This window comes from Anoplophora glabripennis, unplaced genomic scaffold (genome assembly GCF_000390285.2).
Source record: "Anoplophora glabripennis isolate ALB-LARVAE unplaced genomic scaffold, Agla_2.0 scaffold101, whole genome shotgun sequence".
Taxonomy (NCBI): domain Eukaryota; kingdom Metazoa; phylum Arthropoda; class Insecta; order Coleoptera; family Cerambycidae; genus Anoplophora; species Anoplophora glabripennis.
This window is the reverse complement of record NW_019416426.1, coordinates 788675-917924: the sequence shown is the minus strand read 5'-3', so window position 1 is coordinate 917924 and position 129250 is coordinate 788675. Positions and strand designations below refer to the sequence as shown.

General features: G+C 30.9%; 3 protein-coding genes across 4 annotated transcripts; 2 read left to right on the top strand and 1 right to left on the bottom strand.

The window, feature by feature from the left end:
- The first annotated feature begins 5837 nt into the window (after positions 1 to 5837).
- LOC108904301 (innexin inx1) lies at positions 5838 to 30761 on the top strand. Its single transcript, XM_018706796.2, has 4 exons — positions 5838 to 6612; positions 12096 to 12203; positions 17387 to 17542; positions 29496 to 30761. The coding sequence occupies exons 1-4, from the start codon at positions 6364 to 6366 to the stop codon at positions 30060 to 30062; spliced, it is 1080 nt and encodes a 359-aa protein (XP_018562312.1). The 5' UTR covers positions 5838 to 6363; the 3' UTR covers positions 30063 to 30761.
- Positions 30762 to 48610: 17849 nt separating this feature from the next.
- On the top strand, positions 48611 to 118198 carry LOC108904304 (innexin shaking-B). Of its 2 annotated transcripts, XM_018706801.1 has the most exons (5): positions 48611 to 48847; positions 52605 to 52738; positions 58474 to 58651; positions 113280 to 113499; positions 116935 to 118198. In XM_018706801.1, exons 1-5 carry the CDS (start codon positions 48611 to 48613, stop codon positions 117471 to 117473), a joined length of 1308 nt encoding a protein of 435 aa, XP_018562317.1. In that variant the 3' UTR covers positions 117474 to 118198. The 2 variants fall into 2 exon arrangements, with proteins under 2 accessions (XP_018562317.1, XP_018562318.1); XM_018706802.1 differs by lacking the exons at positions 48611 to 48847; positions 52605 to 52738; positions 58474 to 58651 and adding an exon at positions 71126 to 71791.
- On the bottom strand, positions 93722 to 94366 carry LOC111691517. Its single transcript, XM_023454523.1, has 2 exons — positions 94042 to 94366; positions 93722 to 93917 (listed from the first exon to the last, which is right to left on the bottom strand). The coding sequence occupies exons 1-2, from the start codon at positions 94340 to 94342 to the stop codon at positions 93781 to 93783; spliced, it is 438 nt and encodes a 145-aa protein (XP_023310291.1). The 5' UTR covers positions 94343 to 94366; the 3' UTR covers positions 93722 to 93780.
- Positions 118199 to 129250: the final 11052 nt, after the last annotated feature.

The window sequence follows — 129250 nt, the reverse complement described above, 5'->3', positions numbered from 1 at the left end:
CCGATTTCCGCATTCATTGTTTTTGAAAAAAAGCTCAATAATTTCTACTCTTTCTGGAATTGAGTACACCATAATTAATCAATTTAAAAGACTCGGCAGTATTGGTACTCTTCAACTACAAGTCACAAGACAGTTATCTAGCAACTTCTTGTGGCCTATCTAAATACGAAACAAAAAGCGGACAATTTTTTGCTCACCAAAATCAGGCTAAAGAATTCGCAAATCAGAAAAAAAAACAGCGAATTCTTTTGAAGGAATTTACCAAGCTAATACCATAAATTTTGAAGTAAAATTAAATCGATTTTCGCATTTCTCGTCAAAAATATTGGTCGTTTATTCAAAGCTGCATATTTTCTAAAATAATGGATCGATTTTCAAAAAGTAAGAATCGATGTATAGAGAATTAAAAGCCCATTCTAATGAACCCCCACTTGAGCCCCATTCCCATTTGAAAAAATTTAGGGGGTAACACCCCCACTTAGGGGGTTAAAGATTTTGGTATGCTCTTCGAGCCAAAAGTTGTCCCCCTCAGAAACAAATTTGCCCTGTTTTTGGATTTTGCCGAAAAGTTCATTACTACCCTGTAATGCCTTGCGGTACGTTTTCGATGGGCTACCCTGTATATTTTAGTCAATACAATATTTTTTCGTTCAATGAGTCAGTTGTAGTCTTATTCTCTACAAGAATCCCAACTACAGGCAACAATTACTTTGATGTTAGTATTTGTTACTGTTTGTGTTAATTGTAGATATACCTGTAATAATATTTTAACAGAACAAAAGCGTATTATCTAGCAAATGGCTGCTTTCTGAGCAGTATTCGTCGGTTTAGGCGTCTAGAACTTTCGAGAGACATATCGATCCCTTCTTTAGAAAGAGAACACTGAGGCTGGAGATTGTCATTTGATTAATATCTATGTATATCTGCTGTATGACCTATAATTATTGGCCCCTGTTGTTCTGACTTATAGTCCTTGATTTTATTAAATTAGAAGATAGTAACTACCTTTGGAACTATACAGGCAGGATTAATAAAAGCAGATACAATACAATTGCATTGTTACCAGATGCAACTTTACTTTGTAATTTATATTGTGGTTGTATATAAATATTTTCAGGATTTTAAACTGATGATATTGCAGGAAAACTCTCTGCGCCAGCTAGCATTAAATTATACCTAAATATCCAGGTAAATAGCTTCGCCAGTCGAACCATCAGACGTATACCGGTCTGCAACAGTTAACGTCACTTACCTAAATCGTCAATAAATAATATGAAGTGAAGAGGGCCCAAAGTAGATCCTTGGGGAACTCCAGAGGTAGCTGTGCATACTGATGAATCAAAACCATTGTAACTGACAAATTAAGCCCTTAGATTTCTTAAGATTAGATATTTGTAAGTAATTATTATTTTTGTCTTGTAATGATATTCACACAATAAATGAATTGAAAGAGATAGGGACTTTTTGTGCTATTTTTTATCAATTTTCTTAAATAGAATTCCCTGTGTACTTATTTAGAAACAGCGCTTTCGTGCAATAGAATGACAGACCATTACTATAAGAGGGATATTACAAATGTTACACCTAGACAATAATGCAATGGAGATAGATGCTAAATCTGAGAAAAAAATGCTGAACTTTAACTATTAAGCAAACATTTTGAATTTAAATTCACTTGGTCGAACGAACTGATATTTTAAGCAAGTCTAAAATACTTCTGAAAGTCGATGAAGATTTTATGTTGTTATGATGGCAAGAAAGAGATCTTATTCCTTCAGCAACCGAATATTTGACTGACTAGGTCTATAGTACCTATGTCACTAACACACGTGCACAAAGCATAAACTATATTTATAAAACGGGTTACGTATGTAAGTTTAAAAATAAATAACTGAAAATATTCCAGTATTATTTAATAACTTATAGTCTGCACAACATTTATGTTATTGATAATCTTAATTAAACATAATCATTTTCAAAACGGAAAATTTGTAATATGAAGAGCACAATGCTCAATGAAAAAAATAGTTTATGGTCCACCTACCGGGAGCGCTGAAACTGCTATACAAACTCAGTATTAGAGATTCTACTCTATATAGTCTACGCTTTGTGCACGCGTGTCAAAATGTCAGACATAGGCGATGCCTCTTTGTCTGTAGATATCTAAAAGAAATGTGGTACCTACTTTTTTCCGGCTTTTATTGACATCTGCAAACTGTTTTCCGATATATTTACCCTAAAATAATACTGTAACTTTGTCTGAAAGAAGTTACATATGCCATATGTAACTGATAAATTGTAACTTATAATAATAATTAAATTAAAAGCATCTACGTCACGGATTCCATCATCGTCTGCACACATACATACGTGTGATGACATGCGATGTAGAGAAAAAAATAACGTATCAGTGGTTTTGCATAATAATACTTTATATACGTATTACAAGTGGCACTTTCTTGAAAAATATGGTCACATGTTATATACATATGATATGGTAATAGTGAATCCAAACACATCGCATTTGAGAGATGATAAGAGAGACGCGTCAATAGTATCTACAAAAACTATATGTTCGAACTCTTATCTGCTGACTTAGAATAAGTTACCAGAAGTTATTTGATAGGGAATAAAACAGGGTCAAATGAATGTTTGGAAAGATTAATTACATTATACATTTATTCAATTATTACAACTTTAATTATTTATCATTATTCAACATGGGATTATATCCCATATAGGTATTTATAAATTTGTGGAAAAACATTTCACATATTATGCTAGGCATATATTATGTCTTTATATGTATAATGAATATGCAGGTGGTATTGTCAAAATTTCTGAAAAATGAAATATCGCAAATACTTCGAGACATTTATTGAATTTACACATAAGTATATTAACCAGTGGTGGAGATACTACAACACTAAGAACTCCAGAATTTAGGCGCCACTGTGTGCATACACAATAAATATAATATACAGGGTGATTCATAAATGGCGAATTTTTGGTGAACTTTAAATTTTAAGTTTTACTCAAAAATCAGGCTTTTTTCGAAAAACAAAAGAGAGTAGTAATTTGTAGAAAATTGAAAGACGAATCCGAAAATATCATGGTTGTTACCGTAAAGCAGTGGCGTACTATTTTATTTAGAAACATATGCCACCGATACCCTGTATGTCCGCCACTGGAGCATGCAAATTTTAGGAATAGTCCTCAGATTTTGGACAATGTTTACATAAACACATGTGCCCAATTTTAAATTACTTCACTTACTAGTTTTTAAATTATTTAAAAAAATTAAAAATATTTTTTGAAGTTTAACACCCTGTATCTTTTTAACGAAGCGTCTTAGATAAAAACTTTATAGGAAAGACTCCTCTTAAAATTCGCCAAAGAATACGAGATTTCACCATTTGTGAATCACCCTGTATAACTGAAATTCCCAATTAAATAAAAAAAGCCAAAATTCCTAATTGCATTTCAAAGAAAAACATCTTTCCTATTTTATTTATTTTATTCAAAATAACGGATCATTTTTGTGTTGTTATTTTTAGGCCACAAAATATGTTTATAATGAATAAATAGGAAATAATTCTGAAACTGTTAGTTTTACAAAAAAAAGTAATGATCATTTTACTAAATTAAACAATTTATGTAACTTACTATGTTTTCTTTTTGTCGAACAATTCTAGATTATTAATCAGTATAATATGCATATTTTAAAATAAAAGATAATAACTAGAAATGATCAGTTTCTCAAATTAAATGGACCCTGGGTGACCACCCCAACGACCCCACCCCTGCCCGCTAATCTTTTCTGTTTCAGAGACAGCCAGGATCAAGAAACGAAGACAACGACACACACACACACATACACACCCCCCATACCTCCTAACCCCTCCCCTCCCGCGCTGGGCTAAGGGCCACCTTAGCAAAGCGCATCCCAGGCTGCATAGCCGCACTACCCTACCCAACCATACCACACATAAACATGACACTACCCCCGGGGTTTACACAGACGAGCCGGCGAAACAAGAAGAGCGCCAGAAGAAAGGGCCCTAGCCGGCGGGGCCCAGCCAGGACAAAAGGAGGTCCCACAAAGCGCCTACACCGGCCGCATTTGCGGTCGGGGTCGACGACGGATGGGGCCCACCTACGAAGGCAGCCCAGGCCTACACGAGATGAGGCAGGAAAAAGAGGGATAATCCCCCTCGATCCCAAATCATTGAGGCCAATTTCTAGCCATGGAATAATGGCGAAATTAAATGGAAGCGATCATTTATGTTTAATACAATAATTACGAATTAAACAGATTGAATTTTCAAAATGCTCAGCAGCAATGAAATTCTAGGGACCTCAATGAAGGTCAATTATATCTTGAAAATTAAAGAAAATTATTTGTGCATTAATAGAGTTTTTTTCTTCAAGATATCAAGATAATACAAAATATCACCTTCTCTACTTAAGGACCATTATATACGAGTCTGAAATTTAGATAAAAACACTTGCAAAATAAAATCATAGTGTATTTGAAAGAATGAATGAATGAACTTAATGACTTAACTCAAAGAAGGCTCTATTTTTCTATTTTGTTTTTGTTTAAGATTGTAAATGGGATGATTGATTGTAGGGAATTACTAGAGTATTTGAATTTTAATATTTTGGGATGCAAAACTCGCTACATTTATTTATTTTATTTAAAAACACCAAGAACAAATATTCTTCAATTTTCTCCAATATATGTGATGTGCACAAATTATCATCATTATCAGGATCATCTTGATATTTTTTGTTGTAATGCCCCCAGTATTAAAAGATGTATCCTCAATAAAAGTTAAGTCGCTATTTTTATCTATTTTTATGTATTTATATATAGTGTGTATTTTCTATTTGTGTTTTGATTATGTTAATGCAAATGTTATCTGTTTTTTTAATCTGTATTATACCTGCCTTATAATTGGGCTCCGGCCTGTCTTGGCAGTTGTTTCCAACTAAATAAATAAAATAAAAATAAATAAAAACACTTGCAAAATAAAATCATAGTGTATTTGAAAGAATGATTAAAAACAATAACATTTGATAGAAATAAAAAGATGACGTGAAGAATATTATCCAGAAATATGAATGAAATATTTTGTTTATGTTAAAAAAATAAGTGAATATAACAAATAAAGTATGTTAAAATATATTATTTTCCATTCATAAATCTCTATACACACACGCTTTAACATTATCTATTACAAAAATGCATGACAGTTAATGAACATTGTTCAGAGTGTTATGCAACTAATAAAATGAATAAATTACACATTAAAACATTTTAAATATTCCTCTTTGACCTTGCTTCATGAAAATATGAACAAAATATTTTATGTAGTTATGCATTTATTTATTATTTTAACAAGTTGGTAGTATCATAAATAAAACAGTAGACTATTTTGTGCATGTACGATTTCTAATTTTAATTGCTCAAGCGCATTATTTTAATATAAAAAATGTCTTAATAGTAATGCCCATTACAAAGTATGTTGTGGAAGAAATAACAATCAACAAATGTTTATATATATTATCGCCCTTCCTCTAAACATGTAAACTAATTGTGATAAAGCCTGAAATTAGGTTACGCTTAACAATTATCGTTAATTTTTGTTGTGTAGCTTATAATATTAAACGCGCTATAGCTCTACTACAAAATTATTATTTAGGGATACGGTCATAATACATTATGTATTCAAGTCAGATAAGGTAATTCAATGGGTATTTTATTATATTTTCTACAGTACTTGTGTAAAAAAACCCCACCATGATAACGAAAATAAGATGCATATATATGCAAGTAATAAACTGACCAGACTTGAGAATAGTTGAGAATAATAATGAATTTGGATAAAAAAAAAACGTCCATCGACTATCAATATAATCGCTTGACGTATCGTGCAAATCTTTAACGATCAAGGGGAATCTCAAATCTAAAACGCAATCTATCTAGAACCATTAGAAAAACTGTAACAGGGCAAGCACAGCTTAAAATATTAGAGAGTTACAGCGGAACAACTCGGTGCTGCGCACGACCCTCGAGGAAAAGTGAGCTCGGCCGCTGTTCCGGTGTAGTGGGGGCCACAGAAATCGAGGGGGCAGGACTCAGTAGCAACTTATTCAACAGAGAGAATCCATCGTATGATTGTACACATAACCATTATCGAGAAAAATTAAGTGTTTCCAAATTCGTAAAATGAATCCGTGCACCGAGGGACGGTGACGAACGTGCGAGATCGAATCGATACTGGCACAGCGAGGCCGGAGGGTGTGCATTTCAGTGATAAACAAGACTGACATTTTGGCCGAGGAAACCGGGGAAAGATGTATAAGTTACTGGGAAATTTGGCCAGTTTTCTGAAGTACCATGAGATCGTCACGGACTGTGCTATTTTCCGCATGCACAACACCTTCACAACTGCCCTTTTGCTGGCGTGCAGTGTAATTATTACGGCTACTCAGTTCGTCGGCAACCCCATCCAATGCATCGTCAACGGCCTGCCCAACCATGTGGTCAACACGTACTGCTGGATTTCCTCTACTTTTACAATGCCAGACGCCTTCAGGAGACAGGTAATATGACCTTTTGTCTCTAAATATGGTGGATTTCGCTCGAAAAGTATCGAGCGATCGAATAACGTTTTTTAAATTTTTCCCGCGTTGTCAAAAATCACGCTTTGTTGACAGTTTTCAGTTTTATCCCTCTCCGCTCTCATGGAAGAGTGGTGGGGGTAGATGTCAATAATTTTTAATTTTCCCATGTTTAATTTCCAGTTATTCCTAAATGATATATATTCTTAAACATATTAAGGCAGTATTTATTTATAGGTATAGTTTTCTATAAATATGGATGACTATTATGTATATAAATAGAACTTTTTATTATTCTTTACATTTTACATTATATCAGTTTGGAGTTAATTATGAAAACGTATAATATTCTACGGCGTATTTCACAATAATTTAAACAGCTCTCTAAAATTGAAGCAGCCCTAAAAGCATTGTCACAATATATTATTTTGGTGTGATTATGATACAATATATCACGAAATTACCCTGCAATATTTTACGAATACATTGTACAACTTAAAATAAGAGAAAAATAGAAATAGACATAGGCGGAGAAGTGCCTCCTAAGGGGATACAGTCCCTTAAAATTGACAAACACGAACAAACGATGAAATTTGGAAGTGATTGTTATTGTTGCGTTGTTGTGTGTTGTTAAGGATTTAATGGTTAAAAAATGATATCTACATTTTAGTCAGGGGCATCTAAAATTGAGGGGCATATGGGTAAATTTTGTCCCAATATTTTCAACTTTTGAGTCAAAAGTTTTGAACAATTTTGGAGCGAAAAGATATTCATTTATCATTAAAAATTATGTTAAATATTGAAAATAACGGAATTTTGAATGTTTTTCAAAAAATGAATACTAGTTTATTTAACAAGAAGATACAAACACCTTCAAAACCTGGTTATTAAAAATAATCATTTTCACTTAGCTTTGTTTTTGTAAGTAGTTATTATTCATATTTTTCAAATACTGTTTTCAAATATTTTTTTTTCGTATGCTTTAATGACAGTGATATCGTAATTTATTGTATATAATACTGTTATGTTTAAATTTGATGTATTTTGACGAAAAATTTATAAATAATCCATATTTATTATTCTCTCACAATCAATTTCATTCCGAAATATTGTAAAGTAGTATAAGACATTTTTTTTACTGTAAAATTACCAAAAATTTTTAATCTTTTGATAAGAAAATGGGAAAGTGCACATATAAAAAAATTAGAGCAAAATTTAGTTCTCCAGTTTGCTTTAGAGTCTAAAGCAAACTGGAGAACTAAATTTTGCTATTTTGTCTAAAGTTTAGACTAAAATTTAGAAATAATTTTTTGACCGTCAGATCTATAACTTGAAAGCATTATCGAGTTTCACTATTTTTTTATTTTATCCTGAATTATGGGCCATATCTGTAACTTTTTGTCTTATTTTTATTTTAGAATCCTATAGTCACATAAATGAATAAAGGTGTAAACGTAATTTAACACAGACAGACTGACAGATAGATGTATGTGCAGGTGCATGCTACTGTTTATAAAGTTTTGTGTTACACTTTTTATAATATAATAATATAAAATATTTAAAACACATAATTTAACAAAAACACTTACATTTGCAATACATTTATCATTTAAGATTGTCAATATCTAAAACTGTAAAAAAACGTAGTTGCAGGAAACTATAGCTAGAATTATATTTAAAACAATGTGCCTATAGAAAAAGTGCCTATTCGTAATAAAGTTTTTTTCACAATTTTTTATGTGAATTTATTTGAGGCAATTATATAATATCAGTGGTTTATCATTAAGTAAGAATATTTTGATATTTCTAGTGCTTCTTAAAATAACATGTTGATAATGTCCTTAATGGTGTTTATTACTACTTTTTATGTACGAGTACGTTTTTCCTTTTTTTTTAAATCCGTCCTCTTCCTGTCAACATTGTATTAATTTCATAAATATGTAATTAATTTCGTATTATAACTTTATATTAGAATTCAATATTTATCATTTGCGGTATTGCAGTAATGACTTTTCAGACACAAAATGTAATGAGTTTAAAGGTCAATGAGAACGTAAAAGTTATTTATATGGTCACTGGAAACGACAATATTAGTCACATTTTAAAATTATACGTCACGTTCAACGGAATCAGTGCTGTTCAGATTTTATCTTCGCTTGCATATGTTTGAAATAAATGGGCGCCAAAAAAATTAAGCTTGACTTTGAGAAGATCCAGACATACCATTTTCTGGGATTCGTGATGCCAACATATGTATTTTACATTAAATCCCAAACCAACACATGTTGGCAGTATAATAAAATAAATATACATGCATAGTGATGTAGGTTGTCGTAGTTATATGTTAAAAAGATTGTTATAACTTATACCCACAGATTAATTTTTATTACTATAATAATAATAAAAAATACGGTTATCAAAAACAAATGAGAAGAGAGCGAAAAATATTGCATATTGCATGAGTTCTAAGGTTGTTATAAAATCATTATTCTTTAAACTTAGTCTTGCTGTCTTGTAATTAATTTACTGTTACAATGCTTAATTTTACTTTATTGGAATTGAATGTTATAAATCGCCGAAATCGGCATTTTTTTCACATGACCTTACACCGTGAGTAAGCATTGTATTGTTCAAAGTAAAATGTACTCTTACTTTAAACTTTCACTAATTATGTAGGATAAAGAGAACATGAATAGAAGTGAGATCAAACATACTAAGAATCTTTTAAACAAGTGCAATTTACTCATAGGCCTACGAGTGGGTTTTAAACAATTTATGTGTATGTTATAAGAATGATTTCATTTCCTTAATGATGAATGAAGTTTGAGTACCTATAAGTTGGTGTAAAATATCACATTAAAATAATCATGTAGCTTTATGTTCTGTGGGTAGTGATATAAAAATATTGTTAACTTAAAGAATTAAGTAATAGAGGAGAAAGAGGAGAAAGTGTATTTTGCCCACGCAAAATTTCGAGTTTACCTTTCTAATTTATCGCATAAAAGTATTCAGTTTAACAAAAACGTTGGATGATAATTTCCATAACATTCAAATTTAAAGAATTATATCATATTAAAATTTAAATTCATTGATGTCATCCTTATCCTTGCATTACCCGCTTGTTAATTTTGTTCCATTGTATCCTTGTGCCTTAAGCCTTTTGCAACGATTTTAAACTGTCTACACTTGCACAAGAAAGTTATACTATTCTCAGTGCAAGCTAATTCTTTACTGAGTGATTCTAAGTTTCTAAAAATTTTGGAAGCATAAAGTACCCTTATCTCTCAGATGACGAATGTAAGAAAAGCTAATTGAATCAGCAGCATGACGCAGACATGCAGCATGCAGCAAATTAGGCATATTATATTCGTGTTGGCTGCTGCAACTTTTGACCTTTCATTGCACAAGCGATCTTTGTCTGAATGCAATCAGTTCTACAGTCAGTGACTCCAAATTAAACAATTATGGTCATTGTTCGGCTTGCTTGGTACATTAATGACAATCATGACTATTAATGGCTTAAACACAAACACTAACACTAACCTACCAACGACGAAAAATACTGTTAAATGTTAAAGAAACATTAATTGTGATGAAGTACTGGAATTAAGTTGAATTGAATTCGAGAATTTGCTACTAATATATTATTGGAAGCTTTGTAAATATTGCCCAGGTTTAGCCTTTCAAAAATCACCTTTTTGAGAAATTTAATTTATATAAGCATGAAAATATGAGACAGGTAGAAAAATATTTATTTATTTCCATAAGTTTAAAGTATTACGCAGTGCCAAATATCTTGATAATCTCTGTTTCAATATGACTAAAATTAGTTTGTTACTTTTTGAACACATCTTTTATGTTTATTTTATATCTATTTAGCGAAAGAAATACCTATAGATAAAATTCTATACACCAAATTCTCGTTAAATGTGCAATTTGAACTGTTTACAAACTTTTGTCAATATTTACAATCGTGGAAAGTACTTAACGTAAATTGTATTTGGATCGATACAACCTCAAGCACTTAAAAATCGGAAATGGCGATAGTAAAAGAAAGTAAACAGATAAGTATGAAATCAGGAACAAGAACGTTGTTGTAATAAAGTGAATGTTTGGTTGAATGTGCGTTTTTATTACTTAAATTGAGGAGTTTTAAATAAAAGAATGTATCACTAACGCTATAATAAATTTAAGAGAACGATTACATGCGTCGATCAGAGTTCAGTTACCGTTTAGGAGGTTCAAAATAAGGTAAATTGTTTGACAAAAACATTAGATGATTAAAAGTATGCAAATCAAACTGCTTTATTTTAAAAATGCACTTCCGCTTTACTTTAAAGCTATTAACATAAATCAAATTAATTTTAAAGATGCAGTAATACAAGTTTATTTTGATGTCAAACTAAATAAATTTACCTTATACACTTAAAGTTACATTACACCTAGAGTGCAGTTTTACCGAGAAACATGGAACCTGTTTGTTAGGGTTGGTTATAAAAAAATATGTTTTTACTATTTATATTTTTCCAAAGTATCTTAAATGAAGGGCAAAGCAACATACATAATTCAGAATATTATCTGAATTAATAAATTTCCTTTTTAAAATAATAGTGAAATCAAAAACTTGACACAAGTTAATAGTGCAATTTCGATAAAGAACCAAAATAGTGTTTATCCTTCAATATTTACGTGTATATGTATCTGAAAACGATTTACTAAATTCATTTTTATACTCGAAAATCGTATGAAGCTTGAATCAATTTTAGACATTTCTAACTATGAGAAAATGTTAAGTAAATGTTTGATAAATAAGATACATCTTCTGTAAAATGAGTTTCTATTTAAAATAGTTACAACTGCTTAAATTAAACAAAAAAATTCTCCATTTATTTCCTTGGAGAAAATTTTGATAATTCATTCATATCCATATTTTTTCTCACGATCAAATTTTGTTCTAGTTCGTGCATCAACGTGTATTTTGCAACAAGTTATTGTTAATTCACACTTTTATTTCTATATTTACATCAAATGTATCATTACGTCAAAACAAATATAGATATGAACAAGAATAGACCAATTCTATAACGACTTGCAACATTAAGGATTTCAATATTTTAAATATACGTTTTTATTCGATTTATTTTTTATTTTAAATAACTATTCATAACTAAGTTGCATACGAGACTATTTTTTATATATTTATATATTAGCAAATACCTTTTGATTAACTTACTGCCTTCAAAGTAATATAAAAGCTCCTTTCTTACAGAAAACATGATATTCAATATAGATCTTTAATATGTTTTTATGAAAATCTAAATCCTAAAAACATTAGTCTCACGCAAACTACAATCCATATAATTTATATGTGGCGAGCGTACTAAAACGATGGTCCAGATCGTAATGATAGGGTATCGTTATTCGTTGATTTCTAACCACTAATTAAACGATGTTTTTTTGTTTAGGTCGGAACCGAAGTTGCCCATCCCGGTATAGCGAACGACTTCGACGACGATGGAGCCCAGAAGTATTATACGTACTACCAGTGGGTCTGTTTCGTTTTGTTTTTCCAGGTATGAACCATTAAAAAAGCATTTGTAGGAGTAGGTTGTTAAGCTAAAGCTTTAGGATATGGTCCATGTATTAGATCTGGCGACAAGCAACATAAAATATGTGTTCTAGAAATTGTTTCCAAATGTCTAGGAAATTTACCCCAATAGTTTTAAAAGTGTTAAAAAAATTGAGTATTCTTTAAAATGAGAAAAAGTTCCTACTGTCAGGACTATATAGCGTCTGAAATGTCTAATTTAAAAAATACATATACTTATCTGGTTTTGTAATTTTAATCGGTTTACTTAAAAATTTAAGACAATATAATTCTGGCAACATAGTCAGTCACGAAGGAACTTAAATATAGGAAAAATTATTACTAATAAGATGTGTAACGAGGTGATAATAGTCAACAGTCATTTTTGACACAACAAAGTATGCGCTCAAAGCGGAAAACCTACTACAAGACTTGATGTATACAAAGACCAAGAATAACGCAATCAAGAAAGTCGAGAACGGGGTGGCGTCAACGAATCAGGCATCTAACATTTCCAAGGAACTTTATTCCAAATGATTCAAGAATTAAATTGCCTGAATGTACCACTCACCTACTCGTTCGGTACGTGTCACACAAAACTGAAGATCTCATGGGAAATACAGACTAAAAACGTGGAACATTTTACCTTCATGGCCAATCCAACAAGATCCAACTAGACTCAGATAATATCCTAGTTAGTTTTGACGTGATATCGATGTTCACAAGAGTGCCAACTCAAGCGGCCTTGGAAAACTTCGTTGAAGACTAATTGTAGAAGATAATAAATGATGTGAATTTAGTAAACAAAAGCATTCACCAGATGGACTTCTTCTCATTTGGAAATCAGTTTTATGAACAAACTGAAGAGGCACCTATGGATTCACTATTATCCCAACTTCTAGAAAATATCTACATGGAAGCCTTTAGAGAAGAAGTGCTGGAGTCAGCAACTTTCAACCGAAGCGTTTGTTCAAATATGTTGACGATACAATTATCATATATAATTATTTGGAGATTTAAGGTACCCTTGCTTTCCTAGATATCCATGCCAAGAGAAAATATCGAATGGACATTATTTTACAGAAAAATCGTCCCTCAGATAGGTATCTGAAAGCTGAGCCTCGCCATCATCCAGCTCAGAAACAAGTGAGCACACATCACCTGTCAACCATGCAAAGCACTTGGACCAGGGAGTATTCATCTATGTTGTCGGAGAATATGGATAAACCAGTAGAAATAATGAGTGAACAGTAGCTGAGAATAAGGAAAAAGAGAAATATCTCACAGCGACACAGTATTGGTACCATCAATATGGTCAATCTTTTACAAGATGAGCTTCAAGAACGGTGTATGCAAGGTCCCGGTGTAGAATATACCTCAGAGATATGGGCAAATTATTCATGTATTGAACAACCAAGGAGACTTTTTATCGCAAAGTTAAAATAACATAAAAAATATGAAAAAGATATTCCTAATGAGACAATGTAGGACCATCCTGTGCAGTACCTTCTTAGAAATGGCTTTATAAAAGTACCATATAGAAAAAAGGATAAAAGCAAAGAATCAGACGCTTTCTTCACGGTAAATCTTACAAAGCAAACCGTAAACAAAAATTTTCGTGTCAGTACGATCTTCTATTGACTAAAACCAAATATCATTCTTGGTTGTCCAATTTCAAGTCAATCTCTGTCTAACAGAAAGGACACGTGGAGTCATTGACCATAAAGCTGACAATCGAATTGGGTAAAACTAGAAATGCAGACACTTTTTAGCAGAAACACAATTTATGTAGAATGAGGTGAATGAACAACCTAGTGAAGCAGGAAATCAGATTTCACGGTTGAACGTATACCTCACGGTTTCATTGCAAAAGCGTTCCAATTGTAAAACAAGCAAAGAAGAAAATAATAAGATTTGCTTTCGAAATTTGTGGCAGCAAAGAAGTGTGCAAATTTGATTTGAAAGAACAGCGTCGCCCGTTTGGATTGGCACGAAATCGAGGCCATATAATCGAAAAGATGTTTACTTGAAAACTTAAAAAAAGAATGGTCATTGTTCTATTTTTATTTATACCGGTTTTATAGACCTAAATGTATACCACTTCTTCACATTTAAGTAGATTAGAGACCATTCTATGAACCGGTCAAACTTTTCTGTGGGAGAGGAATTGCAAGAGAAAGTAATGAATAAAATGTACTGAATAAATAAATCATATTAGTTAAGAACATCAGTTTCTATTGTGAGACTTTTCACACCATTTAATGTGTAAGTGAAAATTTTTTAGATTTTGAAATGAGATGTTCTATATTCGCGCATGATCTAATACAATGTTATATTGCCACAAACCGCATAGTTTTTTCTCAACATAAAAATTCTTTAAGAATGACAAATATGAAATTCATAAAACATTGAGTACATGTACTGTTTGTGCACAATATTTTCCACATTTTAAATAAAAAGAGGGGTGAATAGTAATTGACATATAAATTAGACATTTACAAATATTTCTAATCATTGTTTTGTAGAATTTTAGCACCTAGACTGTGCTTACAAAACTTTTTCACTTATGTTCAAACATAAGAGAAATGGACATTATAGTAATAATAAACATAATCTCGAAAATACTTTCTAAGAAGCATTTTGAGATCCGTATTTAGCATCGGATTAATTTTACAAGTACGCTGTCGGAGCTTCACCAAATTGGGATAAGTTGCCGATTTATACCGTTCAGTGAGGCCCTGGCTTGTCACTTTCATGCGATAATAGTATTTTTAAGATCTATTTTACCCTTATTTCTCTTATTGAAATCCCACATTTCGTTCGTAAAAGAAAAACCATAAAAATTTAAAAAAGTTATTACCACCACTGAGAATAAAATAATTATATCTCTGAAAATACAAAAACCGCCTTTTAAAGTATACTGAAAAAATTATTGGATGTTTTTGGACGGTATACTGGATACAATGAGTCCCGTCTGTACTTTTGGAAAGCTAATGATAAAGTAAAGTATATTACTTTGAAAAGGGTTTTTTTTTAGTTACTTATCTTTTGAGATAAAAATGTCAAAATTTAAAGATGAAGGCAGTAGCATGAATGCGAGTAGTATGAGGAGAATAATTGAAAAAAAAAGTGTAAACATTTTTTAAACGTCTTAACTGCTTCGGAATTCCTAAATAATAATATAAAAAGAGATATATTATTTAAAGATCGAAATGAAGGTAAAACTTTTTGTCACAGAAACGACTGAATTTAAAAATATTTACATTACTATGAATTCATTATAATTTGATAACACAAATTCTAATTTAGTTTACCGTAACAACTTTATCTTTGTCTAATGAGAAAAACGACTATGCCACTATATTTCCAAATGGAACTTATCTCTAATTTTTTAAACTATAACCAGTACGCCCTCTTCTTTAAATTTAATTTAATGATTAATTTAATCGCACCTATGTTTGTCTATTACTGCATTGTCGAGTCGAATCCAATCTAGATCCAGGTGGTCTCGCCCAATTAATTAGTTATTTTTATAATAAATTTACGAGTACCACACCTCCAGTTTTGGGCTTAGCCCTGATTTAAGGAGGTTTATCGGGTACGGAGGTACGTCTAAAGTCTAACGAAAGTTTCTGTAGATTCGCTAGTGACTAAAGTATTAAACCTTTAGATTTGGCAACGTTGCACTTGGCTGGCACGCTCGGCTCGGCGTTCGCTCGCTCCCGTTTGACCATTCTGTTTGTTTGGACACCTGCGAATTTCAAATAATACGCTACGTCGAGACCGCGGTCACCCATATGGATGATAAGTTAGTCAACGACAGCAGTTTGAAGGTGAATTATTATAAATTATGTGTCTTACAGGTACCATCTACAAGCTGTCATACGTTTCCTTAGATATCGGTTTCCTATTTATGCAAATTGCTGTGGAAACTGTTCGTCAATTGTTGCGCATTCTAAGTGGAAAGACCAAAAAAATCTGCATTCTCATAAGACTCTGTACTAAATCGTGAAAAATTATCTCGTCCTTAGGTATCCAAACTAGTCATAATTTTTTTGAGGATTTTCTATATATTAATAAGCTTATATAAATTTTTTTATGAATACTTGTTCGTCAATTCCAAATCAGATAAACCTCCTTAAGGCGCTTTTTCATAAGTTCTAATGACTACGAAGTCCTTAAAACCCATAGAACAGTTTAGAAAAAATGTTAATGTAGGATTTTAACCATTATTGTAATTTTCTTAAAACAGCAATAAAACCTTAATTAAAAGAACAGAACCACAAAATTGCAGTTTATTAAATATGTCTTTTTTAGTTATGTGAAAGTTTATTTCACTTTCTGTCTGCTTCCGCTAATTTAGTAACTTCCTGTTAATTTATTCCAACACACTGGTATTTTAAAAGTGCCACCAAGCTGTAGTTTTACATTAATATAGTTAAAAGATAATGCGGTTACTCATTTGTTATAATATATTTTTTTAAGAAATGTTATACACTGAATAAACTTATTCTGATGTAAGAAGTGGTTTTCCTGTGGCTTCTAAAATCCTTTCAGGATGACAAACATGAAAATAAACAGAAAACCACAGAACGTTATGTAGAAACTGAAAGATTATCTATCGTGGCCAGTTTACTTGTAATATGTAATAGTTATTTTATATTAACCACAAAATGCATTGCTCGATTACAAATAATGTGGTGTTTTATAACTTATGAAAATAAACTTATTTATTACCTAACAAACTGAATTTACAAATATCATTTAAATCTGATATATTTTAACTCTTTTAAGGCGGTAACGGACGGTAGATAGTTGGCAACAATAGTCGGATAAGTTCCATATATATTATTACTGGTTGCCGAACAATCTCCATCAAAAAAATATTTCTAGTTTTCAGTATACCTAAATTCATCGACTTGTATTATTCGTATACCTATTTATTTTCAAATAATTGTGTAAACTACTTCTAACTTCCCGCAAATAAAGTTTATTCGAATAAAGTTATTTTATATTTCATTAATAGTTAATGAAAACAACAAGAGACAAAGTTAATTAATAGAATTACAATATTTCCACGACGTTTGGAAAATGGATTTAACATATTCTTTCTCTAAAGTTTTCAGCCAGTACGCTTTGTAAAAATAACTATTTTTTAAATTATTTTAGGCTATGGCTTGTTATACCCCAAAAGTACTATGGGATGCCTGTGAGAATAACCTTATGAAAACGCTTGTGATGGGTCTCAATATAGGAATATGCCCCGAAGAAGAGAAATGCCAGAAAAAAGAAGTCATATTGGGATACCTTATGAAACACGTGAAGGTGAGGAAAATTAATTTTTATAGTATTTACTGCCTTTGCAAGTAATTTCGTAGAAAAGTTATAATATTTAATTCTACATAATATTATGTAATTCATACTTTGTATATTTTTATTGCGAAAATTACTACACAATCATTTATACAATTATTAGTTCCCCCTGGTCGAACTAATGGCTGAATTAATTGTTAAAATATATGCTACGTGCAATAAGTAATAACTGCCTATATTTAAAACTAATTTAAAGAGGTTGTCAAATCTCTATAGGTGGTCACATATCAAGTAGTTCATATTTATTACTTCCCTCATTTTCAATTGAAATAGCTATAGCGTGTTAAGATATACAGGGTGTAAGAAATTTGACTGCCATTACTTCAGCATAAATGCACAAAAAAGTTGTATATTACAGTAAGATTAACAGTTTTCAAAATACAGCGAGTATTAATTTTGGGGAGTTTCATCAGAACCTGACAACAGCGCTTAACTTGCTGATGCACAGCACTTGTCCTACGGAAAAAATGTAAACAACTATTATTGTGAAATAATTAGTAAATTTCAAGACAATTGTTTTCCAGTTTTTATATAAATAAAATAAAATGTATCGATTTTGTAGTACGAAGATAGTGTTGTGCTTAAATTTTAGCTCGAATTTTAGTAATTACGAATCTCTTAAAACAGGAACTTAACTTTTAATCAAATTACGTATTGGAAAAATATGTAATTAAAGTACCCAAAGATTCATGTCGTCCAAATAATCATACGTATTAAAAATAATTTAGGTACTTACCAAAAAGTAAAATTCAGTAATTTTTAAACGCACAAGTACAAAACAATCTACAACATATGCTGAAAATGTCCACCACCATTTTTGATGCACGCACGACACCATCGAATTCAATTTTCGCGCACTAGCTGGAAAACACCTCTAGAAAAGGAAATGGTGCTACGCAAAAAACACTCCGACACGGTCGAATCCAGATACCAACTGAATTGCGTATTGGTGGTTGCTGGACACTTTAATACCTCGTATTAATAAACCACCGCACCGTCGAATTTTAAATTTATTACAGCGCTAATTATTTTTTAGAATTAAGCATAAAGACTTTCAAAAAGTGATAAACATTGTATTTTATGGTATTCTATGCACGCAGTTATGATTTGATGATTTTAATAAATGGTTGAGTTTATTTTAATGTATTCTATCGCCTGTTAAATTTGAGGCATTCAAACTTCTAACACCCTGTATAATAAAAAAATCAAAAATATATAGTTCGAAAACATCGTAAATTTTTTCTGAACTACAAATTTAAAAAAAGTTTTATTCAATAGTTTTCTTATTTTATACTACACTGAGGAAACCATAAATAGGAACTCTAACAAAATATCTGCTCCAGAGGCTCCGGAAAGGTTATTATGCCGCGATAATAAAAAATATTTGACTAAAAGAGTCTATTAAGGGTTAAATAGTTCTTCGCAGCAAATATCTTGTTTAGACATTAATAAGTGATTTTTTTTGTCATGACTATGTGCATGGCATTGAGCTAGATTCAATTTTTAAATTTGTGTTTAATCTTTTCCTTCATATTTAAAAAGTTACAAGTAACAAACAAGATACTTATCTATTATTGGCAGTCTCATCATCCCTCGCTTTTTAAATTTAACTTTTTAAATATAAAACAAAAATTCTAATAAAAGTCTATAACGTAGGAACACTGTAGGCCCTAACATGTGTCTGGGAAAATACGTTTCCTATAAATTGTAACCGTCTTTTTGGCAGATGCAGCCAATAGTAGTTTAATTATAGTAATGATGATGAAGCGAATAGCTTGTCGTTATGTACATGCAACGAAACAGCAATAAAAAAAAAGCATTCTCTGCGGCATACGAACATAATTCAAATCAGTTTCCAGCAGTTTTAGTTACTATTTTTCCATATGAGAGCCAAATAAGTAATCAGTTACCAAGTCACGGATATGTTTACAACTATAGCTAATTATAAAATATAATCAGTCACCAAATTGATAATGGTTTATGCATATTTTCGTCAGGAATACATATTGATTAAGCTGTGATAGTAAACGGAACAACCTCATGCTTTATAAAGCCCTGTATGCAAATTATTTCTATACGTGATGGAAGAAAATAATTAATATTCAATTCTGTTTCAACGGTGGGTGACACTGCTATAAAAATTGTCAAGTAGCAAAAGATAAAGTGAATACGAGTAGTTAATAGTTGATTAAAATGTAAAGACTTGTCATTAATGCTGGCGTTTTTCCCAGTAATAGATTCTTGTTTCAATGGCGCTGAAAAGAATAATTAATTATAAGAGTTTTTTATTTAGCTTACTTTTGTGTTGTTTTCGAGACATTAACAATTGAAAATCACATTCAGTGTTTATTAAACCTTTTTTCTTCGAAATAAAGGTATCTCAAATTATATTGCAGAAAACAATTTACAATTAAAAAAAAATTAATAAACAATTTGTTTTTCGTATATCCAGTCAGATAATTTTATAAATGTGATTTTCGGTTATTTATATCAAAAACTGTTGAATATATAAAAAAAACACCAAACAAACCAAAACACCATATCCAGTCATATAATTTTATAAAGCTGAAAATCGGTTATTTATATTAAAAACTGTTGAATATATAAAAAAACACCAAACATAAATAAAAAATTACTACGACAAGTTCTTTCCAGTAGCATCAAAGGGGTATGCTTCTAAAAAAAATATCAGAGCGCCACATATTATAAATAAAATTTTGTTGTCCTGAATTTGAATAATAACCACTGAAAGAAAATAAAGTTTACCTACAGAATTTAATAACCTTCAGTAATTTTCAAGGAAAGTGCATTTCTCAAGATCTATCTATCACCCTGTATGGTGTGTCTGCACCACAGCTATTATTGCCACTACGTCTGATATTAGTGAAGTAAAAAAAATGTTAAATACAATAACTGTATGATTTTTCTGATGCTCCAGAATTTTATGGCTAAAATAAATTAACATCACATCTAAACAGACTATTGTCTTTCTTCACTGTATATTTTTACATACTCATTATTACACTCATTTCAAATATATAGGGTGTTTAATTTGAAAACCAACAGTCAGTTTTTGTTTTAATACTTTTGCAATGTTCATTTGTTGTCACGTGATATAAAATTCTGACACTTCAGGAAAATTCATCCAGTCAGCTTTTATTTTTTTTCTACTTCCAAAAATAGTTGGAGTGTAAAATATAGGAAACACACGATACTAAATAAGTATAATTAGACTATAAGTACTAAGGATTATTGTGCTATCTCTTCTATTATAAAAGTGTCAATGCAAGCCGCAATTCATGCAAATGTAAAACCTGTGTTTTGTAATGAAAAATAATAGGAACATGGTCTTAAAAATCGTCACCTGAAACTCATTGGGATGATCCGTATTTGTAAAAATTGATGCAATAGTGGTTCTCTTCTGAATTCTAATGCATATTACATGTTTCAGTCACAACCTCTACCCCCAACAAAAGACTTATTTCACCTCGTTTATCAAAATGTTTTATTCTTCTCTAGAAAATCTGCAAATAATTCATAACTGTTTTTATTGAGACGTATCAAGAAATTCAAATCAAACCATGAGTTATATGTTTCATCTCAATATGTTTAGTTGTTCGTTGTAGTTCAAATGTTTGTCACAACAGTTGAATTTAAAATTTCGAAGGTAACAGTAAAAGCAGTACCTCATGAAACAAACATGTCGACTATTTGTACCTCACAGGGAAAAGTTAGGTTAGGTCTAGCAGGTTTTGTACAATGATAGCACCTCTCTTTATCCAATCAAATGGAAACCAATTCCGGAAAAGTTCCTGTCTATTATTGTTGCAACATCGATTGAAGGAGATTTTTCAGGCAAAGACTGGAATTGTCCAGCAATATAGCACCACTATATAATTTTTATCTTTAGATATTGTAGTTTCTTCGTAACTTTGCGTCTTTTGGTTTATGTTATCCTGGAACCATTAAATGAAAGACATTTGGAAGAACAAAGATTTGGGACTGATGACGAGAATAAAAAACAGTGCAATATTGATTAAAGACAATTTCTGATTTTTGCAATTCTGAAGAAGTGTCTGCAATATCTGAATTAAATTTTTTATCGCTCTTGGTTCTTGTCCTTCCTAGAAGAGAAGTACGGACTTTCCAGAAGAGAAACATATTATTGTTATTACTCAATCGAAAAAACATTAGAATACAGTTCACACCTCTCCCTCAAGTTCAAAAAACTTACATGAACCCACGCGCACCCGTCTGCCTCTTTTTCAAACTTCCCATTACCGACTCCTAGACCCATTACAAGTTCCGAGGCCAAATTCGGTGTACGTCCAGCTGGATACCAGGAAATAATTACCTACCTAGCGCAGATACTTTAAATTACGCGGCCAATTTTATATTTTAATTGGAGGATGGAGCTCTCGTGCCGTGAACGCGGTCCGTCGACCCCTCTTGATAGTTGCAGGCCTAGATGATGGCCGACTAGGCGATTTATTATAGGTTCACAGTTTACGTTACGTAACCCCATAAATAGAGCGTTATTTAACGTTCCATTGCGCTGCCTTAGTATCGCGCAGAGCATAATGGCGTAACATTTCAATTTGACAGGACAATGTTGTTCATTGTGTTGCAGGAATACAACAATGACAATATAAGTAATAGCCATTAACCATTAAGTATTTAATGATCTTTACTTACATTAAAGGGTAATAGAGCTGAATGAACTATTTTTATAACGGGCCTTTTCAGAGAATTTAAAATGTGAGTTTTGAACACTGCACGCGGAAATATATTTATAATTTATTTTTTTCCACGGTCGGGAGTAGAAATCAGTTTCTATGACATCAAAATTAAAACAGAAGTAGTCGATTATTCCCAAGGGAGTTTACATTAATGCTCCCAAGGGAGTTTACATTATGGAGAACGTTTTTCATGCAAAAAAAAGATAACATTGAAATTATTTATTGACATTTAAATTAAATGTTACATTTGTACAATTTTCAAAATTAATATTAGAAGGAATATTACTTTCGCTTACATTTACAGTTTTTGTGATTGCGCTAGTAGTGGTACCTACTAAAACCTGATTAGCAATTTTGGTCTTATTTTCAATGGAGTTCTCGACATAACCCTCAGCGACTGTCGTTGATTTCCAACCAGCATGACGCTTTATTGTCGTGATATCCACACCAGCATCTGCCAGTAATGTCGCTGAAGATCTTCGTAAGCAGTGACCAGTATAACATGCAGCATCAGGTAATTTTAAATACGAAGCTACTACACTCGGAATTTTTCCCATGGTATTCTTGCCAACTGGCTGCGAACTACATTTTCCTGCTTTGTAGTACAAAAAAAGGCGCTTATGCTTGACGTGGGGAGGACGAAGGGACAGGTATTTTCGAAACAATTCAAGCATATTTCCCACATCGGTAACCACAAAGGTTCGTGGAATCTTTGTCTTAGTGTTTGGAATTTTTACAATCAAGGAAGAGCCTACATCCTCAATATCATCTACAGTTAAATTGACTAGTTCATCAGTTCGACAAGCTCCGGCAATCCCCAGAATTAATCCAACCTATAAAAAATCAAAATACTTAATAATTGAAATACCTAACAACAAAAGTAATCTTACCTTAATCATTAAGAATTCTTTGTCATCTGCACTTGATAGAAAACGGTCGATTTCACCCTTTGTCAATATTTTCGATTTTTTCGCTTGATATCCGTCACCGGTTCTTTTCAAAAATGCGATCAGCTTGGGGAATTTGCTTATATCTATGTTGTCGTAAATTATCAAGCATGACTTAACCATAGAATATTGCGCCCATAATGTGGAAGACTTGTAATTCTTTGCATTTTCACTGAAGTATGCCAACAAAACATTCTCGCTGTATACTTGAACATTTTTCTCGGCGCACCACTTTTTGAACCGATTGTAGGCTATATCGTATAAAGATCTTGACTTCGTAGGCAGCAAATTGCTTATTGCAATATTTGCAGCCTCCACAATCTCTTCCGACTCACAATTATTCATTGTGCACTAAACAAACTTTAAACTAAACCAAACTAGCACCTTAATTTGACAATTCTTTTTGTTTGTTTATTTTGTAGTTATGACAATAACTCAACGACTACTAAATAAATGCTCAAATCCGAATACAATAATTCTGGTGCTACTTACTTCATAATGACAAAATATGTGTTTTTAAGTTAATGAGACCGTGGAAAAAATAGTATATACCATTCGGGAGAGATGCTATTTTGTCCTCGGTGCATTGTAGCCCTCGGGCTTCAAATTGCACCTCTGCCAAAATAACGCATTTCTCTCCCTTATAGTATAATGTACTATTGTGTAAATGTTCTTTAAGCATGCTAAAGAGAATTAACAAAGTTGGAATACTAAAAATATTAAAATTTACTGTCAGAAGTGACGTATGGGACTCTACCTAACCCCAGTGGGAACACGAACATTAAAATAATATTTATTCCTACATAACCATAATCATTAAAAAGTCCTGCTAATCAACGTTATTTCTAACAAGAATTTTGATGATATAGTACGATCTTTCAGGACTACAAGAACTCCCATGTGAAGTTTCCAACTTTACAGGTTGAAGTTACTTAAAGTCTCACGAGAAATTAATTAAGTAGGCCAATATAACGTTTCTTCCCTTGATCTTAACTACAATAACTTTTTTTTATTAAATTTTTCCTATATTTATAAGCTTTAATTGTAACGTTATTCAGTAGATATTAATCATGAACTTCATTTATAAAATGAGATGGAGCACAGTACTGTAAAAACCAAATGGATTAGGGCATATCTGACAAGTAGTTGATACAAGTTAAGTTATTATAACAATGTAGATAGTCTATGCCAGTCATCCGGTTTGGTATTATAAGAAATGTACAATAATCATACCCAAATATTTAAAAAACATGTACGTTATGTTGATTTCCTTCGTGCGTAATGTGAGAATTTTCGACGCCCGTTCTGGTGTATTATTTCATTTCTTTGTATGTAAAAGTTGTCACAGTCCTTACTAGAATTTTTTTTGGTGTAAAATCCACTCACATAATTACTTTTTAGGATGATTTTGAAACTTTAAAGGCTTGAACTTGCTACAAGTTAAATGGGGCAAATACTCGGTATGTAATAGCGATGCTATAGCAGCATTTTGCTGACATTCCCCATATATCAATACCGAATTAATTAATTTATTACTACTGCAAATATGGGCCAACTATTTTTTTCGAGCGGCATGGTGTCGTGGGTTACTGGTATAAGACAAAAAGGAAACAAATGGAAACGTGTGATGTGATGAATAGGAATTGACTATAATTTCAAACGATTGCATTTGAATTATTTCAGATTTTCCGTTGCTTTTGTTGTTGTTCGGTTAAAACACCCTGTACCAGGACATCTTTTGAAGTGCTACATTTATTTATTGTACATATTATAATTGTAAGTGTAATATATTTTGAAATTATTAATATGTCCATATATGATAATAATTTTGATGTATCTCTTTGACTGAAAAAAATCCTTCAAAGTGGAGGAAAATCCTTAGACAAGCAGAACGATGTGGTTGTGACGATTTCGGTCAGCCACGTCATTGAAAAGGTGCCTCATAATACTTTGAATAATTGAAGTATTTCCCCACCCATTTAGTAGTTACTTATTAAAGATTACTATAAATCAAAGAATAATAAAAATGTTTAGTTTGGGTATGTTGTAAAAACCCACTGTGGATTTTCGTCGATTGAAATTCTAGGTACTTCAATATTCCTTGAAATAACAAGTCCATTTTTGCTTGAAAATGTATCAAGCCAAAAATATTCAAAATATATTTCTTTAAATCAAAAAGGTCAAAATAATTTTATTAGGCAGCCTCCTTACGAATGAAATTCATAAATATGAATAGAACAAATTTGTATATAAAATAACGTATGTGATGGAATGAAGAATAACAAATCTACTTTATTTATCCAGTTGGGAAAACATAAGATTAATAAAATTCAGGACAAACACGTTCCTTATTATAACCAGTATTCTTTGCACTTGGTAAAAAAGTAAGACATATCCTCTATTGTTTATTTGAAAAAATGTGTCAAAATTAAAAGCCAAATTTGTATATGTCTGGGAAAAATAAATTCCTTTTTATTGGCAACCAAAAGTATGTTTATATTAGTAGTAATATTTTTGCTTCTGGAATATCTTATGGCACACTCGGTTCAATATTTGTTGAGATAGAATTCCAAAAAAAAAGAATAAGCCATTAAAGTTCTGTTATTTGAACTACTGTAACAATTTACCGCAGCATGAGCGTACCTTGAAATTTTCCGCCAATGTCTTTCTAGATCGGGTGCCAATTTACCGTGGTAACAAATATCGTATGGACTATATATCACTCAATCTTTAATAAAAAATGTTATATAATAACTATAAGAAACAAATGAATCCACAATCTAGTACTTTGTAGTCTAAATCGATACAGTTGAATGAAATATATTGACTTTAATTATGAAACCTCGTTAATTTTGCTTTTTATTAACTCCACAGAGATTATTTGAGAGGTGTGTCTATTTAATTTGGATTTGGACAGACATCAATGTACCCTGAATATTTGAAATATATTTTTTATATTTTTACTACTAAATCGTCTCCGTATATTCCTTACACCGGATGATCTCGAAGATTTAATTTAACAATTATGATCTTTATCGTAAAAAGAATACTTGGAATTTAAGATTACCGTACAATTATATTTGAACTGTTGATATGACTAAATTGTCCAGTACGCGAAATATGAGATGTTTTCCTAGCGCCCACATTTTTGGAGACGCAGACGTTGCGTTTCATACTTACCTACAAAGTGGCCACATGATTCACGTGCAAATTGTTGAAAAGTGAACAGTAGGATATACATATTTAATGTATTTCGAAACGTTCGTCATCAATTTATGCGTTTGTATAATGAGGCTATTAAATGGTTACGCAGGTAATGTTACCTTGAAAATCTACAGATCTATAAGCGTTGGTAATCGCTAATACTAATAACACAGACTGTACTCGTTAAAATTGAATTAGAACGTCTTCGTATCCGTAGTAATATAATTTTAATTGTTGTCTCCATTGTTTCGATAAAAGTTAAGAGGAAGTAGTTACCTATATGAAGCTTTATTGGAAATTACATGAATAAAGAAGAATGCAAATGTTATTTTTGCGGTCTACGGTGTTTCGGTGAAAATGGATTTTTTTTTCACCGGAAGCTGTTTACCTTTCTGCGCAGACTGAAATTTTTTTTGGGAACAAACATTTTATAAAAGTGAATATCCTACAATTCTTTTCCTGTTTTTCTAAATTCAAAATCTCCATATTATTTGTAGATTATCACAGACACACAAAAAAAGAAAAGTTATCTGTACTTTTCATGCGACATATGTTATCTGTAGTATTTTTGCATCCTGATCACGAATCCGGTGTCAGAATTGAGCTATCACATCACAGGAATTTCCTAATTTCAAGAAACAGGTAAAAAACAGCAAAAATTCATGAAAAAGTGCTAGGAAAATTACAATTTTTTTTTTATATTCAAATGTTTTTTTATACAGGGATGGCCAGAAGTACGGAATAAAATTCATATCTTTTGAATGAGTTAATTTTTTTGAAACGCTGAAACACGTTAACTGATTTTGATTTTTTCCCATCTTTCGGTTATATAATAATTAATTTTTCTTCAACCCCCCGCTACCCCTACTTTTTTTTCAAACGGAAACATAAGGCATGAGGGGGCTCGTTGAAAAGCTTATAGAAAACCGAATCCAGCCATACCAAATAAACAAGTTTTATTTTTTCAATAAGAAGTTTTTTTTTCATATACAAATTGAAACAACTAGATAATTTACAAAAATATACTCAATGTCACAAATGCTGAAAATGTCCTCAATTCACTATTTGGCATTCTCCAAGACGATAATAAAAGCTGTCCACAGCATTCTGAATGACTTCAGCTGGTAAATTATGCATCTCCGCCCTAATCTTGTTCTTTAAATTCTCAATATTATCCGGTCTGTCCTGGTAGACTCTTTCTTTCAAATATCCCCAAAGAAAATAATCCAGGGGTGTTAAGTCGGGGGATCTTGGCGGCCATTCAACTGTACCCCGTCTACCAATCCAGCGATTTGGAAACATTTCATCTAAGTATCTTCGAACATCAATACCAAAATGTGGGGGAGCGCCATCTTGTTGGAACCAAATTCTTTCATTCGGTATATCTGGATCAATTTCATGAGGGAAAATCACAGCTAGAGCAGGTATCAGGTCAAATGTTAGGAAATCCAGGTAGCGTGCGGCAGTAAGATTTTCTTCAAAAAAGAATGGGCCCAAGATTCTGTTGTTGATGATACCTGCCCATACATTAACTTTTTGTGGATGCTGCGTATGCGATTCGCATGTCCAGTGTGGATTTTCCTGGGACCAAAAGCGATAGTTGTGCCTGTTAACCACTCCATTTAAATAAAACGTAGCTTCATCCGAAAAAAGTACGTCTCGTTGAAAACCATTATTGTCGTCACACCGTCTCATCATTTCCTCACAAAATTGTAATCGCCTATCATAATCGTCTTCCAAAAGCTCTTGGACAAGACATACCTTATAGGGGTGGTATTTCTCTTGTTTCAGAAACATTCGAATTGCAGTTCGAGAAGCATCGTGATTGCGGGCCAATGAAACAGTTGAAGTATGAGGATTTTCAACAAGTTCTAATGCAATGTCTAATTTCTTTTCTTCATTCAAAGCACGTGCCCGTCCAGTTTTGGGCAAAGTCTGTACTGTACCGTGTTCCTCAAATTTGTGAAATATTTTACTAACTGTCCCTTGCGAGATTTGGTTTTCGGGATATTTCGCATTAAATAAATCGCGCACTTCAGCCTGACTTCTTATTTTGTCTCCACATCCAAGCAATATCAAAATTTCGATGCGTTGCCTTTCCGACAATACCATTGCAATTCAGTAAATAAATTGATTTTGACACAATAGTAACGTTTCGAACTCCAATTTACAACTAAAGCGAAAAATTAACCAGAAAGCCTGGCAAGTACGTGGTGCCAAAAAACCGTAACATAAAAAATATATCTTTATTGCGTTAGCAGTGATAGGTACAGTTCCAAATTCTTTATTTTATTCTGTGTAAATTCATGGAGGATAACACTGAAGATAATTAAATTTTATTTCACTTGTTAAGTAGGTGTTATATACAACCCTAAAAACTTTGCTATTGAAAAAATAAAACTTTATTTGGTATGGCAGGATTCGGTTTTCTATAAGCTTTTCAACGAGCGTCCTCGTGGCTTATGTTTCCATTTGAAAAAAAAGTAGGGGTAGCTGGGGGTTAGGGGGTTGAAGAAAAATTAATTATTATATAACCGAAAGATGGGAAAAAATTTCGGCGTTTTAAAAAAATTAACTCATTCAAAATATATGAATTTTATTCCGTACTTCTGGCCATCCCGGTATAGTTACTAAAATCCCGTCCAACGTGAATCCGCGGTCAGAATTAATGGTTCTTTTTCTAACCTCAAAAAAAAACGGGTCAATTAAGGTAAGATATCACGAATTTTTAAACAATAACAGATTCGCGCCAAATTTGGGATACGGGGGTTTTCTGGGTCGCTGATCACGGACCCGAGGTCAATTTTGCAAAATTCAAGATGGCGGATCCAAGATGGCCGACCAAATTTTTGGTACTCTGTCTCAGCAAATATCGTACGGACTGTATTGTTTTATAAGCTCACTATTTTAATTCGTATCCAATAGATAATCTATTTTAAAGATATTAGGCTAATTCAAACAAATATAAATATTGCCCATCTAACTGAAAACCTTACAATTCTTTTTTACTTACAGAGACACAACATGTACGCTTTGCGCTACTGGTCTTGCGAGTTCATCTGCTTGGTGAACATAATATTGCAGCTCTACCTGATGAACAAATTCTTCGACGGAGAATTCCTGTCGTACGGTCTGCGCGTCATGAACTTCTCAGAGCAATCCCAGGAAGACCGGATCGACCCGATGGTCTACGTCTTTCCGAGAGTGACGAAGTGCATCTTCCACAAATATGGTGCCTCCGGAACCATCCAAAAACACGACAGCTTGTGCATCCTCCCTTTGAACATCGTCAACGAGAAGACGTATATCTTCATCTGGTTCTGGTTCATGATTTTAGCCACCATGTTGACAGTACTGGTTATATACAGAATAATAATCATAGCCTGTCCTACAGTCAGACCCAGGATTCTACACGCCAAACACAGGAGTGTTCCCATCGAAGTGTGCCGAGCGCTTTGCAGGAAAGTTGACTTAGGGGATTGGTGGATTCTGCTCATGTTGGGAACGAATATGGACCCCTTCATTTACAGGGAAGTCATTTCGGAGCTGACCAAGAAAATAGAAACCAATTATAACCATTGATGTTGCCGACGTCTAGTACAGTGTTAGGATGTTCGATCAGTACAAACTTTTCTGGAATCTGGGAGAGAGCTTTAAGTATTTAAGAATCCACTCATGGAATTGAGGTTTTCCTAATTCATTCCAACGTTGTTGACTTTAATAATACAGGAATTTCCTATTTAGTATTTAAAACAAAGTTAGTAGTTTGGGTTTGTGATATTTATAATGCAAGACATTATACGAAACTAAAGACCACGAATTAAGTAAGATTTACGTTAAGATAGATATTAGAAGGTATTCACGTGAACATCGAGACTCGTTAAAGTATTAGAAGTGAAGTTGGATCTAAGACAGACGCCAAATTATTATAAAAGTTTATATTTTAGAAAATATTTAACTCGTAAGTCTTATACGGAAGACGTAAGTATGGTGAAGCCGAGAGGTAGAGTTTATTTCAATTTTTTTACGAAATCCCTTATAAAACTGTTAATTTAAGGAATTAATTTATACTCTGTGATTCACTTGGTCTTGTGCCAAGTCCATGACAAATTGCCTTGAGGTTCGACTGTACAAAATTTTTATAGCAATTTTACATATCGAGGAATATTTTTACGATTTGCGATACTACTATTTTATAAGGACTTTAGAAATAAGAAATTTTATTATATGCAAGTTAGTTTTATTTTGTATATTAAAAACTTAATAAAATTTTTTATTATGTATCGGATAATATTTTATTTGCCTGGATTCATTGGAATCCCTGTTGAAGTAAATAATGTAAGTATTTACATTTAACATTTTACATTTTTATTGATTCATGTTATTACACAGTGTTTACACACGTCAGAAAAGAAACATTGATATTTTCAAATTACAACACAGTTACAATTACAGATACCTACATACATAATCCTAAAATTAGTAAAAATATGAATACAGATTAAAATTTACATTGTAACAGAATAAATAAAATCCGATAAAACAATATTAAAAACAAATACAATAGCTCGAAGCTCACAAATTATTAAAGTCACTGTCAAAAAACTGCTCAATTTAATTCACAAGTGCCTAATTTTAACACAGAAAATTTTAAATGCCAATTTTTATTTCATTTGATATGAAATGAATATACCTATTTCTTTTCTTGACATAACTCAGCTATTAAAAGACACATTTTACAAATTGCTTGATATTTTAATAATTGTAAGCTTTGATTTGTAGAAATTTTGTCAGTAATCCGGTTTACTATTAAGAATTTTGTTAGATGATAGCGCTGTGATTCAATCCAGATTTATGATTTCAGTATTGATGCAAATAGTCATAAAATATATATTTTAGTCAGTCTTTATTTATTTATATTAATATTTATTTATTTAATTTTAATTTACCCGATGGAAAGAACTCAATTACAGGATGAATATTACAGCTATAATAATTATAATATAATTAAAATCTAATGTTTCAGTTTAATAACTTTATCTCTATAATTTACAAATATTGTATATTTTTTTAAATGCTTTGTGTGNTTATTTATTTAATTGTAATTTACCCGATGGAAAGAACTCAATTACAGGATGAATATTACAGCTACAATAATTATAATATAATTAAAATCTAATGTTTCAGTTTAATAACTTTATCTCTATAATTTACAAATATTGTATATTTTTTTAAATGCTTTGTGTGTAAATATTTTAACAAAGTATCTACCTCTATTTTAGCATAAAATGCATTTAATTATTTAATAACACATATTGGTATGCAAAAGATCTACAGGGTGTGGCGTGTATAATCTATAAAAATTAACTACAGCCTCCTAACGATATTTGTAATACAGAAGTCTTGTACGAAAAAGTTCTATTTTTACGTTTTTTTTTTCGTAAATTAAAGTTCAGTTTGAATCAAAATATTTTCTCTGGAACGGTTCTGTCCGTGTGCTGTATGATGAGTTGTGAGTTGTAACCAGCCGCGCAAACAAAACGTCGTGAAAGATAGAAAGATACTTCTCAATTTTGGGGTAATTTTTCAATGCAAAAGTACAATTAAGAAAAATAGATATTGCAAGAGTTCGCAAACCAAATCACATCCTAAGCATATGTAGTTGCCAACTGCGTGCACTAAACAAACTCCACTAAAATAAGGAACAAATGAAATAAAACTTACCCTTTCTAGAGAAAATGTTGAAATTGATACCCATTAGCGTGGATACAGGTATGACATCGACGCACCCAGTCTATTCTATTGGCACATTGCCGTAAAAACTATTTGCAAAAACGCATTCGTTGATCACAATCCGGGGATAAAATCTGTTGAACTGGTTGCAGATGATAGGAGTGCAACAGCTGGCTCCTCAAGATGCTATGTACGGTACAAGATGAGGTTCTTACTTGCTGTGCGAGTCATCGAGACTAATTGTGGGGTCTTCGTCAAGATTTTTCAACACTGCATCTTCAACATTAAGGTTCACTTGCTGACCACGTCCTTCTCCTCGAGGAATAACACTTCCCGTATCTCGCAGCCGTTGAACGCACTGTAGGATTGTATTTGTACATGGGGGGTGGCCATCGTTCCCGGTACAACCTAGTCGCCACGAGTGCATTTTCTCTGGCTGCACCATACACTAACACCATATCGACACGTTTGGAAATAGTAAATGCATTGTTTTCTCGGTTCATTGTAAAACTTGTTTGTGCACAAACTAAAAAATTAGGCAAAGTAAGAAAATCTGGTTTCAAAAGTAATCGGAACACTATTCTTATTTTTTACTTCTTTATAAAAATTACACTGAAACTTTTTTCTGGAATCTTTCACTTTTTAACATTGATGGGTCGATGGACGATGCTTAATATTTAATAATTAAGTGAATAATGAATTTAATACAAATAAAAAAAATCCAGTTTTTAATAAATAACACAAGGTCGACCTTCATTTTCAACTTTTTCGTATAAGAGTTTTCTATTACAAATATCATCAGGAAGCTGTAGTTTACTTTTTATAGATTATATACGCCACATCCTGTATAAGTATGCTATCCAACAATTGTTCCTAAACAGTTTAATATTAAATCAGTATATATTTTACTGTTTTATATTATTTTCAACGTTAATGTTACAGTTGTGATAAGGCAAAAGATAGTATATTACATTAATAAATTGTTTCAAAAAATATTGAAGCTAAAAAAATCAATGAAATTGTTATCTATACAATGACAAAATATTTATAATTTATAACAATGTATGTATTTTTTTCTTTTTACCATAATTTTGAGAATATAATAAGATAAAACAACTTTTTTTCAAAAAATAGCTTCTTATAGACCTTAGCATATTATTATTTCATTCTAATAAATAAAACATATATATTACCATATTCTCAGAAATTCATGCTAATTTCAGGTATCTCACAATATACATTTTTAAAATGAATAATTTTACATCTTTGACTGACATTTTCTTTACAATCTCCTCAAACTAATGGACTGTTTTATATAACCAGTCAACTGGCACGTTATTTTTTCCAATTAATACATCAAGAGTTTTTTTTAATATATATTTTTAACACACATGATTCAGCATTTGATTAAACACAGATCTAGGTCTCTGCAACTTATGATTCACAAATCATTTTGAACTTCTTTTAATAGACTTTTTAAAAAGTAACATTATAATAACCCAGTGATTTCAATTACACAGTATTTTTGAAAGAATGGCTGAAATACCGAATTTGAATTTACATGTTCATGTAATGGTTTCAGTTTTTCAGAAGGAAGAGTTACAATGTTGAATTTTAATTTACCTGTTCATTATATATCATTTCAGTGTTCATAATACCAATGACATCAACAAAGAAACAAATCTTTAAGAATAGATGAGAGATTTTTGTTTATAATAACACTGACATTTGTAATTTCTCCTCTTGGAAGACAAATGCCGTTTTCTTGGCAGATGTCTGGAGCTTTGTGTGTATTTTTAAAGATGTAAGATTTGTGAAAACTAGCAATCCGCAATGTATCAAAAGGAAAAACATGTCCTGTTAGTTATAAAACGCGGGAAATATGCAAGGTTTGTCAGATCAAAAGATTTCAATATGGGAAATCTCACGTTTACATTACAATTTCGCTGATTGCACAGAAACAATTAGCCTTTGTTTGATGCAACCACTGATTTCTGGATTGGAGTCAACTTATTCCAGTCTAAAAATGTTTGGAAGGTACCAAAGTATTACAGCCTTACTTTTTCATTAATATCTGATAATCTATATAACGCATCTGGTCAATTTTAGTTCAAGGACGAAGACACGAATAAAAGTCATCCAAAAGTTAAATTTATGAATCATCTGTTAATTGGGCAAAATTGCCTTTTATCACTTTAAGTCGTCTTCCGAATGACATGTGTCAATTTGACAATGCGTTTAATATTCATGTCAATTTGTAAATTCAAAGAGAATGGACATATTTGTGCTCCAATTTAAATTAGCATATTAAATCTAAAGTAATCATACTGTTAGGGATATTCATAAAGCATGTGTAAATTTAAGAACAAGTTTAGGAAATTTGTTACCTTCGAAGAAGAAAATGAAAAAATTAAAAATATGTGAAGAGGAAATTTTGGTGTTGGGTGACTAAGAAATTATTATTAGTTATTTTTTCAAACATTGAAAAATATGAAACTGTGACCATATTAAAAAATATATTAAACATTTTATCTATGCTTCAAGTTCTTTATTTGTTCAACTATTTTCTTTTGTGTCACTGTTAATTTAATATTTAGGTAAGTATAAAATCCCAGATAAATAGTTTTTGATAGTTTAGTAGGTGTTTTGTAACACTACTTGTACATTTTCTATGTTACACTTTTCTTAAATATTTACTCGATAAAAGTGAATCGAAAATATAAATTTCAGAATCTTATTACGAGCACTTTCAGATAGTACTAAGTAACAGTTAATTGCTCGTACTCAAATCTCGTATTTAAGTTTTATTACTTATTTATTTATTTTAGACTTCGGAAAATCTGTTTAAAATTAGTCCGTTTGACTGATTTACTGCATACAACCCGCACTATCCCATACATTTTAGCTTTGTGTTGTAAAAATAAAAATAAGCTCATTTTGCAACTTGGTGGCAGGCGTAGATCCCCATTTCGTGCCACTGACTGGCTTGGGACTCACTGGTGTCCTGGAATTTACTGTTTGTCGTTTGGTGACTGACTGACGGATGAGGCGGGATGAGTTATCAGTCGTGTTGTGATTGTGACAAAAATTTTACTGCTTGGATTAGTTTGACGTTTCCAAAACAATGGAACGGGTGGGAACATAACCTTAGTTTCTCATGCTGTAAGTAAAGCGGTTCAGTAGTTGTGTTTCTCTTCTTTCTTGGGTTACCAGTTTATCATAACGCAGTGTGATTAATGTTTTTAACATATAATTTAAGAGATTTACTGTTGGAAATAAATCAATGTCGCAATAATTAATGTGAAGAAAAGTATAATCTTGAATTGTTTGAAATACTATAACAATTTTCATATTTTAGAAACACTTCCGAATTTAAATATGTATTTTGAAAATTTAAAAAATCTTCGCAAACAGAAAGAATGCAAGAATGTAGCACAAACATTTCTTGGTTAAAAGTGACTACAAAGTTGTGCAAAAGACAATTTTTTTCAATTAGATTCAATAAGATGACGAGATTTAAACTAGTAGGGGGTAGTATGAGCAACAATTTAGTATTCATTTATAATTTTTTATGATTGATCATTAAAAATTTACTCCAACACAAAAGGTATGCTAAGCGCTTTATCATATTGCTTGAGGAGCAATTTAAATATAAAATTTCTGCATAATACGACCAATTAAAGGCCAGTTTACATCTCTAACCTCAATTACAGTCAATTTTAAACAATATCTATTTACGATAAGTTCGCAATGACGTAATTTTTTCAGGATATTTAAGAAAATTAATTTTTGATAGCGAATCCACTTTATTAAAATTGTAACCTAGAATCACACATTTAAAGTCCATTTAAATAATTTTAGGAAAAGTCAAAACATTTGATTTAGAATGTAAACCTATGAAAATAACTCATTTAGAGGGAAAAAAAGAAAAAATGTTACCTGGACTTTAAAAAAAATAAATGCGTGAGCGGAGGTGGTAGAGGGTTGATTTTGGGGGTTGAAAAGGGTGAAAATTGGTATTATTGTGATTTCCGCGAAACAAAAGTATATAATACAAAAGTTGTAGATCATATAAAAATCTACAACTTTTATAGAGGATTTTTTTAACATAACCTAAAAATTTTATAGAAAAATGCGAGAAACTTTTTTTTCTTTTGTTTTTAGTTTTTTATTTTTCTTTTCCACAAAAATAATTTAAGTTTAACGAACCTGGGTGAAAGTATGTCTTTCTTAAATAACCATAATTTCTTTTAGATAAAAAGATCAAGTTTCCAAGATATTCATTTCTTCCGGTCCGAAACACTTTAAAAATTCTACTTAGAAAAATCATCGTACAGAGTTCTGCCGTTGCTATTTTTTTTCGTTTGGACATATACTTTTAGGTAAAATAAAAAAAATGTATAATCGCAATCCAAAAATATGCTCAAAAATGCAAAAAACAAAGAATGACTTGCAACAATGAATTTTTCAGTAATTATTGATAATTGGTTTAGTTATTTAAAAACATTCAAAAACTCAACACCACTCAATTGTATGGAAGAAAATATAAAATAGACTGTCTTTGATTGTTTAACCCGAAACATTATTTTTATATAGTAAACATTGCTATAAACATCTAAGTGGAATAATTTTGTGTATCGAGCAGGACCACCCTTACTGCTAATTTGTAAAACAATCAAGAAGTTAGTTAAAGTGAAAAACCATTCAGAAATTTGTTTTGTTTATTAGAAAAAAATGCAAAAAATTTCGAAAATTATAAAAGTTGTTTAAAATAAAGTTTAAAACAAAAATGGAAGTTTTTTATTATTGATTCATTTATAGGAGTAAGATAAGACTTCAGTCCATATTTCACGTCAAAATATTAATATTTCGTAAGGTTATGTGATGTCAAAGAATCAGTCAGCTGATACAAACTGTTTATGAAAAATTAAAATAATGTACATATTTTAGTCTAACGCGAACAGTTTGACAATTAATATATATTTCCTTAAAGACAATGTGTTTAAACATTATTATTCTCTAGTCTTGCAATATTACTACTGTAGGTGGTAATAAAAATACAAAACCAAACCTATTTAGGTTCTCTGCAGACTTGGATCTGCTGCAAAATAATAAAAATTAAAGCTATTATCCGTAAACAAGAATTTAGGTAACATGTGCTACCTAGTTTATACCCTAAAATTTATTTATAGCCCGACTATATTTGTTTTATTATATTGCGGTTACATTATTTCTAAAAGTAGGTACTAAGGAAAATATATTTATTATTGTTAAGGTAAACAATATGGCTTAAAAACAACTGAAAAGAGAAGAAAAAGAATTAAACTAACATTAAAGTATGATAAGAATAACATTATGTACAGGGTGACTCAAAATTTATTCAATAAACTTTGGGATATAGGCGTGGTTGGAAATAGAACCAATATCGTCAAAAACGTTGTCAAAATGTGTACAGGTTTCCAAAAAAAAATTAACGATGATTTGATTGATGTCTATTATTACTGTGGTTTTTATAGTGCTCTTATAACTGTAGATTCTATTCACATCACTCTTACAGATGTTGAAACTAGCCTGTGTGTAGAGTAGCGAACAATTAATGTATATTATTTTAACATATGGTGAAACAATGGGTTAGAAATTTCTAACTTGCATGTAGAGTGTTTTCCGGATGCCAAATGTTGCTGCCTTTCCCGCAGATGTTCTACGAGGGCGTGGCAGGAGAAATTTGAGACCAAATGGTGGAAGGGATGGAGAAACAAATTGTAAATACATATTGTGCAAGCGTACAAAGCAAATCGTTCGATAAGTACCTGGAGTATCCCAATCAATGTGCGGCGCATATTACATGAGACTCAAATGTATTCCTTTAATATAGAGTCCAACAAAGTGCTCAAAATCTTCGATAACATGTTGGAGATTATCTTATTGAAAATGAAGAATTACTGTGGCATAGCCATCGTGGTCTTCTGTCTATTCGACCTTTTTTTCTGGGACATTTAAAAATTGTCTCCAAGTGAAATCTATTGATCATTTAGATGAATGTATTCAATCAATTCAAGATTTTTTGTTAATCTTTCTGTAGATTATAGGTATACCCTACAAAATTTCTTGTATTTTAATTTGTATTGTAATTCAAAGAACTAGAAACATATTTGACTTTTTTCGAATTAGAATTATTTCTAAAACGTTATAGCATAAATAGGTATATTGTCTAATACATGCTATTTCCTGTATTTGTTTCCTTTTATACTTTTACTGGAAAATTCCTGCAAATCGCGTTTTTTTATTTAAATTACAAACTATAAATACCGAATACATCATTTTAAAGTTTTTTTTTTGAAGAAATTATATTTAAAATAAATTTCTTAATGACGTTATTAATAAAACGAGTCTAATAATATCACGAACATATGATTCATGCACTCAACTGAAAAAATATATGATACATAAATCAACCAGCCAGTTACATGTGGAAAAATTTAATATCACTACAAAAATATTCGAGAATTGCAGAACGAACATATTATTACAAGGAATAGAAAAATAAATCTCTTAAGCAAGGCTTTATATTAATATAAATATTATAAGTATCGTGCTATGTATCATGTCTTCTAGCTGTTCTAGAGAAATTGTTTTGATACGGGATTCATTCAATTGCACATAAATTTCTACTGTTATAAATTCTTTTGTTTCGTCTATAAAATGAATGTTGAAATCGGACGATTTGAATATCTTTTCGTCTGAAACCCGAACAAAAAGTTATTTATTCAGGTGCTACTTATGAATAATTTGTGTGATATGTTTTTCGTCTACAGCTATAATAATTTAAGCTAAAAATCGCGCGTTTCAGTATCAATCGAACTCCTGCAGAATCCTATAAGTGGTTCCTAGAAGCTTATTTTTAGTGCACCATGGCTATATATAGGTATATATTTATGTGCTTAATTTATAAAAAGAACTAATTCATTCTCATTTTCTATCGGTTCAAATCGTTTACATTTCATATCGCGTATTTTCAATATTGTAAAACTACCTATATTTGGATGCAACCAATATTGGATCAAATCTAGCCTAACGGCAATGTGACAATAGTGTAAGGTATAGATTTTATTTAGATAAGACATTTGAAGAACTTTTTTAAATGTTATTTGGAGATTTGAAGAAGTTTATACGCGATTTTGATGATGAACAGATTACCATGAGACAGGCACTTGTTGCTAGGACAATGGACCTGCGTATATTCTGAAAAGCGAAGCTTGACCAGTTATAAAAGATGGAAGCGATCGTAGTGATGATAACCAGTGATTATCATGGGACATATGAATGGAAGTATACGCAATTGAACGACTATCGAAAGATTATTATACAGGGTGTCCGGTAAGTACCTCCTAATCTCTCGGGAGTGTATAGGGGAGGTCAAAATAAAACTAGTCCTTCCTATAATTTTTTTTTAATGTGCCCCCTAACGGAGTTATGGGGGGTCAAAGGGGTACCTAGAAATTAACGTTTAGGGTTATAACTTTGAAACCACCCTGTATATTTTAATAAAATTTTCGTACGTTGTATTACACATGGAGCTCTACGATTTGATGCTAAAATCAACTTTTTGCTATTATCAGGTGTCCAGAAACGGACTGGCCCTATNATTTGAGATATCAGTTTACTCAGAATAATTCCAATTTTATTTGAACTAATAGGAACTTCAGAAAGAGGATATTTGGACAATTAGTGACGAATAAAGCAAGTATTAAATACATCTCTCAAGAAAAGAAGACAGTGAACCTACATTGGTCTATTAACGATGGATAACAATGAAATTAAATTGGAAGCAGTAGTAATTTATAAAAATCTATATCCTACTTTGTTGTTAGCATAACCTAGTGCTTCAAACATTAAACAACAGCATCTTCTTCTTATACAGAGTGTTCTAAAAGGAATACAAACGGTACCGGTGAAGTGAATCTACAGCTAAAAAGAACACATTTTGCATAAAAATGAGCTTTAGGAGACATTCCATCAAAATTTCCAAAAAAAATATGGACAAGCGGCTGCAATTTCAAAACATGAATCAGTTGATGAATACAGCTTGATTTAGAAAATTGAATTGAAAATACAAGAAAGAGAAGCGAATAGTTGTTAAACAAAATAGCCTAATAGCTTGTTAAAAATGAGGTGAGAGAAAAATTCTTCCTGTAGTCCTTCGAGACTATAACTGGTGGTATAAACAATACACTTTTCATATGTTCCCAAAGAAAAAAATCCATAGTTGGCGATCGTGCGCGCCAGGAGATTGAGGGATTACTTTATCTGTAAATGTATTGCTGCAAAATTCAAGATATTTGTTGAAATATTAAAGAAAGATTGACAAAAGTCTACTTTATGCATGTTATGTTCAAGTAAGGCTTGCACTAGCTGGTGATGAAAATAATACGGTTTTTCAGTCTATTACAAAATTGACATGAGCAATATTTCAAACAAGGGTGTAAGAAACTTTTAACTTTAAATTTTTGTAATATATAACATTTGTACCTTTTTTGTTTTCAAATTGCATCCGCTTTTCCATATTTATATTTTAGAAATTTAGAGGGCTGTATCTGTTAGGCGGCGTACATTTTACTAAGATTATTTTTATATAAAATTACGATTACGAAATATCATTTGTGCTACTTCTTAAAACTGCAAAAAATTATTAATACATAAATAGAAAATTAAAAATTATTTCGTAATCTATACTACATTAACATTTTCAATTCCCATTATGACGAGTTTAACACATTTTTGTGTGAAGCGATGCCACCTTTCTGATTTCATTTTTAGTTATTGCTGGTTCAAACAGGGGCAAACACATTTTTACGTCAAACAAACATTCATCTATTTCTTTAGTCTCGCGTACACAAAGGATAGCTTTACGCCGAACCTCGTAGATAAACACAAAGGCGGAAGAGAAATAAATAATTGAGTGGTTAAAAATAACAGCCTCTAATGACTTTAATCGGTGCATCAGATGTTACATGTGGGATTTATCTAAAAATGCAGAACAGCAACAAGGAAATTGTAAACTAATTTATTTCATATTGTTAGAATGATTTTTGTGTTCGTTTCATGTTTACGATGAATACAATCGTGTTTAAATTATTTTTTACAGCTGGATTTTTTTGGCAATTGCTGCTGTATATTTTCTTAACCTAATTACAGTTTTAGTTTTTAAGATTCCAAATATAAAATAATCAATATGGACTTTAATGTAATCTGGGTTGTGCGAATATTGCTTTAAAGATTGACGTTGTAATCAATACTTATTTTTTTTTCTGAAATTTATTTTCAATTTCTAGTTAGCTGAATTTTGAATGGATGCAGATGCAGATCTACTAATAAAATTCACTGCATTGTGCTTTTTGAAGTGTTTAATTGCACTCACCGTAGCAATATTTTCGGCTGAACAACCAGTACGAGGTCAGCCTGTTTTTTTTTATTGGCTGTAACCGAATCTGTTTCTTCAAATTTAGCAACTAATATTTTTACAGTTATTTTATTCGGGGTGATCCTTCTACTGAAAATTCCACGTAATTTGCGCACAGTCTCAGCTATATACTCTCCGTACTTGTAATGAATTTTCACAATCTTCGTTCGCTCATCCATTTCATTTGACACAACATTTATGTTTGAATTTTCAAAGCGGTTTCTGTTCTATTGTTACATTTCACACGTTAAAACACAATACATCATTTCGTGTGACATCTTTTGAGGGAAATGTACGATAATAACCGTTCTAACCGTTGATATTCAATTATTTTTTAATTCTTTAGTCGAATTTATTAGATGAGTTCGCTGTATAAATAATACATCTTGAAAGATCCTGTGAATAACAACTAAATTAACTGAATCCAAACGATGAGGCATCGGTGAGTTACTCATAACTTTATAAATTTCAAATTTAATTTTTGTTTATATAAATTGGACACCGATGTTAATTAAAGTTCAACTTTTTTGTAATGCGTAAATATTTACAGGATCAGTGACTGAGTGCTTGTTAAATAATTCTGTAAGTTTATAAACACGCATTTCTAATTATATGTAAGTTCTCTGTTAAAGACTATAGTGATACTCACCGATGAAATGATGAATATTTTGAATTTCTAAAATAATTACTATAAGATATATGTAGTAATTTTATTTCCTGGTTTACAACTAAAAGTTGAAAAGTTGTAATACAAAATTATGTTTACAAAGTTTCTACACGTTAAACAAATATTAATTGTTTACTGAGCAATTAATAATTCTTATTTTTCGTAAATATTATAGAACGTGACAAAATAATATATTTTAAATGTTAATCGATATTTATATCTTTCTATAAAGCAAATTAATTTGATTTATTTGATATATATTCAATAACATATATTTATAAGAATTTTGTGATATACAGGGTGTATCTAAATATACACCCAAAAAGTGTATTTTGCCGAAAGATCTAATGGCCTAGTCTTTGTAATGGAATCCATAGAAACAAATGTCAATTTCAGACCAATAAATTTGAAGAAGATAGGCCGCGAACAACACATTATTTATATATACATATATTTATTTTTTTGTCATAAATCTTTAACTTTTCAAAAAAACTTGTATAGATCAAAACGTTAGTATTTGAATGAAGCTTTTTAAACATTTTTTAAAAGGAAAAAATTGTAAAAAAAATATAAGAAAAAATGTCGTAGGGGTTGATTATTTCAACCCCTTACAAAAATACTTCAGGGTTGAAAAAAATTAAAAAGTGTAGTTTTTATGATAGCTAATGTTCACCAAGTTTGGTTTCTTTAGCTTGATGTACATGGAAGATAAAAAAGAAAAACATTTTTTTTAATTTTTGGAGAGGCGTAACTTTTCAGGGGAGAGCCCCTTACATTTTGTTGGTGTTATTTAGATACACCCTGTATATAGTAGTTAATATAACATGACATGTCGTAAATGGAGGTAAATTATTAAAAATTTTCATCCTCGTTGACAAATATTCGGCATACATAGTAAAAGTTGTTTTATTTAACACAATTTCCTCTTGCGCTTATATAGAAAATAAATAGCAAAGGTCCTACAACTGAACCTTGCGGCATCCTGATTTCAACTAAGCAGAAGCCATAGTTGATTACATTCCAAAATCGGAAGTAGTGTGATGGATGGAGATGTATTGTTTCCTAAATTTTATAAAATTTTATAACCGATTTAACAAAACACCTTTTGCCATAATAATAAAGTTTTTATATTCAAATAACTTTGAAAAACTAAAAGGAACAGCAATTTGGTCTATAGTTTTCTAAAGACATAGGATCATTTGTTTTAAAGGCAGGTAATACTGTTCCAATCTCTTATAAGTCACGCAAGATACCGATTTGAAGAGATAAATTTAATAGTTAACATCTCTCGTAAGCTGATAAACTGAAAATCAAAATAACTGTAATAAATCAAAGCAGTAACTTGTTCGACAATTCTTGCTTCTCCTAATTAACGTTAACTATTTGTTTTTTATCCGCCTACTGCGCTGTTGCCGTATCACATTTGGTGGATTGATATTATGTAGGTCAGAATAATTGAATCTTTAATGTCAGAAATTGCAGAGACTGTGATTCACATACTAAACAACGTGCTTTAAAATAATACTATCATTTTTTATTAAAAACGAAACGAATTTAAAAATACAGGTACAAATGGTGACCAAAAATGAAACCTCGTTATCTTTGGTGAATTTTAAGGGGTCTTTCCTATAAAGTTTTTATCTAGGTCGTTAAAAAGATACAGGGTGTTAAACTTCAAAAAATATTTTTCATTTTTTTAAATAATTTAAAAATTGGCAAGTGAATAATTTGAAATCGGACGTATGTATTTATGTAAACATTGTCCAAAATCTGAGGGCTTTTCCTAAAATTTACATGCTCCAGTCACGGAGTTACAGGGTGGCATATTTTTCAAAATAAAATAGTACGCTTTACGGTAATAACCATGATATTTTCGGATTCGTCCTTCAATTTTGTACAAATTACCATCCTTATGTTTTTCGAAAAAAGCCTGATTTTCGAGTAAAACTTAAAAAAACCAGCTGAAAACATTTTTAATTAAATGACATGACAACCACTCAGTTATTTATTAGAATTAAGAAATTAATAACAAAGTCATCATTTTAATGATTTTATTTGAGTAAATGCTCAAAAATGCCCCCATGTCCACGAACACAGTAACGAAAATGTAATTTGTTCGAAATTTATTGTTGCTTAAATCTGATGAAAAGCATTATTTATTCTTTCTTCTAACTGTTCAGGTGTACTAATTTTTTCACTCTATACCAGCCGTTTAACAGCACCCAACAAAAAGAAATCCAGTGGGTTGAGGTCCGGTGTTTTCGGTTCATTTTTTAAGTTTTACTCGAAAATCAGGCTTTTTAGAAATATATAAGAGGGTAGTAATTTGTAGAAAATTGAAAGACGAATCCGAAAATGTCATGGTTGTTACCGTAAAGCAGTAGCGTACTATTTTATTTAGAAAAATGTGCCACCGATACCCTCTGCCACTGGAACATGTAAATTTTAGGAAAAGCCCTCAGATTTTGGACAATGTTTACATAAATACATGTGTCCAATTTCAAATTATTTCACTTACTAGTTTTTAAATTATTTAAAAAAATTAAAAATATTTTTTGAAGTTTAACACCCTCTATCTTTCTAACGAAGTGTCCTAGATAAAAACTTTATAGGAAAGGAAAGGTTAAAATTCAGCAAAGAAGACGAGGTTTCATTTTTGGTCACCATTTGTGAATCACCCTGTATATCAAATCTATACATTTGTTTATTTTTTGTTACCTATGTACATTTTATAAAACAGCAAACAACAATTGATCTAAAACATAGATTAGGAGTAGTTTAATATTTAACAAATTATATAGGTAACAACTGTTAATTTGTTAAAAAAAATTAATTTTTATTAATGCACTGGGCTTCGTCTCCATTGTCAACAAATAAATATGGTGCCTTTAAAATAACATGTAAAGTGATATAAAAACAATATGTTTATACAAAATTATTTTCCATTGCAGTTTCGCTCTCTGCCATATCGTTAATTTCATATAGTTCATTTAAAAAGGTAGTTTGGGAACTGAGTACAAGCTGCAGTTTAAAAAATGAATAATTCAATTATATATTAGGCAAGAAAAAGTGCCAGATTAGGATTATGAGAAACTAACCTACTACTTATTATCCCTAAAAAACATGTTAAGTTTTGATATTTCTTTAAAAAATAACAATTTTGGTACATTAATTTAATATTCACACTTGCAATTTTAACTTATATGATTCAAAATGTATCCAATGCAATCTGTTGTTCTTAAAAAGTTCCCTCTTCACTCTGTCGTACGGTAAAGAACTTAAATATTAATCACCGTACAATTATCTAAAATATACCTTCATTGACGATGCTACGGATCAATTTCGGCACTTCCTATTGATTATTTGTTCAAGTGTCTGTTAAAGCGCTAATAAAATCCTAAAATTAAACCAACATAAGAATAAGAAATTCGTGTTTAATTGCCACGGCCCATTTTCTATCAATCCGCTCTCCACCGTGAACAAGTCGACGTGGGGCACACCAATTTTAAGCGTCAACATTGGTTGTGCATAATTATTTCAAAACAGTTCGGCGTGAAATAGGTATTTGATGTTTTCGTTCGAGTCGCCTGCGAAAATGGTGATTTAAATTACACAAAAGCTTTGTTTGCTATTGTTTTACCGTTGTATTTATTCCGTGTGTTAAATTTGGTAAGTTAAATATTAATCATATTATTCCGAAAAACTGGTCGTTTTCAATGAAAATATTCGTGACATTTGTAACAAATCAAATAAATATTTCTGATTAATACAATTTTTTATAAGAAATAATATGATAAAAATAATTGAAATAAATATTATTTTCAATACAGAGAAAGATGTTACATTACAACAATAAAGAGATTTGGCAACTTTTGTGATTTACCAAACACACAAATTTTGTTTATTTCTTTCTAGAAAAACTGTTTTTTATCTTATAAGATCAGAGTTCTTTCTTATATCATTTTCAAAAAAAAAATCCTTAAATTATTCAAAATATAAAGCTAAATATCTCCAATGATATTTGATGTAACTATTACGTGTATAAATTAATTGAATGTATTTAAAGATACATAGAAAAAAAAGAAAATGTGCGCAGACAGTGGCAGATGTTTCCCGAAAGGAAAACAAGGATACCAACGCCACTTTTTTTACTGGATAAATATTTCTAAGATATTATCCGAAAATAGGGTAATTTCGAGTTAATATCTTTTTATTTAAAAATAGGAAATTGTTGTCCTAAATACTATTACAAATAATATAATGTAGAAATTTCTAGAACAATGTCCTCCTTTTTGTTAAACCAATAGTTTTAGCTTATTTTAGTTCTGAACTACTGATATTGTGAGAAACAACTATTCTGCGCACTATGTTGGTCAGAGCTTTACTCTGCAGAGTATTGGTTTTTGTATCATTAGTTAGCTTTATTTCGTCTATCGGGGCACTACACTCACCCACACTCGAAACATATTTTAGTTGTATTATAAGAATTAAATACCTTAAAATTACCAAAATATCCAGGGACGTCGAAATTCTAGAAATTATAATGACAGTGTTCCCAGTATCTGCGCCACCTCAGTGAATTTTTGCAAATATATTTAATGAAGTCATTGGTACAAGTTTCACCCAACTGTCTTAAGAGATAATTTGAAAAAAAAATGTATTTTTGTAAATTCAACAACTTCTAAATCTAGCAACCCAGCAAGCAACTTTGTTTATTCAGGTTTCCTTGTGCAAAATGATTCAAATTGTGACATGGATATGAAAACACTCTAATGGTGTATCAGAGGGATAAGTTACTTAATATTAGCAACATTATATATTTGTATTACTAAAAAATTGATTTCTTTTACTCTACATGTTAGGCTATTTTTCGCGACGCAATATTGGCGAATATCTGACTTGTAGTTACTATTTCTATCTCTTTTGATCTTAGTTGTCATATGGTAGTTTAAATCTCCTCACTCACTCATACTACATATACTACACATACTACAACGTACTACAACATACGACTTCGCTCGCGAAAAAAGCCTATTGTACGAGATATGCAAACAAACTCATCTACCTGATTATTTTGAAATTAAAATAGTTTGTCATTTTGATATTTCTAATATATAATCCGACCATTATAACTAGTATTTAAAATATAGCCAAACATTTTAAGTCCTTCAATTTAATCAATAAAATATATTGAATTAGTGGAAAATACCTTAAAATCTTCATGAAGTACTGTCAATATTATTGACAGTTACTCATTTGTTTCAGTCAATGCACTCCTTGATAAATGTATCAGAACGTCTCTATTATTTTAAAAGTAATCCATACAATTAGGCAATCCAACGACCTGTCAAATTTTTAACCAATATAGCGCTGATGGCAAAGTTATGTTTACATTGAGAATTCATGGAAATCAGTCCAGAAGTTTTTAGTTAAAAGCGCTTAATCCGAGTTTTTTGTAAGGAATTATTCATGTATTTTATTTAAGGAAGTGTTCAACTTGTCTTTTATTGAATTGTATTGCAACGATATGTATTACTAATGCCGGTAACTTGCATAGTAGTGAGTTGTGGAAGTCGTAGAAATCGAGACCAAGTTAGCTTTCATTGCTTACCTGACGTAGTGAATTCTAAATATTTTCCTCATTTAAATGATTTATCGAGAAAACGGCGTCAAACATGGATATATAAAAGAAGAAAATTACTAGAAAATACAAGCGAAAATAGAATGGAATTTTTAAAAATCAAGAAAAATTTGTTAGGTACTATCAAGAATTTTTACAATTACAATACATTCCAATTCCTTAATTTATATATTTTTCATTATAATGCCAACGTTACATTAATTAATATTCTTATTTCTTATAGGTATTAGCTTCTTTAAATAATCACTCTGCATATTGATTTACAATAACAAAGACACCTAACTACAAACACTCATTATACAGTTAAAGTTAAAAAAAACAGCCAAGCCAACAGAAAAACGCAAACTCTTAACAAAACACACATAAGTTTATATGAATCGAACAAATGTTTGCCCTCGACGCCATATTGAATTCCAATTTTGTCACATGGTTTGGATTGCCTATCAAAGTGATATAACTTCAAAACTTTATTTATCACCAAAATTCATAGTTATTCATTCCTTTCAATCAAAACATTTCTTTTTCTGTTAAAGTTATTGTATGGATATACAATCAAAGTAGTAGCCGGAAAATAACCTCAAAACTCCATTTGTTATCAAAATTGACAGTTAGTTCATTTGTTTCAGCCAATGCACCCCTTGTTCGCTATAAATAATGGGCCGCTGCACTACGCGCTATCCCAGATGGGAAGGGGCAAAGCCGAGAGAGTTCACAAGGAGCGCATATTCTTCAAAACTCACGCCCATCAACCTCTGAGGACCAGGAAGAGACGCTACCCGGATCCCAGACCGTACAGGAGGCGAGGCCGCACCGACGACGGAATCAGGGGGATGGATCTGTTAAGGGGAGTCTACACGCTTACACAGGTAACTGTGATCATAACACGAATTGTAAAAATGCTAAAGTAGTGACTAGTACTAACACTGCCTGCTTACAGTTGCTATTTATTACTGCCAGGTGTAGCCTAAAATAGCTAGTAGCGGGAAGAGGAGGTGGATTATAATTTGTAGAGTATGCCATGCATAATCATTTCATAAAAAAATGTTGTGGCTACCGCTTGTGACAAGATAAACATGAAAAAATATAATTGAAGTTAGATTTTTTGCTACAAAAAACATTTTTTTCATAAATTGATCCCTATTTTCTGTAAGAAAAAATATATGAAATCCATTGGTCAAAAATGAAGAAACGTTTTCTTCATCCAAATTAAATAATATTACTTTATTAACTGTTACCATCGAATTATTTAGTTTTAAGATTTAGCGTGTCGAGTTCTCAGTAAAAATAAATTTCGAAATATATTCTAAACGAATGAAGAACCAAATGATGCGTGAATAAAATTGCATTCAACATGAAAAGGTTTAGGCTCACAGTGGCGTAGAAAAGGGGCGTGTTGATTGGTTACATTTTATTAAACATTTATGATCCGCCATCGGAAAAAATATTTTTTGTCATTTGTAAAGTACAAATGTTTACTTTCAACACAAATGTATATTAGCAATTCCTCAGAATGTATTTAGATATCTTTGTGCCAAGTTTTAGGGATTTAAATAAAAAATAGGGATTTAAATATATTTATAGACATATGAAAATATTTTTGAATTTCGGCAACAGAAATATTTTGTGTTACACCTTGTACAGAATATTTTGATTCCCAACGAATCACATTTATTAATATTTTAGAATTCCTTAACAGTAAGCAGTTAAACTATAAAAACAGAAAAATGCTTCCGACTTTAAATTTTTACATTAAAAATATGTAAATAAACTTTAATAGATGAACTCATTGAAATATATTAAATATAATATAAATAAACTTAACTTTTAAAAATAGGTTTTACAAACAGAATTCTATTTTAACATTTATACAACAAAAATAGGCGATTGTGAAAGTATAAATAGCAAAATCAAGGTTTGTTTTATGATTTTTTTTTTCAAATATCTATTACAAATCAATCATTTTTACCAATAACTACTTTCACTGAATAATGTCGTTTTTACATACCTATTTATTAACATTTGAAAACCTATATGTACATCGATGAAGTATAATCGCAATTAGTACATTGCATCACTACTACTATTGGAGTTCATCACTACTATTGGAGTTCATAAAAGCAAATTATCAAAATATAATCAGTTAATTTTGAATTATAGCTTTGAGATATACAGTTATTCTAATGTTTTTAAAGATCAAAAATGCATCAGAACAGCCAAAACCTTGTTACTTAATTTTCTACATATTATTTAAAACAATTAAAATAATGGCGAATGCGCCAGTTATAAAAATAAAATAAAATTAAAAAAATAGAGTACCTACTTTGAATAGGCGTCGACCTAAATCAGTAATGAGGTACTCTAACTGAAATTGTAATGACATAAAACATATTCTGGCAATTTAATACCAGTTAAATTAGCATTTTTAGTAGCAATAATTTATAAGTTATTGGAATTTTGGATACGAATTAGTGCTAAAATTAGAAACGAAGTTTCGAAAGATGTTCAGTGAGTGGTACAATCTGATTTCATAGGGATAATTGCCTTCTGCAAAACACTTATTGCTGGTTTTCTGTCAAACCATTTGTCGGATGGCAAAAATTATTTGGAACAAAAACAATCCCCATAAAATTCTCCATAATAAATATTCTATTTGGCCGATCCTCACTGGATTCGCACAAAAATCGATCGATTTTTAGGGATGTATGAAGCGCACCTTTTGCCAGGTATTATCCAAACAGCAAAGCAGTAAAATAAATATTTGAATATATTTGAATCAACGTTGCCACTTTCGATGGTTCGATTCCCGTGCTCGAAAGACCATAGATAATAATGTATATTCTAAGAGGAGAATAAGCACCCTCTTTGCGGGTATAGTACAGTGGAAGAAGGTTGGCTTGTGTTAATGTGAGAGACTGATATCGGTAGGGGTTTAACCTTAAATAATGCGGTTTTTCAAGTAACCCTTATTCCTTGGTGGGGGCTTACGAACGTAAGTCGTTGCTGGGTACAAATGCAGCCTACGCAATAATAATATACTGTCCCCTCTCCCGCACAGAGACCTCTAGGCTAATCCTTGCGATTAGGATAGGAGATAGATATTATTATTCAAATTTTTTGAATTATTATTGCTATAGGGACCCGAAAACTATTCGAGGTTTTATTTCTGGCTCTATCGCTATGAGTAATTCACAACCAAAATTTCAAAATTTTAAAAATTACTTCACCTGTTCCTCATTATTTGGTCCAATTTGAATGCAGGCTAATGACCAATCAAAAACGTAATTTGATGCCTCCACTGCTATTAAAGTTAATCGATGTACTATTAACCTAAGCGGTCCGCATTTACTTTATTTTCGTAAGATTTTCGAAGTAGCAAATAATTTTGAATCTATAAATAACTTCATTGCATTTGGTGATTAAATCCTTGAATAGCTGTCAAAAGGTCAAAAAAAAGTTTCGAGATTGCATAAAATTTAATAAGTTCGGAAATAATTACCTACATGAAATTTAAGTTTCACCGCAGAAAATTGAGCTGTAAATTTTCAATTAGACATCAAATATTCTTGGAACTTATTGGTAACGAATTTACTTTAACGATACGACATTTAGCTATTACATAAGTATTCAAATATATTATTCAAGCCAACCAATTGAGTCAATAATATGTATTATCGGAAACACTTTAATCTTTGTACTTTTAATTTTAATTTAATAAAACGTTTAGAGACACGGTTGAGCAGTTACCATTTTGTAAGCGTTTGGGTGTTTTTAAAATATACAAATCATTCTGTGTCCAATCCAAAGCAAGATGAACCTGAAAATAAAATTAATAAAAATATTTACTTAAGGCGGTGCCAAATAAAAGACAGTATACTCACAGCTAATCGTGAAGTAATCAGCTCATTCAAGTGTGCGATCATTGCCTTGCAATTTTTTGGATAACTAACTATATGAAAATAATCTGAGGTAAATAATTTTTTTATACATTCTGTTGCTATTATTATGTAAATTTATGGATAGGGTTGTGACCCTCTATAGGTATAGTTAGTTACAGCTATGTATAAAAATGTAGTTGATTGTACCAAAAGCCATTTATTCAATTTACCAGAATTTTTGCCAAAGTGTGATCATCCTTATTTAACAGAATAAAGAATTCGTCACCACTTTAAATCGTTGAAATTTTGACTTTATTATTGACCAAGGTTCTTTTTGAAACATCGTAAAACACTCCTTTGCGAAACAAAGGGGTATAAATTATGATTTCAGCAAAAATCTTGGCATATTCTTAACTAAGCCAATGATCAAAATTTATAGTGGTCTGTTGTCCACACCTCCTATAAATACTTTAGTCCTTCAAAAATAAAACAAAAACTGTTGGTTCGAATAATAAAAACTTAAACCACATGTATTTACCTATGAAAATAGTAAATGTTGAGCTGTGTCATGTCTTAAAAATAAAATTTGGATTATTCCTCATTTCTTATCAACGCAAAATATTTGCAAATGTTTGTATAGATGCCATAGATGATTTTTTGTTCTAAAAAAAAATAGTAATATTCAATTGATCGTAACAATTAATTTTCTGTAGTAATAAGGCGAATTTGACGCATATTTTTGTTTCAGAGTAGCAACGTCACCATTGATTCTCCAATATTCAGGCTACATACAAATGCTACAGTTATCTTGTTAGTTACTTTTTCCATAGCTGTAACCACTCGACAATATGTTGGCAACCCAATAGATTGTATTCACACAAGGTACGTATATATTCGAGAAGACAAAACTTTGCTGTTTTATTACACTAAGGCCCGGTACTTTGAGTTTCGGTTAAGACTTTATTAACTAATCAAGCGATTAGACTGTGATTATATTTTATAAAAATAAATCAGTGTATGTACAGTCTAATCGCCTGACCAGTTAATCAAGCATTAACCGAGACTCCAAGTATCGGGACTAAGGGTTCTAAAATAACCAATCAGAAATATCACATTTAAATGTCAAAATAAGAGAAACACTATGAATAACATCAAATAATTGACTTAAAACAGAGCTAAATTCATTAATTTGTAATTTGACGTAAGCATAGGAAATACAGGGTGTCCCGAAATGAATGAATCACAGTTCAAGGCTAGCCTACTTGAATAAAAAATAAAGTAATTTTGACTAGAAGTTACTTTAGTGCTTGTTTCCTTAAAAAATTACTGGCATTTGATTTCGATTAAATTTGGTTTAAGAAAGCTTTTGGTACAGCCGAATACGTATATAAGTTTATTCTTTACCTGAAACATACAGGGCGTTAAGACTATCCTAACAGTTTTTTGTTTTTTTGTTCTAGCTATTTTTTTTGTAAAGGTTTTGGGAAAACGTAGATCATCATGAAACAATACTTTATCCATTACAAAAAAAATACTTACTACATGCCCCTAAAAAGCACCGTTTCAGGTAAAAATAGACTTCAATTTTCTACTACCGCAGTTATCAGTTTGTTTTTTACTTATCTCGATTCAAAAATCAGCATCTACTAAGACAGATTTGTAAATGATGTGTTAAAAGAGATACCTATATTTCAATAAACATTGCCTCTTTAATAGTATAAATCGCAGAAATAAATTCAATTACAAATTTAGCAAAAAGGTGAGGTTTAATTAGACAAAAATTCTAGTAAACAACGAGTATTATCTAGTTTGTAATTAATAGTACATTTCATGAAATTCCTGTATCTTCTCAAAATCTGCACCAACAAAAAAATATAGTAGAAAACACAAAAAATGATATAAGGTGGATATTTTTAGCCACATTTATGTTTTAGGTAAAAAATAACCTATATCCATATTCGGCTATTTAAAAAAATTCCCGCAACATTTAAGGGAAGCACAAAGGTAGTTTGATTTAAATCAATTCATTTCATTTAGTAAAGCTAGGTATCCTTGAATATGTCCCATTGTTTTCTAGATAACAGTGTATAGATATGCAACCAGGAATACTAAGGATGAATAGAACAGCTTTAAATGTCCTATGAGAATAATAGGATATTATTCAAATAGTTTTGCATCGCATACAGTTATATAGTATGTGTATTTATAGTTATCCAGAAATATTTTAATTATCTTGTATTGTTGGTTGCAGAAGTGTATTGAGGCTTTCAATACCAAAAATTTAGGTATGCAAAAAATATTTAACTCCACAGACAAGATCCCCAATGTTTAAATTGTGGAGAATAATTACTATATAGGATCTACATGTTCCAATTAGCATTGGAGGAAATATATTCGATTTTTGTTGCTTAAAAATCAACCTTAACAAAAAACAACGTCTAGAATCCAGATAAAAAGATATTTTTTTGTTTCCACTTTCTATTTAGGGCTGGTTCATTAGAAAATAGAAAATGATATAAAAAACACTAAGCTTTTAGAAAAAAAGACATTTTGAAACGAATGTCAAAGGTTTTGGACATGACCAGATTAATATTTGCCCTATTTGTAAAACTTTATTAAAATAAGCTAATTCTAATGAATTAAAAAAATCCTAAAGAATCTGACAAACTACTGTCCTACTATTTTCGACACTAGAAATCTAAGTATGTAAAAAACTACCTGTTTGAAAAAATTTGGAAACAAAAACAGTTTCTGTAGTGACTTATCAGGTAGGTATGTGTTGATATATTAATTATATTTGGACATTATTTTTAATTTTTATACGAGATAACTATTTGCTACTAGCTAGTTAATAGATATAGTAAAATTATTATGAAATATTAATCATTTTGAAGTAGATTTATGTAATTAATACATTTAATTTATTTAGTGATCGGAATTTCATGTAAAATCAGTAATAGCCGAACCAGCATTGCCAAAAAAAAGGATAATGCCTCTTTTACGTAAAATTGGGCTAAATTCAGAATATTGTTGTTAAATTTAGCGTAATGACGTAACACTTATTAGTTTATTTCGTAAACTATGCGACACAATGTTTACTAGTATCTCAAATAGTTTACTGTTAAGGCAGCTATGACGTCAACGCGCAATTTTGAACAGAAACCTCCATAAAATATATATTAAAATGAAGTTTACCGCCGTTTTATATAACTTCTGGATATTACAAGTGACGGCATAACTCCCGATTTGTTTTTCGGGTTTTGCTACTGCATGAGTAACCTTTTTATAACAAAAACTTTCCTGAATTTATTTTCAAACGCCTTTTAACTTTACGCAAAACATCAAGATCATAAAAGAGTGATAGCATCAACATTAAGGTGTACCACCACTGTAAAAGTTCAAACAAAGCATTTTCTTGTGATTTAAGAGGATGATATTCAAGTATGTTATTAATCATGTCTTTAAGTGTTCAAAAAAATATATTTATTCATAAATAACAAAATGACAACGCTGGGTCATTTTCGCGAGACATGTTGAATTTGAATGCTCTGCGGCACACAATGTAATCACAGACAATATAGCTTATCGCCTCAGACCGCGCTTTAATTGCTGGAAACTGGCAACCTAAAAAGGATGCAGGGTCTTGTTAGCCGGCATCCAGCAATAAAATTTAGCGTGGTAGCTCTTCTACTCGATAATAAAAATTTAAAAATGAATTTCCTTAATAATAGTACCTTAATTTTTTATTTAATAAAATTGTTGAAACCCCAAGGGCTGGTTGATACGAAATTTATTAAAAAAAAATAACAAATCTTCAATAAATGAGAGATAAGATAATGCGTTTGCTACTGCTGTTGCAATTATTGGCTAACTTTTTTGATTTTCGGACTTCGCACCCTTTCCATTCAACGCAGAACGGATAATCACAACCTGGAGTCTGGATAGATTTTTTCAATTATTTTCTCGATTCAACGCACCGTTTCCGAGTTATAAACACTTTTTTATTCTATGATGTCACACACCGTTGGTCCTGATTTTTTTTTCGACATGCGGACTTCGTACATTTTTTACTCGATCACCAATCAGAACCATGGGAGATTTTTTGAGAATTTGAGTCATTTTCAAGGTACAAGCTAATACTGTTTTTTGTTTCTTTCATATATTGTGACACCTCGCTCTGCCTCACCCACTCAGTGCTCTACTCAGAACCAAGGGGAGATTTGTTTATATTTCCAGCCATTTCCGAGTTACGAGCAAAAACCGTTTTTTTTCTCATATATTGTGACGTCATAGCTCGATGACGAAGGCTAAAAAGGCCACGCGCTGTAGCCCATGCTCCCTCCCTAGGTGTCCTGAAGATGCTGGGAAAGCCCCAGAGCCTCCTGAAGCAGAGAGAGACAGAGAGAGAAAAGGCCTCTATCTCTATCGCACACTATAACTCATTATATTAAAAATACATGGGATTTATCAGAATAACCCATTTTAATTTTATTAAATTAAAATGGGTTATTCTGATGACGAAAAATTAAATATACTTAATTAAACTGTATTATTTAAATAACAATAATGTGCAAAAGCTCTTCAGGAATTTCGGCAAATTTATTTTGGAGGACGAATCCCGTTAACGAATACTAAAAAATATTATTAGAGACCTTAGGTAGCCAGAAAAAAGCCCCGATCCTCGTTTAGACATATCTTTATTTTTATCCTCCTTTAGACATATTTTTATGGGGACACTTCAACAAAATATATTACTACAGGCCTCAAAATTTACAAGTATTGAAAGAAAAAATACAAGACGAAATGTTTGATAATTCTGAATTTGTTTTTAAAGCAGTAAATAGTAAATTAAAGCATATTTTCAACTGTATCATCACAATTACTTACATGTTGAAAATTTGTAAAAATTGTGGGTATTTTAATGTTATTTCGTTTTTAGGTATTCTCCTTCTGTTGTTGTAAAGGTTAGTTATAAAAATGGTTATTTGTTATTCCAATAAGGATTAATTTTAATTTTTTTAATGATTTTTAATGAATTTTGTGAATGAATGTCAAAAGAAATAAAGGAAAAGTCGTATATGAGTATTTAAAGTTTTTTTCTATATTTGATTATTAAAACTATAAGTGGATGTCAAAATATAAAACAAAACCCTGTAACTACATTCCGCGACGTATTAATAAACCACCTTGTATATTAAATAAATTTATTATCATCATCAAATATTAAAAACATTATATTACAAACAGTTTCAAATATTATTACGAATTTTATTTATTTGGAAATATATTTTCTGCAGTATATCAATACCAAAAATGAAAACAGTAACTAATTAACGAAATTATGATTAAATAACCTAATTGTGACACCGCTGCAGAATATCATATGAAAGTACATAGATATTCGTTGATTCTTTGAAACATTTTTATCAATACCTACATCATACATTTAAGTAAATACAGTAACGTAAAAAACAGATATTGATAAAAAAAAGTGTACAATTTAAATCTGTAAATACGCTTGGTAACATTGTCAAAGTGTTGTTTATATGTTGCTAGGATACACGTAGGAATGCGAGCCGCTGCATTAGATTTTTCCTAAAATTCTGCTGGTGGTGTACTCTATCGGCAATTCGGAAATTTAAAACTGCTGGCCTATTCCAGTAGCGGTCTGGGGCGATAGCTATTTTGTCTGTGGTACTAATATGAGCTCTATAAATCTTTCAATATGCATTCAAATTACAAGTAAGCAGATAATTAGAAGGTAAACAGTAATTTTTCTAGAAACATCACCGGAAATTCCAGTATGTAAGCAGTAAATAATCTAAAAATTGCACTTTGAATAATATATATGCGTTAAAAATAAAGGAACAAGGAGAAAGATACGTATATTTTAAACTTAGGACATGTGTGTTACTAGACAGGCATTTTCTTGTTATTTTATTATTGGAAAAGTGTCAAATGACTAATGGTTTACTTTAGTAGTTATTTCCGTTAAAATACAATTTTCTTGGAAAATTGGTTGATAGCTTCTTTTGATCTGAATAATTACCAACAATTATTATAGATATAACAATATTTTATGTAGCCTTTTTATCGCTTCTAAATAAATCATTACAAACTCATATTTTTCACACACTTTCTTGGTGTGATATTCTGTTTAATATGCTTTTTATTAAAAAAAATGGTGCCCACTAAGAGTAACCATATTTTTTAAAATCATACCTACACAAATCTAAATCATTAGACTTAGAATAAAGCTAATATGATAAATGGTTAATCTAATGTAAGCAAAATGTAACACGAATTACTTTAAGCGTTTTAGTCACGGTTATAAAACACAATTTTTTTCAAATTTATGGCTCAATTATTTAATATTAATCACGAGAAAGGCAGGGGATTTAGTCAGCTGCTTGTCAGCAGCAGCTGAATTAAAAATAAATATTAAATGTCAAATTTTTTTGAATTATAGATATACAGTCCTTGGAAAGTGGGCCACAGTGGGCCACATTAAAAACAATTCAAACTAACTTGAACATTGTAATAATAAGTCTTTTATTTATCTTTCTAACATATATTTCAATCATACAACATATGACGAAGAAAATACTTAATTTCAGGGATATTCCTGAAGATGTCTTGAACACCTATTGCTGGATACATTCAACGTATACTGTTTTGGATGTTTACAAAAGGCCAAGCAATCAAGGACACCTTCCTGGCATACAAGCAACTGGGAAAAATCCAATAAAGCAAACAAAATACTATCAATGGGTGGCTTTCTTCCTATTCTTTCAGGTAAGATTTTGTAATATAACTGAATTTAATACATTCAAATATTAAATACTTGTTATATTTTTATTCTATTAATCAATTTTCCTAGGACTCCATACGTTTTGCGTATAACATCTGCATATAAAATATTATAATGTTTTATTAATAACAAAAGAATCATTGGATCTTTTTTTCTATTTTATTCCTTTGCCTAATTTTCTTTTTTTAACCTACTCCAAATGATTTTAATTTGTTCCTCTCCTGACTGTTAAAAACATACATTTTTTTTTCTTTTCCTGGGCCATCGATCAATAAAATAGTCATAGTTTTTGTATCTTGTAATAACGGAAAATAATTTCTTTTCAGCAAAAAAATTACCTTTCCACATAATCTCAAATATATAAAAAAAAATCGCGATTTTGACACTTTTTGGTTAGGATATAATTATAAGTAGTATTACATTCTCGAAACTTATGTAATAAATATTACAAAATCTATAACTGTTTTATTGCCCTGTGCCCTATTTGGAGTGGTTTAAAAAAATGTCAAATGGCTTCGCTTGGAAGAAAACCTCTAAATTAATTACTTCAAGACATGAAAATCTTCATAAAAAATTGTCAAAGAAAGAAAATAGAGATACTTTTAGATGTCAGTCTTTTGTTATTAATAAATCATTGTATTTTATTTGATGTTGGGTTCATCTCCGTAACATAATAATGATAATACAAAATAAATATTATATAAACTATAACTATTTGTTGACCAATGTTCTAAGAAAGCAAACAGTTGTAACATTACAATTACAATAAATTAGGCCAGGAAAATAAGCTGGGAAATAACCATTTCGCGACTTTTTATTTCAGCAAGCTGAATTTATCACTATAGATTCTAAATATTATGTACAATAACATATTATTTTCCACAGTCATAAAAATGGGGGGAAGATTGTTTACAGGGTGGTTAATTGTATAATTTTTACGTAAATTCACGTTTTTCGCTTATAACTTTTTTCCGTTCATTTCCACGGAAAACAGTAAAGTACTTTTTTTTCGTCTTCAAAAGACCTACAAAATATTGATTAGATTAAAAGAAGTTTATTTATGACTTTTGAATTAAACATTTATAAACTGCATTATTATTACCAGGGCCTTTTGACATCGCATCCTCTCATTTCTTATCACTGTCTAATAACTCACAAAAAATTTGGAATCGGTAACTTGAGGAAATCCCGAGGAAACCTGGAAATTTTTTTTATTTTTTAGCCTTAGTTGCAAAATGAAAAATACGACGCACGCGCGTGATATATAGTTATATATTATTACATATTCGGAAAACTTATGAAAAGAGCTTTAAGTTAAAAAAAATCGTCAAGATTCGTTGAAAAACAACGGAGTTACAAACTGTTAAAGTTGAACGGCCTATTGTGAAACAAAATAGGTTGGTAGCGGGAAAAAAATACTGTCATAACCGGCAACCCGAGTACTTTCCCAGATAAAAATATTTTATCTGGAAAAGCCAGTGGGTCGCTTGATTTTCGGCGAGCGTAGGCGTGGCAGAAGGGTGGGGGAAGCGAACGAGAGCGAGTCTGTAACTCCGTTGTTTTTCAACGAATCTTGACGATATCTTTTTTAACTTACAGCTCTTTTCATAAGCTTTCCGAATAAGTAATAATATATAACTATATCACGCTCGTGCGTCGTATATTTCATTTTGCAACTAAGGCTAAAAAATAAAAAAAATTCCAGGTTGCAAATTTGAAATAAAAAAAAATATAGAATTCAATGTATTATTATGAAATCTATCATGAAAAAAATTAGTGCGATTGTGGAAGATCCTCGGGATCATCCAGACTAATAATTAGTTAATTTGTTTATAAGGCCATAACTTGTAAACTATTCAACTTACCGATTCCAGATTTCGTGTGAATTATTAGACAGTGATAAGGAATGAGAGGATGCGATGCCAAAACGTTCTGGCAATAATAACGCAGTTTATAAATGTTTAATTCAAAGGTCATAAATAAACTTCTTCTGTTAATAACTTTTGATCTAATCAATATTTTTTGACGCTCGAGGACTAGTTTTGTAGGTTTTTTGAAGACGAAAAAAAAGTACTTTACTATTTTCTCGTGGAAATGAACGGAAAAAAGTTGTAAGCGAAAAACGTGAATTTACCTAAAAATTATACAATTAACCACCTTGTAAACAATTTTCCCCCCATTTTTATGACTGTGGAAACTAATATGTTATTGTACATAATATTTAGCATCTATAGTGATAAATTCAGCTTGCCGAAACAAAAAGTCGCGTCCAACTCTATATTTCCTGGCCTAAAATATCACATCCTACATATAAATTTGACAAGTCCTAATGCGAATATTTATTTATAGAAATCTGCGATGCTATAGACGCTATTCAGTCAAATAAAATTTATATTTGTATTTTTTTTCCATTATATATTTCATATTTTTAATGTGAACCGGAAACTGCTCGAAAATTTTTTCTCCAATACGACTTGGAGCATTGTAAGTAATATTAATTTACTCTGTAGTACGGAAGATGTAAACCATATTTAACTCTAGTATTTTTATATGAATGTTAGAATTGGTAAAGTATGTGATTTTTTTTTATTAAAAACGAACAAACAGATTTCAAATATACAAACTCTATGGAATGGGAGGCTTAAATTTTCTAAAAATGTTTGCACATGAATGTGTGCTAATTACATTACTAGTACACAGAAATATTCACTTTTAAGCTATACAAATGCATCTTGAAAGAGTAGAGTCACCTAGAAAATAGTGCCATAATTTAGCCGACATTCCAGTACAATTTAAGCAAATGGTCAGAGTTGAGTACGCGTCAACAGAATAAAAAGGAACATGTTTGTTTTTAACGGACATGAAAATAATAAAATAAAATCAAAATAAATGGGTAAAAAAACAGTTGAAAGTACCTCCTTCCATGGAAGGAATGATGTGATTCATTTGACATTAATAAAGCATTGTAATATTTCAATTGATATGCGAAACATGCGAGACAAACAGTAAAAACCATATTTTCTAATTTTAAATAGAATTTGTGGAGGTAGCCTACTTTTTTTTTAATCTCGTAAACTCTTTACTATAAAATTACGTCAAAAAACTACTAAAATTAATGTTTTTTTTTACTTTAAAATATTATTTTAAATTGTTAAAGTTACTTGAGGTATTCGTATGTATAATAAAGAAACTTTAGGCATACTGCCAGACCAAGAAGTCAATGATCCCAGACATATCGAAGATATAATTGAAGTAATTTTTTAAAGCATAACTTTGTATTAATAAATCAAACATTATGGCGATTATACCAACCTCTAACTGAATTAAGTAGACGTAAGTAAAATTATGAATGAGTACCATACTCTATCTCTATAATAAAGTATAGAACAGCTTAAAATTTACGTATTAATAAATTAACTATTATTAAACCAATCTCGCATTATGTTAATGTTTAAACTTGTGGTAATGTTATTAAACCTTGAAATGTTCTAAAATATTTATATTACAAATATTTATCTATTTTCTTCTTTTAATTTCCATCTAAAATAACGCTGAGGACTATTTTTATAAAGAGCCTGACTTAATAAAACATATCACATCTTATGATTTATTTTTGGCACAGCCTGGTATTGAAAACCTTTCCTAACAGATTTTCCTGCCATCCATGATGAAGAAACAAGTTGTGCCACAATACCACAGCTAATGTCAGATATACGTGTGTTTACAAATATTTTTGGCAACTAATACCTATGTATTTCGTAATTTTTCTGACGTGGCACTGTTAAATCGGTCAAAGATCCTACAATGCTCTTTAAAATGAGTTAAAATAAATGATTTGGAGAAGTTGTGGGGTGTATCCACCATACATGACTTTTTAGAAAAATAATGTTTTTCCTAAATTATTAAGAGTGTGGCTTCAACAGCGATTGATTAGAAAATATGTTAATATACAAGGTGTTTTTTTATCAAGAAATTTTGCTTCCTTAAAAAGTTATGAGCATTCATTTTATTTTTATTACATAGTATAATTGTGATAATTATATTTTCAGATATTTTAATGGAATTTGATATTAGAAAGGATTTGCCACTGTCAAGAAATAAGTAGATGCTGCTAAAAAAATTGTTCTTTGTTTTTTATTTTACCTTTCTTTGTTGATGAAGGCTTGGTGTATGTTTTAAAACCACTGTCGTTCTTTTCATCCTACGAAGTTATCCTTGTCCATTCGCTTACAACACTGTGTACATCTTTTCTGTCATGTCATTACATGTTTCATCAGCTATATATACATATGTCTTTCTATAGAATTATCTCTCTTTATATATACCTCTTTAGTACCAAATCCAAAAGTGTTATTTATTTATTTACTTATTTATTTATTCGAAATACACATCGAACAGGCAATGCCCATTAACAGGATGTGTTGAGTCTATTATTAAAATATAATAATTAAAAAAAAAATAGAAAGGAGTTAAATATGAAAAATAGAGAAAAAATTAAAACTTGCAAATGACACAAATATAAAGAGCAAAACAAAAAGTTAATAAACAACATGTGGCGGACATAACTACTCAAGTAATGCATATTTTATACTATTAGCCAAACAACAAATAATGTGGGTATTCTTTTATATCTCACTAGTTGTAAACAATCTGATACAACAGTGTTGTTACAAGGATGTTACTGCGTGCTGTGGGTACACTAAAAACGTTATTGCTTTTAGCTGAGGATCGTGATACTTATGAATATTATTTAAAACACCAGTCTAAAATATTATGGAAAACCTTATACAAAAACATGACATGAGAAACAATTCTTCTTTTAGAAAGGACATGTTGAAACGCTCAAGTAATAAACCCTACGGAAAAACCAAAGTTGCAGTTTGATTAGTATGAATTGGGTTCCGGACTACTGATGCATGTTATAATTTAGAACGAATTAGAGTAGTGTAAAGCAATCGTAGTGTAGGAATTTGGAATTCCTTATGTTAAAATCTATATTCTTGAATGCGGATGACGCAATAATAAAAAAATATTATGTTTAGCAAAATATAGTCCGGTCAAATGTAACTCCAAGGTCTTTTATGTAATAAGATCTATGCAGTGTTATATTATCTACAATCTATTACAATCAAATAGGATAGCATTTGGCTTTCTAGTGAATGTAACGATATTACACTTGGAAGCATTTAACGTTAAATTATTATTTCGGCACCATAGACTAATAACAAGTGCATTCTGTAATTTGCAGTAACTATCTACAATGATCGCACAAAAGTTTAAGGCCATCTGCATATATTAAATGATGTACTTGTAAATCAGCCATGTTGTCGTTTATACAGAAGAAAAAGTAAGGGTCCTAGTGTAGATCCTTGATGCACGCGAGATATTTGATGAATCTAGTGAGATTTAAAACCAGGAAATTGCAGAAACTGATACCTATTTTGACAAATTTATCATTAATAAATTGAGTTTTCTGAACAAGGTTAGTAATAATGGATGCATTATAATCGTTTGGTAAGTTTTTAAAAAATTTTGCAGGAATCGTCCTTATTGTTTGATTTATTTTATTACTTCGTTTAAACGAAAAAAAAAGTGAAACGAAAAAGGTTTTAGTTCAAAATTTTGTACAATGTCAGCGCGTGAGCAAACTAACCTTACTTAAATGTGCGATATAGTTGCGTTTCATTTATGTGAATAATTATATGAAAAATTAAAAAGTGTGAGTATAAGAACTTTGACTGTTATTACTTCAGCATGATATTACAGGGACGTAAGATTAACAGTTTTCAAAATACAGCGAGTATTAATATTGGGGAGTTTCATCACAACGTGACAACAGCGCTTAATCAGCTGATGCACGTGTACACGCGGCAGACTTGTCCTACGGAAAAAATGTAAACAGCTATTATTGTGAAACATTTAGTAAATTTCAAGACAATTATTGCTTTTCAAATTATAATAAATAAAATAAAATGCATCGATTTTGTAGTACGAAGATGATGTTGTGCTTAAATTTTACCTCGAATATTAGTAATTAGGAATCTCTTGAAACGGGAACTTAACTTTTAATCAAATTACGTATTTGAAAAATAAAGTACACAAAGATTCACGTCGTCCAAATAATCATATGTATTAAAAATAATTTAGGTACTTACCAAAAAGCAAAAATTCAGTAATTTTTAAACGCATAAGTACAAAACAAACTACAACATATGCTCAAAATGTCCACCGCCATTTTCGATGCACCTTCGAATCCAATTTTCGCGCACTCGCTAGAAAACACCTCGAGAAAAGAAAATAGTGGTAAGCAAAAAACACTCCGACACGGTCGAATCCAGATACCAACTGAATTGCGTATTGGTGGTTGCTGGACACCTTAGTACCTCGTGTTAATTAATAAACCGCCGCGCAGTTGTCACATTGCTCGATATGAATTTTATCGAATTATAAAATTACAACGACAATCATTTTTTAGAATTAAGCATAAAGAAGAATTGATAAACATTGTATTTTATGGTTTTCTACGCACACAGATCTCTCAATATTCTTTAATTTATCGTATTTTTGTACATCAAGTTGGTGATTTTGATCATTTTTTTCTCGGAAATGGCTCAGGCGGTGCCATTAAGCCTATGCTAAACATAGTCAACTTTGATTAATCATAACTCAGAAACTATGTGGTAAAATGCACTGAAATTTTGCAAAAGTATCTGTCAGGTGCATAATTAACTGTACCTACTGAAAGTTTCGTAAATATTTCGAATAGTGTCGTCTATTTAGGTGACAATTACTTTAACTATAATCTGTGAATCATCAACACTTTGGTCATGGAATAGAGAGTATAGAGGGAATATAACTTGCACTTTTCTTGACGTTGATAAAGGACCAAAAACTTTTTGGATTATTTTGTGTATTGATTTCTACACGTACGTACCTACAACTTATAAGAAATGCTTACTTCACGTTTCATTTGGGACCGCAGATATTTAAATTTCTTTATGAAAATAGTAACACCAGTTTATCTTTTGAGTGCATTACTTTTTCCATTGAACGTTAAACCTTTGAACATATTTTATTTCTTTAAGATACTGCCCTAAAAAATGTCATTCAGTGTATCACAAAAAGCGTCTAATGCATAATTTTTATTAAGGAAAGTCGAACCAGTATTCAAAATATCTTCGTATATGGTTATATTTCCTATTTGAACTTAAATATACAAACATGTTAAGAGCAAAGAGCCATTTATAAAACGAAAGTAATACCGTGAAATTAAACCCATGACTAATACACCCAAACATAATCTTTTGATATTGGATTAATCTCATCGACATACTGATCACTAATATTTACCGTACCGTATTCTAATATAATTAATAGCCTCAATCAAATTTAGAAACAGGTAATTTTCTATATTTAAACAATCCCCTGCATGTTTTCTTTTAGAAAATATAAACATTGCCTTGAAAACGCGTAATCTAAACAATGTTTCCCATCCCAAGAATAATCTCCAGATATACTCATGTGTTTATACACCTGGTCTACTCCTCCTCTGTGCACGATAAATTAATTGATCCTACCAAAATTGCAGATACTGTCAAATAAATACTTGGAATTATATATAATGTAAAGGCTGAATACGAAATGTAAACATTTTAGCACAAATAACAGAATAAAACTGAATGTGTAGTCTCTGTTTGCCAAGAATATTCGTCGGGGTGAGTCGAACAGATCCGGAATGAGCCGACAATCAATTGTGCAGGACTGGAATAACAGAAAAGTGCAACTATATTTCCAATTGAAAGTTAGAAGAGAAAAATTGCTCAAAGGCATTAAATTCTTAACCTTGTTTATCACAAAATAGATACCTTTCAAAGGTTCGATAACAACTAACTACAGACTGACGTAAATAAGTATGCGTCTGAAATATTTCTGCCCACGAATACACACTCGGTACGGCAAGGGAAAGCTTCAGGTAGGCTCCCAAATTACAGCGGCTACGTCTTATCCTTTTTTAGCAGAATGCGTTGCGCATAACTCGTGTTAACCGCCGCGCCGTTGTCACATTGTTCGATGTGAATTTTATCGAATTTTAAATTTATTACAACGCTAATTATTTTTTAGAATTAAGCATAAAGAAGTTCAAAAAAGTGCTAAACATTGTATTTTATGGTATTCTATGCTCGCAGTTTTATCAATATTCCTTAAATAATCAAACTTTTGTACATCAAGTTAGAGATTGTGATAATTTTTTTCTCGGAATTGGTAGAGTTTAGAACCCATACGGTTTTTTTTGTTTATTTTAATGTATTCTATCATCTGTTAAAATTAAAGCAGTCAAACTGCTAACACCCTGTTTTATAAAACTTTCATTAAATACTAAACCTAAAAAAAATTGTTCTGCAGAAGATATACCTTAAAATTTTGGTCTTCTCTCTTTATCACACCTATTGCGGACTCTCTTCTTGATCTGCACATCTCGCGGACAAGATGAGCTATATTTAGCATATCTTTCAAACGTTGATAAACAAATAAGTGGAAAGTGTACTCTCTATTTAGGTGCAATGGTTTGTTCTCTAAGTGTGACTGATATTATCAGATATCAGAGTAAATATTTCAAAAACTAAAAGCAGTATTACAATAAAAGTGTTAATCGGAGAACAAAGAATTTATTTATCTTCGAAGGATACATGTGATCTAAAACTTATCTCATACCGTTCATTGTATGGTTTGGTTTACACAAAAGTTTACACCTCCATCGCTAATTACCGTTAATATTGAAAATAACATAAGGCAATTAACAGTCAGTAGGAGTGTCAGGGTAGTATTTAGAATCGGTGTCACTGAGTAACTGCAAAAATACCAGTTTGATGAAATTTCGAAAACCGTAGTTAGATTCTGTATAACATAAAAACAATTAATTATTATTGTTTTTTCAAATCTATTACTTTTCTTTAAAACGAGATACAATTGCTCAAATTTTCAACTTTCCTCGAGTCATATGAATCATGAAATGAGAAATTTATGGATTCCTTTATTGGGTAAAATGCCGTAAATATTAAAATGTTTATCCATAAATAATTATATAGACAAATAGACAAACATACGACAGTTGAACCGGTGAATTAGAGAATAATGTACATATACTTCCGCTGGTATGTTTTGTGTTTAAAATATTTTAAAATTTGCAATATCGGTGCATAAATTGCTGTAAAATTTTGTGTTTGGAAATCTAGTGAATTAGAAGGGCATACCTTGATTGATAGAAATGGCGTAAAAGTGTTGAAACAGTGCTTGTGAGACTAACATAATTTAAGGATGAATTTAAAAGCTCTGCTGTCTGTTAGCTAGGTTGGAATTTCCAATTAGTATTTGACAACATGTAAATTCCTTTGAATATCATCGTACATTTTCAGAATTATTAAAATGAAAAATCTGATTTATTTGTAAATCAAAACTACTTTCTCAAAATTTGAAAAAATAGTACTACTCTAGTTATTTGTGCCCACTCACCTGATTTTAGCACATTTATAATACCTAGTTTAAATTGAATAATCCGCGACAATATTTTTTATGTGTTCGCAATTTTTAAATATACAACCGCTGACTTATTGCCAAGGTGATTTATCCCTGTATATTTTTTATGATCACTTCCTGACGGTTAATACCTCAGAATGTATGTCATGGTTGATGGGTTAAAAATAAATATTGCAGTTGATATAAGTAGAATAAGAAACATAAGTTGATATTTTCTAAATTTTTAAAATACCCCTAATAATATTTCTTTGTTAACGACATTACGATATTATACGAGGTGTTCAAGAAAGGGGAAACAACGATGAATCATAGACTCCTAGGATCAAAATAAAATCATTTAGACCAACTTGCGTATATAGAAATGTCGATGAATTTTATAAAAATTATTGACTTGTGAAATAGCTTAATTAAACTAAAATAAAAATACACAAATTAAAAGGTTCTGTTTGTGTTCAAAATGTATGTTAAGGTGGCCATATCCGGTGACCGAGAAATGGTGAAATTTCTGGCATTTTTAGGTACTGAAATCTTGAAAAGTAAAACGTGTAGAACAAAAGTAAGCACAAAAATAAAATCCTTGATGTTTGTTTATTCATTGTTACCATTTATATTTACCCAAATAAAATAATAACTACAAAAAGGCGTTTGTAAAACATGCGTTTTCTGTTATCCTAACCCCACATTTTAAGAATTATTTTCACGTACTTATAAATAAAAGTAAACAATTTTATATGTAGGACTAAGCGAGTAAATGTTATAAGAATATTTACATGTGGAGTTATGTCTAAAAAAGTTAGTATTTTCGTAGATTTCAGTACCTAAAACCTTGATGGTTTGATAGTTTTTTGCACCTGTTTATTCGTTTTACTGCGGAGTCTTTGAAAATACTCAGGTGGCATGACATAACATTCCTATTATTTGATAAGCTTTAGATTATTCAGTTATTAAATGTTTGAAATTATTTGTCTTTGCGGAAAACACTATTTAAAGAATATGGGGCCCTTAATGTTTTTGGTGGCAAATATTTCTCACTTTACAATTCATTGATTTATCAAATAAAAAAGTATGAAAATAGTTTCATTATTATAAAATTTGGTAAAAGGATATATATTTTTTTAAATTTTATATGAATCTTGCCTTACTAGGCCTTATATTTCAGTAATAATAAAATGCCAAATTTCAACTTTATTTTTGACACCTAAATAAGACTAGCTTGTAGACATCCTGTAAATATTAAATGTTGAAAAAGAATTGGTCATTCATCTGTTCCTAAATTTACATAAGAACTCTACTACATTTCTGTCATTTTTTATACATGACACCCTACATATGTTGACATCCTGAAAACTGACTTTTTTCGCAAGTACCTATAAAATTTTTCCTAAAATAAAAAATAATATAAAATATACAGGGTGTTCCGTTCATGTTTCAAAAAAACTTGCCTGCAAATTCCTCATGTGAAAATAATGCGGGTATTTCATGTGACTTTTTTTTCTTCGACGCCTTGTTTTCGAAATACGATGTGTTGAAGTTGTTACTTTCCAAATCGTTTTCCTTAATTATCTTTAAATCGGCTAAAGATAAAAATGTCAAAATTTGTACACGAGTAAACATAAATTGTGTGTTAAAAATAATGTGCAAACGGTTTCTTTCTGAAAATCAGTCTCGCCGATACAAGGAGGGGTACAATAGAAAAAAAATATATTAAAAGTCAAAATTTGTTACATTTCTAAACGGTTTTGTAAACTCTAAGGCGTACGCCAAAGAAAAGGTATATTTGTCAAAATTCGGTAGCATGTACCATATCTTTTTTTTTTTTGTTAGTATGCTTTAGAGTTTACAAAACCGTTTAGAAATTGAACAAATTAATTGTGCAAAACTGTTTGCACATTATTCTTAACGCACAATTGATATTTACTCGTGTACAAATTTTGACATTTTTATCTTTAGCCGATTTAAAGATAACTAAGGAAAACTATTTGGAAAGTAACAACTGAAACACACTGTATCTCGAAAACAGGGCGTCTATGAAAAAACGTTATATGAACTAGCCCCGGTATTTTCCCTTGAGGATGTTGCACACATTTTTTTTTTAAACACGAACGGGACACCCTGTATACGAACAAAAAATTTATGGGGCATTCAAAAGGGTCACTCTGTTTTTCCTTTTCTGGCATATTTAAGAAAAATGTTACACTCGAATAAACAAAAACATGTATCGAAGAAGTCCCTACCTAAAATCGCTTTAGAATAACATTAAAAAAAAAATCTTGCTTTGTGGTACTACATTAAAGATTCTAAATCTCAGTAGGCGGTGACTTTTATAAACTACTACAGAGCCTTTATAAATGTTTGCAAGCTACGCAACTGCCGAGCTTAGGCAACCCAAAATTGCACGATTGGTAACGAAAATTCCCTAAATCTTGGGCTTCACCAATGTTAATGATTCGTTTACAATGAACAATGACAAACCGTTACGTCTATGCTCAAGATAATGCGATCGCTGATTGGTGAAACAGAATGTTGTGTTTTAATTTAATTATTACGTAATTTTACTAGATTTTTCTTTTTATTATTAAAAATAGAAAACTTTTATTGTCCTACAGCAATGATAGATTTTCGGTTAAATAATAATTTTAGATGGACTTTGAAGGCAGAAAATATTTTCTATTACGAATACTTTTCAAATTCATCCTTAATTTTAGTGTTGCAATTTGTAAAGTTAAGTACGGTCCTGTGCGAAATCTTCAGGTTAATTTTTAGTTAAAAATACACCGACTGGAGTCAGCGAGATCGTTTCATCTCCCCGATGGCGGCCAAAATAGACGCGACGAGCGCCCGTGGACGTCTGAGATAGGCCCGGGTGCGTTAGACGCGAGGTAAACCGTCCATTTAGTGTAGTTTTGTATTTATAACAGTGGGAAGAGAGATAATCGCACCGAAATCCCAATCGGCACATGGCTGGCTCCTCCTTGGGAAAGTAGTGTTAAAATAATCGCCGTCCCGACGCATCCAGGGCGTCCACTTACGCGGAAACTCGAAATTGTGCAGCATGTGTCGACAGGTTCACGTGCTATGAAGGGAACACCCAGCGATGTGACCACGAGCTGGCCTTTCGCGACAGTGATCCTTCCACCCATGACCTCCACCAAAACATGATGGCCTGACGGAGAAGACAGTCGCGGAATTATGAAACTCCGACCCTACATCCGTGAAACTTAAGTAAGATGTTGGATATTTTCCGAGGACTAAAATCTCTCGTCCGGGTCAGCCACATCCACATCGATTCGCCCGTCTTTCGACTGCACTATTCCATTACCGTGTCCATTCTCATCGCATTTAGCCTCATAGTGACTACCAGGCAGTACGTGGGGAACCCCATAGACTGCATCCACACCAAGGAGATCCCAGAGGATGTCTTCAACACGTTCTGTTGGATACACTCCACGTTCACGGTGTCCAACAACAAGCAGGAGCCCTACGCCAGGATGTACCTACCTGGTAGTCCTGGGGTGCGCACATCCCACAACGAGAAAGAGAAGAAAGTCTACAGATACTACCAGTGGGTCTGCTTCTGCTTATTCTTCCAAGTGAGTAACTCTGTTGTTTCAGGACAATCGAACTATTTCGGCTATTTCTTAATGTAGGTACGTGTTTATTTTTTCTGCCGGATTAATTGTTTCAGTTCATTGTCTGGTTCCGTGATGAAACGTTTGAAAAATGCTCGACAGCCTTGTCAATACATAGGCATAACAGTTTCAATCATAACAGTTTCAACTTACGGTAAACGTTGATAAATGTACGACCGAGACGAAGTGAAACAATTTATCAAAAAATATCAACAAATGTAACTGTGATCGACTTCTCAAGATCAATTTTCTCTTAATAAAAATAAAGATAAAGCACCATTAATAAATAATCGCAGTTATGACAACACTTATTTTAAAAAAATCATGTAAAATTCAGTATCTCCATAAGCTAGTAAAGTTTTCCGAAAATATGTAATAAAATTTAAGATGAAGACAATATGTCAGCAATTATCGACTATTACAATATTTTGAACACTCTTTAAACGTGTCGCATCAAATTATATGTCGTACTCAGAGATTTTATGTCAAAACTATGTTCCAAAAGTATTATGTTAATGTAAGCCACCTAAAATTTAGTATATAACAAGTGTTGATATTTTAATTTTTGAGTTATATGATTGGGTAGCACCAGAGTTATATTTTTTAAAGAAAAATAAATTTAGATTCGAAGCTTAAATGAAGCTATTAGCTACTTTAGGTGTTCCTATTGAATCGAGACAACTTATATTATAGACGCTACATAACAAATGTATATAACTATAACAATATACGAGTATATTAAATTAACCATCACTTTGATGTCTTCAACTGTTGAAATTTGATGTGAAAGAATTCCACTGCGTGTTCTCCAAATACATCTGTGGATCTAAATATATAAATTCCATTATGAAATGGAATTTTATTCACATATTTTTATAAATTTATTTTAGTCATACGTCAAACACAAATATTATAAAAAATGATTAGTTGTAAAATATAACTGTAGTTTAACTATGAAATTATTGTTAACATAAATTGTAGTAAGCTATGCTTGAACGTTTCTGCAGACCGTAAAAAGCATTTTTAAACAATAAACATATTTAAAAAAGTTGCACTGACATAATTTATAAATATATCAATACTTATTGATCCTACTTACAATTTGCATGCAAAAACAGAATCGCAACTGTTTGTTGTGCCTGAACCATGCTAGCATATCTTCTCAGTTTGTAATAACGAAAAAATCAAAGAGAAATGAATTGTTCCAAAAAATATTACAATAGTTTATGGTTTGTTTGAACAGCCTGTTTCTTAAAAATCAGTATTTATCGTACTTTTGAGCTCGGTTCTGGCACTAATATTTTTAGAAGCCTGCGAATCTCGATTGTAATTACATAACTTTGATTTTAAGAATGAATTTAATCTATAGATAGCCCTCCATTCAAATTTTACTTCTCTAGATACTGGATAACAAATTTTAAACATAGTTTTTCTATAGTAAAATTAATACTGTTTATTAATATTGTTCCTTCTCTAAATAAAAGGAGTGAGGTTCTTTTAAATATTACGTCTATAAACGAAATAAAAAAGTATGCTTCATGTTCTTAAAGATGCGCTGATAAATCAGTTTCATAGAGAAATGATTTGAATAATTTTAAAGCTGATTTAGTTATGTTTACATTACTTTCCCTGTTTCAGTGTAGACATTTTTCAAAACAAATATAAAATTGATAGTGTTATGACACATGGTCTTCAAAAATTGGAACATTATAATACCTGTGACCCTATTCTAGTTAAAATCTAGTCGTATTAATGATGTTGTCATGATCCATTTTTATTTTAATACTATTTCATGTAAACTCAATATGTTATTGCGTCCCCATTCGAATTAAAGAAAAAATAAAGATAAGTTCTACTATTTTAATAATATAAAAGACCTTCGCCTACAGGATATTTTGTTTACAGGAACGTCAATAACGATCATATTTTAACCGAAATACTCATCAAACAATTAAGAAAGGTACTAAGTTGAACTGAATTATGTATTATTTTTTAATTTACATCGAATGAAATTATTAAATAATGTAAATCATAAAAGAAATTTTCTCCCATTTTTGTTTATAACAGTCATAAAATCATTTTGGATAAAAATCGTTTTTCACAGTTCAGTTTCAGTACCTTCCTTTTCCAAAGTTTTGGCCGATCCCCATTAAATTATACCTATCCCAAGAGTGATTGGAAAATTTTGATTTTTTGTATTTTAATTTACTTTTTATGTTTGTCTATTTTTTCTAATTAAAATTCAAAACTTTCCTTAACTTTTTAAAGTGTGCGATATATAGTGATGTGTTTTTGTAATTTAAAAAAAGAAAAAAATATATGTCTTCATTAAATGGGAATGAATTTGAATCAGCAACTTTCTGTGAATTTAGCATAACTTTCCTGTTTCCAAAAAACGTGGGTCAGTCTTTTTATAAAGTTTATTTAATACGTCCCAATTATTTACAGAAGCATTTCTGTCATTGTTTCGTGATTTTCAGCAGCAGTATTTTCGGCGGCTATTTAATTATTTTTGTTTATCACCGTAACGTAACTGGGTAGTAAATCCAATCTTTAAAACTTATTTTAGTTTATGTTTATGTAACCTGTTTTAATTATGGTAACTTCAGTAAAACAAATACACATTACGGGCCATCACTCAACGCCATTTATACTTACTGAATCCATTAAATGAATTGGGAATATTTCACTTTGCAGATGTACCTTTGACGTAATAGAGCATAGCGATAATTTCGTTACTTGGGTATCAAATCCTGCAAATCCAAACTTCAAGAACACATTTAAAATACTTAAGTGGCAATAATTAATTAATACAAGCAGTTTAATAATTGCTTATTTAATACAGAAAATAAATCATATTTGAAAGTTTGGAAGATTTTTTTGAAAAGAGGTTTTCCAGTTTTAGATCTTATCCCTATTTTGGGCTTATTTAAAGACTAACATGTTGATAGAAAATAACACTTTAAGGCAATTTTCGCTGTTCTATTCCAATATCTGATGATATTTTCAGTAGGTACGTTATTATATCTTTCAGTAATTGGATATTAATTTTACTATTTAAATTCATGTAATGTTGTCTGACGGTTTTGTTTCGATTTTACCAAAATAATGTACAATTCAAATATATTGTCGACATATAGATAAAATTTTACAGAAAAAATCGACTTCTCTCCATTTTGTCTAAATTTAATTTCAGATGTTATTTGATTTGATTGATATTAGTCGGTTCTAATTCCGAAAGAGTAAAATTTCAGATTTTGTCTGCTCGGTTTTAGAAAATTTATTATATTTTAGAAAGTCTAACAAATGGATTTTCAAGAAATATCATTTGTTTCGCACAAAATATCAAATCTAGTTCAGATAGTTATTGATTTTAGGATCTATATCTATAATAAAATTAATTTTAATTTTAGTTAGTAACTTTTAAAATATAATTTAAATACTTCTGACAATACATTTAATACTTTTTGAAATAGATGTACCTATATATTATATGTATTATGTAATACATATGACTGAAATGTAATTTACATTTTCTGAATTGAACCTGGTTATTTTAAATTACAACTGACTATCTCTAAAATGTTCATATAGGGTGTTGCGAATTTCATATGCTAAACTTTACTTGGTTCTAAAAATGATAATAAGTATACATAAAAGTGTTTGTAGTTTTCAAGATGCAAGATCAGTTGAAATACAGGAAAATAGTGTTTCAATATTAAAACCCAAGAAAAAACAACGGAGAATTTACTAAAGTATTTAATTTTTTTATTCTTTCTGTGAAATTTTAGTCTTTCTTGGACTGACATTTTTTATGACCAGAATTTTAAAATTTAAATGTTATTGTTGCTTGGTAAAAAATAATTAATCAAGTTTTGTTGTAAATCATTTAAATGACCAAATATAAGTCGTTTTGAAGAATGTCACAATAATAATGATGGTGAAAGTCCTAATTTTTTGCATATCGTGGTATCATTTTATTCTTTGTTCAGTTAATTATTATATTTATACATTTTGTATTCATTCAACACAAATTTCCAGAATTTTAAAAAGATCACTCAAGAAACTTAACATTTTCCAACCCTTGGTTACTTTTTTTCTTCTATTAAGAAGTTTTTTTAATAGGTACAACTTTGCTTATACGATTCGGAAACCCTTTGTATGACTATTTTAACGTCAAATTCCCTTTCTGAAATTTGTCGGGATAACAATGATCATCTGCAATTTTTTATTGACATCCCAGTTTCTATATTGAATCGAACTTTGAGCATATTGTATGCTAAAATTGGAAAATATACTTATGCCCTCTTTAACAATAGAAAGTATAATAATAGTATGCTTGTTGGTCTTTAATTGATTTATATTCCTGTTCCAGTACCACATCAAAAAAGAGTACCTAATTAATATTACAAAGGAAAATGTCTTTGACATGTTGGAAATTGTTACGTTTTTGGTTGTAGTAGAAACCTCTTTCTGAATTTACAATAAACGATCTTATGGTAATCACTTTGATATTGGGAATATTGACGATCAACATTGTTTTTTTATCATCATGTCATTTAAGAGCTCCTCTTGACGACACACGCTTGTGAAACCCACAATAGGAGCATCTAAAATAGAATTCAAGTTATCGTAAACAGTTTCTTTTACTGTTCTCTTTTTTAGCTTCTGCCTTAAGATATTCGCTACCATTTTAAGAGTTAGATAGTTTTCAATTCTTCACTTTATGGATCTTGGGTTTCTTCATTTCATAACCAATAGACTTCTTTTTCATAAACGCTTGGTATTAGTTTTACAAACTTGCGACTGTCCACATTTTTTCATGGCTGGATCCGAACATTGAAATTTGCCGTAAAGGTATTTTTCATTTCATTTCGTTTTTTTTTTTTTCAGATAAACAAACCAAAAGATATTTTCACTTACATTTTTCTTGTTTTTCTCGACATTACTTTATAAACGCCTCGTAGGCCTTCTATCGAGGCTTCCATTTTTCCAGTGAAATATTCTCCAGAAACTGTATTTTTCTATTTAGTCATAAAAAAATGTTTCTTTCGTAAGCGAACAAAATTTTCTATGAGATGTGGCGAGCTGGACAAGCGCAACGAAAGAAGAAGTATTTATTTTCGAATTGAATAATATACTATTTTTTCCATTATAATTTAAAAAAAAAAACTGAGTTGCAAATTGATAAATGTAATCTAATTGTTTAAAAATAAAAGAAAAAGTGTTCACTTTCAAAATTTACTGTGGGCGTCCTAATCAACCGATTTCAATTTTTCAAAAACTATTTGAAAGGTTGAGCGGTCTTTTCTATGTGAAAAAATTATCAAGTATCTAGATGCTTTATTTGAGGCTGTGCAACATTTTGAAAATTCGAAAAAAAATTTTCAAAATTTTTTTCAAACAATTATTTTGCGAAAACTATCCAACCGATTTTAATGAAATTTGGTGTGTTGTTTTATAATACTCTAAAGTTTTTTTTACGAAAAGTAGAATTCCCTCGGAGCAATTAAAATATTTTTAAAAAATTATCCAAGAAACTTGATTATTTTGCCTTCTTTTTATTAATTATTGTTATTTTGCAACATCGGTAATAAATTTAAACATATTTAACTTACAGTGTATTGTGCAAAATTCAATTCTAAAACTTTTTTCCTTTTCAATATTCTTCCAAAATGCATAGGTTCCAAGATATAAGTAAAAAACGCAGATAAAATAGATATATTTTAAAATTTTTAAAATATTTTTGCAATTTTGAACGTGTTCCGGACCTCGCCCAGATCTAGGGATCTACAGTTTTATTACGTGAGTTATACTGAAGGTAATCCAGAAAAATTTTGCTTGCCCCCTCTCACATCCACCTCAAAACAGATCCGCCCTGGTCTATGTATTTAGTGTTTTAATTTCTTGTTAAGAGTCAAAAATAGCATTTTCGTGAGTAAAAAATTATTATTATGTCTAATCTATTTTTGCGGTCGTGCACTGGCTTCGCTCAAATTACAAAGCTTTTCCACCTGAGTTAAGTCCACCTTGATTTACTGTTTATTACACGTTGTCTGCTTTTAGGAGCCAACATTACAGTACCCATTCGTCTTCCTGATTATGTTTAACTTCAAACTACTTGCAGCGAATAACATATAATTCATAAAACTTATTTCTTAGCAAAAATAATCCGTGAATCATCTCGGATATATACTCGGACAATGTGCGCGAAAATAGCAGGGGATTTAGTATATATAGCCAATTTCACAACGTCGGTACTCTGCTCTATGTTTTGCTTTTCACTTTTCGCTCTATTATTGCTGACAGAAGTGGACTTGTATAAATTAGTTTCCTGTGTTTGGAGGCGCTGTATTTAAATAGAAATTTGCATCACGCCATTTATTTTTATTATTTTGTCTACGGGTGATGGATATATTATAAAGACTTCGCCTCTGACGGGTATCGATGGCGCGGCTATTTTTGTTTAGGAAGTGCTCTACAAAGTTATTTTTTTAAACACCTGACGTTTGTATTGTGCAGCTTTTTATGATTTATATGCACCACTTGGTTACGTCTGTTACAAAGATTTAGAGTAACCAGAAATAGTCACATCAGGAAAAATCACCACCGTCTCCGAAGTAAGGTTAACAAGACATTATAAATTGTATTTTAACACTGCTCTCAAATTTGGTCATTTTGACTGATAATAGAATTTAATATCTAATTTTATTAACTTGCCTATTTCACTTAAGTTATTTAAAATTTTGAAGAATTTAATTTTATATTCATATAACATTAAAAATATACAGGCTGTCTATTAAAAATAGTAACATAGTCTGTTTTGCAATATGTATTTGTTCAATCTGGCACAAAGTTCTGCCGGTTTATAATCGCTCGTAGCTACATCCTTTTATTTTATATTTTTGCTGTCTCTAAACATAAGGGTACAAAATATACATCTCTTTCTGTATTTAATGCATATCCAACAGGCAACTTGCCCAATTGTAGGATACGATAATCAATGAGTAGAAAAGTAAAAGTAAAAAACATAAAACATATAAAATTATCATTTCTAGTAACACAAAAATAACACAGTAAATAATAATTAAAAGACACCATATGAGTTTTTCATTGAAACTATTTTATTAACATTATATTTTTTGTCTTACACTGAAAAAAGATTACTTTCAATTTTGTTTTAGGTATAGTAGAGATGCCATGATAATAATTGCAGGTGCTGTAGGAAGGTTGAAAATATGATTACCTTTTGCAATATTCTGACTATTAATCCAGGCGAATTAGACCAAATACATGCCTGTTTCGAAAATCGGGCCTACTTTGAATTTTATGGACTTAAAATTAAGTAAAAAATACACGGAATAAAAGCCCAAATTTGTGTATTTGTAGAGGTCGAGTGTCATGTTGTTTATAATAAAAGAAAAAAAAATTGCTCTTTTTTCAGTTTTTCGCTTATATCTCGGAAAATAAGCCTCTAATCGACATGAGGTATACTTATCGGTTTTGTTCCAGAGGAAATTTGATACGAAGATAGGCTTTGGCGAAAGCTCACAAAATTTTTTTTACATTGCAAAATTAGCGGTGAAAAAAAATGTGCAAAATTTTCAGCATTAAATAAAAAGAACGAATTTGACTATATCTCCTGCCCACGTCAAGGTATCGAAATTTGGTAAAAAAGGATCGAAAGGTAATTACATTATCTCGCGTCTGTGTAAATTTCAGATTTTTAAGTTGCAAAATAAAATAGTTATAAACAAAAAAAAAGAAAACGGTAACTGGGGGTCCTTATCTCGGCGATTTTTTAATACACATATTTCAAATCAATTGCATCAAATAGTGCTTAAAAACACATGAACTTAAAAAAAGCGTCTCTATGTGACCAATAGGAGTCGAGATAATGTTTTTTTTGAAAACGATATTCTGCCTGTTCCATTTAATATTTTGTAATAAACTTGGGCTTGTTGTAAAGTAGAAGACTTCTTTTATATGCTGAATTTTTTTTGAAGCGATTCGACCAAGAAATTACCAGTTAAACGTTCGTTAAAGGCAGCGAGATCAGCGCGGCTGAGCGGTAGCCAGATGAGGGGAGCGCTGTGACGTCATAGTACCCTTGCTGCGCTCGGCTTCACAAAATTCTTACTTAACAAATGCATTGTGGCACTCAGAAAGCACATGAGATAATGTAATTACCTTTCGATCCATTTTTACCAAAATTCGATAGGTACCTTGACTTGAGCAGAAGATATACACGCTCGCGTTTTCGACTTTATAATTTTACAATAGGCCGCCAATTTGAAATTGGGAGTCCGGAATGCGGGTATTTGTTGATCACCCCAACAGTTATATTTTCCTATAGTTTCATCCAATTTCAGTCAAATTCGTTCTTTTTATTTAATGCTGAAAATTTTACACATTTTCTTCACTGCTAATTTTGCAATGCAAAAAAAATGTTGCTAGCTTTCGCATAAGCCCATCCTTGTATCAAATTTCCTCAGGAACAAAATCGATAAGTATACCCCATGTCAATTAGAGGCTTATTTTCGGAGATATAAGTGAAAAACTGATAAAAGAGCAATCAATTTTTTTTCTTTTGTTATAAACAATATGTCGCTCGACCTCTACAAATACACAAATTTAGGCTTTCATTCTGTGTATTATTTACTTAATTTTAAGCCTATAGAATTCGAGGTACCTAATTCGCCCGGACTATATTCTTACTAGTATTGACTTTACAATACTTATTCAGCCCAAAATATTCTGAAGAGCTTTACACAAGAATGTGATCTTCTAACAGATAGCAAATAGTTAAATTCAACATCGTCCAAACATTTGCGAAAAAGAAATCAATTTATGAATCAGAAATAAAATGTTCGGAGCAGTGTGTTATTATTTTGTTGAAGAATATAAATTTTTTAGGTACTTCCTTAAAATTATTTCCAACTTATATCCTAAAAGAGATCATTAGTTCTGATAGTATTTAATCAACCAATTGATGTCTTGAAAGCGTAAACAACAGGAATTATTTTTCCTATGTTGTTCCTAATGACGTAATGAACGAGATTTATTGTTGACAATGAATCTCATATTTTCCGAAGCTTCAGGGAAAATAATAGCAATTATCTAATTGATTCCTTAAAGGGTTCTTTATTCATCCCTGAACTGGACATCATTAGAATTAACAACACAAAGTGCAAAACATGCTCGCAATAAGCAAAAAAAAGTGAAATACAAAATTAATCGAGGAAAATGTTCAGTATAAACAATTGGGAAATATTTTATAAAAAATTCAATTTTAACGGAGAAATTGTGATTGCAATATAATGGGGAATTATTTCTTATGGCAAAAAGCCACAATCTTTAAAATGTTCAGCAATCGTCTGTAAACACCTTTGCTTTCTGTGAAGCTTAGTGTCTAGTTTGTTTTCTTGACGATGACATATACAAGATACGAATTTTGAAATTTTACAAATATTTAAGGTTTTTAAGTTAGTACATGCCGAGAAATCCTGACTAGAAGTTTCAAAACAACGTTTAATAAAATAGCGCCGTATTTTATTATGCAACGCTTGTCCTATTTTGTGTCTCCTTAATGCACTCATCCCTTTTATGTATGAATTCACAGAAAATTTTCCGTTTCGATCGTATAAATCGTTATATTCAAATATGAGATAGACAAGAACAGAACATTATTTTTCAAATATCAGCAAGTTTATCATTATTTTAAAACAAATTACTTATATCAGTTTACATTGTATCGAAATATATCAAGGACTTTAATTAATTTCTAGTTTAAGATATCTTATTAAAACCTTCACCTTGATATCGTGTTTTCTTAAATCTAACAATGTTACTGAAGCATAATAACTTCAGTATTTGATTATCCACAGGCGCCAGGAACATTCTTTTTTAATACAGAGATGTAGTTTTTGTTTTGTCCAACATTCCAAATTGGACTTAATGATATTAATTTATTTCTAAAATAATAACATTCATGTTATCGTCAAAGAAATAAAGTTAGTGTCTTCAACAGCTTGAAATAATACAAAACATTTAATTAATTTTGAATATTCTTTGTTTCTAAACATATATTTAGACACTATTTTATTAATACCTACGCGAGGTCGGAACCACCATTGAAGTTTAGTCACTTATTTTAACAACATACTATACATTGACAATGCAGTATTAAGGGAGGAGTACTGGACCCAATAATGTATTTTTTTCAAGAATCTAAATGAAAACAATAATTAATTAATTTTATGGCTTTAACGATACGAGTATATCTCTGTATTTGACAATTTCAAAAACAATTTTATAAGAAAGTCAAATACTGCAATTAAACACAATACTCTCAGCAAAATGTTCGAAATATTTCGATATGAAAATTTGCATACTATGCCTTGCCTGGAGTGATTAAGGCTCGATTTGCGTATCAGATATTCTCTTTTTCTACATTCGCTTCAAATTCAATAACCCTCTCATAATCACATACTAAAAATTTCTTTCATTCCGTATTTTTTGCAGAAGAAGCTTCCTCTAACGTGATATAAATCAGCATATTTACATGCCATTGTGCTGGTTTAGCCCTCGTCAAATCCCCTTATTTAAAATTAAATATCTTAGCTGAGAAAAGATGTACACTTCCTTTTATCCATAAAACTTTAATCACAACAGATCATATTTCGCGGTTATTATAAGTAGAAACAATTTTAGAGATAACCGAATTTCTTAAACATTGTAATTAACAATAATATGTTAAATATTAGAATCAAGAGAATTAAACAAATAAACATATTTTTGTAGGTATTTTGATTTTTAAATAATCTATAAAGAGTGGAACATTAGAACGTGTTAAAAATTTGATAAATATTTTCTCATACAAACATTTGTCCTTAATACTTTTCTTACTGAGTTACAATGCTTTTAAAATTTCCAAAGAAATAGTATTATGTGTTTAAACTCGTGTTTAAATATTACTGACAGAAATTTGAGAGACTAAAATGAAATTAACGTGAAAAAAATATATTTCAGTGGAAATTAGCAGCCAGCAATTTTAAATTAATAGCGTGCAATACCTCAAATCAATTTTGATTTAACTTGTTATTTCTTAGTGATTATAGAATTTTGATAAATCTGCTGCGATCTTTTTTAAAGTTTAACGTCTTCTGAAATTTGGACAAGGAAAAGTTTCCATCATTTTTGACAAGTTGCTGTGTGACACCCTGTATAATTCTTAATTTATCTAAACGTATAATTTTTACAGGTTGCAAAATTGCGCTAAAATGATAATAGCGATGCAGAGAATCATCGATTTCGTTAAAATTTGCACATCAAAAACGTAAAAAAAGTTTAGTGATCTGCCAAAATTTTTAGGAAAATTTACCCACTATATCTTTACACTCATGGTATGGTTTGAGCTGAGACTTTTTTCACGTTGAATTCCATTTTATTGTACTGTGCACAAAAGGAACAAGTCCACAGCAAGTTTCATTAAAATCCATCGTAACATTCTCCAGATATTACAAAAAACATAATTTTTTTCAAGAATTTTGACAGTCAATAGCAGAGGAGCCAGACATTTTTTCTTAATGGAAGTTAGGTCAGATCGTCTTCTTTTGAGCCAAAAAATGTCGCTGTACCTTTTTGATCATGTGCTTATGGGACACCAAATAAGAAAAAAGTTTATATGAAGTTCCTAAGGCCAGTCTAGGGATATACTCGTAAAGAAATCTCAAGTATATTTTCATTCCGTTTAATACCAAAAATGTATTATTATCTAAATTTTATTATCATGGAAATTTTACAGGAGTCAAAAAAATCCTTTACAATTCATTTTGTATTCCCAAATGTAAACCAAATGCCCTAGACGTATATATAATACGAGTGAAGTTATGGGGTAATCAAAGAGAAATTCAAAAAAATAACACCCTGTCATTAGTCAATTTCCTATATATTCAAAAAATACGTTACACTGAAATAACTAAAGAAGTTTTGGTGTGATATTTAAAATGTTATTTCAAGTTTCTTTCTGAAACACCTACATTTGAAACTAGACAATTTCGCTGACCCGTTTGATCGCCGATAATCGATATCTAGAGATTATTTTTCGATTTTTTATGTTAGGCAATCGAGTCAAAGTTCGCGTAAATTATACATTCCGGAATATACATGAAATTAAGGATCTTAAATTGGCGTAGGAATCGTAAAATAGATTCTGTTGTTATATCCTAAGTTTTTGTTACCATCCGCAAATACCGATGACCTCCTTTCAGTATTTTTAAAATAATTTCATTTTAAATACCAAATTAATTTCTTTACAGTTGCGCTGCATTTAATTTTGCGGGCAAGCCGCCAAAACGCGTAACTCTACACCCGAGAAATATCATTTGACACGTAAACACATAGAAAACACTAAATGACGTAGGAATGGACTTACACGCACGTTTTTGAAACAAATTGTTAGAGACTGTTCGCAGAATTGTTCTGACATATGCCAATCACTTCATCGAATTCAAGTAACGTTTTCATCAATAATAATAGTCAATTAACACATAATAATGGGAGGCTATGTAGTGGTACGGTATTTGCAATACTTGGCATATGATTTCTTATTCGAAGGATTAGTAAAAAGAAAGATTACTTTAGACAGAGGTAAAAAGACATAATGTATTCGGAAACATTTTTTTTTTCATACTGAAATCCATATTTAGGGCTTGATTTATGGACAAATTGATTTAGTTTTACTTAAATAGAAAAAAACCTTGAATGCATTTTTCTATTTTGAGACTAGTTTTTCCATTACCTACCTAACACACTTTGACAGGTGAACAAAAAAGTTTATGTGGACACATGTCGTAACCTAGATACAGGGTGTTGAATTTAATATTATTTTAACTTTTTTTATGATATCTAAAAAACAGTAAGTATTAACGATACTAAATTGGGTATGTCTTGTGACGACATAATGTTTTTTAAAAATGGCTTACAAAGGATTTACTACAACCATCAGTGGCATGGAAGATGGGTAGTCAGTGCCCTTTTTTTAAATAGAATTTCTACGTCTCTGAATTTTTTTGCAATATCATGACATTTTTGACAGCGCTGACTAATTTTAAAGCTGTTCTTGTAAAATTGTCATAAAATAAAAGGGTTCTGAATAAATTACACAACATTGTAGTTATTTCAGACAGATCTAGTAAGCAATGGACTTGTTTGGTGGCCATTGATTGTTAGTAACTTAAATAAATAACTATCAGTACATTATCACATTATAAGTAAAATAATCAAGGGGATTAATGGTTGACTGTTGAAGTCAAGGTACAGGACCTCCTCTGCCTAATGATTTTGCTTACAATATGGTAATGGTACTGACAGTTATTTATTTATGAGTTACTAACAATTACTTACTGATCACCAAACAAGTTCATCGCTTATCAATTTTTCAAAGAGATTCAGGCCATTTACTCAAAACCCTTTATGACAATTTTGTGAGAACAGCTTTTCACTTAAAACTGATCAGCGATTTGAAAAATGTAATGAAATTAAAAAAAAATCAGTATCATCATCAATGAACAATCCCCTGAAATAATGACAAAGACCTAAATAGTACTCTGTAGAATGGTATGAAAAGAAGCTTCTGAAAGAACTGTGGAAATAAATTATTCCAATGAAAATTACGTAAAAACATAAGTGCAGTAAGTATTTCTTCAAGGAATATTTAATTTTTCAATATAACAGCAACATAATTCCCAATTTCATGAAGACGTTACGTTAGTTTTACACTCTAATAATACATTTACACTTTCACAAGTAACTATTGAAAGAGCATTAAAAATATCTGCTGCAAAATTAGCATTTAATAATTTTCTGAAATATTGGCAAGTATCACTTCATTATTTAGTCCGTTATACCTGTTTCTAATTTAATTTCAGTGACTTTGCTTTTTCTGGGAATACCGAATGAGTTGGCTGGCACAACAAAGCGTGCTGTAATAGCTATTTGAAACCATAAAGTCATATGTACAATGTTGTTCGAAGGAAAAACATGAGGCAAGCTTGGATGCGACAAGTTTCTGTTCACTGTTCTTTAAATTCAATTGAAAGAGGTTTAGTAACTAGCTTCAATCGCATTATTAAATAATTTGACCACTATCCAACAAAAATTACTAAAAGGAAAATTTATGAATATCATTTAGATGCACTATTGGCAATTACTTTCAAATATTCGACTACTTATATGACTAAGACTGGATTGATCTGTCACAATACACTGGCTCCTGCCCTATGATGTATCCAGTAAAATATACTAATGTACACCCATTACCTGTTAGCATTAGTGTTACCCGATAATTACCTGAAACGAAATATTAGCACGCCCATGGCCGGTTCTTATCTCGGGGTTTTATTACTCTCTTTCATTTCCAAACAGAGTATAGCCTATTATTATTAAGAAAAAGATGATTGGGTGCTGCAACGAGTATAAAAACATGTACAACGTATGCAGAAAAGCTTAAAAAATTACTTTAAGTTAATTTTCACAATGGGGTGTCTCATAGTACTGCACAAGGAATTTCACTCGTGCACAAAAAAATATGGGGCATCTCTGTCAAACTTCCTTAGCCAGCGTAGCTTAATAAAACCAATGATATAATTTTAACATTCGAGCTTCAGTGGTTGTTACGAATATTTGAACAGTTTCTAGGCTGGTTACCACCTCGTCAGTTTAGACTTTTTAATAGGTATTTAGAAAAACATCAGAAGAAGTTCTGTAAACTGGAGATTAGGTCTTCTGGTCGGTATTTATAATTGTATGGTTCGTGTCGCTGAGGTGCTTGGTTTGAAGTCACTGGTCTGCGACGTTCCGGTCTTTGAAACTCAAGAAGCCTAATCCGACGACAGCGACGTGGCGACTAGCTTCGAAAATGTTCAACTAATTTCAACGTTACTATATTGGTTTAATGGAAAATTATATTATTCAGAAAATAAATGCCCAGAATTTGATTTAACATATAATCATTATTTTCTTTAAAAAATTGATACAAAGGTTAATAAAACAAAAGAGGGATTAAAGCAACCAATAAAAAGAGAGATATATGATCTACGTATCTTTTCTAGCCACATCTAGTTATAATTAGATTTTTATTTATATTTTTATTTTACTCGTATAAAATAACAAATTTTATTTTGGAAAAATCGAGCCGTGTGATAAAAATAATTTATAATTGGTTACGAACTGTAAAACTGTCAAGAAATAAGAGTTCCGGCAATTCACAATAACTACTTTAAAAATTCCAGTGGATTTTATCTATTTTCTGTCGAAAAAGTTCTAGCGTGGAGGAACCATTACACGCTCCATATATAATTTAAGTGGCCATTAAATTTGTTGGGATTCTGAGCTGAGGTTAATATGTAAACCTGGCGTATTTAATATATTTCCATCTGATTACATCAAGTTCTGTATTATTAGGCAGCCAGTCACTACGAACAATTAAAAGAAAACTATACATCAGGGTGTTTTTAAATGAAGTAGCAAAAATGGTACCAGTGAATGTACAGCCAAAAATAAGAGGATTGAAGTAAAAATACCTTATATGAAAGTTGTACCCCTGATGCGATATAAAGAAGGGGATTCAAATTCACATTTTTTTCTTTAACATGAGGAATGCTAGAGACACGAAACTTGGTATGCATCCTACTAATAAAGAGACAACTTTTCAATATTTGTTCGATCATTGGCGTATTTTATAAAGGAGTGAAACAGTCAACCCCATTGCAATTGCAATTAGAAATTTTTTTTATATGAAGCAAATTATTTATTTAAAAATATTTATTGGGAAGACTTTTTTACCTCTTGTAATTTTTCGATAAAACCGATAGTTTTCTAGTAAAAAATTTAGATGCGTCATCGTTCACGAAAATTTGTAAAAATAAAGTAGCCGAATGTCATAACAAATAAATTGTTATTTATCATATTAAAATAAGTTGACACTTTCTGCTAATAAGCTGGTAATTTAATAATAGCATTAAGAATAATTTGCTATTAATTAATGAAAAATGTTTGATAACTTATGACTATGGGACACGTATTAGGTAAAGTTGTTTATCTGAAATAAAATTTAATACAAACGAAAAACAAGGAATGCAAAATTAAATTTAAAGAATATTCTCCATTTTGCTGCAAGCATAACCTAATACGTCCGTTGACGTTATAACGCACTCGCACAAACAGTTCTTGGTTACTGCGAAGGTCACCTGCTGCCTGAATTATTCTTAAGCGTAGTTCTTCTAAGGCGGCAACAGGAGTGGCATAAACAATATATTTTATGTGTCTCCACAAAAAGAAATCCATAGGCGTTAGGTCAGGTGAACGTGCAGGCCAACAAACAGGGGCATCACGACCACGACCAATCCAACGATTCGGGTAATTTAAATTGAACCATTCTCTAACGGCTAGTGTACTATGTGCAGGCGCCCCATCGTGCATTACCACATCACCTGACGTGTAGCGAAGGGTACATCCTCAAGTAATATTGGAAGAATTTCGTTCAAAAATAAGATACCAGATATAGATATAGATACAGAGATATACAAGAATAAGAAACAAGATACTCGGCCGCTCCAAGCCTGTGTGGAAGAATAAAAGGACCTACTGGAGTATTTCCTACAATTCCCATCCAAACGCTTAAACTGAAATTATGTTGACATTTTGAAACAAATATTTCATGAGTATTTTCTTCCGAACATGAATGAACATTATGAAGGTTTACTGCACCTACTCTAGGAAAATTTGCTTCATCGGTGAAAAGTATATTCATTAGGAAATTTAAGTCATGCCTGGGAATATTAATGTACCATTGACAAAAATCCACGCGGTTAGGTAAGTCAGGGTCATTCAATTCTTGCATGGGTTGATGGTCAAAAGGGTATAAAATATTTTCATGAGCTACATTCCACACAAGACTGTGAGAAACTTGCAGTTGCCTGGACACCTGTCTTGTACTTGTACCACAGTCTTGTTCTAGATGTTCCAGTATAGCTTCCTCAGTTTCAACAGTTCGGACATTACGCCTTCTTCCGGCACCTTCATAATTGGGCTGAATTTTACCAGTTTCACGAAGCCTCCTTTCCACCGAGGCCAATGTTTGTCTATGAGGAATCGGTAGGTTTAGATATCTTTGGTGGTATAATTTGCCATAATTATTCTAATAATAAATTAATCAATTGGTACTAATTATTGGTTGAAAGAAAGTGTCAAGTTATTAATATGATAAATAACAATTTATTTGTTATGACATCCGCCTACTTTATTTTACAAATTTTCGCAATTACCCTTTTAGTGAACGATGACGCATCTAATTTTTTACTAGAAAACTATCGGCTTTATCGAAAAATTACGAGAGGTAAAAAAGTTTTGCAATAAATCACCTTTCCCAATAAATATTTTTAAATAAATAATTTGCTTCATATATAAAATATTGCAATGGGGTTGACGCCTTTATAAAATACACCAATGATCGAATAAATATTAAAAAGTTGTCTCTTTATTAGTAGGATGTTCATACCAAGTTTCGTGTCTCTAGCATTCCTCATGTTAAAGAAAAAAATTAAAATGTTAATTTCAGTCCCCTCCTTTAAGAGGGTATATCGCCTCAGGCGATATAAGGTATTTTTACTACAATCCTCTTATTTTTGGCTCAACATTCACTGGTACCATTTTTGCTACATTATTTAAAAACACCCTGTATAACAAGGATAAAAAATTAGTCGCAACATACTGAGTATAGTCAATAAGATTTAGAAAACGACGTAGATACTTTCAGTAAAATAATGTGTCAAATGGGCTGCTCGCTTTAGAAGAGATTACATATATTTATTTAAGATTTGATTTACCTTTAGTAGCAAAAAAGGGTAAGGACGTAAAGAAACAGTAAAGACTGCAAATAATTTCAACACTCCCTTAAAAAATAACCTAAAATAGATTAACAATTATTATCAAAATTGAAATGTGGTCAAGAACACAAAAAATTTAATCCAAATATTTAAATCCAATGTTGTTTTCATTAACAAATACATAACATGTAGACTTATCCTATATTATTAACAGCATTATGACCACATCGTCTAGAATTAAGAAAATAGTGGCATAGCTTGCAGTATTACTGTAGATCCATAATTCATGCACGAACTACGAGTATACCGCAGTAAACATATATCAGAGTTAAGGATGTCCTAAGTATAAACGTGACGAAACTGAAAAAAAATGTTAAGACAAATGAATGGAATTAATGAGAAAATCTAGGAAAACAACAAAACAGCTTCTCTATATCAACTGTTCATTCACTCGGAAAATTAGTGAATACGTGAAAAATGTATGTTTTTATTTAGATGACTGGGACAGCTCCGCAGGAAATTCCTAAAATACCTTTTTACACACTTTTAATTGGAGTGTTCTTTATGTCAGATGTCATGTTTATTTTGGACCTGCGTATATTTACTGGTCGCAGATGCTGCAAGATGTATCATAACTCAAAAAGCAAAATTATGGATTTTTTAATTAAGCAAGACGTTTTAATGGTTCTTACTATGTAAAAATTGGGTGATCATTAAGAGAATGAAGAATTTTATTCTAGATTAAAAGATGATTGTTATAGCCAATACAATTTGGATAAAGTATAATTAAATTTTGAATTTTAGATAATTTTTATAGCTTGTCTACCATGTCTAGATATTTGATGTTGCAGAGTACCTATATAACCCGACTTGATGAGAAAAATTACGATTATTTTTAAATTTTTTTAATTTAATTTAATTAGCTTCATGTCTATACCGACACTAGGAGTTACATTTTTATTTGGAATGGATCAGTTGGTCAAAAGCAACAATTTTAGAAAAAATTTCTCACTAAATATTTTTAATGACCAAAAATAAATATTACTATTATCAAAAAATATTAAAGATGTCTTGAAGGCAAAACATTATTACCGCTTGTTAAAACTGTTTCAAACTCATCGTAATTAATTTTAATGAGGGTTTCTTAGACTCACCTAATTATTTTCACTAAAGAAAATCTTCAAAGAAGATTTAAGATGACTTTTACTATGATTTTGCATAAGTAAAAAGTCAGTAACTATAAATGATTTTACAGGATGTTGAAAGTACGATTCTCTTTTCGATTGACGATTGTAGGTATGAGAATAAGGGTTTTCTGATTTTTTTCTGATTTAAAAGAATTATACAAATGTATTACATTTAATAGACTTACATCCTTTAAGACCAGTCCTTACTTATTCGTCAGGAGTCTATAATAGTTACCACGCATCACCCTCATCATAGTAGAACCGTTTCATTTTATGGAACTTGCAGTTAGAAGTTGGAATTTTATGAGACATGCCAAGTGGTGATTGAAAACTAAGTTTAATGTTTTTAGTGATTAGATAAATTTTGTTAGAACATACTTAGGGCCAGTTTCTTCAACAGTCATCTAAATTTAACTGTCAATTAAATCTTTTTCTGTCATTTTTTTATACATATGTTTTATGAGACGGATGTAGATATAACTAGGAGATGAATTTATTAGAAGATGACAAAACCACGGCCGAATTAGATTAAGTTAATATACATATGTACGGTGAATGCCAACAAAGCGCTGCAAGAGCATTAAGTAATGACTTCTGATAATATTTCATTCCTTTCAGAGGAAATTTGTTTATATCATACACCGAGAGAGAGATACTAGCTAATAATTACAAAAACATTGTGGAAGACACATAGAATAGCTTAAATCATTGTATATGTTACAAACAGAGGTATAGCCTAGGAGCCAGATAGGTTTCCGTGGTCAACCAGAGTGCCACGGCTGCAAACAACTTATTCTTAAGTATTTTGACTTCCTGAATAAAAAAACTTGGTCGCAAAGCCTGAGAGTGTTCAGTTTATGAGTTAACAGTTACGTTTTCTCATAACAAACATATATTTTTTTGAAAATTAAAAAATATCAACATTAACCAAAATATTGCAAATTTAGTGCAAATATCATAACATTTTCCGTCTCTGCGCGCACTAATTTTTCCCTATCTGGCTCCTAGACTAGTAAACATTTTAGAAATTGTTGAAACTTGTATTGGTAAATTTTCTTACGATTTCCAATTTTTCGTATTTTTTATTACTTTTCTTTTTCGTGCCGTCTCAGTTCCCAATAAATAAATAACTATATTAAAAAGAAAACCAGTTCAGTGGTGCCAACTTTTCTATAATTCGCCAACCAAATGATAAACAAACTCAACGAAACACGGGCTCAGCTTTATAAAAGTATTTAATTAATGAAGGAAATGTGAGACGTAGAAGAGTCCTCTATTATAAATGGCCACTGCTACTCAATGTATAGTCCTGCAATATAGCCACGCTGGCAAAGAGTGACCTACAATTTTGCAGGTACTATGAAAGCACGACCCCTCTCGCCAACTAGGCGAATTAATTTTCAACTGGTGATATTGCAGGAAACAGTTAGACGTTTATCAGTTTCCCATTTATCAGCGTTCATCAGTATGTCGTATATGATAGATAGAGGTGCCCTAACTGTTTAGTTGATGTTGCTCGAATAATTCATTGATGGTCGGTGAATGTAGTCCGCAAAGTAGTAGTTTTCTTTATTATAATCAATTCAAAATCGGTTCACCTAGTTGACAAGAGAGGTCGTGCTATTACAGTAGTGTAGTGAAGAAAATTCAGTGTGACTGAGACTTTGGAAAGGTTTTCTTTAGCAACTTTGATTTTTCTTGCCACACTATTTGTTATTTTTGTACTCATGATTACAAATAAATTCAAGAAATTCAGTTGCATCTCAATATATCAGGTACTGTAATGAAGAAGGAACCCACTGCGTCCTATAAAAAGCTAATAGTCCGGGAGGCAGCGACATAAATTTTGCACCAATTCCTACAAAGCTGATTTTTTCTCATTTTGTTGTTTTGATATCGTAAGTAAACGGAACGGCAGTCTACCCCGACAATGAAGAGGCAAACGTTAGTAACAATTTTTTAAACATGTAAATAAATAATACTTAAATGCCTTATACCTACAAGGCTGAAACTTTTTAGAGTGATCAATTATACCTAAAAATACAGTATAGTGATAGTCTACCGCGTCGGAAGGGGGGCCATCAAGGGTCTACCACCCACGCAAGGTGTTGAAAAATTAACTTTTTTGACTTATTTCTACAAGGCTGAATTTTTTTCTCAAATACTTTAGTTTATAAGAGAACCAAAAAAAAACAGTCTACCGATCATCTAAGGGTGCAAAGCCTTGATAGACGCAATGGAATGCACGATCTCCCGAGCGCAGTCGCTGCGCCGATTCACTGTAAGCCGCTCTGAATAATAACTCATACCGGGATTAAATTACAATCTACAAAGCTGCTTTTTTGTCTATAGATATCTTACAATAATTATTGTCAAATAAACGTCTTATACCTTCGATACGAGGTGGCTAAAGCTTCGGTAGACGTGGCGAAAGTTTTTGCGCGGAAGTTGCTTAAAATTCCAAATTTATTATTAATTATAATTTTTTGAGCTTACACCATTATTTAAACGTATGATATAGTAACAACGAGCGAGCGTTAGCGAGCGAGATTTTTGCTAGTATAATAGGTATTAACAAAAGTTAAAAAATTTTTTTTTTCAAATAACTGACCTTTTTCTTTTTTAACATTGAATAATTAAATTTATTTCACTTTTACTTATAATTTATAACAATAATACTTTTCGATAATAGCGCGCGAAATGCTTGATTTGCGATTCATCATCACATTCGTCAATTACACTCGTGCGAGAATTATTCTATCGCACTAGTATCGAACAATATTTTACGACACTTATTTATAAAATAAATGATAACAACGCAAATGTTTTTTATTACAACAATATAGTAATTATATAAAAAATAAATATATTTTTCTTATTCCTCATCGCTACTGACATTTGATTCCTCATCGCCTTCCATATCATCACTATCTTCATCCTCATCATCTTTCTGGTCACACACTCCATCATTTTCTTTAAGGTATTGACAACCGTCATTTGCAATTTCTGTATCTGCAAATAGCAATATATTATTAAATATTTATTATATTATGCTAACATAAATTCACCCCCTTTAGGGTCTGAAAGTCATTTTTTAATTGAGTTTTAGACTTCCTTAAAATGCAAATATGTGTACCTGAATCTTTATCGTTCTGTAGATCAAACGTCACATCATCGATTGACTGAGGCAATTGGTCGCCACTAAACCAATTAAAATCATATCTTGCATTCTCATCCACTTTCCAGCCACAGTCGAGTGGGGATAATGTTGTAGGCTCTTTTAAGTGAGCATTACTCCAAATTTGTGCAATATATGCTGTTCGGAGTATGTGTTCTCGGAGCTCTGATTGACAAGGTGGTAAAGCAGATGCATCGAAACTCTTGACCTTTTGACGAAAGATTTTATCGTTAGTAGTTTTGTAAGCTTTCAAAAACATCACTGATCGATGTGACGTTTGATCTACAGAACGATAAAGATTCAGGTACACATATTTGCATTTTAAGGAGGTCTAAAACTCAATTAAAAAATGACTTTCAGACCCTAAAGGGGGTGAATTTATGTTAGCATAATATAATAAATATTTAATAATATATTGCTATTTGCAGATACAGAAATTGCAAATGACGGTTGTCAATACCTTAAAGAAAATGATGGAGTGTGTGACCAGAAAGATGATGAGGATGAAGATAGTGATGATATGGAAGGCGATGAGGAATCAAATGTCAGTAGCGATGAGGAATAAGAAAAATATATTTATTTTTTATATAATTACTATATTGTTGTAATAAAAAACATTTGCGTTGTTATCATTTATTTTATAAATAAGTGTCGTAAAATATTGTTCGATACTAGTGCGATAGAATAATTCTCGCACGAGTGTAATTGACGAATGTGATGATGAATCGCAAATCAAGCATTTCGCGCGCTATTATCGAAAAGTATTATTGTTATAAATTATAAGTAAAAGTGAAATAAATTTAATTATTCAATGTTAAAAAAGAAAAAGGTCAGTTATTTGAAAAAAAAAATTTTTGAACTTTTGTTAATACCTATTATACTAGCAAAAATCTCGCTCGCTAACGCTCGCTCGTTGTTACTATATCATACGTTTAAATAATGGTGTAAGCTCAAAAAACTGTAATTAATAATAAATTTGGAATTTTAAGCAACTTCCGCGCAAAAACTTTCGCCACGTCTACCGAAGCTTTAGCCACCTCGTATCGAAGGTATAAGACGTTTATTTGACAATAATTATTGTAAGATATCTATAGACAAAAAAGCAGCTTTGTAGATTGTAATTTAATCCCGGTATGAGTTATTATTCAGAGCGGCTTACAGTGAATCGGCGCAGCGACTGCGCTCGGGAGATCGTGCATTCCATTGCGTCTATCAAGGCTTTGCACCCTTAGATGATCGGTAGACTTTTTTTTTTGGTTCTCTTATAAACTAAAGTATTTGAGAAAAAAAATTCAGCCTTGTAGAAATAAGTCAAAAAAGTTAATTTTTCAACACCTTGCGTGGGTGGTAGACCCTTGATGGCCCCCCTTCCGACGCGGTAGACTATCACTATACTGTATTTTTAGGTATAATTGATCACTCTAAAAAGTTTCAGCCTTGTAGGTATAAGGCATTTAAGTATTATTTATTTACATGTTTAAAAAATTGTTACTAACGTTTGCCCCCACATTGGCGCGGTAGACTGCCGTTCCGTTTACTTACGATATCAAAACAACAAAATGAGAAAAAATCAGCTTTGTAGGAATAATTACATCAATAATGTCGCTGCCTCCCGGGCTATAACGAAATAAGACAAATAAATTTGTAACAGCCAAATAGTGTTTACATGAGCACTATTGGGAGAATATGCAGACTCAAAGGTCGATGATCCGGGCATGGCGTGAGATTGGCCCGATGCCATGGGGTGTTTTTTTCATGGTGTCTAGTCAAAGGTTTATTCTCGGGTTGATTTGTGCAAAACTAACGTGGACGCGCTGGAATTATTGTCCGAGTCGCATAAGTGTGAGAGCGTCTTTGATATGTGTGCGTTATGCGACGTAAACCTGATTTACATGACAATTTTCGTGTGAATATTCGCAACTGCAGTAATTATTCCCAAAATAATTATATATAAAGCTATTGCAAGTACATATATATTCTTCCAATTACATTACAATACAATTTGTTTCAAATTACATGTAGAAAATATGTTGTTTCATTGGAATAGAACAAAATAATAAATTATAGGGGAAACAATGTATTCTATAAGATTATATAAGTCAAAAGGAAGATTTTTCAATAACTACGAACTATTTAACTAAAAATATAGTGGGAAACAACTACTCTGCGAGCTACATGTTCCGTTTGGCATTGAATTACAGCCCCATTATGTAGTAATCAGCTTAGACAAATCGTCAGCACCTTTAGAGATAGACTAGCAACCATAGATTGGTTTTAGACTTAGTAGTCCTCATCAGTGTACCATAGATGAGACCATCGACGACGATTTAGCTATTTAGGTGTCTATCTAAAGACATATTTTTTCCTTAGTGAGAAACAAGTCAGGCTTTTGTAGCACTTGCAGATAGAAATTATGGAAATTGTAAATATTGTTATGATAATGTGTGTGTACGAGAGTATATGTTAGCGCCAACAATTTTTTTTTGTTGTGATATCAATTTGGTTTTGGTGTATTGGTGGTTGTATACCTTCGCCCTACCTAGCTCTAGACTCCTCTCAGTAGTCGGTTCTATTCACTATATGCTTTAGCAAGAAACCACACACAATCACAGCTATAAATACAAAAGGGTTATTAATAAATGAATTTATTATTGTTTTGTTATCTATATGTCAAAATTTGTCAATAAAAACTGTTAAACACAATAGTCAATATTTTGAAGTATTTCACACTATTTACAAAACCTTAAACAAGATGTTATATCGATACGACCGTTATAATTAAATTTCATGTATGACTGGTTGCATACATTAAGACATTGACATTTTATCTTATAACTTCTTGTTTAACAACTGGTTATTTTTTTCTAAGATTAATATTTAATTTTACAAAGATTGGCCAATTTTGATTATGTCTGATATAGTTAAATAAATTTGTTTAATATGAAATTAGTGACTTGCTAAACTTTTTATATACTAACTTCTTACTTTTGAAAATCTGTATCAATCTATTTCGTATACGAATTTTACTTTTATTATAAAGGTACCTTTTATACGTATTATCGATAATGACTTGTCGACTGATTTCTCTCCTTTACTCTGCTTGATTGTTTTCCTTAATTCTTGTCTATCCTATCTCGCTTCCTTTCAGGAACCTGTCGACTATGCTGCTTTCTTACTGGTCTCCTAGTCCCTGCTACTGATATGCGGTTTTCTTACTGCTCTCCTGGATCCTGCTACTGATATTCCGTTTTCTTACTGGCCTCTGGAACCTGCTACTGCTATTCCGCGTTCTTTCTGTCTTCCTGGACCTTGTTTGTTGGTGCTCCGCTTGTCTCGTATTTCTTGGGTCACTTATTTTACCACTTGGTACTTTTAAATTCTTGATTTCTCCCACTTGAATCTTTTTACACTCTCTCGCTTATTAACTGCTTATATTTCTATAGGTTTTCTTTTCTTTCTTCAACAACTGTCGTTTTTCAAAATTATTTCTGTAACTAATCAATAATAATCTATTTTCTTTTTTTCTATCTTGATTTTTCTTTTCCTTCTAAAGGCCTTTCCACATATCTTTTAACGTGCCATTTTCCTTTTGTAATTCACTTCACTTCACTTTCTCCTTTGCACTTATACACCCTATTCTACTTTCTTTACAATCAATTTTGCCTTATACTTCAAAATATTTCTTATTTTATAATATTATTTGACCTTTCTAGTGACTACTGAATTCCTTGTGGATCCCACTTTAAATTTGACATTTTTCTGACATATCCTTTTAATTAATCTACAAATTGTCTTTCGATTTTAATATCTTTTATTAACTCTTATTCTACCTTATTTTTTAACTATTTAATCAAACTCTGGCATTTTAACTTTTGTTTGCTATCTACCAATTCTGCATTTTAATTAATTTCAACTATATTTTTCTTATAACATCTTGGCATATGCTCCAATTGACTAACATGATAATCAACTCAATAATAAATTTTGTAATAATCATTTCAACCATTGACTTTACCGCTTTGTCTTTTTAAATAAATATTTAATTTAAATTTTACTTTTCTCTCGTTAATCTGATTTCATCTCAATATATACACAAAAAGTATATGAATTGAACATACATACGTTGTGTAGAATTACGCATTTGTATTTTTTCTGTTTTGGTTCGTTCAACCAGATTAATCACACAATTATCAAGTGTGCTGTTACTGTGTAGAGGACTTTATTAGGCATTTAGCAGACCACATGCTTAAATTCATTTGTCGCATAGTGTTTTATCTACGTAAACATAATGTTATTACACATACCTACTGAGGTGAGTAAATTATATGATTATGAGAAGCATCAATGTCAAGTATTGATCTTAGCCTAACTTTTAATACTAGGATTGTAGCATACTATTTAAGACTAATTTTGCTTACACTATATTCTGTTTTCAGTTTAATGTTCTTAAAAGAAATGGCCTTTAACCTCGAAATGGCTAAAACCTCGTACGGATAAAATCTCCAAGTGAATAAATAACCGCGGTAAGGTCCTTTCCCAAATAAATAATAATTGAAGAAATTGTATCCCATTATTTGTCTTGGATGTTGTGTCCTTAACTATTCCTCACAATTAAAGAAGAATGAGATTAATTCAAGCTTCATATGGTTTTCGAGAGTATAAAAAAGGATTTATTAGCTCATTTTTAAATTCAAACATTGATTTATCGTCCACAATGTGTAAAATTAAGTACCAGTCATTTTGACTTTTAAAAAAGAAGTAGCTAGACATTTTGCTTCTTTAAAGAAATTTGAAGTGTTAGGGACTTTGTTAATTTAAACCTATTGCTTCAAGAATTATACTATTTTAAGAAATAAATTTATTTGTATGTATTTGTATGATGTGTTATTAGTTTTTAGATATACTTACTAATTAATAAAAATATATTTTACTCCAAGGAATATGTCATTTACTGCACTAATAAATCTTTCTAAACTTATTTAACGATTTTTAGCCCCTCATATAAGTAAATCGTACCTTGCATGATAAGGAAAAATACAAGTAAGTAAAGCAGAAATGTTACAACGTAATAATACATACGTAGATTTTTCTTCCTTCTTAAAAATACTACGTAGCCCTCCTGTTTCTTAGTAAAATTACTTAAAGTTAAGTGTTGTTGATATGTGTGACATCATGCTTTGTGTGTATGCATTGAGTGTGATATTTGAGATATGACATATACTTTGTATGTTATATTTTGACTTTGAGCTAATCATTATTCCCTAAGATATCCTCACGGTACTCATTCTTAGACATATTTATTAGTTCAGTAATAAAAACTAAATGTAGTTTCATCATTCTCGGTAGTGACAAATTCCAAAAATAAAAATTCTTTTCAATTTTCATCTTTACGTAGCGTCAGGTGTCATGGTAATAAAATTATAAATAAGGAGGACTGAGGTTGAGACATAAAAAAGGAATCGCTTCCTAAAATTCAAATAAAAGCTAAACCTGCAGTGGCTGCAGGAATGAGGTAACAGGTTTGGTTTTATTTTTAGTTAATATGGGTGCTTTAACCTTACCACAGAAAAGCCTACAGATAGGAGATACTTCCTGCTGGTATCGTAATTTACAGGAATGTATTAGAAAACGGTAAAACATAGACCTGCTAGTCTGAAATGAACTTACTGAACTCTTTCAGGTCCTACAAAATTCCTTTTCTTTTCCCACTAATTAAACATTTGTCAGAGATCTTAGCCATATAATGTCATGTTCCAAAGTAGGATCTGGTTTCGCGATTCTACATTATGAATGAAATATTTTTGAAAATTAACTTAATTAATTAGTATATTGTATCGTAATTTACAGGAATGTATTAGAAAACGGTAAAACATAGACCTGCTAGTCTGAAATGAACTTACTGAACTCTTTCAGGTCCTACAAAATTCCTTTTCTTTTCCCACTAATTAAACATTTGTCAGAGATCTTAGCCATATAATGTCATGTTCCAAAGTAGGATCTGGTTTCGCGATTCTACATTATGAATGAAATATTTTTGAAAATTAACTTAATTAATTAGTATATTACGCACATTTCATAGTAAAACCATTTGTTTGATTAATTAAACTCATTTCGCAAACAATTCACATATCACGTATTAAGTCAAAACATTTTGTTGTAAATTGTTATTTGTACAATTATTATGAAATACGGCCGGTATAACTCACTTGTGACATTAATAGCTTCTATAAATATTAAATTCGTAAAACTTCAGTCAAAAAGTGGGATAGGTACTTCAATTGTCAGGTATTTTCCAATGCATTCATTGCTGATTCAATTTTTTACTGTTTATCTAAAATGTATGACCGTGTTAACCATACTATATTTTTGCAACGAAGGTAACTATAAACAATAGTTGCGTTTTTGAACGTTTTAAAAATTTTTGTTGAAACACTGTTACAAAAGGTGTTTCCTGTATTCTCTTTCCACATATTCTTAAGTACACGAAAAAAAATCCCTGCCTGTTTAAACACCGTCACAATTGTAATCATGAATAAAAAGTATTTTTGTATAATTGTACGAAAATACGTGTGAATTTCGATAATATTTTCAGAAAATAATCGAACTTTTTAAATTTCGTTATATTGTTATTGAGAGCAAAGTGTTAGTGATGATTTTTGAAATGTGCGATTTTCTGGATCAACGATGGAAAGTCAAATTTTGCGTGAAACTGGAGAAAACTTTCACGAGAACGTTTCAACTTTTGGAAAGAGCTTACGGAGTGCTCTGGGTCGTCAGTCAATGGAAGATGATCTTCGATCAGGACTGACGACTTCAACGTTCAGAAAGTCAAAGATCTGGCGCATGCAAAACGTTGATTGACTGTCAGAGAAATAGCAGCTCAATTGGGTCATGCCATGAAATTTTGACTGAAAAATTGAACATGTATCGAGTTGCTGCAAATTTGTTCCTCGACTCAGATCGAACAACATAAAGAAATTTCGAAATATCGATAATTTTTTATTGATATTTCGATTTTTCATGGTTAGCTTATTTAATATAATATGGTTAATTGTGTCATGAATGTTAAATACCGAATAGACATGTCTTGTTTTCAAAAAAGTGCATATTAACCAAGTTAAAATAGCTTTTATTGAATTTTGCACGTAGAATCGGATTCTTTATTGAAAAATCTGCAAAATACATTTGCTAGTTTATGTGAAAAAAATTATAGAGAAAAGTATGCGAGCAGAAAATATAATGTTTTTCCCAAAAATCGTTAATTTGACTTTCAAATTCAATGTCAAATTTTCATTTTTACACTTCGTCCGTATATTTCCCTGATTGGTGTAGTGATTGTCTTATCACCTGTAGTTATATCTTATTACTTATCTTTGTATATAATATTTAGTTATTTTTATCAGATCAGCTAGGGTCTAGCAGCTAGGGAAAATGTATTAACAAACAAAATAATACTTGGTATTAACAGAAAAAAATAAAAACATAAAATTTTTGAGGCCTCATACTTTGCAAATTAATTTATATCAACAAGAATTTAAAACATACTATTTATGTTGTGATAACCGTACATCGGCAACATATTGGCCAATCTTTCTAATGACCTATCACTCTTGTCTTCATTTAACGCCTATCAAAAAATTTTTAGATTTTGTCCCTCGACTTAGTGATTTAGTACACTCTGCGCCCCAAGAAAGCACTTCAGTTTCTTATTCTATCAATCAAAGGGACCGCAAAAATCCAGTCCAATCCGCAATCCGCAAAAAGAGAGCAGAGTTGTGGCGAGACATTTCATGGTTCTTGCACCAAGACAAGGCGGCCGCACACTTAGCTTTGTCAATTCGTCAGTTTTATGTCAAAAATGAGATTACTGTCCTCCCTCACCCTCCTTACTCTCCAGACTCCTTGCGATTTTTCTTATTTCCAAAATTAAAATCATTGCTGAAGAACACCATTTGCATACTATTGATGACATCAAAGCTAATTTGTCACAGACTTTAAACGCCATTTCAAATGAAATCCAGGATTGCTTCGCAAAAGGGAAACACCGCTGAGAAAAGTGTGTGAATAGGGGAGGGGAGTGGTTTGAAGCAGAAAGGGCCAATAAATGTATAAAATTATGTAATAATAAAGTTTAAAAAAATAAAGTTCGGTTATTTTCTGAACATACCTCTGTGTTTGTAGCATTGTGAAAATATGTATTAAAATATATTCCGCTACGTTGTTGTATCTTTAGTTAAAATTATTATTATTTTGTGATATTGGAATAGATGTATCCTTGACATATTATTATGCAGTAGGAGTTCTAATACCTGTTACCTGAATTTACGTGTTTATTATATTTATTAGAGATGGAAACAATCGCATTATTTTACTAATTGTATTATCAAATCATGAATTATTCCAATAATTAAGTTAATAATAATTCGAGTTATACTTCATTCGGAATTAGATGGAAAAACAACAAATCTGATTATACAGGGTGTCCGGAAATGATAAGCAAAAAATTCAAGGGATAATTCTAGATCGAAAATAAATCCTACCTCTTCCTATAACATTTTCTCCAAAACTGATTATTAACGGAGTTACAGGGTGTTAAATTTTATTTGCAGTTTTTTTGCAATACCTTTTGCCACACTTATAATATTTTGACGAAATTTCGTATATGGGTTTTTTTCGGGATGAGGATTATAACTTTGCCCACCGTTTTTTCGCATTTTGTAGAGGGCGTCACATACGAGCCTTTATTTTGATTTAAATGGTTCCAACTTTTTTGTGCTACATTTTATGCGAAATTTGACTGAATATTTTTGTTCTCCTAACCTTTTGACATAAAAAAGGTATACTTTATTTGTTTCGATAAATCTAACCGTTTTCGAGAAAAACGCTAAAATAACATTGCTTGCATATGATGAATACGAAATCATTTTAATTTATTTTCTACATTAAACATAGCATGCTTTGGAAACAAGCGCTTAGTTGCCTTGGAACACCCTGTAACTCCGTTAATAATCAGTTTTGGAAAAATTTTTATAGAAAGAGGTAGCATTTATTTTCGGTCTAGAACTATCCCCTGAATTTTTTGCTCATCATTTTCGGACACCCTGTATATGTACATTACAGATGTATCTACTTACAAATTTTCTTTAGTAATCGAGTTAAGTATTGAAAAATAGCAACGCTGTTTAGTTCAATCGTCGTCATTTTCAAGAAAAAGAACAATAATTTGTATTCATTCGTACCAACAACATATCTAATCCAAATAGTTCGTATACATATCCAGCCAAGTATCCAGTATTTGTAGTTCACTGCAATTTGATTTACGAAAAATAATAATCTAATTCTTTAATCTGTTTCAACAACAGGATTATCACGTTATTTTTAATTCCTAATTAACCCATCACTATACTGGTATAATATTATTTAGCTTTAGTTATGTTGCATACGCGGACGTGCTATTTGTTGTTCTTGATACTCATCGTGGTCGTGAATAACTATACAAAACAAAATACAATAAATTCTTTTTTCACTAGTCACATAAATTAAAGGATAAAAAAATTCTAAATTAGGTAATTTTCAAACTTAGCTTGGCGAAAAATCGTCGTAGAGCAGTAAAAAACCAAAATGAAGCTTGAAATTTCTAGTTTCAGAATCTGAAAGTAAAAAAAAATATAATCGTTGACTACCTTTAACAAATCATAAGAAATCCAGCGGAAAAAAGTTTCACAATTTTTGCAATACCGCCTGTCAGTTCTTTTAGGTTGACTTATCATCTTTAATTTAAGCTATTCACGAGCTTTGCACGATGATTTGTCTTTGAGTTATAGTCGTTCAAAGCGTTAGCTTTTAAATTATAGGAATTTGGAAAAGCTCAATTTCAATCTGTTTGTAAAATAAATCGAATTAAGTAATAACTAATAAATATGAAAGTTACGACTATTTCATGTTATAAGCTATTATAAAACACTCTCCCATAAATTTGACATAACAACATATCAAACAGGCAAATGCACGCATTAGCATTATTACTGAAATGCATTTGCATTAAACTTTAATGTTCTAATAAATACTTCTAATTGTAAGAGCAATTCCTAGGTTTTAAAATATAGTCGATACGATTTGAAGGAAATAACTGTTTCATGCTGCTGATATTGCTTGTAGTGATAACTGACGTTACTTGAACTTAAAATATACGTCTTAGATGTAAGGAGCTGAATTATCCAGAGACACCGATAAACGGATGAGCTAAGAAATATTCATAGAATTATCGAAAGCCTGAAAAACATCTATTTTAAAAGAAAACATACAGCATAAACAGTATATAAGACGTGATACCCTGCTATCTTCAGGATTTTACTTAATAAACACTGCGAGTTATACGTTTTACATAATCATTGGATGCTTTTTCTTTCTTCCGTTATCGCCTGCCATATAATTTAAGGTGGAACCCACTTCATTAGGGTGTTGCCTATATCGTGATGTCCTAAAGCCATTTCACAGAGATGGCGACAAGAAAATTGACTTGAACTGATGGTAAAAGCATGTAAAAACAATAAGGAGTCTGCAATCATTTGAGGTGTTGTAAAATGTTACAATTCTCCCGCAGCGAGGTGTAACAGTACATTATTACGTTTATGTATCAATTATGAGACGACAACACAATCGAAAGGACTGAGATATTAGACCAGGGCGGATCTGTCCAAAAAACCCAATTCTTGGATGTAAGAGGGGAAAGCTAATTTTTGTTTAAATACCTTCAGTACAACTCGCATAATAAAAGTGTAGATCCCTAGATCTGGGCGAGGTCTAGTACATATTCAAAATTGCAAAAATGTTGAAAATTTTTTTAAAAATACTTATTTTACCTGAGTTTTTTACTTATATCTTGGAACCTATCCATTTTAGAAGAATATTGAACAGGAAAAAAGTTTTAAAATTGAATTTTGTACAATACACTGTAAGTTAAATATGTTTGAATTTAGTACCGATGTTGGAAAATGGCAATAATTGATGAAAAAAAAAGGCAAAATAATCAAGTTTCTTGGATAATTTTTTAAAAATATTTTAATTGCTCCGAGGGCATTCTAATTTTGGCAAAAAAAACTTTAGAGTGTAATAAAACAACACACCAAATTTATTTCATTAAAATTGGTTGGATAGTTTTCGCAAAATAATTTTTTGAAAAAATTTTTTCGAAATTTCAAAATGTTACATAGCCCCAAATAAATAATCTAGATACTTGAAAATTTTTTTACATGGAAAAGACCGCTCAGCCTTTCAAATTGTTTTTAAAAAATTGAAATCGGTTGATTAGGACGGCCACAGTAAATTTTTAAAGTTAATAGTCTTTTTTTATTTTTAAATCATTAGATTACATTTATAAATTTGCATTTAGTTTTTTTCAAAAATTATAATTTTAAAGTACTATTTTTTCTTAATTTTATCTGTATTTAACAAAAAAATTAATTTCCATATAAAAAATGTTTTATTTGTTTAAACAAAAATTATTTAAATTTTTTCATTGAAGAAATGCAAGGTAAAATATACAGGTAAATGCCGATAAATTTTGACCGCTTATATCGAGAATCAATTAAGGGTATTTAACTTTTTTTAAAAAGAAGCGTCTTTACGTGGTACTTATTATACATATAAATTATAATTTTTGAAAGAAACTAAATTGCAAATTGATAAATGTAATCTAATTGTTTAAAAATAAAAAAAAGATTGTTAATTTTAAAAATTTACTGGGGCGGTCCTAATCAACAGATTTCAATTATTCAAAAACTGTTTGAAAGGATGAGCGGTCTTTTCTATGTGAAAAAATTTTCAAGTATCTAGATCAAGGGTCGGCAAGTAATATTAGGTGGAGTCCGGATATTTACTAAATTTTTAACGAGGTCCAGAAAAAAACTCATATTCCTTACTAATTTTTTATTTTAATTTGCACTCACAAAATAATATGAAATTCAATAGATAGGCATATTTGTTTTCAAAAATCAATGGGCGAAATTACATTTGCAGTCTTGAGTCAGTTTTTTTACTAACCTACTAACCATTAAAAAATGATAAGGTTGGCACTCAAACGTAATGTTATCTATAAGAAAAATATATTTTTAAATAATTTGAGTTTTTATACTTTAACAAATTTTTGGTGGTCCAGTTTTTTACCTTCCGCGGTCCGTATCTGGACCGCGGTCCGCCAGTTGCCGACCGCTGATCCAGATGCTTTGAGGCTGTGCAACATTTTGAAAATTCGAAAAAAAATTTTTCAAAATTTTTTTCAAAAACTTATTTTGCGAAAACTATTGAACCGGTTTTAATAAAATTAGGTGTTTTATCCAAAAAAACCTATTATTTTGTATTTTTTTTATCAATTATTACTATTTTGCAACATTAGTAATGGATTTAAACATTTTTAACTTACAGCATATTGTACAAAATTCAATTTTAAAACTTTTTTCCCCTCTAGGTATCTTTTAAACATTTTTGCAATTTTGAAAATGTTCCGGACCTCGCCCAGATCTAGGGATCTACATTTTCATTATGTGAGTTGTACTGAAGGTAATCCAGAAAAAAATTGCTTGTCCCCTCTCACATCCCCTTCAAAACAGATATGCCCTGGTCTATATTAGAAACAATAATTTTCTTATCATACAACTATACATATTTCGGAGTAGAATGGCCTACATTTGCTAAAGAAAGTACAAGCAATAAAACTAAACTGTCCGAGAGAAAATAATCTTACAGACTTAAAAATTTTGCGCATTTACATGGTAACCATATGATATCTGTGATATTTGGACACATTTACAATATAATAAGTCTGCGTAGGATCAGAAATTAAAATTTATCATTTTAAATATGACGATGAGAAACGGCCGAGATGAAGTGTGATTTATGTCTCTCCAATAAATATTTACAGGAAAAGTTCTGCGTTTAAGAAAAAGCTACGAAATGACAGAAGAGAATTAAATAACGTGATACTAAAATGTTTTCAAATCTAGTTACGCGTTATTCTTAAACACTTTAATTAAAAAAAATAAGTTTTAGTGAAAATTTGTTTATAATAATTAGAAGCTAAAGGCTATATACACAAACTATGGTATATTATTAAGTCTTTCAGAAAGAACATTGACATTCATCCTGAAAACACACTTGTATAAATATTATAGAAAATCTTTTCGTTTGTTTATATGAACAGTATATTTGATTACTGAAAGTTTATTTTGATCCGCTTTTTTGTGCTGGATATTCACGTAATTGTTGAACTACCTGTAAATGCGTGATCTCTTGCATTTACACAATGTCACTAACTGTTCGTTACGTTCAAGTAAAATTTATTATCGTTTAGGATATAGGAATAAATAAACAGTTCATTTTTCTTTACTTAATAGATACAAATTGCAACGTATCTCAATGTGTTACCGTAGTATGTGATTCAACTGAAACAAATGACTCAGGCAAAGCTCATTCCGAAACAAGAGATATTTCGGATGTGTTAAAATACATACAGAACAATAGACACTTCATATTTACTTAAGGAAACTGAGAAATTGAGCTGCCACCACAAAGATCAAACATAGCACACAAGAAGAAAATCAAATTAAATTCACCATAAGATTTTGAAGAAAATAAGGTAAAGTGATATTTTATAGGGGAAGAAAATAGTAAGAATAAAGAAAATAAATAATACTCGAATGATGAATCGAATAAAAAATAAGTGAGATAGATATAGTAGAACAACGGTGATTATTAACATGATATGTATTAGAGAATGTTATGAACTTTGATCTAAGAGAAATACCAACTTGGCATTTAATTCCGAAGTACAGATTACAAAAAAATTTTAAGGCTATATCAGATAGATATGACTGGGAAATTTTTAAAGCCAATCTCGCCTGGCTTGAGAGCAGACACAGGAGTCACCGCTGTAATATGAGTTTAAAGAAAGGCTGGAAGTCCTTAGTCACGAAATGCATTCAAGGCGACAATCTACAAATTAGAAGTTATGAATAGCGTTGAAAACAACGAATTGTTATTTGATCTATCAGTCAGGCATCATCAGAGTTGTCTAAATAAGACTAGGATGAACAACTTACAAGACAACTTTTTAAAATGACCATGTAAGGAGCTATACAATATATTAGCAATTCTATTGAAATTATGGCACATATCACGTACGGGAAAAGTTATTCTTGTAAGAATGTATTAGATTTGAGAGCCAAAAATTATACTGTGTCTTAAGACTAGCTTGTTTTTGATTTTCATTATCATCAATTCACATCATCTTGGATATGCACTAATAAATTAATTCACGTTTTGCTCTAAAACGAATGGCTTTAACGTCGTTAAACAAGTATACCTTTTTTTCTAACCATAATATCTAATAAAAATAGCCATAATGTGTGAATACAATTTTAACATTCTACTAAAGCATGTTTTGTTCGATTGTTTTAATTTGACGCCTTCTACCTATGTATCATTCTTAATGAGACACCCTGTATACAGTATGTCCACGGTTAGAGTGGAAAAGGGGGGAAATATTTTTATTTTTCATTTTATGAGGAAAATACATTTTTTTATTAAAATTTTTGCTTGCCTTTAAATTGCGGTTGGTATGGAGAACTTTCATTTTGCATGTCCAGCGTGGTCAAAATATTGGTAAATATAAAAATCGTTCAAGAATAAACTGCCTTTTGCTAATCATTCAAATATAATTGACATGAAGAATTCTATTTAGTAATTTTGCCAAAAAATTGTGTTAAATACATTTTTTGCTGCGACGGAAACTGTCACTACCTACCTATTATAGTCCAACCAAATTACAATTGGAGAAAAAAAATTGTTACCTGGACTTTTATAAGTGGAAATTGTAAAAGGGCTTATAATAAACCTAAAAGAAATAAATGGGTGAGCAGAGGTGGCGGCGGGTTGATTGGGGGGTTGAAAAGTTGTGGAAAATTGTATCATTGGGATTTCTGGCGAAAGTTGACGTCAAACAAAAAAGTATCCAATGCAAAAATTGTAGATCATGCAAAAATCTTTGTAGAGGTCGCTTTTTAAGATAATCTCAAAATTTTCGAGAAAAATGCAAAAAACAGGTTTTTTATTTCTGATTTCCGCAAAAATAACTTAATTTTGACGAAACATGGTGAAAGTATACCTTTCTGTGTCTTAAATAACCACATTTTTTTTTACATAAAGAAATCAAGAAGTTTCCGAGATATTCATTTTTTCCGATCAAAAACACTTTTTTTTTCAAAGAAAAATTCTATTTAGGAAAATCATCAGAGTTCTGCCGGTGATCACTTTTTTCGTTTTGACATATACTTTTTGGTGAAATAAAAAAATCTGTAGTCACAGTTCAGAAACATGCTCAAAAATGCAAAAAAATGACTTGCAACAATAAATTTTTCAGTAATTGTTGATAATTTGCTTAAATTAAAAAAAATTCAAAAACTAATTCCACCATTCAATTCTACGGAAAGAAATAAAAAAAAAACTGTTTCATTGTTTGACCCAAATCTTTATTTTTGCTATAAACATCTAAGTCGAACAAATGTACAAATGATAAATTGTCTCTGGATGATTTGAGATTTCAGCAATAAAAAGTATTAACTGCAAGTCTACTGTTGATGCGAAACCCGAAAACCCGAAATTTTACAAAATCGTTTTATTTTTTTTAGCTTGTTTTAGCTATCATTTAAAATTTTTCCTGTTTACGGCTCTGAACGCTTTCAAAATATCTATTGGATGTAGTCATAACAGCATAAAAGTCATAATACCACACAAAATATCCAACAATTTTTTTTACTTCTATTATTAATGCTAATTAGAAATAATAAAATATTCCATAAATTCGTATTATTTTTTTATTAGGTAAGTAACTTTTTAAATTATTGATATTTTGTATTTTTTCCGTACAATTGAATGGTGTAATTAGTTTTTGATTTTTTTTTAAATTTAAACAAATTATCAACAATTACTGAAAAATTCATTGTTGCAAGTCATTTTTTATTTTTTTTTGTATTTTTGAGCATGTTTTTGAACTGTGATTACAGATTTTTTTATTTCACCAAAGAGTATCTATACGTCAAAACGAAAAAAATTATCACCGGCAGAACTCTGTACGATGATTTTTCTAAGTAGAATTTTTCTTTGAAAAAAAGTGTATCAGACCGGAAAAAATGAATATCTTGGAAACTTCTTGATTTTTTTATCTAAAAAAAATTGTTATTTAAGACAGAGAGATATACTTTCACCAAGTTTCGTAAAAATTAAATTAGGTATATTTGCGGAAATGAGAACTAAAAAACGAAAAATCAGAAAAACCTGTTCATCGCATTTTTCTCTGAAATTTTGAGGTTATCTTAAAAAGTGACTTCTACAAAATTTGTAGATTTTTACATGATCTACAACTTTTGTAGTGGACACTTTTTTGTTTGAGGTCAACTTTCGCCAAAAATCCCAATTATACAATTTTTCACAACTTTTAAACCCCCCAAATCAACCCTCCGCCATCCCTGCTAACGCATTTATTATTTTTTTTCGTTTATTATAAGCCCCTTCACCATTTCCACTTATAAAAGTCCAGATAATAATTTTCTTTTTGTTTTTCTCTCTAAATGAGTTATTTCGATCGGTCTATTACTCCAAAACCCTATCACTTTTCATTGTGACGGTTGGTGTCAAACTTTTTTATTCTCCATTTTAAAGACAAGCAAAAATTTTAATCAAGAATGCCTTTTTCTCGTAAAATGAAAAATAAAAATGTTTTCCCTCTTTACCACTCTAGCCGTGGACATACTGTATAGTTCGAAAAGATAAAAGATTACTATTATGTACTCAACTTTGCTAAATGTTGACCATTATCAACACGGTCAAAAGCCAATATATGCAACATCTTGACCTTGAATGTACATGGGACCTGCTATATATTGACCTTATATTTAAATTAGCCACAGTTGATCATCTTTGCATGAAACCATATGTGAGATGCCTAGGCGTAAAACTGTGTGATGATTTGCCCCAAAAGAGAGTACAGTTTCATGGTGGCTACTAAATGCACAGTTTCAAAAGATTTTTTTGAAATTGCCCCTCATTATACTATATAAATTATTTTTAATTTAATTGATTAGAAATATATTTGCTTCGTGATCGTGATTGCTTCAGCTTAAAATCTATTTTTAATTTCAACTGTCGGCCGCCCAAAAAATGATATAGAATAAAGTCTCGATTATCCAGAAATAAACGGACAATGAGTTTTAATTGAATTAGCTCAAGGTTACGAACCGACTTATTTAAGAGAACCAGCGATTTATGGCCAATTCGGCCGCATTAATATTTCTCAAATTTGTCAACACCGGATCACTTTGTTTTCGGAATGACCGCAACAAATTCTGAACGGACATTTTGTTATTGTTCCTAGAACAATAAAAAATATTTATTTCATTATACCCAGTGATTTAGTTTTGCACAGAAAACTTGACATTTTTGCAGCAATGAGTAAAAATAACTCATGGTGTTTATTGTTGTATTATTTATTATTTTCAAAATAACCATAGCAGTTTTCATATTTCCAGTAATTTAATTAAATAAATCGGCAAAATACTACTGAAATATAGAATGTAACTAATAATTACTTCTGTTAATCGATTCTCTGTTCTCTGAGTACCAACTCAGTGATACAATGTAAAGTAAATAAAACGTTTTCTTGAAAGTTGTAAATTTTATGAAGAAATATAAACCGCATTTTTTCCACTCCCACTAAATCTAAAATAGTTTCCATTAGCTATTATCTATTTTTATATCAAAACAAACTGACTGATTGCTTATAAAATCTCTTAGATTTTTTAGATCTTTGATTGACTCTGAAATTTTCCGTGATAGATAATTAAAAATTGAAATTTTGTAACCTGCTATTAAAAATAATGATTTTTTAACTGCATTATCGAAACATATATAATGCGATATACATATTTTAATATGTAGCCAAATTTAGTTGGCGTATTTTACAATTCAATTTAAAAATTCTATAAATATGTCGCCGAAAAAAATTAAAGAAAAAAAATGCCATTTCAGGTTGCAAAAAAACTAAAAATGATATATTTTACTTTATTTTAGCCATAAGTAAGTTGATTAAATTAATTATTTTTATCGTTATTTGAAAAATAACATGATGTCATGACAGTTTTTCCAAAAATGACACAAACATGGTGACTATTAGCATAATATATGTTTACCATACAATTCGAAAATTCTAGCGACACGAAACGAAAGCACAATTTTATAAAGTTTAAAGTAGTATCCTATGAAAATAGTACTGATGGCAGTCTAATTTCAAAATATAAAGAAGTTGCTGTTAACACTGTATGGAACAAAATTGATTTTAAAATTAAGAAGACAAGTTTTGAATGTCCAGAGCAGCTTACGATGGATAAATTAACATCAAAATATTGTCGTTTTTAAATCAGGATCAATTTTTTTTTTTATTAATTCCGAAACGAGAAACCTTTAGGACTTTCGTTAAAATCAAGTTATAATTAAACAATAACTTTGTTTTATTTTGTTTTCTGAAATCACAGACAAGTCAATTTTAGTCTACCTACTATCTTCTAAAATAAATAAAATCATATATAAATATTTTTCTAAACTTCTACTCGTCATTTTCTTTTATTTTATCACAGGAAATTTATAAAAAAATGGTTTGGAAATGGTTGGGGTAGCTTAACCCTCAAAATGCGATATCCACTACATTTGTGCTTTTATTAAAATGCACGTACTATTTATTGTTAATACATGTAAATACAATTACTTCAGTTTTATATTACAAACAATTTTTCAAAGGAAAGTGAAATGTACCTACTAATAAGGGGTAGTTTACCCTCTTGAAATGTGTTTTTGTGAAAAACGCTGAAAAAGTTCAACTTTAGAATATGATTTTTTTAGAATAAACTAATTTTTGTAAATATATTTAATTTTCTTATAATTTTTAAGATCTAGCTGAACTGTTTGGTTACATTCTGCATATTCGGAAAAATAAATGAATGTATTTTCTTATGAATGAATATGCCCTAAGATTTTGGCTTGAGAAATAGAAATTTTATATTATTTTGACAAAAATCTCCTTAATATATCTCTGTATACTGTGATGCAACTTAAAATAATGTACTTCAAAGTTTAAAAAAATTCTTTTACAGGCGATATTATTCTACACACCCAGATGGCTGTGGAAATCGTGGGAAGGTGGTAAAATCCACGCCCTGATGATGGATCTCGACGTTGCGGTTTGCAGCGAAATCGAAAAGAAACAAAAGAAGAAGCTCATGATCGATTATTTGTGGGAGAACTTGCGGTACCATAATTGGTGGGCCTACAAATATTACGTCTGTGAAGTTTTAGCTCTGGTAAATGTTATTGGTACGTATTTCTTAACGAATATCGAAATGATATATTTTTAGACTGCACACTTAACATCTTCCACAGCATTTGATACTGAGCTTGTTTTCTGCTTTCTTGGCGAGTTTTTATTGATGCAGTTAACTTTTAATGCATTTCACAGATATCATCTACAGAATTGCACGTATAATTAAAATACTGAACACTGTCAGGGGTTATGAATACTTTTGTAGTTATATAGTGTGTCACTATTAACAAAGACTATTTTTGTATAGATATGTAAGAATTTTTACAGGATCTGAAAGTATCTAAAGTAGCGAATTAATTGTTTCCATTTCGATCGCTAATGCTCTCTCAACTGTATTTTGAATCAGCTTTTCTGTTTTTAGAAATAGAATTGAGTCGGTATGCTGGCTATAAACGTTTCAACGCCGAATCAAAAAAGAGGCTAATGTAGTCACTCACTTATTTTAAAATATAAATTCATTCTATTTGTGCGGAGGAAATCGTTAAATTTTTACGGCATAATTAAGTTCTTCGTCGATTTTTTTATGTTATTGAAGCGATAACACTTTACTTAGACACCGCATATGCAACGCCATCAACTACAATAGAAATATAACACAAATATTCTCAACTTGTCACTAGCAGATGAAAAGTTTGATATTATCAAATGTCGCCTTAGATAATCAGTAGAAAAGGACTTTTTCTCTTGTAATTTATCATTTAATTCGACAAGAATAGGGAAAACATGTTTCATTCTACCTTACATACTTTATCTAGAACCCAAATGGTGTCGTTTTAACCAAACTTGCTTATAAGAAAAATGTCGCAAGAAAAAATTTCAGGGTGTGTTTCTTTTTTATTTCTTGTTTTCTACTTAACTCAGAACCCAGTTAACCGATGTGAGCAAATTTTGTTGTTGCTTAGTTTCTCTTCATGAAGTATCCAGTGATTATGTTCCTATTAGGTTCAATCATACAGGACGTTCATTTTATTACAACCTTTTGTGAATATTCTTGTGTAACTTTTTTGCCCGTTTAAATTTTTACACGGAACTATCAAAAATAGATAATTTTATTCTACACAAAAAATGTATAACTATACATCCTGTAACTTTTTGCGACATTTTTCATTTAAGCAAATTTGGTTAAATCGGCACCATTTGGGTTCTAGACCTAGATTATACCCTTGAAGTATGTAACATTCGTTATGTGACACCCTGTATAGCTAGCTTTAAAATGTACTAAGATTTGAAACAATCTCCTTTTGATTTGCGCTGGGTGCTACGCTTGAAGCACGGAATAAAAATATTTTCAAGAGCCCGATATGTTATGTTTTTAAGATTTATGCGCTGCTATTCTTTCACCACTGCAGCCTCAAATAATTATAGACAGAGTCTATAAAAATTTCAAAATAAATCACTTTTCTTCAGCTCAATCCTAAATATAGAATTCCAGCGACCATGGCAGTGTAGAGAAATCAACATTTGGCGATTTTTATTTGGCTGCTACAATCTCCAATAGACTACACACGCGGGTTGGTTTATTTGAATATTACGTATTAGTAGATACGTTCGATTTTAAATAAACTATTTTAACGATGGCAATTTGAAACTACAACCAAAATATTATTATAAACAGAAATAATGGTTTAGTAATCGTACAAAAAAAGATTCGACCTCAATTAGAGTGCACAAAGAGTTTCAATGTGCTTTCGCTTTCTTCTGTATAGAAAATTGGTCAAATTCATAGTATTTTTAAAAAATAATTCCAATATTGTCTCTGCACAAAAAAGTAAGAGAAACAGCATTGGTAAATTAAAGTTGCATAAAAAAATTACAAGATATGACTATTTAATCATTCTTAAATTTGCAAATTATTGATGGTCCTAGAGTATAAAAGAAATTTAGGAAATTTTCTTTCGATTCCTACCTTTTTTCTGATTAGAATGATATACAGGTGTATTTAAATGGAGGAGCACAAATGATACCAGATATTCCTTGGGTGAAAATAAGTCGATTTAACCTAACATACCTATATCCCAAGTCGCATAATAAAAAAGATACAGGGTGTCAAAGTTAAAAACAAAAAATGGTTTTTCCTCATTAATTTCTATAATTTTAGTCAGAAATGTTTCAAATTTTCAACAGAGATGTTTGTTAATGATGGAAAAAATAATTATAAGTTCGAAATTCGATTACTATTTTCAGAAAACAACACTAAGTTGTTAGGCCCTTTGGAGAAACAAAAATCATTTGGAAAAAAATCTAGATACTCAAGCAAGATAAATACGTATTGCTATAAAATACAAATACTTGTGGGTACACATGTTCGCAAGTGACCTATTTTTAAGTACGTCAATAGTGCCATCCTGACGCCCGGACGCACCAGGGTTCCCGGAAGACGACCTCGGCAGATTGGCGCCAAGGACCATGTACTCGACACCATGAGGGACTCCAGCAAACATTCGAACTGACAACACGTCTTTTTTCACAAGCTTAGTTTGTCAATAAAAATAGTTTATTTGTACCGTTGAGAGAGCGTTACATTTTTGCTGTACAGCGAAAGCATCCCTCATACTTAATAGTTTAGTAATCGTACAGTACAACACTTGACTTTAATTAAACGTATAAAAAATTTCACTATACTTTCGATTTCTTCTAATGATCAAAATCTTTCTATTTTTCTATCTCTTCTCTGGATAAAAACTAAGAGAAAAATAAAGTAAAATAAAAAAAAGCAAACTGACTTTGAATTTAGTCAAAGTCAGTTTGGTCACTTATGGTTTTGAAATATTCAAAATTTGTTTAGCTTTTGAAATGGAAAGATATAAAATATTAATATGAAACAGAAATATTTTAATAGTTTAGTAATCGTACAACCAAAAATTTGATTTCAGTTATAGTGTACAAAAATTTCAATGTACATACTTTCGATGTACAAAATCACTTGGGGAGTAATATTTTAAGAGTTCCTATGCCTCTTGAGACATGAAAGTGAGACCAAGATCGTGAAATGTCTAATAAAAAAATAATGTGCAAAAAATCTGAATTCGTTTATTGTATAAAATATTTCGCTGTACTTTCGGATTCTTCTATCGGTTACGAAAACAATTTTTTTAAACCTAGGAAAATTGTTAAGAAAGTTCTTAAAGAAAAGTAAATAGAAAATCACGGAGTGCAAATTTTAACGATAAAAAAAATAATGTGACTATTTCATTTATAAAACAGAAATAAAACTTTAGTTATCATATAGAGTTCAACTTCAATTAGAGCGTATGAAAATTTTCACAGCTTTTCAGATTTGTTCTATGCATAAAATTGATCACGAAAACAATGTTCAAATAAAAGTTTATATTTATTCTCTTTCGAGAAAATTAAGGGGAATATTATGTAAAAGATAAATAAAATAAACCTTTCCTATTTGTTTTACTGATTGCTGTTCATATTTTCAGGGCAAATGTTTCTGATGAACAGATTCTTCGACGGAGCTTTCCTGATGTTCGGTTTCGACGTCCTGACCTTCATCAACAGCGACCAGGAGGACCGAATCGACCCGATGATCCAAATCTTTCCGAGGATGACCAAGTGCACTTTCCGGAAGTACGGCGTCTCCGGGGACGAGGAGAAGCACGACGCGCTGTGTATTCTGCCTTTGAACGTGGTGAACGAGAAGATATACGTGTTCTTGTGGTTCTGGTTCATAATACTGTCGGTACTGACGTTCCTAACAGTGATCTATAGAGTAATTATTATTTTCTCGCCGCGGATGCGGGTGTACTTGTTGAGGATGCGGTACAGGTTGGTGCGGAAGGACGTGATCGACACTATCGTGAGGCGAAGTAAGATGGGTGACTGGTTCTTGTTCTACATGCTGGGGGAGAATGTGGACTCGTTGATTTTCAGAGACGTTCTGCAGGAGTTGGCTCACAAGCTGAACAGGCACGATTTCCACCACGCACCCGGGTTCAAAGGTGAAATACAAGAAGCGTGAATGCACACTGACATTTTGGAGAGATCTAATCTTCTTAGTAATATTTGGAGATAATACAAAGTTGCATATAAAAACACCACAGTATATTAATTCCACATGTACTTACACTTCTTTTTTTTAACCTTACATAGACAACACTGAGTAACAATGAGAATGAGACCAAACCATATAGTTTCTATAGAAACAATTTTTAGCAATACGGAATTGTTTTTTCTTTTCAATGATGCCATATTATATGATATCCAAATATGCTAAGATAAACGTCATGATGCACTGTGTAAAGAATTGACGAGACGTCGTAGTTTTATTGAAATTACACTGCCTTATTGGGGGATGTACGAAAATGCCAAGCGTATTATCTAGTCAAAAGTGAATGTACTTAGTGCTGAATAAGACCAAGATTGTGAATGTTATAGTTAAAAGGTACTTTGTATAATATTAGCAAATATGAATCTGTCACATTTATTTTTTTTATTTATATCTCAGTTTGTTTAATCTAAGGAAATATATCCTTCTCTTTATATTTTCAGTATTTATGTTGTAAAAATTAACTTAGTTATATTTTTAGCAACGATATAAATAAACATTCCTAGTCAAAGATATAAAAGTGGTTATAAGAATATTATTTGTTTAACTTATTTATTTTATTTATTTGATAAAACTCTTCGTACATCCTCTTTGTGAATCATATGTAGGTAATAAAAATTAAAACTATAGACAATAAACGATGTGCCATTATTGTTATTATTTATTGTTATAAGTTGCTGTAACTTTTGTATTTTCTCAGAAATAATAAAAAAAAGTTATGATAATTATGTAAAGAGGATTCGGGTATTTTTTACAAGAAAATCTAACACAAGTATCATTAAAAAAATTTCCAGGCAATACACGTAGAATTATTTCTCACACGTTTCAATAAATAGGTATACAGGGTGATTCATTAACAATGGGAAAATCGAAAGCTGAAGATACTACACGTGAAATGGTGACCATTGGCGCAAACATGTCTTATCCGAAAGTTGATAGTTTCCGAAATACAGGGTGTTGAAAGTTAAAATTTTAAATCGTTTTTTTTTTAGATTATTCTTTAAATATGTAGGTTAGGAACTTGAAAATTTGTGAAACTATATTTTTTTAGGCGACGAATAAGATGCGTGTTGTAATTTCAGCATTGTTCATAGAGGGCGCCACTTACGACCAATTCTACCGAAAATTTAGCTAATAACTTTTTACTCTGTATGTCTAACATGAAACTTGAATCAAAACCTGAAAGAGCTACAATTTTTCCATTAATTATGTACTCTTGTTTCATTTCGGTATCTCGATCCGTTTTCGAGAGAAATCGATTTAACGAACACTATGTTTTGATAATACTAGAAATTAAAAGCGAAACAAACCAAGTGCTTCTTCGTGTTATTACAACAATTAACAATAAAACAAATGAAATTCGTAATTATGATTTAAAGTAATACACTTTACACGTTTTCTGAGAGATCTTCGAGTTTGAAACAACATATTGGGATGGCGTCTGACTTCATTGTCATTTTTTGCCACAACTCTTCACACGAGCCAATAGATTCTTTGTAAACTATATCTTTCATTCGAGACCAAATAGAAAAATCAAGAGGATTGAAGTCCGGACTTCTGGGTGGCCAAGCAAACATGCTTACATGCCGTGGAAGCATTTTTACTTGGCCACCCAGAAGTCCGGACTTTAATCCTATTAATTTTTCTATTTGGTCTCGAATGAAAGATATAGTTTACGAAGAATCTATTGGTTCGCGTGCAAAGTTGTGGCAAAGAATACAAATCGCTGCCAACGAAGTCAAACGCTATCCCAATATGTTGTTTCAAACTCGAAGATCTCTCAGAAAACGTTGTATAAAGTGTGTAAATATCAACGGTGGATTCTTCGAACACTGACTTTTTTATTACGAATTTAATTTGTTTTATTGTTAATTGTTGTAATAACACGAAGAAACACTTGGTTTGTTTCGCTTTTAATTTCTCGTATTATCATAACATAGTGTTCGTTAAATCGATTTTTCTCGAAAACGGATCGAGATACCGAAATGAAACAAGAATACATAATTAATGGAAAAAATATTGCTCTTTCAGGTTTTGAATCAAGTTTCATGTTAGAAATACAGGGTAAAAAGTTATTAACTAAATTTTCGGTAAAATTGGTCGAAAGTGGCGCCCTCTATGAGCAATGCTGAAATTACAACACGCATCTTATTCGTCGCCTAAAAAAATATAATTTCACAAATTTTCAAGTTCCTAAGCTACATATTTTCAGAATAAAAAAACGATTTAAAATTTTAACATTTAACACCCTGTATTTCCGAAACTATCAACTTTCGGATAAGGCATGCTTGCGCCAATGATCACCATTTCACGCATAGTATCTTCAGCATCCCATTGTTAATTAATCATCCTGTACATATGTATTCCTGTAATCCATTAGATTTGATTTTAGCTACTTACATTAACAGCACTAGTCGAATGTTTATGAAATTTTAATTTAAAATTTCTTAAAACAGTTTCTTACCTTGAATAACTAGCTAGCATAAACACTTCATTGTATACAGCTGGATAGTGTTACCAATTGAAAAATTTATATTTCTATAAATACCGGCATTATATTTTTGGGATCAAATATGAGCTCCACGAATACTAAAAACTACCTTAAATTTGTTTTAACAAGTACGAGCGTTAGTTCTTTATTTAAATTATACACATTTTCGAGAAAGATAACAATAATCCGTTAATTGTTAATCCTTATTCGTTTTCCTTACAAAAACAAAAATATATAACTGAAAGTTCAAATTTTAACAAGTTATAAATAGAAGTAGATTATTTTGATATTCTGGGATGAACAATTTTGATAAACTGTAATAGACGTGTTAAATAATTTAAATTGAATTATTTTAATGATGACGACCCATGATGCAGGAGATTGTATAACTGGTTGCCTACTGTAGTGTTAATTTAACTTATTAAATTAGGGAAGCTAATTCTACAAACTTTATGCTACAAAATACGCACCTTTTATTCAAAACTTGTTATTTGATAAACATCTTGGTAAATTGTTAGTTTATTCAAAGCCTAAAACTTATAATTGTAAATAAAAAGTCCTCACGTTTACATTCGATACATTATGTCTTATACGGATGGACGATGCTTTTACTTTTATTCTACAAATACGGTACCTTTGATTTGGAAAGTCGCTGGATATAACTCTTAATTTCAATATATTATATGTGATATGTCCGTAGGTATTTCCGATTGAGAGATACAAGAGAAAAGTGAAATTTAAAATTCATCTTCGAACTTTAATTAACATTTATAAATACTAATTAGTTGGTAGAAAAGACATACATGTTTATTGAAAATACAAGTTAAGAAATGACTGCCCGAAAATGAAATCATTGGCAGCTCTTTCGCAAGGCATCTTAATGTGGAATAAGGTCTTAGGTCTTTCAACTTACCACACCTTAATATTAATAATTCATTAATAATTACATAATCAATCGGTTACTATGTAACATTCACCCGTGGTTGCCATTGTTATCATTTTGAGCAGCACCACAGGATTCAAATAACTTTAACTATCAATCTAATACACAGATGAAGATGAAGATACGTATAACTAAAAAAAATTGCGAAATAAGATCTCATTCATACGTAATGTGATGATAGCAATTTAGACGTATATGCATACATACATACTGTATCGTTAAACAGTATGAAATTATATGACTTTAATGAAATAATGTGGAAATACCAGATACTAATGACTTCATTCCAAAATATCAGATATTGATTCAATTGTCTTCTAAAAATATCCTGAAACTGTAAATAATTTCTGCAACAATAATGTTCCTGAAATTAGTCAGACCACTCTTAAAATAAATATCAAAGATCAGTACGCATCACCAATGTCGAAGTATTTTGAACCTTAAAAAATACATGCTCAAAATGCCAATCCTTATATCCGCCAGGAATATTAAATATCTCAGACGATTATATTCTATTAGATGACTACGTATGAGTTACTAAAATTGACATAAGTACCTAATACGTTTAAAGAAAGATGATTTTATATCATAATACTATATTTTCTATTAAAAATTATTTGTGACAAATATAAGACGTACTTCCGCTGTTTTCTAATACCCTTACACCTAGTTCATCTGATCACAAATTTAAAGGTGCCCATGGCTTTAGTCAAGCTGTATATTGGTACCAAGGAATAGATCGAAAATTTAATCAAAGCGTATTGTTACTGCATAAAGCGCCTGCAATGTCAGAACTTGGTACTATCAGACTCCCATTTGTACAAAGCTTTTGCATAATCAGAAATTTAATGAGGCAGTCGAGACGATGCAAAATTGATTAAAATCTGCACGAAAAAGTTTTTTGTTGTTGTAAAGACACGCTCATGAACAGTTAAATCAAGTACCTGCTTATGAATCCTGATCAAAAGACAAGACACAAACAATTTCTCTAAGTAGTATTGTATCATAACTTTGTTAAAGGCAAATGATGCTCTAAGTACAATTATTCTAAAAATGCGAGAACAAAAAAATTGCATATCTTTTCAATGATTACCAATAGGTACCTACGTATCCTTCTTTAATGGAGAATTTCCTGCTATGGTTTTAAATATAGTCTGAGGCTAACCATCTCCTAATAAAGCATATCTATCGGATCTAATCGATTATAAAATTCGACCACTGCAGAGGCAGACATGTTCAAGAGATTTCGCTACGGTAAGAGTATCCTGGGAATTTAAATTGTTAATGCGAGTATGTCTAGACATTCGGATCGCACTCTTAAGTGGCAGTCCAAAAAGTTAAAAGCCTTGTTAGACTACCTTCCGAGAAATGTGCGCGGCTTGTTAGTCAGCCATATGGGAACGGGAATCCGAACTCAAAGGCCTAAAGAGCAGTGATACAAACATATTTTCAAGGTGAGTTCGTCTCTTCCTTTTTCAGTCGGTTCCGAAAAGTTTAGTCTCTTGAAGGAAAGTAAAAGTAAATATTTTTAAAAAAGAATTTTCGAATTGCTGCCTCAAAGTTTCTGGAAATTTGTCCTTGAGCTAAAAATTTTAAACGCCGCTAAAACTATAAATATATCGATCCTTTAGTGGGAAGTAGATTGTTCAACCTCGGAGGTATTAGTATTTAAAATGTCAAAAACTGTAAATTTGTAAAAAAATATTGAATATGGGTTGTATCGGAATCTTCACACAAAAAAATCAGAGGGTGATACTGAGGGTTGCTTTTGCTGTACAGCAAGAACAAAACGCTCTCTCAACGGTAATAATAAAGTATTTTATTAAAAACTAAGTTGTATAGAAAAAGACGTGTTGACGGGGTGAGTGTTCGTTGGAGAGTCCCTGTGTGTGGAGTCGGTCGTAGGTATATGGGTACGCATCTGGTCGCTGGCGCCGGTAGTCCGCCGTAGACCCTTGCTGGAAGGTTGGTATGTCCGGCGGCGTCCTGCTGGCGCTCTTGAAGTAATGCTTAAAGATGGGTCAGTTGCGGCATGTGTACCCACAATACTATTGGAAAAAAATAATGCACATTTATATAGTCTTATTAAAAACTAGATATTAATGTAACATTTTTCAATTTTGGACTCATTCCTTTTGTAAGAATGCAGTTTTAAATACAAATTTCTACAAAATTAAAAAGCCCACAAAGGGTGCTTGGCAGGTACAAAAATTATAATAGTTTTTATTTTCAACTCTTTAAAAAATTTGAGAACATTTCATGAAAAAGAATTGAAAAAACCTAACAAAAGTACTGTAGTATAACAACTCTAGGTTCGATAAAACAATAAACGAATATAAACGTAGTTGTGGCCAAAAATATGTGATCGTCATAAGGACTACGTTGTGTGTATCTATTTTTAATTGACCGGAAGGCGCTGGCTACTAACTTTTTTTTGAGGGGATGTATGGTTTAATTTTATAAAACAAAAGCAGACTTTGAGCAGACACCTAACTTTATTATTTACGTACAACAGTCTTCAAATTAAACATGTAACAAATAGAAAGAACAACAAAAACATTAACAACCATTTAACATAAAATGAGAGTGCCAGGCTCACCTAGAGCTCCTGCGGGGAAAGAGCATGGCAGAGAAACCCAAGATCGTTGCTCTTACCACCCAAATACAAATACAAAACAACCGCCAACCAAAGGCACAAAGTAAGAACCTTTGCTAATGATAAATAAGACCTGTCTCATTTAATGTGTCACTAAATGTCATCTGTTACCTCATATTAGTCATACACACTTCCAAGTAAAACTGAAGAGGTTTGGTGTTAGTTAGCCGACAGGGCCGGAAGGTACTGGAGTCCCATACGGGAGGCAATCCAGCTATAGTTGAGATTTCCGAAGATCCTTCATAACACTGGAGTCCCATACGGGAGGCAATCGAGCTTAATCCAGATTCGTTCCGCACGGGCGAAAATGTTAGTAAATTCAACAAGGCTCGTATAGACGTATGACATAAAGTGAGCACAAGAAATCAAAGAACAACCTAATCATGATAAAATAAGTTAAATGTGAAACAAAGAGGTCGTTAATGCAATATCTAGGCAGTCACGACAATATACATATTTTAATATATAATAAATAATGAGCAATCTATAATAATAATTGTAGCAATTTTATCTTAGAAAAATATACGCCCCTGAGCGTAAGACAATGAAGGCTAAACATATACAGAATTATTATCATGAAACATCTAGGTTTTTCGAACAACGTTATCATGACAAAAACAAGTTAGATGTGAAACAAAGAAGTCGTTATGGTAATGTCTGGCAATCACGAAAATATATATATTTTAACATAAATAATGAGCAATCGTTAATAATAACTATAACAATTTTACCTTAGAAAAATATATGCCCTTGAGCACAAAACAATGGAAGCTGCTAACTAATACCGGTTAAACACTTAATTTTCCACTACTTCTATATTTTTCACACTACACTGATCGTCTTACTTTTCACTCCGCGCTGTTCTCACTTCAACTGCCTATCTTCAACTATTTAGGCTTCCTTCCAGAATTCCCTATCTAAACCGTTAATATTACTTTTTCATTGTTATATAAACTCATGTAACAGGGGACGTCGAAGTTGATAAGATAAGTACGGTTTTGCACAGTACAAGTCCAAAAACCCAACTGATTTTGTGAAAATCGGCATTTAAAATTTTTGAATATACTCTTGACTCTTGACAATGACTCTTATTTATTTTATGATATAAACGAGGTGTGCTTTGAAAATAATTGCATAATAGCTTAACTGCAAAATAAAGGGTCTGAAACTAATAAGAAGGAGAAATAGTTATTTAGACCATAAAGGAGGTAAGTTTTATTTACCAGTCGAGGACGATTTTGCGCCCGAGCGGAGCGAGCCTGAGATTGATAAATTATACTTAAGTGCTGCGTGGTGTATAATATTTTATCTGCTCCCACAGTTCTTTATGGTTCATGAAATGAAGATTAGGTTTTATATTTTTAACATTTCTTAATCAATTCATTTTGACATTATTCGAAATTTTGCAAAACCGCCTTGATTGTTTGGATTTTGTGGTTTCTAAGGTGTTTTTAGACAAAGCTACATAAAAGTTGCAATTTTGCTGTTTTTTTTGCTGCAAATGCTGCCTGCGAATTTTTATTGCCCGAGAAGTCGAAAGTGCGCGATGAACGAGCATGGAGAAATTTCAAAGAATGGTGCCAGAACAAATATACTGGCGTTTCTGAAATATCACTGCTAGCATATCGCATGGCGAAGTCAAGAACTTTAAAGTCACCGGCGAGTTTGTGGAGTGAATACTCATTGATTAAGTCAACTATTTTCATAGAGGAGAACGTGGATATATCAAAATACCCCAAGCTGAGAGCATTTTTGAAACGTAAGAATGACGGCTATACACCTAAAAAGTCAAACGTTTTTACAAGAGAACAAGTCAACGACTTTCTCGTTCAGGCACCCGATAACACATATTTGCTAATGAAGGCAGTGACGGTCTTAGGCATTGTCGTTCTGATGAGTTATGCATACTTACTTTGGACAAAGTCAATTTCAAAAATTTCGATGACATTATTGTAGTTACAATTCCAGATTCTAAAAAGAGTATGTCACGTACTCTCTCTCGCCCAGAAATGCTCAAGAAATATATCTGGATTAGATTGGAAATTAAAACTGAAATTTCACGCTTTTTTATGCGCTATCATGCAGGTAGATGTTGCATCCAACCAGTCGGCAAGAATACCCTTTCTATGATTCTTAATAAGATTGTACAGTTTTTGAAACTATAACATTCTGAAACATATACAGGCCATTCATTCCGAAGAACATCGACAACGGTACTGGCTAATACAGGAGTTGGTGTATTAGCAATCAAGAGTCACGGTTGGTGGAAATCAGCCATAATTGCAGAAAGTTATGTTGCTGGCAATTTAAGTAACAAAAATGATGATCACACTTCAACTCCAGGTTCTAGTAGTACCTACGTCGCATCATGCTGTTTTAATGGATCAGTCAGATAATATTGAGCTTCTGGTGACTGAAATGGAGCGGTCAAATCATTTTGAGAAAAATGTGACAATTAGTAAAGGCGATGGGAATAATTATCCACATTTTATAAATGTTACTAAATGTAATAATTGTACAATTACTATAAATATTCATTCCTAATAATTAATAATAATGTTCATCAAATATTTCTATTTATTTGTTAATAAAATATGCATTTATAACTCGAAATTTTCGCTTTTTTTCCAAGGGAAACCTCACTTACCTTCCGTTGTCCATAGCAACTTCCACTTTTGTGATGAAATCCTCTTACCTCCTTAAAAACAATGTATTTACATGTTACATTAATGTAACAATTTACTATAGTGGGAGCAGATAAAATAGATGTATTAAACTATTTTCGAGGATTATACATTTTAAAAGTTAGTTTTACATCATCAATGTTTATAAAAAAACTAGTTGTAACATTAAATAAATACTGTTCTAAAATGTATTTATTCAAAATATTGTTACAATACAAGGTTTTTCATTCCGTCAACTAATATGTCACATTTAAAATCTAGAATACGCAAAACTAATATCCTTATTTCAGTTCGGTATTTGCATACGTTTAAGTTGTTTTGTAGAGAATATAGACTTTTTTTGTTGCTGTTTGTTAGTCGTTCTCCGTTATACTTGAGGTAGTCCAGGTATTAAATGTCTAAAATGGTTTGTCGTTGTAGAAAATCTTTTTCATATGAATAACGTACATATTTAATTGAGATATATACAAGGAGTACTTAAAAGAAGGAGTACAAATGATATCTTCATAATCTTGTGCTCAAATATACCGTAGTTCATAGTTACAACCTTTGAAAAAAACGTTACAAATATGCAAATACCTTGAAATAAGTTTGCCGTAGGTTAAAGGAATTTGGGGGTAATAAAAAATTATTGATTAAATAAAAAAAAAACAGTTTTCTCAGAAATCTTGATTAGGTATTCCTTTAATAGCTATACTTTTTTTTAAGCATAGGTACAAGTTGAATTTTATTTAATTATCTACCCACTTCTGAGTGAAAATAACTTATTTACAATATTTTTTAAACGGATTTCAACTAAAATGGACTTGTATCTGGAACACAAAGGACGTTTAATAATATATCACTGTAGAGTCTTTTAACGATAGGTACCCACTTACTATGTATATAAATATAATACAAACATAATTTCATGCACATCAAAACCTAATTCATCGCGCAACATACACTAAGAAATAACTTGTTTAATTTGAGATTGATTTCAAATCCAACTACCTACACAAAGAATTAACAAAAAAAATTGATCAACTTTTTAAGTGGCACATTCGCTGGTGTATTTAACAAAATTGTAAATAAAGCTATCTCCAATTTCTACCAATTTTGATTAAGAACGTGGTATAATAACCAGTATTTTCAAGAACATGCTTCAACACTATAATTAATAGCGTTATGAACCATGAATGTCGAATTATTAGTGTTATTATCTACGTCGGATAAAAATCAACAATAACAGGAACAAATTATTAACTTCTTTTGTCTCTACATAGAAGAATATTTCAATAAATGACCTTTAAATAAATAGAAAAAATAAAAATAACAGTTAATATCAATTTTCTTTTTGGCAAGTCAATGTGGAATTAATAAAAGGAGAAAATCCGTATCAAGCTTTGTGTGAATGGTGTTGAACAATGAGGTGTGAAAACAATTAAATACTTAAAAATAAAAGTAATGCTTTCATTAACTTTCTCGTTAAATTTTTTCGGTCATTAACCGATATTTCCTACATATTTGCAATGCGGTTTTATATCAACTATTCATTTTTATATTTAACCCCAGATATAAAAATATATAATATCAAAATATATTCACTTTATGTTGTTTCACTCTAATTAAATTATGGATAATGCTAATAGCAACTAATACATTTTTCATAAGTTTGACATATTATATAAGAAACGAAATTGAATGTTGGAAACCATTAAAACATATTTTAATATCAATTGTTTAAGAATGCGACAATAAGTGTTTATTTTCTGTTGTTATTTTATTTGGTCAAACTGAAAAGTATTCTAAAAACCTAAGAAACACCCTCTCAAAATTCACTGTTTAAGGATGAATCCATTAAAAATGTAAATCATGCAAGTTTTTGTGTTATAATCTTATCATATAAATCTTAATTAGGACCTTATAAAATATATGAAATAATAATGAATAGAGCGCAAAATGGTTCAACGAATATAAAAGCGATATATAAAAAATGAACGATGAAATATACAGGGTGTTTCTAAAATAAGGTTCCAAACTTCTGCTGCGTTTATAACTCATTAAAATAAGCCAAAAAGTTCCTATTAATATGTGCCCTAAAACGCTCCCTTAGGAAGTTATATGCCCTTAAAAGGGTTTTTTTCTGTTATTGACAAAACGGTCGCAAATAAATAGAAAAAAATTTATGGGTCTTACATAACTTTTTACGTTAAATAACATGGGCCACTCCGTTTTTCGACATGCAAATCATATGCGTTCCATTTAGGTTGGTAAAGGGGGTTTTCAGCCCGTAATATTTTTTATTTCAATTTTTTTACAATTTTCTCTACAGATTTATAAAATCTTAACAATTTTACGTAAAAAATATTATCTTTGTCCAAATCGATATTTCCAATGGTTTTCGAGTAAATTGAGTTTGAAAATTACTCTGCTCTTTAAGTTATTAGGCCAAAAATTATAAAAATCTGTTTACCATGGCAAATAAAAGACTGACGTTGCCACAACGCTTAACAATTTAAGTTATTGATAAACTGTCAATTGAGAGCTGTGCAGGACAATCCCAGGGGTTAGTGTACGAAGTGTCGCACGTATGCATAACATAAGTTTTTCCGTAATTTGGCGAATTCTTTGCGAACAACTACTTCATCCTTTTCATATCCAGCGTGTTCAAGCTTTAAATCCGAATGACTACGAACCACGTCGGCAGTTCTGCCAATGGTTTTTGCGAAAATCGAGGCGGATTCCGAATTTTGCATCTCTTATTTTGTTTACGGATGAGGCAAGCTTCAGTAAAGATGGTTATGTCAATTTTCATAACGCTCATGAATGGGCTGATGAAAACCCACACAGCATATTTCAGTCCAGACATCAGATTCGGTTTTCCGTCAACGTTTGGGCAGGCATTTTAGGCGATCGGCTAATCGGACCGTTTGT

Coding starts and splice junctions, on each gene's coding strand:
- LOC108904301 (XM_018706796.2), top strand. CDS start 6,364: ATGTATAAGTTACTGGGAAATTTGGCCAGTTTTCTGAAGTACCATGAG. Junction 6,613..12,095: donor CAGACGCCTTCAGGAGACAG/GTAATATGACCT, acceptor TTTTTTGTTTAG/GTCGGAACCGAAGTTGCCCA. Junction 12,204..17,386: donor GTTTCGTTTTGTTTTTCCAG/GTATGAACCATT, acceptor AAATTATTTTAG/GCTATGGCTTGTTATACCCC.
- LOC108904304 (XM_018706801.1), top strand. CDS start 48,611: ATGCACCCCTTGTTCGCTATAAATAATGGGCCGCTGCACTACGCGCTA. Junction 58,652..113,279: donor CTTTCTTCCTATTCTTTCAG/GTAAGATTTTGT, acceptor ATTCTTTTACAG/GCGATATTATTCTACACACC. Junction 113,500..116,934: donor AGCTCTGGTAAATGTTATTG/GTACGTATTTCT, acceptor TCATATTTTCAG/GGCAAATGTTTCTGATGAAC.
- LOC111691517 (XM_023454523.1), bottom strand. CDS start 94,342: ATGTTTTTGAAAGCTTACAAAACTACTAACGATAAAATCTTTCGTCAA. Junction 93,918..94,041: donor ACAGAACGATAAAGATTCAG/GTACACATATTT, acceptor TGCTATTTGCAG/ATACAGAAATTGCAAATGAC.